Source organism: Ornithorhynchus anatinus, chromosome 18 (genome assembly GCF_004115215.2).
Source record: "Ornithorhynchus anatinus isolate Pmale09 chromosome 18, mOrnAna1.pri.v4, whole genome shotgun sequence".
Taxonomy (NCBI): domain Eukaryota; kingdom Metazoa; phylum Chordata; class Mammalia; order Monotremata; family Ornithorhynchidae; genus Ornithorhynchus; species Ornithorhynchus anatinus.
The window spans coordinates 9124286-9268464 of NC_041745.1; the positions used below are offsets into that span (position 1 = coordinate 9124286).

General features: G+C 42.7%; 2 protein-coding genes and 1 long non-coding RNA gene across 4 annotated transcripts in view; 2 read left to right on the forward strand and 1 right to left on the reverse strand.

Moving 5' to 3' along the window:
• Nucleotides 1–4129: 4129 nt before the first annotated feature.
• Nucleotides 4130–64961, forward strand: EFHC2 (EF-hand domain containing 2). The gene is made up of 15 exons (XM_029083124.2): nucleotides 4130–4225; nucleotides 8422–8610; nucleotides 14465–14615; nucleotides 21305–21528; nucleotides 25441–25692; nucleotides 27883–27993; nucleotides 29456–29594; nucleotides 36726–36891; nucleotides 41014–41156; nucleotides 43450–43646; nucleotides 45440–45573; nucleotides 51005–51202; nucleotides 52011–52103; nucleotides 55646–55751; nucleotides 62144–64961. Exons 1-15 carry the CDS (start codon nucleotides 4184–4186, stop codon nucleotides 62246–62248), a joined length of 2250 nt encoding a protein of 749 aa, XP_028938957.1. The 5' UTR covers nucleotides 4130–4183; the 3' UTR covers nucleotides 62249–64961.
• On the reverse strand, nucleotides 57336–60383 carry LOC114818234. The gene is made up of 2 exons (XR_003766077.2): nucleotides 60288–60383; nucleotides 57336–57746 (listed from the first exon to the last, which is right to left on the reverse strand). It is a non-coding gene; the product is annotated as an uncharacterized LOC114818234 (long non-coding RNA).
• A 76503-nt stretch (nucleotides 64962–141464) lies between the features above and the next one.
• The window catches only part of LOC100077967 (norrin cystine knot growth factor NDP), a 20837-nt gene continuing 18122 nt past the window's right edge, over nucleotides 141465–144179 (forward strand). The window contains exons 1-2 of one of the 2 annotated variants that reach the window (XM_007667233.3): nucleotides 141465–141600; nucleotides 141690–141799. The gene's annotated coding sequence lies outside the window, so the exon portion shown is untranslated. The other variant, XM_029083126.2, reaches the window with a different exon arrangement.

A 144179-nucleotide genomic window follows, 5' to 3' on the forward strand; every position in this document is an offset into this window, starting at 1 on the left:
CTTACAACTGTCCTGATGAATCGATTTTACTCATGCCTCATTTGCGCACATCTGAGTCCAGTACAATCTTGGAGATGAGGCATTATCAATTCACAAAAATGCCATTTAAATGCAAAAATTAACTCCTTATGACTGGACTTGCCTCCCCGGAATCAATGATCCGCATGATCTCGCTCTTCTCCTCCGACTAAAACACTTTCAGTTGCAGAAAGCCCTTGGGCAGAACGTGACATTCACGGCGTATATTGTGTATTTCGTGTTTATTTGTCATGTATTTCCTTTGGTGATAACCAATACACAACCTGCAACCCCCAGATAAATGTTTTGAATGGTTTGACATATTTTTGCACGACACATGTTCAAGAAATCAATTTTTGCCATGGAAATGTCGTACCACTTCAGTTTTGCGCCAAATATTTGTGCAGTAATTTAATTTGAATCTGTGCGTGACAACAGATTGCCCAACATGTTTTATTCCAACGGGTGATTTGAAGGGGGCATGGACGATGCGATCCATTTCCCATACAGCCCCCCACCGTTGACTCCCCTAATGCCACACCTGGCATTTAGAGGGGTTCAGGCCAACTCAGGCTAACAATTGAGAACCTCAGGGGTTCCCCTGCCCTCTCCTCCCCCACGACCTGGAGAAAAAGTCTAACTTTGGGTGGTCTTGTCATCTCCCACTCCCTTCTGCACCACCGACTTGCTCCCTTTGCTCCTCCTCTCCCTCCCAGCCCCACAGCACTTATGTATATATCTGTAATTTTATTTATACTGATGTCTGTTCATTTGTATTGATGTCTATCTCCCCCACCCCACCCCCAGACTGTGAGCTTGTTGTCGGCAGGGATTGTCTCTCTTTATTGCCGTATGTTATTTTCCCAAGCATTTAGTACAGTGCTCTGCACACAGTAAGCACTTAATAAATACAACTGAATGAATGAAAAGAGCAGCGTGGCCTCGTGGACAATAAATATGATTGAATGAATGAATGATCTGGGCGTCAGTTACCTCAGCTGAATTCTCTGCAAAGTCTCGTGGCTGGCACTGAGAGTTGTTGCCTGGAAGAGGTCGACTCCCATTAGAGAAGGGAGAAAGTGGCCAGAAATAACAGGCCAACAAGCAGGAATACAATACAAGGATGAGAAAAGGAAATAGAGTGTGGAGGGGATGGAGAGAATAAATGGTGAAAAGAAAGGAGAGGACAGCATGAAAACAGACTTTAAAAATCACAGAAAGAGAATAGAAAGAATGTTCAATAATAATAATGTTGGTATTTGTTAAGCGCTTACTATGTGCCGAGCACTGTTCTAGGGTGGGGAAGAAAAAATTGCAGCAGGATTTTAAGCAGAGTGAAACAAGGAATGAGAAAACGTCAGATTTTTTTTTTTCCAGAGCTTTGAGGAATGCCCAGTATAAGAAACTTTTGAGGCTCTCCAGGACTTACTTCAAAAACAACCGTTATCATGGCATTCTAATATTTTTAAATTAACATTTTCTGGAGACAACATCGCTTGTTCCCGGCAGAACAGAAGAATCTTCAAAGCCGCTTTGATCAATATCACCTACTCAAGGCAACCCATAGGAGAAGCCGGGAAATGCTGTAATTCAAAAATCAGTGAGGCCGTTGGACTGTTTCCAAGTTGATTAGCTTGTCTCCACCTATTACGGCTTAGTACATAGTGCTTGAGTGCTTAAAAAATACCATAAAAAAAATCTGGCCCAGGGCAGTTAAGCACTTAACACATTCCATTATCAGTAGTTATAATGCTTGGCACATAGTAAATGCTTTATACTACTGTTAGGGGTTTAGCTGATTCCCTCCCCACCCGGCCCAGATGATCAGATTACTACTGCAGAGGCATATTCAATAGGCAGCCCTATTACGGGGAAAGTGAGGCAGCGGTGGCCCAAATCCAAAAGAATATTTAACCGTCAGGGTAAAACCAGCAGCATGGCCTAGTGGAAAGACCACAAGCCTGGGACTCAGAGGATCTGGTTTCTAATCCCGGCTCTACTATTTACCTGCTGTGTGACCTCGTGTAAATCACTTAACTTCTCTGTGTCTCAGTTCCCTTATCTGGAAAATGGGGATTTTCATTCACGCATTCAACTGTATTTATCGAGTGCTTACTGTGTGCAGAGCACTGTGCTAAATGCTCGGGAAAATCCAGTATAACAATAGGTGGACATATTCCCTGCCCTCATCAAGTTTATAGTCTAGAGGGATGAATTTAGACTATAAGCCTCATATGGGACCTGATTATCTTGTGTACCCCAGTGCTCAGTTTAGTGCTTGGCACATAGTAAGTACTTAACAAATAGTATTATTAGAAAAATAATCCTTTAAGGTCAGAGCCTCTGAAACCCACATCCCTCAGTGCAAACTCTGACTGTTCCACTTTTGATAAATTTTAATAGAGTTGGGAAGATTTTTGACTAGGGTATTGACAAGACGCCACACACGTAAAATGTACGTGCAAATACCTTACTTTCAAAACTCAAGATGTTTTTTGCATCTAAGATGGTTGTTTCACAAACACCTCCCTTCCAAATCTAGATTTGTTTTGTTTAGCAAATATTACTTTGCTTTAGGTCTGATGAAGTTACCATAATGCTAGAACTCAGAAGAAAGGAAGGCTGATGAAAAGGGTTTCATACTTGGATGCTCTTATGAACTAGCCTAAAAATGATCCCTACCTAATTTGAAACACATTGCCGAACCCTCTCCCCAGGTAATTCCTCCAGCTTTGATGTTCTGGGGCACAACAAGGTAAACAGTGCCTGTGATATTAGGAGAGCCTGGTCGTTGCAGTTTATGTACTATGCATTTTCAAGAAGAAAGGTGAGAGCTGAGTGTGGGGTAGATGACTACCTTGGAGAAGCAATGTGGCCTAGGGGAAGGAGCCCAGGCCTGGGATTCAAGAGACGTGGATTCTAATCCCAGCTCCGCCCTTGTAGCCTTGGGCAAGGCACTTCTCTATGCCTCAGTTTTCTTATCTGTAAAATAGTCTGCAATTACCATTGTGATCTGATAGTATCTGCCCCAGGGTTTATCAGTCAATGGCATGTACTGAGCGCTTGCTGTGTGCAGAGCACTGAACAAAGTGCTTGGGGGAGAACAACATAACAGACACATTCCCTGCCCACAGCGAGTTTGTCATGTAAACACTATTATTATTATTATTGTTGTTATTATCATTTTCCACTGCTGGCAAGATTTGAGTCAGAATCCTCTCAACAGGTTACCAGTAGTAGATGCTTGGAAATTCAGAATGATGAAATGCCATATCCCCTATCCACAGGGGGCCTACAATCTTAGGACACAGTAAACTCTTAATAACTGCCATTATTTTCATCAAAATATTTATAACTAGAAAAGTTAAAATTAGAGTATATATAAACACATGAGTGTTAAGGAAGATGTATATAAATGAATAAGGCCACTGCAGAATACAATCATCTATCGATGCTATTGATGCCTGTTTACTTGTTCTGTTGTCTGTCTCCCCCCTTCTGGACTGTGAGCCCATTGTTGGGTAGGGATTGTCTCTTCTGTTGCCGAATTGTATTTTCCAAGCGCTTAGTACTGTGCTGTGCACACAGTGAGCGCACAATGAATCCACACGCCGGCTCCAGATCAAAACCCAGGACAGCAGGCATAGTCTTTACTGCAGGTACAGTAGCGGAAGAATGCAGAAAATGACACCAAAATTTTCATCACTTACCAAAGTATTTCACATAGAGAAGCGGCATGGTGTAGCGGAATAGAGCACGGACTGCCACAGGCCTGGCGGTCGGAAGGTCATGGGTTCTAATCCGACTCCACCACTTGTCTGCGGTGTGACCTTGGGCAAGTCAGTTCACCTCTCTGTGCCTCAGTCACTTCACCTGCAAAACGGGGATGGAGATTGTGAGCCCCACGTGTGACAAGGCACTGTGTCCAACCCCACTTGCTTAGTACAGTGCCTGGCACGTAGGAAGGGTTTAGCAAATACTAGAATTATCATTGTTGTTCCAGAGCCCGGAGGGGAGGGGTGGGCGGGATGGAAGGGCCCCCCGCCCCGCCCAGGTGACGTCATCGCGGTCTCCAGGCAACAGGAGTCCAAGCAACGCTGCGTCCCGAACGCTAGCGCTTCGCCCCGTCTTCGCCTTCGGCTCCGGCCCGGCCCGGTCCAGCATCATGGCTCTGCCCTTGCTGCCCGGTAACTCCTTCGATAGGAACGTGAGTTACTGCCCGGACCCACGGGGAGAGGACAGACTGCTCTCCTTCCCTCCTCCTCCTCCTTTCTCTATCCTTTTTCTTCCTTTCCCTCCTCCTTCCTTTCTCTCCTCTTTTTCTTCCTTTCCCTCCTCCTCCTCCTCCCTCTCTCCTTTTTCTTCCTTTCCCTCCTCCTCCTTTTCTTCCTTTCTCTCTTCCACTTTTTCCTCCTCCTCCTCCTCTTCCTTTCCCTCCTCCTCTTTTTCCTCTTTTCCCTCCTCTTTTTCTTTCTTTCCCTCCTCCTCTTTTTCGTTCTTTCCCTCCTCTCTTTTCCTTCCTTTCTCTCCTCTTCCTTTCCCTCCTCCTCCTCCTCTTCCTTTTTTTCTTCCATTCCCTCCTCTTCCTTTCCCTCCTTCTCCTCCTTTCCTTCCCCCTCCTCTTTTCCCTCCTTTCCTTCTTTTCCCTCCTTTCCCTCCTCCTATTCCTCTTTTAATAATGTTGGTATTTGTTAAGCACTTACTATGTGCAGAGCACTGTTCTAAGCGCTGGGGTAAATTTACAGGGTCATCACTTTATCCTATGTGAGGCTCACAGTCTTAATCCCCATTTTACAGATGAGGTCACTGAGGCACAGAGAAGTTAAGTGACTTGCCCACGGTCACACAGCTGACAAGTCTCCTTTCCCTCCTCTCTTCTTCTTTTTCTTCTTCTGGTATTTAAGTGCTTACTATGTGCCAAGTACCTAGTACTATGTACTATATGTGCTAGGGTGAATACAAGCAAATTGGGTTGGACACAGTCCCTGTCCCACATGGAGCTCACAGTCTCAATCCCCATTTTACAGATGAGGTCACTGAAGCCCAGGGAAGTGAAGTGACTTGCTCCAGGACACACAGCAGACAAGTGATGGAGCTGGGATTAGAACCCATGACATTCTGACTCCCAAGCCCGTGCTCTAGCCACTACACCATGCTGCTTCTCTTTTTCTCCTTTCCCTTCTCCTCCACATCCCCTTCCCCCCTCCATCCCTCCTTTTTTCCCTCCTCCTCCATTCTCCACCTTCTTCTCTCTTCCGTCCCCCTTTCTTCATTCAATCATATTTAATAATAATAATGTTGGTATTTGTTAAGCGCTTACTATGTGCAGAGCACTGTTCTAAGCGCTGGCGTAGACACAAGGGAATCAGGTTGTCCCACGTGGGGCTCACAGTCTTAATCCCCATTTTACAGATGAGGTAACTGAGGCACAGAGAAGTGAAGTGACTTGCCCACAGTCACACAGCTGACAAGTGGCAGAGCCGGGCTTTGAACCCATGACCTCTGACTCCAAAGCCCGTGCTCTTTCCACTGAGCCACGCTATTTATTAAGCACTTACTGCATGCAGAGCACTGTACTAAGCGCCTGGGAAAGCACAATACAACAATAAACAATGACATTCCCTGTCCTCAAGGAGCTTACATTCTGGGGGAGGGGGACCACCCACACTATTCTACCAACTATTATATTATACTCAACCAAGTGCTTAGTACAGCACTCTGCACACAGTAAGCACTCATTAAATACCTTTGATTCAGTGATTCTTGGTCTGAAATTGTTTCTCAGCTTGCAAACAGGTCTGTGCTTCATATGTGGTCGCACTTGGAACCATGCTCCCAACATTCAAAATACATTCTCCGTAGAATCTCAGCTAATTTGATTTCCTGGTCAGTAGCTTGTTGCTGGGGATTATGCTGCCTTTGACTCTTCCAATTTTCCATTTTTGTCCTGCTTCCCCGTCATCATCATCTCCCTCTTCTTTCTGCATCACCCTGACTTGCTCCTTTTGCTCTTCTTCCCTCTCCACCCTCACCACACTTACATATTTGTATATACAAGTTATATACAAATATACAAGCTATATGTAGCATAGCTTCTCTAATTGTACTGTATGGTATTCACCCAAGTTCTTAGTGCTGTGCTCTACACAGTAAGCACTCAATAAATACCACTGATTGATGAGTACAAAATGTGAAAATCTCTGGGACTAGTATTGTGGATGACCTTGTCTCTGAGGCATGTCTGGCTTTAGTTTGATGTCTGATTTAGCTTTTCCTAGCATAATCAGCCTTAGGGATAGTCAAATTTACTGTGCCTTATTTCTACACTTAATAATAATAATAATGTTGGTATTTGTTAAGCTCTTACTATGTGCCGAGCACTGTTCTAAGCACTGGGGGAGATACAGGGTAATCAGGTTGTCCCATGTGAGGCTCACAGTTAATCCCCCTTTTTTTTTTTTACAGATGAGGGAACTGAGGCACAGAGAAGTTAAGTGACTTCCCCACAGTCACACAGCTGACAAGTGGCAGAGCCGGGAGTCGAACCCATGACCTCTGACTCCGAAGCCCGGGCTCTTTCCACTGAGCCACGCTGCTTCTCCTTAAAGGGTGAAAGCAATTAATAGTAGAATAATGAGTTCCCATGCAACCTTACTGAAAAAAACTATTCCAAATTAGTCCTTTTCTGGCAGAATAAGGACAGTGAATACCTGTTGACTTTCTCCTTTAATAGTTAGACCTCCAACAGTGGTTTAGACCAGATCCAGGGGCTTAATTAACATCCAGTCTCCAAATTATTTATAGATGGGAAGGCAAAGATTAATAAATTAAATTTAATTTAAATTTTATGTCCCCCAAAGCACCAAGTTGCTGATTTAGCTAAGGTAACCAGAGAGGACCCAAATGATCAGTTGAGAACCTAGATTCCATTCCAATTTCTGTTAACCTCTTACAATAAATCCTCCAAACACTGCTTTGCCTTTCCTCTCTGAGAGTAGCATTTGACAGGTAATCACAATTCAACAATCAGTCGACCCATCAATAGTATTTATTGGTTACTTACTGAGTGCAGAGCAATTCAGTAAGAGCTTGGGAGAGTACAGTACAACAGACTTGATAGGCACTTTCCCTGCCCAAAGGAGCCTACAGTCTAGAGGGGGAGCTACACATTAAAATGAATTACAGATGTGTACAGAAGTGCTGTGGGGCTGTGGAGGGGTGAATAAGCAGTGCTTAAAGGGTACGAATTGAAGTGTCTAGGTGATGCAGAAGAGAGTGAAGTCTGGTCTGGAGTGTGGAGAGATGGGAAACAGGGAGGTAAGTGAGGAGGCTGATGTAGCAATCAAGGCGAGATTTGATAAGTGTTTGCATCAGTGTGGTAGCAGTCTGGATGGAGGGGAAAAGGTGGATTTTAGCGATGACAGGGTCTGGTGACGACAGATTGAATATGTGGGTTGATTGAGAGAGTCGAGGATAATGCCAAGGTTATGGGCTCGTGAGATGGAGGTTGGTGGTGGTGGTGTCCACAGTGATGAGAAAATCATGGGGAGGATGGGTTTTGGGTAGAAAGATGAGGAGTCCTGTTTTGGACAAGTTAAGTTTGAGGTTTTGGCGGGATATCCAAGTGGAGGTGCCCTGAAGGCAGGAGGATGGGAGAGGGTGCAGAGAAGGAGAGAGGCTGGGTCGGAGTGGTAGATTTGGGAATCATCCCCGTAGAGATGGTAGTTGAAGCCATGGGAGTCAGTGAGTTCTCCAAAGGAATGGGTGTAGATGGAGAATAGAAGGGGACCCAGAAATGAAGCTTGAAGGACCCCCACAGTTAGAGGGTGGGAGGCAGAAGAGAACCCTGTGAAAGAGACTGAGTACGAGCGGCCAGAGAGATACAAGGAGCACGAGGAGAGGACAGTATCAATGAAGTGAAGGTTAGAAAGTGTTCCAAGAGAAGGGAGTGATCCACAGTGTTGAAAGCAGTCGAGAGGTCAAAGAGATTTATGATGGAGTAGAGATTGTTAGATTTGGCCAGAAAGAGGTCATTGGTGACCTTAGGGCAGTTTATGTGCAGTGAAGGGAAACTGAGTCCCATGTGGGACAGGGACTGTATCTGATTGCACTGTATTAACTCTAGTGTTTAGCCCAGGCTTGGGCCCATAGTAAGCACTTAAAAAAAAATACCACTACTGTTATTTAATATTAGCTCCTTGTGGGCACGGAACGTGTCTGTTTATTGTTATATAATGTACTCTCCCAAGCGCTTAATACAGTGCTGGGTACACAGTAAGTGCTCAATAAATAGAGTTAAATTGAAGGGGAAAGCCCATGGTTTGAAAAACCTCTTCACCTTTCCAAAGGATAAAGAAAATTCATACAGATTAACCCTGGGGCCGCTGCTCTTTGTTTTCACAGCTCGGGAAAGAAAAGTTTCACAAATCTCAACATTGGGGATTTTGCAACAGGGTTGGTATGCTGCTGAGTGGAGACAAACCCGGTATTGGAGGGGAGCCGCTGCCAGGGCAAAAACCCACGCCCAAGTACAGCGTGTTTCCTCGAGGAGTGGGAAGTGATGCCCCATCATGGATTGCATTTGATAAGCAGGTATGTCACTATGCTATGTTAGAAAAATGATTTTCAAATTTCACACTTAATTTTAAGACCTGCAGAGTCAGGACAGGGAAGGTGAATGCAACTGGTACAAAAAGACTCTTCTGGAAAAACCTGAGCCCCCAGTTAAAAAAAATATATATATATCTGCACATATGGGGCAGCTAGCTAGTCCCCAAACCAAGTAAATATGAGTGAAGACTGCTGAAAATTCCTGACTCTAGGGTAGCATCGACAGCGTATATGTGATGAAGTCTGCAGGTCAATGCGGAGTGCCAATCTTTTATTTTTATAGAATGCTTTTACGGGTGAAGTCTATTTGTTAGTCGCTGCATGCCCGTTGTGATACCATTAGCCAAGTCATTTCATTCCAAGTAACTAGATTGTGAAATGATTCGAGAGAACATTTATGTCATAACCCTCCAATTTAGTAATAACCATTTCCAAGGGTGAAATCTGAAGAATAGGAGAAAAGGAAAAAGAGGGCTATGGAGTGAAGTTTGTATTAAAGAAACCTCCTTCAATATAGTGATGGAGTGTTCTCAGGGTAACATTTATAGGGGGAGAGAAGGGAACCAGTGAAGTTATGACTCGTTTTAGAGAGTCACAGCTAGGTTGCTCCTCATGAAATAGTCTCAAGGCTGGAAAGAGAGATGAAGTTTATGGAACTTAGAAAGTGATTGTTCCATGACTTCTACAACCAGTCCTTGTTTCTGAGGAGAGCACGTGTTGAGTTATAAATTTAAAAATTCCATTTCAGAAGCCTTAGTTGGTCAGCTTTTGAACTTTCCAAAATTTCACATCCATTCACACACCCCAGAATTGGAAATACCCATGTGGTGATATGTGAATATTGGTGGAGGAATCAATCAATCAGTGGTACTTACGGAGTCGTTTACTGAATGCACACTGTACTAAGTCCTTGGGAGAGTAAAACATAGTAGAGTTTGTAGACATGATCCCTGCCCATAAGAGACATACAGATGAAAAGAATCAATTGGTTAATCAAGGGTATTTACTAAGTGCTTGCTATGTGCAGAGTACTAGACTCTAAGGCCTTGGGAGAGTACAATATAATAGAGTATGTAGATGTGATCGCTACCCACAAAGAGCTTACCATCTAGAGGAATCAATCAATTAATCAGTGGTATTGATTGAGTGCTTAATGAGGGCAGAGCACTGTAGTACACTTGGGAAAGTCCAGTATAACAGAGTTGATAGACACAAGCCCTGCCAACAAGGAGCTTAAAGTCAAGAGAGGGAACTAGGGAATAAGGAGTAACTGCCAACCTCATGTCACCACTGAAGTTTTGTTTGGATGCAAGGAGAGAGCAGAATGAAAAAATGCAAATTCCTTCATTTTCCTAATTATCTCAGTTTCAGAACAATGATACGATCTTCAAAAACTCCTATTGGCTGGGTCCATCTCCTCCCAGCATCTTTCAGTCTCTTGAAGAAGAGTAGTCCTCCTAGGATCTTGGGACTTGAAATGCCCAAGAAAGAAAAGGTGATAGGAATCAGTCTCTTTGCGCTCCTTCAATAGCTGTCGGCTAAGTCCTACCAATCAAACATATTTAATGAGTTCTTACTTTGTGCCAGAGTACTGCAGTAAGGGCTTGGCAGATTCCAATATTAACAGAGTTGGTAGATACGTTCCGTGCCCACAAGAAGCTTGCATCCATAAAGATCTGGTTCTATAATTTGGTTTCACCGCCAAGTTCTGCCCAGTTTGTAATGGAACTTTGATCTCCTCAGGCCCGAAGAGGAAGAGGGACTTAGCGGCCTACACATGGGTTAGTTCATCCAGGCAGTCCTAGAAAGCAGACTACAATCATTACAGAGAGGGCTTCCAAAGGAAGATAAATTGGGGAACATGTAGCCTGCTTTGTATAATGGCACACACAGAACCCTTGAGAAATCCCAGTGGTCCTGCCCCACTAGTGGAAATGCTGGGCACCATTAACCACGGCCACCATTTTTCTTCTGGCACAGTTCGGACTGGGGTGGGCAATGGCACTATATTCAATGACTCTCAGCCCTGAAAACAGCGTGGGTCAGTGGAGAGACCTCGAGCCTAATCCCAGCTTCACCACTTGTCTGCTGGGTGACCTTGGGCAAGTCACTTAACTTCTCTGGGCCTCAATTACCTCATCTGTAAAATGAGGATTAAGACTATGAGTTTCATGAGGGATACTGACCGTGTCCAATCTGATTAGCTCGTGTTGACCCCAGCACTTAGTATAGCAGTGGGCACATAGTGAGCACTTAACAATTACCATTTAAAAAAAAAAAAAGCTACTCCCTGTATAAAATCCTGGGCTCTTTGGCACCCCCGGAAATACCAGATCTGGGTTTTTATGATTTCTTCCAAAGAACAAGCTAAGCTATTAAGCTCCTGAATAAAATGCATAAAACATAACCAGGTTACAAGTTGAATCGGATTCCATCTTTTCAGTGTTTCATTTTGCAATCTCTTTTATAATTTGCCAAATCATGTATGGCCTTTTGTGAGTGTGGGATCATTTTAACTCTGAACTATTTGGGGAAATGTGTGGCTTAGGTACATCAGCTTTCACAAAAAGAAACGTAATTCCCCGGTTGTCCTGCTGGTCATCTTTAATTACATATTCATTGGACTCGAGATAAGAATCTAAGCCTATAAAATATTTACTTGCTGATGAGGTGGTGATCTAGCATGCTAGTTAAAAAAAGATTTTCTAAATTGATTATTCAGCAAAACAAAAAACAGACCTTTTCCTTTTTTAAAGTGAGCTCTATCTACCACTCATTTTACTTTATTTTTTGTAGACAAATTACGCAGTTAGTAATGCTTTAAGCAGCAAATATCTTTAAAGTATGTTCACCATATTTGGTCACCATGGCCTAAGGGAAAGAGCTTCAGTTAAGAGACCTGTGATCTAGTCCCAACTTTGCCGTAGTCCTACTGGGTGACTTTGGGCAATTAATTAACCTTCCTATGCCTCGGTTTCCTTATCCATAGAATGAGGTCAATTATATCTTCCTCAACCGTACCAGGGTAATGTGAGGATAAAATGTGATATTTGACGTTAAAGCATTTTGGAAAGAAAAATGCTCTATGTAAAACTCAGGGCATTATCAGTCACGATCTGATTTTTTTTTTAGCTCGGAGGATGCATAAAAAGGGTTTCAAAACTTGGGGGGAAGGTCTCTTGGAAGTAATAAGGTGACCATCAGATTAAGGACTTTAGGAACTAGTTGTTGTTTTGACAGTCTTATCCTAGGATCTCTTCTATAGCTTTTGTGGCTTTTTCCTGTTATCGTTAATCAGTTAATCAGTGGTATTTATTGAGCACCTATTGTGTGCAGAGACTGTACTAAGCACTTTAAAGAAGGCAATGAAGAAACAACCAAAAAACAAAACAATCCCTGCCCTTTAAAGGAAGCAGCATGTGGGAATCAAAGGATCTAGGTTCTACTCCAAGCTCTGCCACTTGTCTGCTCTGTGACTTTGGACAAGTCATTTAACTTCTCTGAGCCTCAGTTTTCTCATAGGTAAAATGTAAAATCCCGTTCCCTCCTATTGAGTCTGTCAGTTCCATATGAAACTGGAACTGTGACCAACCTGATTATCTTGTATCTATTCCAGTGCCTACTGCAGTGCTTGGCGAAAATATCATAAAAACACTTCAGTCTAAACAGGAAAGGTGAATTGTTTCAGTTAAGAGGAAAAACAAAGATGTAACTGGTAAAAGCAAGATTAGGGAAAGATGTATAAATTAACAAATAAGTGAATAATGAATTAGCACTTGGTTACTATACTAGTGTTTAGCACTAATTGTACTCTTCTGAGTGCTTAGTAGCATGCTGTACATACAGTAAGTGCTCATTAAGTACCATTGATTAATTGATTCAATTTAATTTCATTTGAAAAGTGTACAGTTACCTGCTTCTGCAAATCCAAATGCCCATATCCCACTAAGTGGCAGGATAATTTATAAGAAGAGAGTATTCATTTTAAGAATGTTATCACTTAATTTAAAGCCAACATTTACTACAACTACTGACAACTTGCACTTTTATATATTTGCAGCATAAATATATCTTTCCAGATTTGCCCCCAAAAGACAGCTGAATTTAAGGTTACAAGTTGCACTCCAGCAGTGTCGACTCAGTGGAAAAAGCACCGGCCTGGGAATCAGAGAACCTGGGTTCTAGTCCCGGCTCTGCCACTTGCCTGCTCTGTGACTTTGGGCAAGTCCTTTAACTTCTCTGTGCCTCAGTTTCCTAATCTGTAAAATGAGGATTCAATACTCATCCTCCCTGCTACTTAGACTATAAGTTGGACTGTGTCTGACTTGATTATCTTCTATCTACCCCAGCACCTAGTACAGCACATAAGTGCTTAACAAATACCACAATTATTATGATTGCTAGAGGTCATAGTGGCCCAATCCCCATTGGCAATGGGAGCAATAACTCCCACAAGCTTTTTGTGCTGGACTTCTAGGCTGAATCACCCTCAGCCCCTGGCAAGATCTAAGCATTTCCAAGCAGGGCTAAAACAACCTATAATGGTGGCTGTCATGAAGTCTGCTCCATTCCTGTCCTCATTGCACCTAAAATCCCTTCCCTTTTCATCTCTGTGCTCAACGTGAAAAGTTGGCCCCTATGCTAACAATGACTTCCAAGCTGATTTTGAAAAGCAAACGTTCTTCAGTTTTTGTGACACTTTTGTTCACAAAAAGCTCCCTAGATTCCCCTATACTGCCGAAGCATCGACCAAGCTGAAGATAACAGGGTTTGTGGTGTACTTTCCAGGGATGTTGATCACATTCTTTGGTGTTAAAGCCAAGCCTGAATCCAAATGGGCCATCCCTGGCGAAGAGAGTTCAGGTGCTTGAGGTCACTGATTACACACTTTTGTCCCATGGAATCCTTATACGCCTCTCCCACATCATTTCCTGTATTTGGCAGAAGAATATGCTTTGTCACCTCCTCCCAAATCACTCTAAAAAGCCATCATTTAAAAGATCAATAAATGACTCTTCCAAATGTCGTTTAAACTCTGATATTAAAGTAGTTAAAAACACATCTTTACCTTTATTACAGTAGATCCTACAATGTCTTGAAACTCTTTCAAGAGGCTCCAAAGTGAAAAGATGCTATATAACTGTAGCATTTTGTCCCATTGTTATAGTGTTTTCTTTATTCAGATGGGGGAACCTGGAATACAGGATGACAATTAGGCTTATGCAGTTCCATTTTCTCAAAATATATAGTCAAATAGACTTTTCTGCATGATAATCTCTATCCCCATAATCCCCACAGTTTCTTTAAGATATAATAAAACTCTCCTCGCCTGACTAATTTTTTCCAGTTGCCCTGTACATGTTTTATGCTCCACCTCCAAGATACTATTTTTTATGTTTTTTTCTTGGTGTATTCCATTTTAGATATTAAGTACAGGCATTAAGAAATATTTCATTTTTACTCCAAGATAAATGACGATGACTGTTACCTTTACTAGTCGGACTTTGGGTAGTGCCTACTGTAAGTCTTAAATCTAGGGAAAAACAATCTATTTCCTTGTCAGTGATGACCATATCCCTGATTTATATCAGTTGACATTAAGTAAATCTGTCTTGCTTCCTCCCCCCCCCCCCATAGCAATCGATAAGTCAGGTTTGGCAAATGCTGAGATTGAATCCAGACTATAAATTGTACAATATTTTTGGTTCATTGGTTCATGTCGGTTCATTGGTCAGCTTTTTGTTTGTTTTGTTTTAATCATATACATACAAGTTTTCCATTGTATGGTTACACCGAATTATTCTTTATTCTTGTCTTCATGTTATGGTTTGAACAGGTATTGTCTTTTGATGCCTATTTTGAAGATGAAGTCCCTGATAAAAATCAAGAGCTGTATAGAATAAGGCACTGTAAAATCTTCTTCTACCTTGAAGATGATACAATTCAAGTGGTTGAACCACAGGTGAAAAATAGTGGAATTCCACAAGGTATCTATTTCACATAGAGATTTTTGTTTTCTTCACTTGTATTTGTTTTTTCCTATTTATTCCCCTTTATTTCTTTGAATAATAATAATGTTGGTATTTGTTAAGCGCTTACTATGTGCAAAGCACTGTTCTAAGTGCTGGGGAGGATACCAGGTGATCAGGTTGTCCCACGTGGGGCTCACAGTCTTAGTCCCCATTTTACAGATGAAGTAACTGAGGCCCAGAGAAGTTAAGTGACTTGCCCAAAGTCACACAGCTGACAAACGGTGGAGCCAGATTTGAACCCATGATCTCTGACTCCCCAGCCCGTGCTCTTCCCACTGAGCCACAGTGAAAAAGTCTCCATAAATGGCACTTTAGCATGGAGATTCCTTAGGTGTCAAATCCCGCTAAAACTTGGTATATAAATGTCGAAAAAATTTTCCCTTTGTTTTAGTATTGATTCCTTATTAATTTTGTTAAATTCATCTTGTCACATGACCTAAGCAACCCAGCTGAGTCCAAGCACTGGGCCACACTAACTGTTGATCCCCAGATTTGCAGAAAATCAGCTAGGGGAATGAATTAGTTTTAGCAGCTACACACATTTATTTGGTGCATCTAGGCTCTTTAATGAGCTGAGAGAACACGTATCATTACACTTTCTGGGTAATTATTGTTTGGTTAGCTGACTCTTATAAAATAGTGTCCACTTTGCCAACTTTCTTCTTCTGACCCATTTCTCTGCCCAAAATAGCTCTTTCCATTATGGCTTAGAAGCAGTGTGGCTGAGTGGAAAGAGTACAGGGCTGGCAGTCGGGAAACCGGGGTTCTAATTCCAGGGCTACCCTGCCTGCTGGGAGACCTTGGGCAAATCACTCAACCTGTCTGTGCCTCAGTTTTCTTATTGGTAAAAAATGGGGATAAGACACCTGTGCTCCCTCTATCTTAGATTGTGAACCCCAGGTAGGATGGGGACTGTGTCTGATCTGATTACGTTGTTTCTACCCCAGCACTTAGCATAGTGCTTGGCACATAGTAAAAGCTTGAGAAATACCACAATTATCATTTTCCTTAGTGATTCTAATCACCTTATATCTCCGGCTCACACTTTTTGTTCATCTCAAGATCGTTTCACATAGTAAGCACTTACCAATGCCACTATTATTACTATTTATAATTATTTTCATTATTGTTAAAACATAAAGCTGTGCTTAACTGAGCCCACTAGGCTGCAAGCTGTTGGTAGACAGGGAACATGTCTACCAACTCTGTTGTATTGAACTCTCCCAAGTGCTTAGTACGGTGCTCTGCACACAGTAAACACTCAATAAATACCATTGACTTATTGATTGCTAGTAGTAACAGTATTCGTTGAGTGTCCACTTGGTATTATCCCCTTCACTAAGCACTGGGGAAGTTCAAAATAAAGAAGGAGCACATTCCCTGCCCGCAAGAAGCTTGCACTCTAATGGGGGAGACAAACATAACGACAACAGATAGAGCAGTTTAAATAATTGAAAGTTCAATGGAATAAAATGCTTATGAAAATACTGAAATGATAAATGTTCAAATGCACTAGAGTTTGCTGATTGGTTATATGACTGAAGGTGCTGGGACTTAATCAGAGAAGGCATATTGAAGGAGTTGGAATTTTAGGAAGGTTTGAATGTATAGAGAGCTATGGCCTGTTTAACTGGGGGAGGGAAGGATTTTCAACCTGGAGGAAACAGGGTGCAGGAGGGGAAGGAGCAGGGGCGTTGAGAGCAAGGTATGGTGAGGGGATTAGTTTGGGAGAAACCAGGAGAGTCAACTGGGGAATAGCAGGGGAAGAGAGCTGATGATGGGGTGGACAGCCTTAAAACCGATCGTAAGGTGTTTTGCTTTGCTACGGAGAAGGCGGCAGAGGGTTAGGAGGACAGGAAAGATGAGGACCAGGTGACACTTTGGGAAGATGAGTGGTGCAGCAGCATGAAGACAGATTGGAGTGGGGAGTGGCTGGAGGCAGGGCAATCAGTGAAGTGATAATCCAGGCAGGCTACAACCTGAGTTTATACCAGAGTGATTAGCAGGTTGGGTGTCGAGGAAGAGGTGGATCCAGGAGATATTGTATATTAAGAACAGGTAGGATTTAGCAGTAGATTGAAAGTGAGAGTTGAAAGACAGTGAAGAGTCAAGGGCGACACTGAGGTTATAGGCTTCTAATGGGGGAGGCGGACGTTTAAAATCAATTCCTATTCCAGCAGAAAATTCCCTCAGAGGGTGTTTCAGCATTTTCCTTGAGGGCCCTAGAATCCTCTGCATCTCTGGAAGAGATGGCGATGGAGCCATAAAGACCAGTCACTGAACTGTGTTGTCCCCAGTATTTGGGAAGCCCTGTCTCCAGCGGCACCACCCCCATGGCAACCTGCCCATTGGCATTATGGAGGTTTCCCTGTCCTGACTGAATGATCCGAAAATCCCTCTTGTCTTCTCTCCGTCTTCCTGGCTTCCCTCTCCAAATAGCTGTCTCCATTTTAGGGTACCACAGCCAAAAGTGGCAATTCTGTGCTGAGAAGGCAGTCACTGATTGCACAGTGCAAATGTAGGCCTGCTGCTACATGAAATTGCTTTTAGAAGAAGAGAGATTTGTGGTTTTATAAACCTCACCTAGAAATGGGATTTTTGTGAGCTCCAGTATCAAAGCAGCGTTACATAATGTCATATCCTAGAGCTTGCCTTCTGCTCTCCCTGAGACGAATCTCCTTCTCTGTCTAGATAGACCTGCTCACTTTTGGTATTTAGTTTGTTTCATTTAATTGTATTGGTTTTTCTGCAAAATGTGAATGTGCCTTCTTCATTAACTCAAGCCAGCCTGTTAGTGTCCCAATCCCCAGAGGAGGATAGTTTTATCCTTTGAATGGCATAATGTAGATTTTACTCAGCTGAAGGAAGATAATATTGACACACATTAACGAAGGACCAATGTTTTGAACTTAACATCATTTTATGAGAGGTGTACTGCTTTTTTAAAAACCTTAGTGGATTCCCCTGCCATTGAAAACAGTTCAGTAGATTCAAGTATATTTAATAGCAGAACTGAAGTGTATGTTACTGCCTTTTTAAAACAAAAATAATGGTGTTCGTTAAGTGCTTACTACGTGCCATCCGCTGTTCTTAGTGCTGCAGTAGTTACGAGATAATCGGGTTAGACAAAGTCCATGTCCCACATGAAGCGCAAAGTCTTAATCCCCATTTTACAGACGAGGTCTCTGAGGCACAGAGAAGTGAAGTGATTTGACCAAAGTCTCACAACAGACAAGGGGAGGAGCTGGGACTAGAACCTAGGTCTTTCTGACTCCGGGCCCAGGCTCTATCCACTAGACCACAATGCTTCCACCATTAGACTGTAAACTCCTTGGGGGGCAGGGAGAGCATGTTTGACTTGTTTTGAGTGTTCCTCAAGTGCCTAGTTCAGTGCTCTGCACAAAGCAAACACTTATCAAATACCGTGGATACTGATACTGTTGTTGATGTTGATAAGCTATTGAATGGTATGACATATCTAAGAATTGTTCCCAACTCCTAAGTGAAAATTCTGAAGATGGGACAGCATCAGAAAGCTTGAAGGTATCAAAATCATCCTTAATTCCCAAGGAGTCATGGGTTTTAGTATCTTTATGGAACAAAACTGACATCTCAGAACACATAGGGCAGTAAAATAATTTATCTACACAAAGCTGAAGGCATTCTGAGGGAAAGTTGAGCTGGATGTCTGGGAGAGAGGGCGTGGGGGGTGGAACTTGGAGGGGGCAGGTTTCATAGATTTAACAGGTCCCCAAAACCAGATTTGAGAGTCCCATTTGGAAATTCTTAGCCTTTTTCAGCTCTGCCCCATAACTCCCAGGTCTGCTGGTAGAGTTTCGGCAAATGATTCATCAGCGAAATTACTGAAAAGGTCCCTGGCGTAAAGACAGAGGGGTTTCTAGTCAGCCTAGGAGACCATGAATAAGGTACTCTTTTAGACAGAGTGGGGGCAAATGCTTTGTTATTTTCTTCACTCTGACTCACGGGGGCGTTAAATGGAAGCTGTAATACAGGCTTAGGTAAATTCTTCAGGCCACATAAATCTGTCGAGCTCATCAGCCATTTCTCGATGGTAGGTTCGCTGAGGGTTGTTAATTGAAAGAAGGGGCTCAAACCATTTAATTTTGGCAGAGCATCAAACCAGGTCGGGTGCTTTGCTCTCCTGTGTTGTGCTGCAGGGCTGCTAAATACCTTTAGATGGAGGGACAAGGGTGTTCAGGTTTAATATTGCACAGATGGTAGGATTTTTAATATGCTGGGCCAGTTTTCAAATACTAAGTGTTAACCTTCTGGCACGTGTTTTACTATAACTACATGCTGACTGCCCAATACTCTAAGGGATGGTTTTGCATTAGTAGCATCATGCTTCAGCCTGTCATCAACATTAAGAAAACCATTGTTCAGAATACCAATAATATCCTGCTCCCTCAGCACTGGGTAATTTCAAGATGTTTTCCTTGATAAGGAGGGTTGCTAAAATCATCAGCGAGGCCTTCTGGTGATTTAAATGTCGGCCACAGTTGAGAAAGACCTGAATCAATCAATGGTACTTATTGAGCTCTTACTGTGTGCAGAGCACTGCACTAAATGCTTATCCTCAAACTTGAAGTTAATATGTGCAGCTCAGTGGTGCTCAGTCCTGCTGTCTGGCTTTTAAGACTTGCACACTGGGTCATCAGCACAATAAAGACTTAATCACTGTAGTGCTTGTTAAGCTCTTACTGTGTGTCAAGAACTTAAGTAAGCCCTGGGGTAGATACAAAATAATCAGGTTGGGCACAGTCAAGAGTCACAGTCACAGATAGAGCAGGGAGAACTGGTATTTTATCCCTATTTTACAGATGAAGAAGTTGAGGCACAGAGGAGTTAATTACTTTGCCCAAGGTCATTCATTCATTCAATCGTATTTGTTGAGTGCTTCCTGTGTGCAGAGCACTGTACTCAGCATTTGGGAGAGTACAATAAAAACCAGACACATTTCCTGCCCACAATGAGCTTCCAGTCTAGAGGGGGAGACAGGCGTTACTATAAATAAATAACAGGTATGGACATAAGGGCTGTGGGCCTGGGAGGGAGGAAGAACGAAGGGAGCAAGTCAGGGTGATGCAGAAGGGAATGGGAGAAGAGGAAAGGGGGGCTAAGTTAGGGAAGGCTTTTTGGAGGAGATGTGCCTTCAATAAGGCTTTGAAGCGGGGGCGAGTAATTGTCGGATTTGAGGTCACACAGTAGGCAAGTGGTAGAGCTGGGATTAGAACCCTCATCTCCTGACTTGCAGCCCCTGCTCTTTCCATTAGGCCACACTGCTTTTCGTGCCAAGATTAAGCGGCCATAGAAGGTCTTGAACCCCAAAGTGCTTGATTCTCACAGTACTTACTTCCATGAACCCTTCAATCTCCAGTTTCAGTTTTTGCTGGATTAGGCATTTAGTTCCCATGCTAGATGGCCAGAATTAGTGTTTGATGGATAATGAACAGCAGGTAAACATTCAAGAAGATGACCATTCAAGAAGTAGAAAGATCCTTTGCAGTCTGCTTTTCAAATGTGTCTAGCCGATCAAGTAGTTAGGAAGCAATCACTACAAACTGCATGCTGGCCAAGATAGTGAAGAATTGATGATAATAATAATGATAGTGGTATTTAATGCTTCAGCGCTTAGAACAATGCTTTGCACATAGTAAGCGCTTAGCAAATACCATCATCATTATTAAGTGCTTACTATGCACCAATCACTGGAGTAGATACAAGATAGGTCCCATTCCCACATGGGGCTCACAGTCTAAGTAGGATGTAGATGAGGTACTGAATCCCCATTTTGCAGTTGAGGGAACTGAGGCATAGAGAAGTGAAGTGAATTGCCCAAAGTCACTCAGCAGACAAGTGGTAGAGTTGGGATTAGAACCCTGGTCCTCTGACTCCCAATCCCATTCCTCTTTCTACTAGGTCACGTTGCTGCTTCTTATAACACTGACGTTGGTGACACGTTATAAAAGAACCAGAAACAATATACTTGCACAGCTAAAGTAGCAATGCAGGAAAACGAAGCCTTTGCCTAGGAAAAAAAAAATTCTGTAAGGAACATCTGCTTGGCACAAAGCATTTTATGCATTTTATTCATAGCCACAAAACTTTAATGCTCATCCATCAGTAAAAGAGAATCCATCACTGCTAAGTGATATTATGTAAAGCAAGTCTCAGAAGAAGCTTTTGGCCAATCTGAAGATCGTGGACTGGAAAAAATTATCAATGTAAACATTTTTAGTAGCTGTAATGGCGCCTGAAAATGCCTCAATTGCCTACACTTTTATAGATTGTTAAATCTGCAATTTATTTTAAACGTCTAACTTAAATGATTAAATAATCTGCACTCTGTTTTTTTAATGTAATATGTTTTTGAATATCCCAGGCCAGTTCTAATTTTATGAGTTTAGAGGGAGACCAATATTAAACAAATTATGGATATGTTCATAAGTGCTGTGGGGCTAAGTTAGGGGTGAATAAAGGGTACAAATCCAACTGCAAAGGTGACCCAGAAGGGACTGGGAGAAGAAGAAATGAGGCCTTAGTCAGGGAAGGCCTCTGATATAAGACCACGCAGGGAAAAACAGAATCTCTCAGCACAGAATTTGCCTTATTTCCCATCATAGGAACTATTGTTCGGCGACATCGGATTCCACTTCCACCTCCCGATGAGGATCGGTTTTATACGGTAGACTTCTTCAACGTCGACACTGAAGTCATATTTTATGCCCAGAAATACAAAATTGTAGACTGTGACCAGTTCACCAAACATTTTTTGAGGAAACTGGGAGTCCGGGTAAACCCCCCGGTCTTTTGTCCAGAAGATCCTTACATGAAAGAGCGGAAGAAGGTAAGGGAGGATGGTACCAATGGGGGAGTCATCTTTAACTACTGAAATGTTTTGGATGGTCAGGGAGCCCAACATGAGACAGGGACTGAGTCTGATCTGATTGAATTGTACCTACACCAGCGCTCAGCCCAGTGTTTGGCACATGTCAAAAATGCTGCAATTCTTATTACTAATGAATATCTTTAGCCTGCTTTTCCCTTTCTTTCTGCCAACCTTTCCCTTTCTCCTTTGAGTAGAAAAGGATGGCCTCGGGGGGATATGCCCCATAACCCCCCCAAACGTTCTTGCATGTGGTCCCTAAGGGGATGCCCAAAATATGAAGTGCCAGACTGTTTTTCAGGCTCCTAAGCACTTAGTAATAATGTTGGTATTTGTTAAGCGCTTACTATGTGCCGAGCACTGTTCTAAGCGCTGAGGTAGACACGGGAATCAGGTTGTCCCACGTGGGGCTCACAGTCTTCATCCTCATTTTACAGATTAGGGAACTGAGGCTCAGAGAAGTGAAGTGACTTGCCCACAGTCACACAGCTGACAAGTGGCAGAGCCGGGATTCGAACCCATGACCTCTGACTCCAAAGCCCGTGCTCTTTCCACTGAGCCATGCTGCTCTGTATACAGTAAGGGTTCAATAAATACCATTGACTGATTGGGAACACAACAGCAAATAATAGCCGACCTGTCTAGGTCACATACAGGGTGGGAAGTGCAGAGAAGCTCTATTCTTTGTACTCAGGAGGCGTGCGGCTACTACCCTCTAAATTTAGAAGGAGGAGCTGAAGCGAGGTTTTCCCTGAGGAGAAATTAGAATGGAGGTGGTACCAAAGTATCTCCTGCTCCGCTCTCTTTTCTGTCTGCGGACCGTACTAGACTGGATTCCCATACTGGTTCTTCTTTAGAGTCAGGGTTTGGCTCAAAAGGATAATTTCCCATGGCACTTGGAGGGCAGAGCTGCTGGGAGATGAGAAAGCTGTGGTTGGTTTGGCCGAGGGCGTCCTGTCTCCTCTTCAGGAACGGATTAGAATGGTCTACTAGATGGGAGAATTGTAACCTCAGGGTCTCTGGCCACTTCCACTTTACGACAGCATGATCCCCTTTCTCACAGGACTGTGCCAGAGCTTGCCGCTCGATATATTGTTTGAGGAAACAGGGTATCTGTCAATGCCCTAATATAGCTAGTTTCTCCCATTCTCTCTGTGTAGGGAGGGGAGAATTCAGCTCTTTGTTTAATTTGGCAATTTATTGAAAACCCATAAAGATAACTAACTAGTTACATTCTAGTTCTGCTAAAGTTCGATCTGCTGTCATTCAAACACTTAGTCATTTCCCTTTAGGATAACTCATCTGTTGATCTAATCCTCCCTAAATGTATTCATCCTAGGATGTGCATCTGAAAACCTCCCCAAGACAGAGATGAGGTTTTTTGTTTTTTTTAAATGGTGTTTGTTAAGCACTTACTATGTGCCAGGCACTGTACTAAGTGCTGGGGTAATTGCAAGCTAATCAAGTTGGAAACAGTTCATATCCCTCATGGAGTCCACAGTCTTAATCCCCATTTTACAGATGAGATAACTGAGGCATAGAGAAGTGAAGCGACTTACCCAAGGTCACACAGCAGACAAGTGATGGAGGCAAAATTAGAAACCAGGTCCTTCTGACCCAGGCCCATGCTCTATCCACTAGACCATGCTGCTTCTTTGAGGCAGATGGGTTGACAAACATAATTTACGAGTTTGCTGTGCACCTTGATTGAGCAAGTGTAGATAAATACAAAATTTTCTTCTTGCCAGGTCTCAGGACCTCTGGGAAGAAATATGGAGAAATTGAAATCCATCTGCATTTCTGTTCTCTGTACATGACTATACATGTCAACCTACAATACTGATTGGTGATGTGCTGGGCCAATTGTGAATCGTTAGGTATTCTATGAAGCTAAAAGGGCAAAGCATAAACTTCATAAACTATTAAACAATAGGAAAATAATTTACATGCAGTCTAAGAAATAAGCCTAAGTGGTGAGATCATTTAAGAAATACTTGCGCATTAGAAGAATGGCTTCAATACTAAACCTCTTCCAAATATTATTAATGACCTTAGGAGAGTAGGTAAAATTAGGAATTCAATAACAGGATTTTTGTTGGGTTTGTGCACATACTTCCCAAGTGTCTGCTATTTCAAAATTTGGAGCCAAAAGTAAGCAATTTAAACTGAAAAGAGCCTGTGTGGATAAAGTGTATCTTTGTACCCTATGGATAAAATTAGTAACACATTCCTTAGACCACTTCTGATAAGTCCAAAGAAATTATTTATATCAGTGAAGCAGCGCGGCTTAGTGGCCAGAACACAGACCTGGGAGACAGGGGACCCAGGTTCTAATCCTGACTCTGCCAGATGTCTGCTGTATGACCTCGGGCAAGTCATTTAACTTTTCTGGGCCTTAGTTTCCCCATCTGTAAAATGGGGATCCGATACCTGCTCTCCCTCCTATTTAAACTTGGGAGCCCGATGTGGTACAGAGACTGTGTCCAACCTGATTAACTTGTGTCTACCCCAGCGCTTAGAACAGTGTTTGACAAGTAGTAAGTGCTTAATGTATGCCATAATAATTATGGTAAAAACTATAAAAAAAGTTTTAATATCAATCATGGCGCTATCAGGCAGGGAAGAGATCTTGAACGGTTATCTAACCCAGCCCTCTCCACTGAGCAGGATTTATAATGAAAGCTTCCCAGGCAGTTGTGTCTGACAAAAACTTAAAGAGAAGGAGAGCCCACCCATTCCCTCTCCATCAAAATTGACTTGGCATTTAACCCCAAGACCCCATACTAAACCTTCAGTGATTCCTACCCTTGGACTCACAAGATCATGGCTGTCCATAGCCATACTGGAGGAGGATCATGGCAGCTATTCCCATCCTGTAATCCTTGGGCACTGACTGGGGACTACGGGACGAGAAGGGAAGCTCCTTTGTCTACACTTGGGAATGCCCTTAGCTGGCGGCCTCCTCTTCTCATTCATTCGGTCATATTTATTGAGTGCTTACTGTGTGCAGAGCACTGGACTAAGCACTTGGAAAGTACAATTCAGCAACAGATGGAGACAATTCCTACCCCAAAATGGGCTCTCAGTCTAGAACGGGGGAGACAGACAACAAAACAAAGCAAGGAGACAGGCATCAATAGCATCAAAATAAATAAACAGATTTATAGATCCGTATACATCATTCATAAAATAAGTAGAATAATAAATATGTACATATATACACAAGTGCTGTGGGGCAGGGAGGGGGTAGAGCAGAGGGAGGGAATAGGGGCGATGGGAGGGGAGGAGGGGCACAGGAAAAGAGGGCTCAGTCTGGGAAGGCCTGCTGGAGGAGGTGAGCTTTAAGTAGGGCTGTGAAGGGGGGAAGTGAGCTAGTTTGGCGGTTGTGAGGAGGGAGGGCATTCAAGGACAGAGGTAGGATGTGGGCCAGGGGTCTACAGCGAGTGAAGAGTCAAATCGAGGGTTTAGGGAGAAGATATTTTATCAGATTATTGACCTATCCATTTAATCGCAAATGGATTTCCCAAATCCTCAATTTCAAGTAGAGCGTACTGAATATTTAAACTTCTTGTCAAGCACCCATCACCCTTACTCTGTTTTCTTTAAATCAAGCAGCTTCATTTAAAGATATAAATGTCTTTGGGTGGTCTGAAAGAGGAATTTTAGTTTTTCAAAGTATGCTGAAAGGACTTTCAGCAACAAAAGTCTGTTTCAAATCAACGACTTGATTAAAGTTCTTGTTTTTGATTTGACTGAGTGAAGTGTTTGAAAACACCTTAGAACATTCCAGGAAGAACATGTCTTTGTGCTCATTTGCCTGCAGGTTAGCACTTAAGTGGAAAAAACACTTTCTCCCAACTCCTTGATTTGCAGGTGACAGATAAGATGAATCCCTTTCGCCCTTATGAACACATTGATACCTTGGGCCAATTCTTGGAGCATGATGGCCATGTTCTGCGTTTCTTCTGCTTGTGGGATGACACTGAATCTGTATTTGGAGATCCAAGAAAACTCATCCTCCACTACTTTTTGGCTGACGATACCATTGAGATAAAAGAAGTGATCCAAGCCAACTCAGGCAGAGATGCTGTTCCTTTATTCCTTAACAGAAGAAAGCTGCCTAAGGTAAAAAAAAAAAAGGGGGGGGCAGGGGAGAGAAACTACATCAAATGTTGCTTTTCCTTTCATATTGAAAAGTCTTGAATTGTGATTCTGAATGTTGTAGAGTAGGAGCAGGACCGAAGTTGCAATGTATATATCCAGAGCACTGAGATTATTTTAACCAAGTAACCAACTACTTTTTGCATACAACACATTTTCAAAGTAGTTGAAAAATTGGCCCAATTGGGTTTAAAGACAGCATGAAGTCCAGGAAGAATTCAACTGTGAATTCAGGTTACTTAGGTTAACACTGTTCAGATTTTTCCCTAGTCTTGGGTAGACAGCTGAGCCTGAAGGAGGAAAATGGTTTTGAGACAAATGATAAAGCCTTCCCTGATGTAGACAGAATGGGTATAATGAAAATCTTTCAAGGATGGAGGCTGTGTTTTTTGACTCTTTCAGGAGTTTTGATAATTGCTAAACAGTTAGGATAATCGGGCAAAATGGGCTGTGTCGTCTTGAGAGAGCCAAATCTGATATTTATCATCTTTTGACTATGTGAACTAACCTGGGTTCCAGTTCATTTGGGTAATTGGCCATCCACTATAATGCATATTGCTGCTTCCCATGACATAGCCTTTGGAGAAAAAGCATGACCTAGTGGAAGGAGTATGAGCCTAGGAATCAGAGAATCTGGGTTCTAATCCTGGCTTTCCCACTTTCTTGCTGTGGGACCTTGGGGTTGTCCCTTAATTTTTCTGGGTCTCAGTGTCCTCATCTGTAAAATGGGCATTGAATGCCTGTTCTCCCTCCTATTCAGACTGTGAAGTCCATGTGAGACAGGGGCAGCGTCATTCATTCATTCAATAGTATTTATTGAGCGCTTACTATGTGCAGAGCACTGTACTAAGCGCTTGGAATGTACAATTTGGCAACAGATAGAGACAGTCCCTGCCCATTGATGGGCTTACAGTCTAATCGGGGGAGACAGACAAAAACAATAGCAATAAATAGAATCAAGGGGATGTACATCTCATTAACAAAATAAATAGGGTAATAAAAATATATACAGATGAGCAGATGAGCACAGTGCTGAGGGGAGGGGAAGGGAGAGGAGGAGGAGCAGAGGGAAAGGGGGGGAAGGGGACTTAGCTGAGGGGAGGTGAAGGGGGGGCAGAGAGGGAACAGGGGGAAAAGGGGAAGCTCAGTCTGGGAAGGCCTCTTGGAGGAGGAGAGCTCTCAGTAGGGTTTTGAAGAGGGGAAGATAATTAGTTTGGCGGAGGTGAGGAGGGAGGGCGTTCCAGGACCGTGGGAGGATGTGGGCCAAGGGTCGACAGCAGGATAGGCGAGAACGGGGGACGGTGAGGAGGTGGACGGCAGAGGAGCGGAGCGTGCGAGGTGGGCAGTGGAAAGAGAGAAGGGAGGAGAGGTAGGAGGGGGCAAGGTGATGGGGAGCCTTGAAGCCTAGAGTGAGAAGTTTTTGTTTCATGCGGAGGTTGATAGGCAACCACTGGAGGTTTTTAAGAAGGGGAGTGACATGCCCAGAGCGTTTCTGCAGCAAGATGGAGCCGGGCAGCGGAATGAAGAATAGACTGGAGCGGGGAGAGACAGGAGGAAGGGAGATCAGAGAGAAGGCTGACACAATAATCCAGCTGGGATATTATGAGAGCCCGTACCAGTAAAATAGCTGTTTGGGTGGAGAGGAAAGGGCGGATCTTGGCGATATGATAAAGGTGAGACTGGCAGGTCTTGGTGACGGATTGGATGTGTGGGGTGAATGAGACAGCCGAGTCAAGGATGACACCGAGGTTGCGGGCTTGAGAGACGGGAAGGATGGTCGTACCATCCACAGTGATAGGGAAGTCAGGAAGAAGACAGGGCTTGGGAGGGAAGATAAGGAGCTCCAACCTGATTATCCTGTATCTACCCCAGCGCTTGCTTGGTACAGTGCTTGACACATAGTAAGCAGTAAACATATACCACATTTCTTGTTGTTATTACTACTAATGATCATTTATAAAGTACCTTGAGTCCAGTAGGTATCTATCTCATAGATATAATAGGAGGACAAATTGAAAGAACCGATATGAAAGAACTTTGGAAAAATAAAAGCACCTGACACATTCAAGATATTATGTAATTGATTTTAGAAGTTTTTCTTATCAAAATGTGGTAAGTCAATAACTGTCTCTCCTTGCTTTATCTATCTGGCAGTTTGCCCCAACTGGAATGTATCAACCCGGCCAAATTACAGATCGCACCCTTCTCAATGTATTTGGAGGATTAGTGGGGAATAAAGGACGTTACATTCTGGATAATCGTAAGGTGAGAGATCTGTAAAGATCAAGTGGGTATATTTGATACTTTCTAGTATTCAGGTATCTGAAGTCGGCTATTGATATGCACACAGTGAAATACTTTTTCCCTATAGGTTGTGGTAAAAAGGATGCAATCCGAGGGAAATTATTTAAGACCAGGAGAAATAAGCCTGTTGTGAGAAGGGAATGTCTGTTTATTGTTATATTGTACTCTCCCAAGTGATTAGTACAGTGCTCTGCACCCACTAAGTGCTCCATAAATGCGATTGACTGGGTGTAGTTGACATTAAATTTTCATAAGTTTTGAAGTCATACAATGCTAAGAGAATGCTTGAAAATTAGGACAGTCAGTCCATCGTCTTTGAGTGCTTACACTGTGTAGAGCACTGTACTAAGAACTTGAGAGAGTACAGTACAATAGAATTAGTAGACCCAACCCCTGCCCTCAAGCTGCTTACAGTCTAGCTGGGGAGACAGACACTAATATAAATGACAATAATTGGAAGCAACTGACTTTAAAAGTATGTACATAAGTGCTGTCGGGGGAGGTGGGGTAAATGCTTAGGGGGTAAGGACTCAAGTGCATAGGTGATGCAATTGTGAGTGGGGGGATACGGGACTAGGGTGTGATGAAGCAGTGTGGCCTAGTGGAAAGAGCAAGAGCCTGGGAGGCAGGGGACCCAGATTCCAATCCCAGCTCCACCACTTGGCTGCAGTGTGACCTTGGGCAAATCACTTAACATCTCTGTGCCTCAGTTTCCTCATCTGCAAAATGGGGATTCAGTACCCCTCTCTTTCCTACTTAGAGTGTGAGCTCCATATGGAATCTAACTATCTCGTATCTCAGCACTTAGTACAATACTTGGCCCATAATAAGCACTTACCGAATGCCATTACTATTATTATTATTATTATTACATGAATGATTAGTTCAGGGAAGGCTTCCTAAGCTTGCCTCTAGGCTGTAAGCTCATTGTGGGCAGGGTATGTGTCTGTTTATTGTTGCTCTGTAGTCTCCCAAGCACTTAGTATAGTGCTCTGCCCTCAGTAAGAGCTCAATAAATATGACTGGATGAACGGAGATGTGGTTTTAGAAAGGCTATGGAGTTGGGGAGAGCATGGGACTGCCAGATGTGAGGAGGGAGCGGGGTCCAGACCGGGGGAGGGCGTGAGCGAGGGGTCAATGGCGAGAGAGAATAGAGTGGCATTAGAGGAGTGTAGTTTGCTGGCCCGGTTGTAGTGGGAGAAGAACATGAAGAGATCCAGTCAGGTGTATTAAAGCCAGTGGTGAGGAGTTTCTGCTTGATGCAGAGAAGGTTAGGCAACCACTGGAGGTTTGTCTAGGTCAAGTGAATCTATTATATTTGAATATTATATTAAATCACAGAAATTCAACTTTTTAACAAAATTCTCTCATGTTATTTTGCAATTCTCATAGCATGGTATCAAATCTGTGGTTTTTGTGCTAGACAGGACACGTGCTCCAGGAATTTTACAAAGACAATGACCTGACCCTGGGGGCTACCATCAATGTCTGGGGAAGAAAGGTCCTCCTCTGTGACTGCGATGACTTTACTAAAGAATATTATAGGACGAAATATGGAATTGGTAGGTGGCAAATACAACAGATTCTTTCTGTTGCCCAGTTTCAAATACTGCATATATTCCTTTCTCTACAGTATATTTTACTAAAAACTCCTAAAAGCATGTTATCATATAGACAAGAGGAAATAAATACCTTTCATTTGTTTTGCTTGTGGGCCTGATCATAGGCATTAAAACGACAGTCTATTTTAACCCCTTTACTCTTCCTTGCACATAATACCAATAAACCCTTCCACTTCAATTTTCCTTATCTTAAACTCAGTTCAAAGTTGAGTTATTCTGGAAAAATCTGAGCTATTTTTTTTTTTGAGAGGTTTGTGATTTACTAATCGGAGAAAATAATGTATTCTTCAGCTGTACTCATTCAAGATTCAGAAACAAGTCCTAGACTCACTGGTCTGAAATGGCTTTTCCAGATTTGTGACAGTTTAGATCTTGTAGCTTTTGGCACTCAGTGGCGTGCTTTCAGGTTTTAGTGTAAAAATTGCTGTACCATTTTAAAATTTTTAAAGCCCAGGTTTAGAGAAGCAGGAGTCAGGAGACTTGGGCTCTAATCTTGGGTCTGCCACTTGTCTGCTATATGGCCTTGGGTCAGTCATTTAATTTCTCTGGTCTCAGTTTCCTCATCTCTAAAATTGGGGACAGATACTGGTTTTCTCTCTCACTAAGGCCATGAGCTCTATGGAAGAGGTCTAATGTAGGGATAGGACAGGGACCATGTCCAACCTGATTATCTTGTATTCACTCCAGTGTTTGGCACATAGTAAGCACTTCACAAATACCACAATTATTATGGCTATTATTAAATATTACTTTCCCATTTCGGTTAAGATGGAGGCTGCCCCTCCATTTATTCCTTAACTTTCCCCAGTTCTTACTGGGTTGTTGAATTTGTTTCCTCTCCCTCATTGTCTCATCCAAGCATGGAAGCACTGCAGTTCTTTCCGCCTCCAGGGCCTCGTGTAAGGAATCAGGTCCTCAACTTTCCTCTGGGAACCTAAAATCGGCCTCTAGGTCCTTCCTCCTACATTTTTTAAAAATGGTGTTTGTTGAGCACCTACTATATGTCAAACAGTGTTCTCTATGCTGGAGTAGGTACACTGCCTTTGACACTGTCCCAATATTGAGTAAAACCGGCTCTTCCTCAACCTCCTTTTCCTCCCCCTGCTCTTTGTTATTTACCAAGCCCCCAACCCCCGCCACCCAGTGCCCTGCCAACCATTCACCCGTCAAGAGGGTAAGGGTGGAAATCCACTTTTGGGTGGGCCTTAAATGAAAATTGTAAACATGCAGCTCCAAAAGCAAAACAAAAAATAGTTACCAGGGGGCAGAGAGAGAGAACCAAAGGACTTAATTTAATTTTATATATGAAATTGTGTTCATTTTTCAGGACTTTTGAGAATTCTGAGGTTGCATTAAAGAAAAGAGAGAGGTGTGAGACAGAGAGGAAGTGGAGGGGAGGAGAGGAAGAGCAGGAGAGGGGATAGTGCGGGGGAAGGGAGATGGGAGTTGGGGGAGAAGGAGATTTGGTGCTCTTCTAACTTTTTCAGCAGCCCTTCCAAAAGCCCAGGACCAGGGAAGAGGTGAATTATCCATCCTTCCACTCCATTAGCTGGGATAAGATTTCTTTCGGGGCACTTGTGGTCCATTTCATTTGAAGATTCTTCAAAATTAGCATTTTCTCTTATTCTACCAAAAAAAAAACCTCTTAAAAAAATAACCCAAAACTAAGATCTTGCTTTTAAAGAAAATTCAGCACTGGGTTTTCTAAAACTAAAAAAAATGCAAATATAAAATTCAACTTCAGTCACTCTGACTCATTTACCGGTCACATGGCGTATATTTAAACGCACATTTTTACATTTTGCAGTTGCTTGTATTATTTCATGTTACTGAGCACCAGTCATGCACTTTGTGCATCAGCTTACTTGCAATTGGAAATACGATATTTGACAGAAAAAGACGAGTCAGAATTACTTTGAAAATTCCTACCTTTGTTTTATGCTGTGGCTAAATTACTACCTGCCAATACTTAGATTTTTAGAGCCTTTGTATTGACCTTGTGATTTTCATGTGAGTTGCTAGCTGTCCTGTTACGCTTAGAACCAGCCCAATTTATCCCACAGGCTCCAGATTTCTGTTAGGCCAAATGTTCAATAAGGCTCAAGAATCATCATAATTGTGGTATGTAAGTGCTTACTATGTGCCAGGCACTGTACTATGTGCTGGGGTAGTTATAAACAAATTGGGTTGGAGCAGCAAGGGCCTGGGAGTCAGAAGGACCTGTTTCTAATCCTGGCTCCACCACCTGTCTACTGTGTGACCCTGGGCAGATCACTTCACTTTTCTGTGCCTCAGTTCCCTCATCTGTAAAATAAAGATGAAGATTGTGAGCTTCATGTGGGACACAGACTGTCCAATCTGACAACCTTATATCTGTCCCAGCGATTAGTACAGTGCCTGGCACATTGTAAATGCTTAACAAATGCCATTTGAAGCAAAAAAAAAAGACCTGCAGTTGTCAACTTCCCTGCAACCTCCAGCCTCCCAATTCCACCAGGTCCCCTATTCACGTCTACCACCCTGATCTGGCCCCACAGGAAGAACTTTAAGCACTTATTTTGTGTCAAGCACTGTACTAAGTGCTGGAGTAAATACAAGGTTGTCTGGTTGGACACAGCCCGTGTCCCACCACTTTCTGTGATCCAGTGAACAGCCAAGCACCTCCACCCCACAGATACTTCCTTAATGTTGGCCAGGAGTAGATTTCTGAGCTTTTTTGCTGAGGGTTAGTATCTACTTCAGTGCTCAGCTCCCAGAAGGCAGGCGCTAAAGATGATACGAATCCTGGATCTGCCACTTGTCAGCTGTATGACTGTGGGCAAGTCACTTCACTTCTCTGTGCCTCAGTTGCCTTATCTGTAAAATGGTGATTAACTGTGAGCCTCACGTGGGACAACCTGATTACCCTGTATCTCCACCAGCGCTTAGAACAGTGCTCTGCACATAGTAAGCGCTTAACAAATACCAACATCATTAAAGATGATACAGTGATAGTTAGCATTGTATCACCCTCCCCTTTTTAAAATGCCAGAGAAAACAAGAATGGAAGGCCAGATGGAGGGGGTTTAATGACACAGAGAATGGTGAACTGCCCAGGCCCGAGGCCAAGATTCCTAGTATCTCTGTCTTGGGTCCAAGTCTGCTAGGGAGTTCAGGGATGATTGTAATAGCTTCTCAAGATCCCTTCCAGTTCAATTTAGGCATCGGAGAGTCGCCCTTTTTTTAAAAGACTCCCAGAGATCCATCAGAGACTCTTCCCAGGGTCTAGCATAGCAACCTTCTCTTCTTGCCTCTTATTTGACACTCTAGGTATTAGATTGCTGACCTGCAAATCACCAAACACATTAGACTTCTTAAATATAGTTAGCCTCTCATGAGTGACTTTGAATTTAATTCCTTTTTGGACCATCAATCCACACAAAGGGGGAGTAGGAATAATAATAATAATTATGGTATTAAGCGCTTACTATGTGCCAAGCACTGTTCTAAGTGCTGGGGTAGACACAAGGTAACCGGGATGTCCCCCCTGGAGCTCGCAGTCTCAATTCCCATTTTACAGATGAGGTAACCGAGGCACAGAGAAGTTAAGTGACTTGCCCAGGCCACACAGCAGACAAGCGACGGAGCCGGGACGGAGCAGACGAGTGATGGACCTCTTACTCTCAAGCCTGTGCTCTTGCCACAAGACCATGTTGCTTCTCTATCTAATCTAACTGAAATCTAGATTTCTAAGATCTGATTCGTAAAACCCTCTTGGCCCTATTTCCTCTTTAATCCATCAATCAATCAATGGTATTTACTGAATGCTTACGGTGTGTAGAGCACCGTACTAAGCACTTAGGGAGACTGCAGTGCAATTGAGTTGGTGGACAAACGCCCGCCTTCAAGGCGCTTGTAGACCGTAAGCTCTTCGTGGGCAGGAAACAGGTCTACCAACTCTGTTATATTGGACTCTCCCAGGCGCTTAGTAAAATGCTCTGCCCACAGCAGGCGCTCAATAAATACCACAGAGAGATTGTAGTCTGTGCATCCCCAACTTCAGTCTGCATGGCTTTAAGGCTTTGGGTGGGGAGGCTTTAGGGAATGGCGGAGCCTAATTTTAAAGAGGGTCAAGTTATGCAGCCGTGCAGAATCCTTGTCCTGGAATTGCTTAACCTGGACAATTGAAAAGACAGGAAACTTGTATTTTACCAACTGCCAGAGCTATTTAGTGTATTCGGATGGGCACATAGAGCACTGTGAATTTCTGAGCACTGCTACGAGAAAGTACCATTAACAGTCCCAGTTTTGTACTGCCATGTTAAAGGCTGCAAATGCTAGGCATAGTGCAGCCCCCACTGTGGCAAACGGAACTCTGTGCCGTGGTCATGCACAAGGTGGCGCTATTGGAGTGTAAGAAAATATTAAGCCATTTTCAGTAGTTAATCCACCAAAAAAATTGCGGTATTGGGAAAAGAACCTGTTAGAAAACCTGCTATTCTTGTGAGCTACAGAATGCACATTTGATCACTCGGCAATCCAACATATAGTCTCCCTCCCTCAGCCCCACAGCATTTACGGACGTATCCATAATTTATTTATATTACTGCCTGCCCACCCCTGCAAACTGTAAGCGTGTTGTGGGCAGGGAAGGCATCTACCAACTCTGTTATAGCGTACTCTTCCAAGCGCTTAGTACAGTGCTCTGCACACAGTAAGCACTCAGTGAATCTGATTGATTAGTCTGACGATGCTTGGTTTTCCAGTTCAGCGTGTGCTATATGTGGGATGTGTTATGACTTTATCAGGCATTTTTTATATAACTAACTTCCTGGACACATCCTGCACTTTCTCACAGATGATTCAAAAGCATTGCATTCTGGTATATTAATTTTGGTAATATGCTACCATGAATGTATGTTTGCCCAAAACGTGTTTCTGGAAGCTTCCAAGTAGAACAAGCCTTCCATGAATGAGTTTTTGCACTGCTTTGGATTTGTACCCTTTCCTCAGGTTTCCACTCTTCACAGATGCCTCTCTGGCCCCGAGGGAGACCACACGTTGCTTTTTTAACTGTAGATAATTTAGATATCCCGTGTCTACTTGACTCCAGGGAATGTGCCTACCAACTCTGTTATATTGTACTCTCCCAAGCGCCTAATACAGTGCTCTGCATGGAGTAAGCGCTCAGTAAATATGATTGACAGTCTTCCAGAGAGGCCAAGAGGGCTTTCATAAATATGTACTCTCTCTCTAAGAGGTCTTGAGTAATATCTGTTCCAAGAGGATTAGAAACAATTGTATTTAAGGATATAGTCAGGGAGTGGAATGCATACTGTGAAATTTCCTTTATGAAATAGTAGGTACTTCCTACTGGCAGGTTCTAAACAGTATCTATGATTTATTTCAGTGAGCCTATCTCTGCTAGATTGTCAGATCTTTGTGTTCTCTGTGTTCTTCCGAGTGCTTACAGGTGTTCTGTGTACATTGAGTGTGCAATAGATACTACTGATTGTTGGTGAAAAACGTTTCAGAGAGAAGCTACAAATGGTCAAAAGGAATGAAAACTTTTTAGTCTGTCAAGATCTCCACCCTATACAGTGTTGGATGGGTCAGATACTCTAATTTACCATTCATTCTCCCTTTCCTGGAAAGTGATGTGTTACGTTTTTACTATTCATCCCATCATACCTTTAGTGAAAGCAAAATTTCACTGAAGAAGAAATCTTAGTTTTATAAAATTCTAATGATTACCAGTGTATGGGGAAGGAATTAGAATAGGTAGTTCTTTCTGGGGTCCCCTGAAATCTCCCTTGCCATTCCAGGATCAATGTAATGGAATGGGCTAGACCTTTATTCTAGATGATGAACTTTATTCTAGATGATGCCCAGAAAAAAACTGTGCTGCTTTTAGCTTTGAGCATTACGCCTTAGCCATGCCAAACCAATACTATGTGAAATGGAGAATTTGATTTGATAAATATTGAAAACCAAACAGGATAATTCAAAGCCCCAGATGCATTTTGGGGGAACCTAACATCCAATTTAGCTATACAGGGTGGTAAAATCATAGACAAAATTTTTACTTACATTTCTTAAGTGGGCAAATAATGATTTTTGGAGCAGTTTCAGTATACTGCAGGATGGATTTACATTGCAGTTTTTAGATTGCAACAGAGGCAGCGTGGAGCAGCAGTTGAGAGATGACTTTTAATTATGATGGCATGATTGGACATAATAATAATAATACTTAAGTGCTTACTATGTGCCAAACACTATTCTAAGTACTGGGGTAGATATACGTTATCCAGGTTGGACACAGTCCCTGCCCCACATGGAGCTCACAATCTACGTAAGAGGGAATAGCATCTAATGCCCATTTTACAGATGTGGTAACTTGGGCAAAAAGAAGTTAAGTGACTTGCCTAAGGTCACACGGCAGACATGTGGCAGAGGCACAATTAGAACCCAGGTCCTCTGACTCTCAGGCTCATGTTCTTTCCGCTAGGAGAGAGGAAGTCAACGGGGTGTATGTACACAGGCTTTTGGGAGGAAAAGGACTTACAGGTAAGATAAGGGAAGGAAGGGAGAAATTTAGCCACAGGTCTGTCTGAGGAAGACGTTTGCATTTCATTTTCTTAGCCAGTGAATGAACTTAGAAACTAGGTTTTTTTGTTTGCTTTTTTGTGGGTAGGTCAAAAGCAGAGATAAAACTTAAAAACCAAAGCATTCTGTACATTTGAGGAATTTACCCAACCTTTCTGTCCTCTCCTCTTGAAACCTGAGGGGAAACCCAGGAAAATGATCACACTCCAAGTATTTAGCTAGAGATGTGAAGGCAAAGGATAAATGTTTATTCTTGCCATTTAGACTTGATTTTTTTTTTCTGCATTGAATCCATGGTGACCATTTAGTCAATTTTCCAGTTACTGTAAACATGAACAAAGCAGACTCTGACGGGAGTTCTTTCTCTTGCGTTTGAGACTGTCTGAAATACAGCTCTTCTTCATCCAGAAACACATTGAGTCTTTCAAAACTAGTCATTATCAGAGCAAAACAAAAACCAGGATTTTTTTTTTTCTTGTGTTACAGAGACGTTTACCCCGGTCCCATGTAAAGCCGCTCCTTGTCCAAAGCCAGAAAAGACCCTTCCACCGTACAACGGCTTTGGTTCTGAAGAGGACTCCCTTTGTTCCTGTGTAGGAATCCTGCCCAAACCTCCCCAAAAAGACTTCAAGAAGTTCATGGAAAAAGACAGGTATCAGATGACTGATTATTTGTCAGATAATTGCTCCATTTCCGCTTGGAATTTCTGCTGGGTGACATGTAATGATGGTGGATAGTCTACGTTCTGCTGTGGCATAGGCTTTTACTACACAACTGGGATAAATGTAATGGAATTATTTGTGAATGTTCTCACAACACAAATCTATTAGGGCATAATGCCACTGATTAAACATGTACACAAGTGCCGAGGGTGGTTATAAACGAACACGTAAGTGTAAGAGGCAGACTTTGGGTTGATATTGTTTGGGATGGTGAGAGTTAGGTGGGGAAGCCTTATTGGAGGCAGGAGAGCAAGAGCCAAGAGAAGCAGCATGGCCTAGTGGGTAGATCTTGGGCCTGAGAGTCAGAGGGACCTGGGTTCTAATCCCGGCTTCACCACTTGTCTGCTGTATGATCTCGGACAAGTCACTTCACTTCTCTGTGTTTCAGTTACCTCTTCTGTAAAATGGGGATTAAGACTGTGAGCCCCTTGTGGGACAGGGACTGTGTCTTACTTGATTACTTTGTATCTGCTCCAGCGCTTAGAACAGTGCCTGACATAATAAGTGCTTAACAAATACCACAGAAAAGAGGATTTAGGATTTCCCCATAAGAGGAGTTTCCTCAAGAACCTAACCACCACCTCACTGTGGTAGAACTCCCCATATTATTTGGCTTTCTCACGTACATAATGCAATGTAAATTTGTTCTATTATTCCCTTGCTTAATACCTTCCCAAATTCAAGGTTTCTCAAGTCTTGGCTCTAAATATTTCACATTTCACCCATGTGGCAACTTGCATGCTTCTTGCTCTTTGACAAACTATGCTATTGAAAAATTTCACTGTTTCTAGGCCTAGAACATCAAACTGCATTTTATTAAGTGAGTCATCTGGTCGGGTTTGCTGACCTGCAAATTTGTTTGTGCTTTGAAAATGTAGGCTATCAATTAAGACTATTTCTGAAGTACTTCAGAAGTACTTCCCTGGGCCATCATTTTTGAGTGCTTTCAGCTTTGGTTTCGCTAGGGAGAAGAGGCACTGTAGAAAGAAATCATCCTAGACTGGTCAAGTTGCAATGCATGGATGGATGTTGCACTGTCTCCTCAAGCTGAAAATGGAAGTCTTACATCAGGGAAATGATGAGGAGGAGGAAGCTTAAAAGGGGAAAGGGAGGATAGTCTAGGGAGAGAAGGGAAAGATTACAGCCACCCTTTATTTGAATGCAGTCTGGTTGGGAGAGATTGCTGCTGTTCTCTCTCTCCACATCCTTTGTGTTTGTTTGTATGTATGTACTGTGAGTGGCCTAGGGGTTAGAGCACGAGCCTGGGAGTCAGAAGGACCTGGGTCCCAGCTCTGCCACTTGCTATGGACAAGTCACTTCACTTCTCAATGTCAGTTACCTCATTTGTAAAATGGGGATTGACTGGGAGCCCAGTGTGGTACCTGGACCATGTCCAACCTGATTAGCTTGTATCTACCCCAGAGCTTAGTTCAGTGTTTGGCATATAATAACTCCTTAATAAATACCATAAATATGCTGAAAAATGCAAAAAATCTTATATTACTAGTAAGTTGAATTTGGCTTTCACATCTATTCTCACAACTTTGCTTTGAGGGACAGAGAGGAGGGGATGATGATGATTTCCATTTTATGCATGAGAATGCTGATGCCCAGAGTGCTTGCATGACTTGGCTGAAGTTGTACAGCAAACCAGTGGCAGAACTGGAGCTCAGAACCTGATCTTCTAGACAACATAGTCCAGGGCCCTAAAAGCAGAGCATGAGAAATAGGTAATTCTTGGAGCCCAGCGATGTGTGGTTATTGCTTATACTCTTGGGGCTAGTAACTGAACAGTCTTCAGTGTTAGCCATTTGAGAAGTGGGGACACATTTCTCAGTTTGAAATGAATGGAAAAAATTCTCCCAATTGAATAAAATTCAATAAAATCAGGGTCCTCTGGATTCTGGAATTTGAGGAATCATATTTTTGCAGTTTTCCTTCAAAGGAGGCTGCATACATACGTGCTAGCCTTTTCAATATTGTTGGTGTTGGAAAGGTGTGTAATTCTGCTGCGTAAGACAAGTGGTCACGGAAGCCATATTAAAATTTTCGAACTGCTTCATTAACTGAATTGTTGCTGTAACGGTGGTCTTCTCCAATTTGGTTTCCTTCTCCCCACTCCTCGCACTGAGCCAGGAGTATGCTTCCAAAAATCTCCACCCAGTAGGATGACATACTGTCGTTTCCATGGCAACTGATGCACTGCAGTGGTGAGGCTTGTGTGTAAGCTTAAACAATCTGAGGTCTTGAAACTGCAAGAGCCAGTAAAAGCAGAATGGCTCTAAATAAGATGATTGAATGGTCAGAAATCTTAAGTCAAGCATCTCTATTTTGAGACAGATGAAATATTCTGCATGAGGCTCCAAATAATTTAGAGGGGCAGTTATAAAATTTTTAATTACCATGTGTTTAGGGTGGTTCACAGAAGTCATAGATGGCTTCATGTATCAGCAGTAAGGTGACTGTTCCCAGACTGGTGGTGTTAATAACTGAATAATAATATTTTCAAACTTCAAATGTTCATTTTTATTCTGACTTGTTTCTGATGCCGGGCAACAGCTTCTGTAAATCATTTCTTTCTCTGGTCATTTTCCTTTCCAACATTTTAAAAAAGTCATCTATATCCATTTTGTTTACAGTGCTTTCTGAGGTGATTTCCCTGTTGATTTTGTTGTGAAGAGAGCCTTAAGTTAAACTAATTTTGGTTTTCAGAATTAAGACATATTTAATGTCAGACCTGAAAATTCCACTAGAAATTTGTTCCTTCATAACTTATTATACTATCCAAAGCTTACTTCTTTCTAGTAGAAGTGGTACCTCTTTCATATCAAAAGACCAATTCCTCTGAAGGAGGGCTAGTGCAAAACTTGAAATTTCATACACTAGCAGAGCAGATTGCATAGGATGTTAGATCATAACACTGGGGTTTCAATTCTTGGATTCAGTGAATCAGCTTGAATATTGCATCTACTCCCAGATCTAAATAGAACACCCTTATAAATAGTCACTTGTCTACTCACCTGGGAAGAATCAGATTTTTCCTTATATGTCTTTTGGAGAGGGGTGTGGACTGGAGGTAGAAGTTATTTTATACTCATTTCAAGACTAATATAGGGCATTTAATCTAATGTCCAGAGGCCAGGTATGGGTACTGTTTGATGTTTCCCCTATTCTTCAGCAATTAAGGTCAGTTGGCTGGTATGTATTAACAGCCCAGAGATTTAGTGTTGGGAGTCAGGAGACCTTTTTGAATCTATAATGGACAGAAGGAAACCAAATTGGCGCAGACAACAATTCAGATAATGAAGGAGTTTGAAAATTTTATTGTGCCTTCTATGACAGGAGAGACAGAGAGAGAGTGTGTGTATGTGTGTGTGTGGTGGGGAGAGGGCTGCACACTGATGAAGGGGAAAAGGCTGAGGGGGGAGTGAAGGGGGCAACGGAGCCCTTAGGCAACATGTCTATTTGCCCTGAACCTCTATCTCAAGGGTTCATCCAAACAGCTGGAGCAACATTTTGAGCAGTCTCAAAATATAGGTAATAAACTGATTGCCATTCCCAGTCTGATTGAAAGTGAACCTGGAAGCTTTGTGCCAATAAGAAATCTATTAAGGAATTTTCCAAAATAATTTTTTCTTTCCTACACAGCTATAATCATGGAGTTAGTGAGTCCAGAGACTTGGCAAGGGCCATATATTTTTATGTATCAAAGAAAAATGTCAATCAGTGGTATTTATTGACCACTTCCTGTGTACAGAACTCTGTATTAAGTGCTTGGGAAAGTACAGTACAACAGGGTTGGTAGATACATTCCCTGCCCACATGTTTAGAGTCTAGAGATGCTAAATATCACTGTCCTATTGCTTACTATTTTTGGTCTTACCTAAAGCATTACCACAATTTTAATGGTATTTGGTAGGTTTATTCATGTATGAGAGTTCTGGGTTCTTCATATTGTTTACAGGCCAAGGATACAAGGCACTTCTATCTGAAAAAAATTTGTGTCCTGTATCAAATAAAACTTTCATTTTCCTTTTCTCTTTTCCACTTAGCTTTGGCGGTGAGAGTAATATCCTTCGATTTATTGCAAAATTCATCACTGATGACCCTGTTGACAGGGAAAGAAAGTTTGTTGTTTCATTTTTCCTCAGCGATGACTCTATTTCGGTCTTTGAGCCGCCACAGAGAAACTCAGGTAAGAAGACTTAAAATCTGAATGCTAATCTTCTAAGCCTCTCTCAAGGAAAATGTGCCTGACAATCTTTCAACAGGGGCTTATACTCCTAATTCATAATCACCTCTCCCCTCCCCATTCCTCCCCTTCCTCCCTAAGTGAAAGATTCTCTGTAGATTAAGAAATTAAATGCCTTTTGTATAATAAACCTGAGTTCAGCAGAAGGATTGGGCTGTGAGGGTAACAGGGTAGGCTGCTTTGCATTTTCTCTTGTGATTTTCTTTCAGTGGAAACCAGGCATTTCCTTTGGTACCTAAGATAAATCCCAGGGTTGGGGTGAAGGCATTCCAGTAGTTCAGTGTGGCACATTCATGGGAGTGCTGCCTTCTAGGTTCACAAGGATGTGTTGAGATTAAACTATAAAACTGAGAAAAAAACATGAAGATTCAATCTTAAACTAGACTTCACCCCATTGCCATAATACATTGTTTGATTTTCCAGTTTAATTTCACTACTTAATTCCTCCAGTAGACTTCTGACTCAAGTAGTTCAAGTCTTGCATTCACAGAGACAGCCTTCTGAACTTTTCTAAGTGCAACCTATATACAGTGGCATAGAGATAGGCCCATTTGCTGCTGAGTGTGTAATTCAACAAGAAGCAAGAAACTGACTCTAGCTTTCAGGAGCAAGTCTAGTTCATATTGAATATGGTAATCTTTAACAAATGTATTACAGAATGTAATTCTATATATTCTAATCCTAATAACAGCATGGCCTAGTGGAAAGAGCATGGGCCTGGGAGTCAGAGGACCTGGGTTCTAATACTGGTTCTGCCGGTTGCTTGCTTTGTGATATTGGGCAAGTCACTTGACTTATCTATGCCTCCATTTCCCCAAATGTAAACTATAGGATTCAATACCTGTTCTCCCTCCTACTTAGGTTTTGAGCCCCATGTGGGACAGGGACTATGTCTGACCTAAATTAACCGGTACCTACACCGAAGTGTAAAACAATGTGTTTTACACATAGTAAGTGCTTAATACCATAAGAAATAGCATATTTTACAAATGTTTCTTTTACATCTTCACGTTAAGAAACTGTATATTAAGGACAATATACTGTTGTTGGCCCAACCACCAGAGGCAAGAATGAATTCAGTTTCATCCTCAGGGCTTCTCTGCTGCTCAGATTGTTGCTAAGTCTGCTAAAACACATGCCAATAGGAATGCGGGCATTGCAGGGTGCTGATACAATAGCCTTTAACTTCTGGCGGTAGTGAATGCCATAGGAATTTGTCACTCCCAGCCTACGGCAGAGTCAGGCGACCCGAGAGGCATGTAGCCATAGCCTCTACTCACGAAAGACCGAGGCCTGAACTTGAGAGGAGACATAAATCAGGATTGAGTTACCTTGTCTTTATGGGGAAACTTTCATCATTGTTTCCCCCATTGTCTCACTACTCGGAGCTCTGAAAGCCAATCCTTGGTGACACCACCGAAGGAGATGGACATTCAGAAAATTCGGACCCTCTTCCTGTGGCTGTTCTATTGACTCCAGTGGATCCTACATGTAGAAGAATTGTAGGCATGCCTATGGAAAATAGGAAGTCATTCTGCTGACCTCTACTCCTACACTTTTCTGTTTTTATGGTATTCGTTAAATGCTTACTATGTGCCAGGCACTGGGGTAGATACCAGCTAATCAGGTTGACGCAGTCCATGGCCCGCCTGGGACTCACTGTCGTAATCCCCATTTTACAGGTGAGGTAAGTGCAGCACAAAGAAGTTACTTGCCCAAGGAAACAGCAGACAAATGGTGGAGCCCAGGATTAGAACCCAGGTCCTTCTGACTCCCAGGTCTGTGCTCATCCACTGGCACTGGAATTCAGGGGTTGTTTCATGGGACAGACCATTTTTGAGGTAGGAGGTAGGTTCTTTGTATGTGTCCCTAATATTGGATTTGAGGTCAGGAAATGTCTGTTGTTTTGTACTCTCCCAAGTGCTTAGAACAGTGTTCTGCACACAGTAAGCACTCAGTAAATACCACTGATTGATTTGAATTGGAAAAGCTAATAAAAGAGAGGGGAGTAGATTTCATATTTTCCTAAAACACCCCGATAGTGGCGGGGATGGTCAGGAGGCATGTGCTGCAGACTGTACAGGTGAGTGTGAAGGTCTCATAGCATTCACTTTAGGCTGAGAAGCTGTTTGGCTTGAGATTAAAAAAAAATCATAAGGTGACAGTATAAAAAGGCAAAGCATCCCTATTCTTCCATGAACCATAAAACTCATTATTTAAAATCATCTTTTTCCAGGGGTGATTGGAGGGAAGTTCTTGGAAAGAGGTCGTATTAAGAAGCCTGGACAGGAAGTCTATAAGAGTGAACCCTCAGAGTTCTACAAGGCTCAGGATCTCTTTGTCGGAGCCAGGGTTTGTTTCCATGGTCACAACTTTCTCTTGGTGAAGACGGATGAATATACTTTCAACTATATGGAGAAGCATGCAGATGAGGTGACTTTTTGCAACTTTTGTTGGTGTAGAAATATGCGCTGTGTCTCTCCTTCCAGGCACCAGGCTCAAATTAACTCAGTCAGGAGCCTAGCAAGTATAATGAATAAGTATCTTGTAACCACAGGATCTTCTCAGAGACCCGTTGATTGCCTTGAGTCTGTTTATGCATTGGTTCATTTGCTTCCTAGTATCAGGAATTCAAGACACAGCTGGGATGCAAACTCACAGCTGAATCGAGTTTCCTGATTTTTCTGCTGACCCACACTGTTTTTAGAAGGAAATGCAACCATTGTAAGAAAGAATAAAAAAATAAAGAATAACTTGCAATCCATTTTGTCCTATCCCAGTTAATTTGCACACTCTGCTACTAAAAGAGTAGACACCAACCCAAAAGAAGCCTCAAGGAAGCCCAGTAATTGTTATGGTTGCCACTTTCCAAAACAGTAATCACCTGAGGCTCTGGCAAAAACGGTAGCATTTTAGTGAGGAAGAAGTCAAAACAAGCATTTCTTAAAAATAACTGCCAAATGCTGTCAGCAAGGAAAGGGGAATGGAGGAATGTTAATGATGTTTTAATCAAGGGCTTCAGAAGAAATAAAATTATTGTAAATTTGTATGTAACTTTTTCATTGTAATGTATTCTAAATTGGTTTTATATGCTTCAGCACCTGTCTTCAAAAGCATTTTTAGAATATGAACATATGTAAATAATTTTCCCAAAATTTTAATGAGGCCTCAAATGTAGTTAACTTACATTTTGAGAATATTGTATATCATCTCCAAATGGAGTGCAAGTATAATTGCATTTATCCTCATGACACTCCAGTGAGGTAAGTTGCTAAAATAAATCTTTACATATTAAATCATTTCTCTATCTGAGATGTTTAGGCTTCGAGTCATAGCAAAACCATAAACTATGTATGTTCCAAAACATACAGTTTAGACTAAATGTGATTTTAGGCGCTGCCATTCGGATTTGATAATCTTTATTGTTTTGCAAGTAAATGTCATCTTTGCCTTCCAAGTCCGAGTGCCTATGTTATAAGAAAAGCAGCAAGGTACAAACATTTGAAAAAAGAGGTAAAATAACTTTTAAAGTCAGTTGTGCAAACTTTCCTTCTTGCAGGACTGTAAAAGCGGGATGTTATATGGATGTCCCTGGAGACAGATGTGCACATCATTTTAAGACTGTCTCTTAGAAGTCAGTGGCTTTTGGACTGAAGCAGGGTTTAGGCAGGTGGCTGAAGGTATTACTCTTAATGCCCTGTAAGGCTCTCTGCAGATGCTTATCTAACAGATCTCATCAACTGAAAGAGATGAGAACAACTCCATAATATCTAGGTGATAAAAATGGATGGGGGAAAAAGCAACGCTGGGCCATTTGGCAGCAAGGATAGATGATTTTTATACAAATTTACTTTCTTTGCTTGTTTCGAAAATTGAACACTTGAAGGTTACTTTATTCTCATGTTTGCCTTGTTAAATACGCTAAGCTAGGCCCAATTTCTCTAGCTTAAAGGAAAGGCTCTGGATGTATTTCCAGAGGGGATACAAAGGCAGGTCTAAGTTTCCCTAAAGCCTTAGAGATCAGATGATCAATGGTATTTATTGAGTGCCTACTGGGTGCAGAGCACCGTACTAAACACTTGAGAGAGTACCAGACAACAGACGTGGTAGGCACGTTCCCTGCCCACACTAAGAAATCATATTTACCTCAACTTTGAGGAGTGTTAGACCTGAAAAAACTCCCGGTGTATTCATTCATTTACTTAAACTTTTTTTCCCACTCCCAGTTCCCTATGGCCAATGTCAAAGTCATCCTAAACAAACTGAAAGCTGTAGGAGGACCCAGCGCCAGAGAGATCAAACAGATCTTCGCCGCTATGGATCCTTGCCATACGACGTGGATGGAATACAGCAAATTCAGGTATGGTCTAACAGCAATAGCAGCATTTGTTAAGTAAGTACCGTGCACACAACATTGCACTCAGAGCTTGGAAACATATAGAAGTATGGGATGCGGCCCCCTTCTCTCATTGTATTTATAATCTAGCGGGCGGGCCCTTCCCTCCTAGGTTTTTCACTTCTTTGGGGTTGCAAATTGCCTGTTGATACGTAGCATTTTTGTATGGAATGATGGAGTCTCCTGTTGGGAAGGAGGGTGAAGCCTTAGTCCTGAGATTTCAGGAATCAATTATAGGACAGAAGAATCAATCCTAGTACCAAAGAATTGATTTTACTACAGGAGAATTGATCGCAGTAAAAGTAGGTGGCACACCCCCACTTGTACTCTCTTGGCTCTTCTGGGGGATGGCGTGCAGCATGTAGTGTAGGCACTCAGCCAGTTGTATTTTTTGGAGCACTTACTAAGTGCAGAGCAGAGTACTAAGTGCTTGGGAGAGTACAATATAAGAATAAACAGCTACAACGAGCTTACAGCCTAGAGTATAGAGAAGCAACGTGGCCTAGAGGAAAGAGCATTGACTCAGGAATCAGAGGATCTGGGTTCTAGTCCCAGCTCTGCCACTTGACTGGTCATCTGTAAAATGGGGTTTAAAACTCTGAGCCCCATGTGGGACATGGATTGTGTCCACCCTGATCAGCTTGTATCTACCGCAGTGCTTAGTACAGGGCCTGGCACATGGTAAGTGCTTAATAAATACCTACAAAAGAGCAAGAAGCAAATAGCAAAAGGTTCTGCACTTGCAGAGCCCACGTATGGCTGAAGTGACGACAGCAGTCAATCAATGGTATTTATTCGGCGCTTACTGTGTGCAGAGCACTGTTTGAAGCATTTGGAGAGAGGATACTACAACAGAGCTGGTAGACACGATCCATGCCCACACCAGCTTAGCTGTAGCACCACTGCCTCGCTAACCACTGGAACTTTGCCCATTATAAGCTGGCAGTTTTTAGGATTCCTGCTGGTTCTGTCCATCTTCGGTTAGAAATCTTCACCACCAATGCCGTAACGCCCATCAGGTAGAACTGGGACTAGATCCCAGGTTTTCTGCTTCCCAGGGAGGGGTTCTTTCCATTGAATCAACAGTTGACATACCTTATGGTCTGGGTTAAATGGTTTGTTTATGTGAAACGCTACTGTCATCCTTATTTTAAATAATTATTATTTAGTTCATAGATTCAGATTTTAGATTATAAAACAAATTGTTCCATGGTTCATAATACTAATAACTGCGGAACTCATTAAGCACTTACTACATGCCAAATATGTACTAACTGCTGGGGAAATAAGACCACTAAAGATAATAATGGTATTTGTTAAGCACTTACAATGTGCAAAGCACTGTTCTAAGCACTGGGGGGATACAAGGTGATCAGGTTGTCCCACGAGGGGCTTGCAGTTTTAATCCCCATTTTACAGATGAGGGAACTGAAGCACAGAGAAGTTAAGTGACTTGCCCAAAGTCACACAGCTGGCGAGCGGCAGAGCTGGGATTAGAACCCATGTCCTCTGACTCCAAAGCCCGGGCTCTTTCCATTGAGCCACGCTGCTTCTCCTAGTGCTTACTATGTGCCAAGCACTGTTCTAAGTACTGGGGTAGATACAAGGTAATCAGGTTGTCCCACGTGGGGCTCACAGTCTTAAACCCCATTTTACAAATGAGGTAATTCAGGCACAGAGAAGTTACATGGCTTGCCCAAGGTCACACAACAGACGAGCGGCGGAGCCGGGATTAAAACCTACATCCTCTGACTCCCAAGCCAGGGCTCTTTCCACTGAGCCACATTACTTCTCTGGGTAGAAACAGGATAATCAGGTTGGACACAATCCCTGTCCCACGGACTACATGGGAGGGAGAACGGGCACTGAATCCCCATTTTACAGAGGAGGAAACCAAGGCCCAGAGCAGTGAAGTGACTTACCCAAGGTTACACTGAAGACAAGTGGCAGAGTCAGAATTAGAACTCAGGTCTTCTGACTGGAGGCTGGGAGGAAGGTGGCTGAAGAGGGCATTAAACATCTGAAACAGACGATGCTGGCAGGGGGTAAGGGAGTCAATAAGGATGGAGAAGTATTGTCAGGCAGAGGAGAGGGCAGAATTTAAAGCAGGTTAGGATTTATGTGAGATGGAGGAGGTCAGACTGGTGTCTGGATTTCCTCAAGCAGAGCTCCGCAGTTCAAGCACAGGAGTGGAAGAAGTGTGGTGGTGATTCAGGGTTGCAGGTAGTGGTGTGAGATCAGCAGAGGGTCAGGGGAGTAAGGGAGTTGAGTTCAGTGGAGAGGATGGTATTGAGGCATCAGTTTGTGTGTTAAGAGAAGGCAGTTTTGGAGTGGAGACCCAATGGGGTGTGATCACTTTTGAAAATTGGAAATGGTCAAAAGACCAGAGGTCTAGGAGGGCAAATAGGACAGATTTGCTGGAAGCGTCTGTATGGAAGAAAAGGCAGGTGAAGAAGTTGTGCTCAGAGGATTTTCAGAGTTGGTGAGGTAGACTGTAACCTCACTGTGGGCAGGGATCGTATGTGTCTACTAACTCTTGTACTCTCCTAAACACTTAGCACAGTAAGCACTCAAATACCGATGGTGATGATATGATGACTAGAAATGATGAGACTGAATGTGTATCCAAGTTGGTGAGTGGATAAGGTGGAGTGAGTGGAAACAGGCAATGGAAGGGTTGTTGAAACATCCCCATGGATTTTGAAGTCCCCAAGGATCAATGTAGGAATGGAGAAAGGGCTCAAAATGGGGAAGTGTATCTTGTTCTAAATGGAGGAGGGAGTTCACTTACCTTAGCCAAGTGGTAAAGGAAACAGCAACATCCCAGCATGGATTTTTCTGGGTCCTTGAATGTTACCCCAAATGTTTTTTTTCCAAAACAGCACCTATATTGGATAAATAGTATTGCTACCTTACCTTGTTTAAATATTCAGTGTACCATATCTCAAAATTGTAAGGCATCACTTTAAACAGTTTCCTGGCAGTCTGTTTCCAAAATTATACACCTCAGAAATACACGTTTAATAATGCACCCTATAGCCTTGCAACTTCATAAGAGTATCCAATTGCACTTGGATATACTGAATAACGTAATACTAGAACTCCCTTCCAAAGGTTCAGTGCATTATTGAAACACAATGGAATTTAAAAAAATCCATTAAAATCACCACAGGCTTACTGTTAGATTTTGGAATCATAAAGACTGAAATCTGCTGCCACATAGAAGTATATAAGCTTCTTACAGACTTTTGGAATCAGAAATGGAGTTGGCAAATCTGAATTCTTGGTTACTGTTATAATTTCAATTATTGAAAAATCTTTCCCCTCAAAACCTACTCAGTTTTTTTCCAATAGTGAAAAAAAAGTTCAGAAGTAAGGAATTGTAAAAAGAAAAAAGATCTGACGTATAGATGGATACTCAGATTCCGCCTCCCGCTTCTAAAAACCCCTCGTGTCTGAATTCTAAATTTTATGTTCATTATACAGTGTCACTCTTAGCTAAAATGAAGGTGCTGATTAGCAAAGTGGTAAGCCTCCTTTCCAGCACTGATTTTGGATTTGTGGCTGTCTTAGATATTTATTTGATCTCTAAAACATGGTTCCTCTTGTAAAATAATGCTGCCAGCAAAGTATTTTTAAAATCATTAGACCTATAGAAACTGATCTCTGCCCACAGTATGCAACTTGGTTCCCACCACACTTACCAATTCACCTCCTAAAGCTACCTCTGTCATATTCTACTTCTATACACAAGGTCAGAAGTCTAGGATCACATCAGCATTCATATCCCTTGGATTCATCGAGTGCCCCAACTCAACTTCTATAAAATCCAAACAAAAACAACTGCAAATGTTGGCTGCCTAACCGTTATTCACCCACTAGTGGCTTTGTCTTTAGCCCTGGGCTCATTGGCCCATGCTGAAGATTTGCATGGATAGTAAATGAAAGTCACTCAGCTAGAATCGATGCTGGTGGGGCAGATGAAAATAGGCAGGAAACAAATTCAGAGAAGGAATTTGAGATTCAGAATTTTAGAAGCATTTTCATTGTGATTTAATTTTATGAAAGTAATAGAAACGAGTCTTATAAATCTTTTGAAAGTCTGATTGGGGAACTTAGGCAACCCCCAACAATTCCAAAGTTTCATGATTTTTACCTCAAGATTGGTGACAAGTTTTGGAAGTCTCCTGTGTCAGCTGCTAACCAGAAATGTAATCAGAAAGAAATGTCCGGCAAAATGACTTCAGTGAAGCTGAGAGCGAGGGACTTTTTGTCAATCTCTAATTTGTACTGGCTTTAAGAGAACCTTACCTTAAAAAGTATCTTAGCCACTCATTTTTTCTGAGTTAAGAAAATATGTTCAAGCTTAGTGGTGCATATTTCATTTCAAAGCTCCAAACAGGTTGAGATATTGAATGTGTTGGTTTTGGGGAGGGAGACAGTTTGGATAAAGTTTCAACCTTAAGTTCAGTAGAAACAGTAAAGCTGGAATTCAGTGTGTGACTGAAAATTTCCTTCAAAATGTATCTAGAGAATTATATACCAATGACAGGCAGAGTATTCAGGGGGCTCTGCTGGACCTAGTGGGTGAGAAGTTTTATTACTGGTGCAATATTTCTAAACCGTACGAAAAGCCAGTAATTCCATCGCATGTTTACTTGAACAACACTAGACTTACAGAACCCTAAAAGACATTTTAGTCTAATTTTTTAGAAGGCATTCCATAGTTTAAGATATTCAGCCAGGAAGGAAACTCTAATATTGATGGTGCAATATTGCCTTATGTATTATTGTTGCCTTGACATTGAGTAGGCAATATAAATTCAGTATGGCTGGGTTCAAAGAACATCCTGCTATTTGAGGACCCAGCCTGATCAGAGAGAAGTATCGATTTACATTATCCACAAACCATAGGCTCGTGGGCTTTGGATCTTTTTTTTAATGGTATTTGTTAAGTGCTTACTATGTGTCAAAGGCAGTTCTAAGTGCTTGGGATAGATATAAATCAGTTAAATCAGACAGAGTCCCTGTCCCCCATGGGGCTCAGAGTCTGAGAAGGAGGGAGAACAGGTATTGAACTCCCATTTTACAGTTGAGGAAACTGAGGTCTAGAGAAGTTAAATGTCTTGCCCAAGGTCATGCAGCAGGCAAGTGGCAGAGCGGGTTTATAACTCAGACTTGTGCTCTTTCCACTAGGCCCCACTGCCTCTTAGAAATGTGAGGTGCTCTGCAGAATAACATAGTTGGCGAGGGGAGAAAATCGTTTCTATTCAATTTGTAAGAAAGGGCTTTGTGATGAAAAGCAAGACTACAAGAGCAACTTCAAGGAAGGAAGGAGCCAGGGCAAGTATTGCTGGACTGTTCTTATGGCTATTGTTTGCTTTCCTTAATACAGAGATGTGGTGGCAAATGTGATGGATGGAAATCTCTCAGAGCACGAGATCATGACCCTGGGGCGTAGCTATGGCATCCGGGAGGATGAGGGTGTAGATGTCAATTTTCTGCTTGCCCTCGCCCAACAGCAGCTGAAGAAAAACACCTTTGAGAATTTTGACCAGATAATTGCTGCCAGTGCCTACGACGATAGGGAAAGGTAAGGTGTAAAATAAGGCTTCTGTGAACTTGGAACTGAAAGGGAATCCTGAAATGTTAATAGTTTCATATTTTTCTGTAAGCTCGGCCTAAAGGGAACCTGTGACAGTTGTTGGAAGATGGGAGAAGCAATGATGTCACAGCATATTTGTTTATCCCTCAGGTTGTGAATTTTGAGCAAAGAGACAAGTAGATGTATTCCCTTTTTTTGTATCTGTGGCTGGAACCTCTCAAAAACCTGACCAACTATGGCCCAACAAGATTGAGCTGTGTGGTTATTTTTTAATCCTCACTAAGGACCTGTAACTTGTTAAACATCTCCATTTTAGAGAGGACACAAAATTATGTGCACTGTTTTTTCAAAGAGGTATCTCCTGATTCCTGGTGGCTTCACTTTATAGCAATAATGCAATCCTACTTTGGTCCAGTTATTAAGAAATTCAGCATCACGGCATTCTGTGAGTCATCACCAGTTGTCCTAGTCTTCAGTAATATTAAATTAAATGAGGCTGCCCTTTACCTATAATCTTGTTCTGTAGGCAAAGCCTCATTATATTGTTTCACCAGACTCATTAGTGAAAATTGTTTCTCCTTCCTAGTTACTTTACTCCTCCCTGGGGAAAAAGTTATCAGGAAAAAAAAAGTAGTGAAAAGTAAGAATGACTCTGCAAAAATTTCTACGTTTCACAGGAATGAGTCCCAGCAAATCTTGGACTTTCATGGGACCTTTCACATCAATTTTTTTTCATTTTTAGTAAGAGTTAGAAAAGGACTCAAAGGTAGATTTCTTCCCTTTTGTTTTAATGCAGAAAAGGCTCACTGCCCACAGAAGAAATCCGAACTATTTGCAAGGCCTTCAGATTGCCCTTGGCAGACAGTCTTCTACAGGCACTGCTCGCTGTGTAAGTAATTGACTAAACTGTGTTCACAGATACATTCTTGATAGATTTATGGGACTAGGTAGAGTCCCAATATGAAAAAAACCTAATCAATAGGTCTTTAAATATCTATGGCTTATCATTTGACAGGTTTGCGTTTATGCTAGCTTTTGCCAGGTAGCAGCCTCAAAATGGAGACAGGTATAGCAGCCCTGCCTGATGCTAAAGAGGGCAAGAGAGAAATTGTTTCCCAGCCACTTTTCACCTTCAGTCCAGATCTGTCGAACAACACCTACGGTTGTTTATGGGGAACTGAGCGAAAAAGTCAAGAAGCAGCGTGTCCTAGTGGATAGATCCACGGGGTCTGGGAGTCAGAAGGATCTGGGTTCTAATCCCGGATCTGTCACTTGTCTGCTGTTTGACCTTGGTCAAGTCATTTTACTTCTCTGTGTCTCAGTTATCTCACCTATAATTTGGGGATTAAGACTGTGAGGCCCACGTGGGATACGGACTGTGTCCAACCTAATTACTTTTATCTACCCCAGCACTTAGAACAGTGCCTGGCACATAGTAAGTACTTAACAAATACCATAAAAAAGCATAGAGTTCTGTACTATCCATCAGTTTAATCAGCTGATGACTAAGCACCTCAATTACACTGGGTAAAAAGGCTTATGCAAGTAGCTGTCTCAGAAGGAGCCCTATTTAGCAATGCGCTGGTGACCCTGGGTGACAAAAAGAGTAAAAAATGAGGTCCCTAAAATTTTACCACCCAAACCAAACAGGGCTCACTAATCAGCCTCAATTAATCAATCAAACAATGATATTTATTGAGTGCTTACTATGTGCAGAGCACTGTTCTAAGCTCTTGATTAAGAAAATAGTCATCTTGTTATGAAAAATCAGGACTCTTCATGCCTGAGTATTCATTTTTCAGAAAGACCTGCACCGCATTGCTATCGAAACACTTAGCATCTCTAGACTACTCTGAATGGCAGCTCCCAGAAACGCCCTATTTTAGGGATGGGCCTTCCGGTTTCCGAGCTACTGCCATCACTGGCTGAATTAAGGAATCGGGTACACAGTGTGGGAAGAAAAGAAACAGAATTGTTAGTAGCTGAAGATTTGAGACTTTCTTTCTAGGCCAGCCTTTCAGGACGTAGCATCGCAGAGACCATGGACCATCGTCTTTGAGGTTATACCATATTCCATGGCCCTGTTCCATTTGCCCCTGTTAGGAAACCAGTCGTTCCTCCAGGAAGCAGTGCTGTGAACCAATCCCCCTTGGAGTCTGAGTTAGAATCCAAGATGAGTTCCCTTTGCGATTTGCTAAATTCACATCTCACTCCTCTGACAGCTGCCTTATAACAAGCAGCTGTCCTGGGGCTCTGGGGAAGATTTAGTCTCCAGTTCATCTTTTGGCAAAACCCTGTCTACCTTGCCATTGGCCTCCTGGGCTGAGCTTTGGGCTCCTTTTATATTCCTTACTCATACTTTCTGACCGCCTGCAGCTGCGTCTTCAACCCTTCTCTGGCCTCTTTGATCCCAGCTGTTTCCAAGTAGACTTCATAAGGTCCTAAAGGGTTAATAGACTGTTCTAATAGCTTACTTTTGATTATCTCCTTCTTCAGGGACTCACTCTTCACCTCCATTCGCTACCCCTTTCCATGTCCCTGATTACCTTCTACTGCAGAGAATGCAACTGGCTGATATATTTTCTTGCAGTTTCTGGTGATCGGGTTTGTTCTCAGCACTGAAATCTCTACTCAAGGCTCTGCTGTAACTGGATTGTATATGTGAGGGCCTCTCTATAGGGCCCCAAGGACTGGAGTCTTTCCCTTTTGAAACAGGAAACTGGCTTTTACCCTTTGGGGTTCACAACTTTGATTTACATCCATGTCCACTGTAAGATACTGTGGCCAAGAGAAGGGTCACGTAGTCATGGATGTTCTGAAAACAGAATTTACAGATAATTAGTAAACATGGAATTAAAGGCATTAGATATAAGGGCCAGAGAAGGTTAAATCAAGCATTGCTTTCTCCTGCAAGATATTCTGCTTATATTGTCTGTTTTGCATTGAGAGGGAAAAAGAAATTGCAATTCCTTTTAGACTACAGATGCTTCCATAAACAGAACACTGCTATGAAATGACTTGGGATAGGATGTGCCAAAAGCCAAAGAGAAAACAATAGCAATGGAATTGATTAGCCTGCTGGGGAAGGATCCTGCAATCTTCATCAGTTTGGTTGTTCCCACCCAACGCTCGATGTGACTTGATTTAAAGTCATTCATTCAACATGACTGTTTTATTCCCTTTCTATGTACTGCTCACCAGTTGAATGAACTTCTCTTGGTGCTATTTACAAAACATCAAAAGAAAAGAACCCTGAAGTTTGTTGTGCTTTTCTCATAAGTGGATATCTCATTTTTTCCCCCCAGTTTGCTTTTAATACATTATTTAGTTAACGTTCTTGAGAGTGGTTTTTTGTGGTAGGAGAGGTAGTAATCCTCAAGTACTAAAACCTTCATGGCTAAATATCCGTACAATCCTCTGGAGGAAGACAAAGGAACCTTCCTAAAAATGGAGCTCCTGGAAAAGCAGTTGGGTTCAGCCTCTAGTTAAAACAACAGATTCCTGTGGAGAGTGTTCCAGGCCTAAAATTCTCAAAAAGGAGGAGGAATTAACATTGGCTGTATCTGGTCTCCTGAGGTGGGCTTATGATGTAAAACTCTAAGTCTCTTCTGAATTTTCAGTCACATTTTATCAACATGAAGCTCCTTCTGGGAAATCCCAGGCCATTTGTGACACTTGAGGTCATGGTGCTATCTCACTGAGTACTATATTTATGACCAAAAATAAGCCTGAGTCTCAGCACAGTCAGAATAAACAGCTACAATTTTCAGGCCCACCGTGATTAACGTAGCTTAGTGATCAGGGATCAGTGGAGTCTCTAGATTGTAAATTCATTGTGGGCAGGGAAAGTGTCTGTGTATTTTTGTACTGTACTCTCCCAAGCGCTTAGTACCAGTACTCTGCATATCGTAAGTGCTCAATAAATACAATTCAATGAACGGAGAAAACCAGATAGAAATGGACTAGTGGGTTTTAGTTTGTGCTGTTTCATTGCATTATTAGAGCGTTGCTGCGAAAGTGCTGTTCCTTTTGTTCTAAGCCCCTTCCCCCAATGGTAAAACTATCAGTGATTTCCACACTGATAGAAAAGGGAAGAAATTAAAAGGAAAAGCTTTTGGAAGAATCTTAACAACAGAATGATCTGATTACATAAACAGCCCAAAGCTTGAAGGATAAAACATTTACAGGGAGGGGGAAAAGAGGACAAAAATGTAGAAGACTAAATATTTTAAACTAAGTAAGGAAAAAAGTCATTGTAAGAATTTTTCTATTAGGTTCCTATAATCTAAAACATCTTGGAAGAAGGTCAACTGTGTTTAGTACTATATGGGATCACATAAAGCAGAATGTGCAATATATATTTTAATGGTAAGATTACTATTGCATTTGGAGCCGTTCAAATCAATCCATGTATTTAAATTTCATTTTCAGGTTTCAAGACAGCAATGAACAAATAGATTACAAGAAGTTTTTTTCTGGTCTAAACTGGAGGGGAAATGCAATTCCTGCTTCCCAAACAACGATGATGACTACAGAGGTAAAATTAATAGCTTTAAAAAACATATTTCCAAGCCTTCAAATCCTTTAATATTGAATTCAGTGTCATTCATCTTCAAAGTACCATGCAGAGGGAAAGGATACCTCTGATGTTTTGCAAAGAGTATTTACTGAATGAAATTCTGGTATTTATAGTCCGGATGTTTGTGTTAAGTTAATCCTCTTTTCATAAGAAACAATCATCCCTGGAGTAAGGAGAGAAATGCCTGTTTGGAGCCTGATATGCCTTACCTGACTGGCAGGTAATTATATGAAGAGTACAATACTAGGAAACTGTTATGAAATGTTATAAACGCTATTACTGAAAAATTCTGACCAGCTCATAATAAAATACAGCCTATGCAAATTGCATATGGTGGCAAATGGATCCTCAACTATACATACAGCTATAGCCATAGCTTTTCTTTGTTTTATACTTACGTGGAATGTGGATTCACCGTCCAAATATGATATTTCTTAATGCATCTAAAAATGCTTCATAAAGAAAAACCAAGAGCAGTGAAGGTTCATAGGATTAAACACTGCTCTTTGCATGAGAAAAACTATTTCTGCCACTAAGTTTTGGGGCCCTTTACTTCACTGAGGGCGTCCTTCACTAAGGGCCTCTCACTGGATCCACTATGGTTGGAAAAGATGGTTTCTATCTGATGACTGCAGGTGATGGATAAATTCCTCTGTGCAGTAAAGGTCATCTAAACTCCATTATCCTGGAAACCTGCCTCTTATCCCTCACCCTCAGAGGCAGGGTCCCCTTGGAGGGTGGGTCTGAATAGGGAAGAGCAAAATTGGGCTGATGGGTCTAAAGCTAGAGGGCCACGCCAGGTCCAGAGGTCAGTGTCTTTGGGGAGCACCTCCATTTTAGGGAGCGCTGGGGCCTCCCAGGTCTTCTATTCGATTGGGGTTAGAGCCCTTCTAAGTGTAAAATTAGGAGTAAGGGAAAGAGTGGAAACTGAAGCAGAGTGACTTAGTGGATAGAGCATGGGCCTGGGAGTCAGAAGGACTGTAGTTCTAATCCCAGTTTAGCCACATGTTTTCTTTGTGATCTTGGGTAAATCACCGCACTTACCTCATCTGTAAAATGGGGATTAAGAATGTGAGCCCAGTGTGGGACAGGGACTGTGTCCAACCCAATTACTTTGTGTCTGCCCTAGTGCTTAGTGCAGTGCCAGACACATAGTAAGCACTTAACAAATACCACAACTACTGTTTGTGGATCTGGATTAGATGGGGCTTCTTTGGAAGCAAGAACCATGACTCAGGGTCTGACCTCACAGGCTAAAACTCAAGCATATCAAACCGAAACTTAATCTTAGAGATACCAGGTTCAGGGAAGAAATGTGAGCTAGTAGAGGGCTCTGGCTAGGGAAGAATTAGTTTCAGTGTCAGCCTGGGCTTGCCTTCTGTTCTCTACCTCTGAAAAGTTTGGGTCATTTCAGACTGTGCCCTACTCAATTGATTTGTATCTACCCCAACACTCAGGACAGTATGTGACACAGCAATAAGCACTTAATAAGTACCATAAAACAGCCTCCAGCTCTGGATTAAAATGGGTAAAAGGATTTGCTCGGGGCAGTGGGTGAGTTTATTCGAGATTATTCAGCAGTAAAGTGTCTTGTTATAACTGGCATTAGGGCTTATGTAGTATATTTAGCAGTCTATTTGGATTCAGAGATGCTTTTTGTACTTACTGATGATGAGAGCGAGGGGCTTTCTGTCTCGTAGCATTTCCCTCTTCCAGAGCAGGGGTGAATGGCCGTGTTCTGGATTGGTCTGTCGGTTGCTGCTGGGTCCGAGCTGTTCACAGGCATTCCGCATCTTCTGTTCAAGTGTTTTACTGGAGCTGTTCACAGGCATTCCGCATCTTCTTTTCAAGTGTTTTACTGGGTCTTTATAGAGGTTCTTTGGTACTCCATGTTCAGCACATAACAGCTAATTGGATAGCCTGCCGTCGCCCAGTCTCCGCGTGTGACCATACCTAGAGTTTCAAATCATAACACCTTTTATGATTGATTTTTCATTGGCGCTCCTTGAGGCACTTTATAGAGTGTTCCCTCACTCTGGTTTAATAAGATTTACTTGGTTCCTGTATATAGTTCCCTTCTCCAAAGCCTACTAGGACTTCATAACTGGGAAGCTCATTAGACGTAATTCATCATGCTTATTCTGAGAGACCAGGGTCCCAGTGGGCCAATGGTCAGTTTCAATGGATTATTCTCCAAGGTGTAGGCTGGGAATGTAAAACATCACAAATACTATCTTGGTCTGTGTAGAATTTGTGAAAGCAAAATGTTCTGCATTTAGCATTTGCAGAGACTTTAGCAGGCCTCCAAGGCTTGGCTTTGAGGCATTTTAATCTAAGGGAAGACACCTGGAGGAATTAATTATTTTACAACTGGCAAAGAATATGACTTTCAAAATTGTAAATGTAAGACTCATAAAGACCATTTTTAAATGGTATTTGTTGTTAATAATAACAATGATTAATAATAATAATGGTATTCGTTAAGCACCTATGATGAGCCAGGCACTGTTCTATGCCCAGGAGTAGTTACAAGTTAATTGGGTTGCACACAGTCACACATGAGGCACGCAATCTTAACCCCCATTTTCCAGATGAGGTAACTGAGGCCCAGAGAAGTTAAGTAACTTGCCCAAGATCATACAGCAAGCAACTGACAGAGCCAAGGTGAGAACCCAGCTAGAGCGGAATGATGCAGGACAGAACTTGATACCCCCATCGATGATGGATCATGGGATTAGGAAGAAGTTTTAAATTGGGATGGGATTGTGAATATGGTATAATTAATAGGGTTGGGGGGAATATTCTTTAGTCAACACTGAACACTCATAAGGTTACTGAGCTCATAAATTTAGAAGAGTCACCCAAGTGCCCCATGAATGTTGTTAACGGTAATAACTCAGATGCTTCTAGGGTATGTACTCTGTCACCACTGGAACTGAGTCTCCTATATTTCTCCCTGCCATACCCCTAACAATTTCTAGCAAAAAAAACCTCCCTGTCTGTTTTTCATCCATCATTTTGGGAAGAAAGAGTCATTTTTGGCTGCTATCACTCACTCTCTCTCCATCCTACTGTACTTTTAAAAAAGGGTTTCAATCCATAACTGTGTGATAGAGGTTGCTGGGAGTTGAGAGGTTTCAGAAAGTTTCTTCTCTGTGGTCCAAAATAGACTCTTAGGTGTCTTGCACATGTGAGGGCAGCAGCGAGAGGACTTGTGTGTCCTGATGACTTCTGGGTGAAAGTAGCGAGCTAACGGTGGTGGGTTACATCTATCTCTGGCATCCTGCCTCCTGGACATCCTCTATTTGACTTGTTCCTAGATTTGACACTGCAAGCCTCAATTCTAAACTGCAGCAGATGATGTCCCTGGATGATTTGGGTGCTTCTTCACTCCCAGTACGAAACAGACCAGCTGAGACCCTCTACAACAGGGACCGGGAAAGGGGCTAGAGCTTCAGGTGTAGGGAATGGCCTCACGCATGTATATGGGACATTTGTACTTACACTGCTGCCTCAGTAGAAGGGCGGTCTGGCAACTATCTGCCACAGTTACCCGGCGACCATGCCATGGCTCCTCTCTGCCCAAGGTGATCTTAAAAGTGGGGGAGGCAATGAAGGGTACACAGGCAGCCAATCTGAACCCAACCTGAATGAAGTCAGCTAAGGCCCCAGGAGTGGGCTGCAGGGCCTAGAGCTGAGCCCTGAGCTACTCGTGAAGAGAGGAGGCCCCAGAAACCCTGGCTGAAGCTAGATCTGAACTGTGGAAGCTCACACTGTGGCAGAGGTCAGGGTCAGTGTCTGGGGCTAGAGCTGAGAACCAAGCTATGCAGGTGTCCTGAGGTTCCCCTTTCATCAGAGGGGCAGGATGGAGTGGGGGGCAGAGGGGGACAGAACTCTGTAAGAATCAGAAAGACACTGGATGGAGGAGAACCACCACCATGCCCTGGCAATCATCCACCAAACGTCTACGTGGGGGGGGCTCAAAATGAACCACTTGCTTTGTAAAAGGTAGGTAACCGAGCAATGTGTCTCCATCAGACCAGTACGTGGGGGTGAGTTTAAAAAAAAAAAAGAAAGAGACTTGTTTCTTTGCTTGCTTGAATCCCTGCTGCATCTGGCTGCTGGTGTTACAGTGGAAATTTTAAAAATAGAATTAGCTGTAATCCAATTAAATTGCCTTTTAAAAATGTCAGAGCAAATAAATCCACCCCAGCCTATTCACGCACACACAGCTTTGCTGTTCCAACCTGGTTCACGGCTGCTTAAATATGTTTCCGTTCCACTTCCTCCTTCATTTCCTCGAGTTTAAGAGGGTGGTGTTCCTGCCCTTTCAGAGGAGCAACTGCACTTTCCCCCAGTTGGGTTGTCACCCGGTCGTCCATTTGGGGGCTTCCCCTGCCCACTACAGATACCTCAACGATTCTTCATGGGAGGGGAAAGTTAGATTTTTCTGAGTCTTGAGGCCCTCTCTGGGACCTTGGCTTTTGGACTCACCTGCTTTGTGGTCTCTGTGCCCAGCAAGCATCTCCCTGGGGATTCTCGGAAAGCTCTGGGTCGGCCCAGTTGCTCTTCAGCTTCGAATGATTCATGTCTGAAATAATTGAGAGGTCAGTTTTCAGGATGGGGTTCCCCTTTCATCAGTCTGAATCAGAATTATCCACCTAATTTCTCACGCCCCCTGCTGTAAACTGACCACTATACTTTCCACTGAAAATCTGAGCACCGTTTGGAAACCACCATATGCTAAAGTTTCTTTTCCATTTCAGAGAGAAGGGTATTAAATGCCAAGTATCTTAACCAGAAACCTTATTTTTCTTTTCCTGTGGCTTTCTCCTCTGTACAGGACAGTCTTTTCAACAGAGTCTTTTTACATTCATGTTCTTTTTGGTGGCAGAACAGCCTAGAGACATTAAAATAGGCAGTTTGAAACCAAGCCTATTGGCCATCTACTATTAAATTGAGGTTTCTCTTTTCTAACACTTGGTAAGAGGTCTTCTGATCAAAAATGGAGCATTCTTATTTTTTCAAATCACTGGCGATTATCTGTAAATCAAGGTATTTGAGTACTTTACCCAATATGGTTGTGGTAAATAATTTTTTGATTTTCCTCCCTGTGGCAATATTCCAATAATGCACTAAACTGGACTATTCTTTTAATGGTAGGATTTCAGATCTGTGTCTTTCCATCAAAGTGACTTTGGTTATCTCGCAAATTAGGGAAAGAATCTTTGACGATAAAGTTAGTAGGTTAACCCTTTACTGGAAACCTGTTCCGGGGAGGCCAGTACCCCCTACTTGTACCTCCTACGCCCCATCCCCTACCCTCTCCAAGCTCAGGGAGGGGTCCAGCACAGAGTCGGCAGGGGGAGAAAACAAGTCCCTGTCCAAGATTCTCTGCTTCTACCAGGGGGGATTTCTCCCCGGAAGCCAGTGAACTTGGTGCCTATGAGCAATGTAAATTTCTACCTGGCCACAACAGCAGCTGCCCTATGGTGACAATTTCCATTTGTGGGCACCATTGGCTGGGCCACTTAGATGAGACTGCAAACCAGGAGCTTTTGATGAGGGGCACAGTCAGAGAGCAGTGCTGATCCTCCCCACCCCTCACCTTTCCCTGCCACTGTGGGCAAAAGGCAAGGAAAACATTGTATTTTAGCTTAATATTGATTTAAAAGATTCAGAGTTGCATTGCACACTGTGAAGCTCATATAAAGGAAAGAGAGAAACAAACAGAAGGGTGAGTAGACCGGTAAATGTTACTCTGAATCCCAACTATACATTTGTAACATTTTGCCAATATTAAGACTATAAACATTCAGATTACAGTGAGGCAGTTGTAGCCTCAGTGATAAAACAGAGTCTAATAACCTTTTGCCATCATTGTTGATCAAAGTTTTTTTTTTTTTGCTTATATCACAATTGTAAAGTGAAGCATATATTTTGGAAGTGAGGAGGGAGGATATTGGAGAAAAGCTTATAAAGCGTGACAGTGATAATCAAGTCTTTTTTGTCACTGTCTCTTAATGGCATTATGATTCAGAAGGCCCCAGAGGTGAGCCCCCTTCCCAAGCCTGGGTCTGCATTTCAACATTTCATTTAGCTCATACTTCTTGGAAACAGCTACCTGGACTGAGGGTATCTATCTGGGAAGAGATGTTTTTGCCTGCTCACTTGTGTCTCCCCCTCAGAGCGACGGGGGGAACGTCACAAGTAGATTATTATAGCAGGTATCTCCTTTTGAAAAACACCTCATTTCCCAAGTGTGGGAGTTTGCGTAATCATGGAGCACCTTTAGTGCTCCTTTTCATTCCACTGAATTCTAAACTTGTCATCATCCTTTCTACTTTTAGGCTGAAGATGTCCAGGGAGGTCAACTTTCCCCTCCTCCAGTGAAATGTGTCAAATACCTGCCTCTGCTAAAGGATGTGTTTGGCATTGAAGAACAACCTGAATGAATGTTTTCACTGTACCAAATGTATTTTGAAAGAAACAGTCCCCTTAAAAAGAATCAAAGATGCATGGTTTTGAATTTTAAATGTCTTACTCCATAAAGAAGCATAGTTAATCTATTTTGGTCATTTTCATTTTATCAGAATGCTAAATTGCAATGTTGGTACAAAGGGACCATTCAAATATCTTTTAAAGAAATTACTTATTTTTATCATGGGTTCCAATTCTTAATGACAGGGTCTTTGATTCATTCTTTTTGACTGTCCTAAGCCATTCTGACCTGAAAGGAAAATGTATTTTATATGGGACAGCACAAAGCATGTGATATCAAATCAGTAGGTAAGTGTTTACTACTTTCTTGGCATACTTTTCAGCTGCATTTTAGCATTAGAGAGAACTAACCGTTCTTTCAACTACCATGTTGGGTCCAGTATTATCAGAATCTGTCACTTAATAATATTTATTTGGTACAGGGCAGAGCACTGTACTAAATGTTTGAGTATAGTAGAATTAATAGACACAATATCTACCTTCAAACCAAGACAATATCAAGTAATTGGAGAAGCAGCATAACCTAGTGGCTACAGCATGGACCTGGGAGTCACCCAGCTCTTCATCTGGTCTGCTGATCTGCTTGTATCCAGCGCTTAGTACAGTGCCTGGCACTTAGTAAGCACTTAACAAATACCATAATTATAATGAATTACTTTTAATTTATTGTTTCTGTCTCCCTTCTTTATAAACCCCTTTTTAAACAAACTGGAGAGCAAGGGTCAGGTCTACTAATTCTACTATACTGTTCCAAGCCTTTAAATACATGCTTTGCACAGAGTAAGCATGCAGTAAATGCAATTGAAGTACTAGGTGCGAAACAAACTTTTTCACACAGCCGGTAGTAAGTATATGGAATCTGTTACCACGTCAGTATCAGCAAGTTCAAGAAGTGTGGGTAAATTAATGGATGTTTGGGGATCATTAATTAATCCCCAAATAGTTTACTTAGAGATATTAGATGATAGAACTTTAACCACCAGGTGGGCAACCAAAAAGCCATTGTTAATACTGGCAGTCCATTGGCCTAACTCAGTTTGGGATGTTTGACTATTTAAAGACAGGAGGAGTATCTTCCTACTTCCCTTAATCATCTAGTGCAGTTCTTTGCCCACACCAAGCTCTCAATAGATATTTTTGCTACTGGTACTCTTCCTGTTTATATTATCATCCCAGCAATCTTGCAGTAAAACCTGATTTGACCAACCTAATCCTAATACTGGATTTGTACAAAAATTCAGTACTGCTTGTTTTTTGGGGCTTTTTTTCCCCCCAGTTTTTCTGGGGGGCCTGTGATGTGGTCCAACTACTGACACTTGGAGATTGGTCATTCCTCAGACTGCAAGATGTCAGAATTGACACTTCTAGCATTTCACGAGTGACTGATGTGTACCCAGTCCTGCAACCTTCCAGACAGAACATTTTAAACATGTAAAGAATTTAGGATAGTACAGCAGTAGAAAGATGGTTCAGGAGGAACTGGGAGAAGGAAAGTTTTAGGACTCTTTGGCTGGCGTGGATGTCCATGTTGTGATACACTCACCTACTATTAGATATAAACTAGGATTTTTTTTTTTTACTCTGAACCACTAATTAGCAATTAAATTCCCATTATAGGAATCATGCTGACAAACATGATACATAACGGCTAAACAATTCCTATATATAATTATTTCTTTTATAATTAAACCCGTATACTGGAGGAGATTTATAATTTAGAGCTAATATCCCCATTAGTAGAGTTTATGACTCAATAAACAGCTCCCACTAGTTAATAAATGCCAAAGTCGTAAACACTAGGACTATTAAGGCAGTAGAATTTCTGGACCTCCTTCTTCTGCTGGTGGTCCCCAGGCACTGAGGGGAAATGCTATCTCAGGAAAAACATTTATTCTGGTTATGTAAATATCAATGAATTGTCTTAAAAACCCATCTGGAAATCTCCCAACCTTCCTGTGTCCCAGGTGGTCTAGAAATGCTTATGCATTCTGCTTAGTTTTCCAACTAGTAGATAATTCTTTGGTTTTCAGTAAAAATAAACAATGCAACTCAAACACTGGGGTGGAATTTCTATTTCTTCTCCCCCCTCTGGGAAAGAGGTGAGAAAAATCCCATCCATTGCTATTAGTCAGGGGTATTTCACTTAAGAAAACAAGTTCCAGGATCTTACATATGCTTAACCTTTCTGCTGCTAATATTTTCTCATTTTGAGGGAAAAGTGAGTATTGTCTGTGGGTGTTCATGGCAGCTGAAGGTTAATATAGGCAAACCTTTTGTACTGGATGTGCTTGAAACTGAGGGACCGATTGATGAAGCTGTTCGAAAACAAAAATCAAATCCATTCTTTTCACACGAAACTGATTAAAAGCCCTTGAAGTTTACATGAAAGGGTTGTTGACTCACTGCCGAAAAGCCTAAGGTTAACTAATTTGGGTGCCTCTGCCTTTTTTTTTTTCACTCAAGTGCATTCCTGTTTGAAAGGCAATGAGTTTTAAATGTGTTCATTGGCTTCGGTGCTTATGAAAATAGTTGCATATTATGGTGGATGTGGTGGAAAGCAAAATAATCATGAATGGAAAGACTACTTTTAAGGATAAATTTCCTACCTTTGTATGTCTTTGTTTAGTATCAGGCATATTGCTGAAGTTCAATAAAGAATAAAGGTCACAGGGTGCCTTTGCTTCCCACTGTAGAGCCCTGACTGTGCTGTTACTTCTGGTGGTTATCGATAATTTAGTTCATGCCTCTGACCCTCGGGCATTAATCTGTGGCTTGAAGATGACCAATACAAAGATATTTTGACCTTTTGCACGTCAACAGTAGCAAATTATTGAGCCTTCCAATAAAGGAATTCAGAACATTGAAATGAAAAAAACTGGAAGGAAAAAGATACTGGAAAGAGACAGTCTTTTGTCTTTGACCTTGTACCTGAATTGCTGTGGACTAATATTCTCCCCAACCACTAACGCTCCACTCTGTTTCTTGAAACAAGACCCCCAAACTGTAGGGTGGCCCTTTAAACGAAGGAAGTCTGCAGACCTTACAGCCCTGCACAAATATTACGTATCATAAAGGACCAATCAATTATATTTGAACGCTTACTGTATGCAGAGCACTGTACTAAGCGCCTGGGGACAGTACAGTATAATAGAGTTGGTAGACACTTTCTTTTCTGCCCACAAATGTCTTCAAAGACTGGCCCCCTAACATTCATGCAGTAAATCCCAGTTTTGATTACCCTAATGCACACTTCCATAAACTGGATCTGTGCATGCCGGAAATGAGGTTTATTCACGCTGCCTCTTGGCCACACTACTCCCTAATTTTAGGGCACGTACTAATTTGGGGTCCAATGCCCCGAAGTTTGGACAGGAAGGATGAAGCCAGGCTGGGTTCCCTTTGAATACTTGTCTTTTGAAGGGACTGAGCTGTGGGAGGCAAGGGCATCTTTCAACTAACCTTGAGAATGTGTTCTGTAAAGGAGACCCTCGGAGGCAAGATCAATGAGTCTATTTAGAAAATACAATACCCGGAGCCATAATGGAGCAAACATCTTTAACGTAAAGGAGAGCACTGATGGTGCCAGTTTAGTGCTGGAGAAATCATTCCCTTCTCCCCCCACAACAACCTTCCCACACGCTCCACTACCAGATATTTTTATCAGATGAGAATTGTCACTTTAGGACAAATACATTTCTCAAAACCAAGGGGTGCTGAAACACCATTGTCAATACTGCAGCCGGCCTGAAGAAGGGATAATGGCCACCCATTCACATTTACTCTTGGAGATCTGTAGAATCCCCAAAGGAGTCTGTCAGGCCCATTATACCATCCAGTCTATAATACAGGAACCCCGGAGTTCACACTAACTGCTCTGAAGCACCGGTACGGACTCAAATACGTGACAGATGAAAGCTTCCATTGCATTTCGGTCAACAGAGAATTAATGACAGGCTAGGCTCAGTTGGAGGCTTTTACTTTCTAGATTCTCATTAGCTTAAGCAGCCAGGCATGATGTTATGTGAGGTGCAGCGGGGGAAGGACCCTCTCGCCCCACTTTCCACATTTTACATAATGTGCACACGGGGAAGACAAAGTGGCAAATGGTTCAAATACATTAAACCTGTTGTGGGGCAACTTCCACACTTGCTCAGGAGGGAAGCTTGGCAGCTGTATAAAACAAACAATAGATAAAAGGTATATTCTAGGGATATGGCAGAACCTCAAGTGAACCACTCGGGCATGCATCCTGTTCAGAAAGTTTCACCCAAGTCAGACGCTTCCACTATTCACCCTTTCCTTTTTGTAAGGACATTTGACTGAAAACAGAATTTTTTTCTTGAAAAGGATTCATCTGTTCCTGCTGTTCCTTCTCCACCTGCCATCACAATCCCTCCTTATTTCCACAAGACCACCCATTGAAGAAGCAACGGGAGTCGATAAACTCTGAGAAAACAAATGAGCTCATTACGGTGCAAATTTTCCAAGTGGTCAGGAGTTAGATGAACAGTAAGGAAGAGTAGAAAGCAGAGGGCAAAACAGAGGTTTTGGTCCTATTCTATAGGGATTATTATCCAAAACTGGTGTCCATGATCGATATCCAGGATTGCTGCTAGTTCTCTCCTTTGTAGGTCTAGAGTATCTCACTTGATCTGTAAAATAGGCATGAAAAACCTTTTTCCCTCCCACTTAGTTCATGTCCCACATGGGGCATGGGGCATTGGACAGTCTGTGTCCAACCTGATTAGCTTGTCTCTACCCCAGTGCTCAGTACAGTGCCTGGCACGTAGTAAGTACTTAACAAGTATCACAATTATTATTATTGAAACTGTAAGTCCCATGTGGGACAGGCCCTGTGTCCAGTGCATTTTGCTTGTATCTACCTCAGTCCTTAGTACAGTGCCTGGAACATAGTAAATACTTAAATACAATAATAACAATACTATATTATTATTACTATTATTATGGACCATGTCGAACGTGATTAGCTTGTAACTACCCCAGTGCTTAGTACAGTGCGTGGCACATAGTAAGAACTTAACAAATATCATAAAAAAAAATTGCTCGGGAAATTACAAGTACATTTCTCTGAAAGACAAATTATTTTTAGCAAACTTACAACGAGTAACAATTTCAGATACCTTTGCCTCTTGAAAGCTTGATAATGCTGAAACGAAGCAAATCATTTGTGGAATGGTAAAATGTTCAGGTGATATTGAACCCAGAATTTCTTAGGTCTTATTGCTGCACATTTTTGAGACTGTCCTCAGGGATGTAAAATATCCTGATCTTGGAGCTAGTTCATCAGTAGCAGTTGATCTTGTTAATACTTATTTGCAAATATGCCTCACCTTATAATCACAAGGGACCTTCACTGTAAACCTATAAAGGTTCCTCCCTTAGTTCTGGGTCTTTTTCTCTTCTTGCTTTATTTTCATCAGGACTCAGCCACTCACTCAGTCTCAACTTTCACCTCCATGTGGTTGATTTCCATACTAGCTGAGAAGCAGCGTGGCCTAGTGAATAGACCATGGGCCTTGGAGTCAGAGGACCCAGCTTCCAATGCCGGCTCTGCCACTTGTCTATTGTGGGACCTTGGGTAAGCCTCTTAACTTCTCAGTTCCTCAGTTTCCTCATATGTAAAATGGGGAAAACTTATAACCTCTTAGTACAGTTCTCTGCACACAGTAAGCACTCAATAAATACAACTGAACGAATGAAGGCTCGAGAAACCTATAACTCTTTAAGGGCTCTCCCCTCACTGGCCATCCTTGACTGCGTCCCTTTTTCCTCCCCACTGCCAAATTCTGCCGCTTTCCACTTCAAAACACGTCCAACATTCTTCCCGTTCCGTCTGCAGAACCTTTGTCCGTGATTTCCGGAATCGCCTGCCTTGACTAAATGATATCTTCAAACCTCTCTACCCTTTCGACAGCTGAAATGCTATAGCTAAAATTAACATCCTTGCCCACCACATTGCCTCCACCTCCTGTCTCTTCCCCATTCGCTGCCTTCTGGATCAAATTTAAACTTCCTTCACTTTCCTTCAAGGGCAGCCAATAGTCACTCCAGGTCTAGTCTATATAAATAGCAATCAAGGGTAATTTGTGTCTGGGAGTCTTTGGTCTCTAAATAATGTGGTTGACAGTGTTTAGAATATTTTGTTTTTCCCGAGGAAGAAAAAAAAAAAACAAACACACAAGGTAAATTACATTTTCACGTCCCCTGGCAAGTTCCTACATCATTTCAGTGGAGCCTAACCAGAAATGTGCATTTTTGTGGGGCCGCTGTGCCACTGCTGCCAGGAAAAGTACATTTGGCCCAGTCAAGGTCAAAAACTTTCCTTTTTTGTGTGCACTTAGGGGATGCATCCAAGTTGCCTTTTTTTTTCCCCCGGTTCCGGGGAAAATGACACTACTTTGCAACCCCAAAGTGCCTTTTGTTTCTCACTCATGGCTCCCTCCCATCCACCCATTCGTAGTCCGACTTCATGCACACTGGCCGATCATAGTCAGCTTAAGGATCAAATCTGCCTTCTCGTATTTTTGATAGCGGAATAACAAACCTGAAAATCCAGGAAGGCAACGAACAACATATTGTATCAATTAAGTCATCCATTTGCCTAGTACATTGTGGACCCTCAATGAACTGAGCCAACAAGTCATCTGGACAGATCCTTGGGCTGACAAAGACTGTTTCATGAGGATAACATTAAGCGCTCCGGAAAGGGCAAAACATGCTGTACTCTGCACACAATAAGCACTCAATAAATTCTACTGATTGTCCACCAGACCTCCCTTTAACAAGTGCCCTCTTTGGGATTCTGACAGTCTAGCAGAATCACAGAACTCTAGAGGGAAAATGGGTATGGGGAAGTCATTTGGTCCAGCTCTGGGGAAACAGGTGAAGCAGCATGGCCTAGTGGAAACAGCACGGACCTGGGAGTCAGAAAGACCTGGGTTCTAATTCTGGCTATGCCACTTTTCCACTGTGTGACCTAGGGCAAGTCGCCTCACTTTTCTGTACTTCAGTTACCTCATCTATAAAACGGAGATTAAGACTGAGTCCCATGAGGGACATGGACTGTGAACAACCTGATAAACTAGTATTTACACCAGTGCCTGTATAGTGCCTGGTACATATTAAGCACTTAACAAATGTTACTTCTTTTTTTTTTTTTTAAAGTGAGAGGCCAGGCCAGCTAGGGTGGGATGGTAAAGTTCAAGCTCCTCCATTAGACTGCAAGCTCCCTCTGGGCAGGGTACATATCATATTTCTGGTTTTGTACATCTCAGGCATTTAGTACAGTGCACTGTCTGAAATGGGTCCTCAACAGGTCCTACTTTTCTGAAGCAGTTTGGCCTAGTTGAAAGAGTGTGGGCCTGGAAGTCTGGGGACCTGGGTTCTAATCCCAGCTCTGTCACTCTGCCAGCAGTGTGACCTTGAGCAAGTTTTCATTTAACTGCTCTGTGCTTCAGTTTCCTCAACTGTAAAATGTGTATTCACTACTTGTCCTCCCTCCTACTTAGAGCTGAGCACCCTGTATCACAAGACCTGTGTCTGACCTGATTAGCGTTTGGGGCTATCGCGGACTGGACACTGGACGAAGGATTTGTCAGCATGTGATCTTTTGGTGTTTGTTTTTCAGCAACCCATTGAGGCCCTTTAGGGACAAGGAGGCTGAACAATTAATTACCGTTGATCAATTGATTGAAAACACCAGATATTCTTCTTGGGATAGAAAAAGAGAGGCTGAGCCACGGCTCTTTACAACCCAGACCACAGCAGATATAGAGTTACCCAGGCAGGATGCCTCTTGACACTGGGAAAACACTCAAAACTGAGCAATCCCATAAAAAGAGAGAGTACACTCACCCCAGCCCAGAGGTGGTGCTGACCTAGGTTGCGGCATCCCAAAAAAAATCTAGATAAAAGTGCAGACTGAGCGTATTTACAGACTAAGGAGAAGCCCCCCTTAAGGCCCCTTCCAATGTTAAGGCGACAAACTAAAAACCCCAGCAGATTCCTAGACACAGGCATTCTGCAATGATCACAATAGGAAGTTTACAGGTTGGACGTTTTCAAGATTTTAGGCTCCTAGGATAGAGGAAGTGTGAGGAATAAAGCACTTTCCCAAGTGCTTAGTACAAGTGCTCTGCATCCCACAAAGGGCTAAAAGTCTAAGAAGGAGGGAGAACAGGTATTGAAACCCCATTTTGCAGGTTAGGTAACTGAGGCGCAAAGAAGTTTAGTGACTTGCCCAAGTTCATACAGCAGGGAAGTGGCATAATTTTAATTAGAACCCAGGTCCTCTGACTCCCAGTCCTAGGCTCTTTCCACTCTGCCCCACTGCTTCCCAGTGATAAACTCCTCGAGGGCAGGGATCATGGCTACTAACTCCATGTAGTTACTCTCCCAAGCACTTAAAACAGTGTTCTGCAGGTAGTAAATACTCACTAATTACTGTGGATTGGTGCCGCTCTTTAAATTCTTATTTGTTTCACAGTCACAGTCGGCCCCTTTGCCACAGCCTCGGGGACCAGATTGGATGAGGTCAGGATGCAAAAGGGTAGAGAGACATTCCCACCCTGTCTCCATCCCATCGCTGCCTAGTCCTCAGGACTGCAGTGATCCCAGAAACAGGGGCTGCTTCTTAGAGAGGAGGCAGCTGATAGCAAAATGTAAAACAGAATTGTAAAATTGCCCTTGTGTGGGCACAGATTTGGAGACTTGAGAGTTGAGGGGTGGACGGGAAAAGCTTTAAAGGGTGGCAGAACTTAAAAGCTATCTAAGGCACTCTATCATGAATCCACAATAATCCCAGAAAAAGACCCCAAAAAACTCAGTTCCCACAGGCATTACCTCTGCCCCCTGGATGTGACTTTTTAAAAAAAAAATGGTATTTATTAAGCACTGACTTTGTGCCAGGGCCTGTACTAAGCACTGGGGTAAAGCTAATCGGGTTGACTCCCATGTGAGGCTCACAGTCTTAATCCCCATTTTACAGATGAGGTAACAGGCACAGAGAAGTTAAATGATTTGCCCAAAGTCACATAGCAGACAAGTGGCGGAGCCAGGATTAGACTTCAAGTCCTCTGACTCTCAGGCTCGTGCTCCTTCAATTAGGCCCCGCTGCTAACTGCTCCTGCCCCTCCATGGAGAAACCTGTTGTTTTCCCCTTATCCAACCTTCACCTTCTCTGAAAGATTTCCCAGCTTGGATTTAAGGTACCTAAGAAGCACAGTAAATCTTCAAATAAAACTCCCATAAATCCTGCAATAAAAGCTTTTAACCGGAATGGGTTTCCTGAGAAAAGCAACACTGTGAGTAGAAAGGGAGGGGGAGATGGGAGTCTTTTGATTTTCCCAGATTCCAAAATAGCTTGCACGTGCTTGAAACCAAACCTAGATTATCTTTTCTTGAATAACAGCTAAGGTCGAAAAGGACATTCTAAACAAGTATTTTCATTTTTTAGTTGCTTTGCTCCTAACTTGACCTTTTTTTTTTAATGGTATTTGTTAAGCGTTATGTGCCAGGCACTGTACAAAGCACTGGGGCAGAGACAGGCTAATCAGGTTGGACACAGTCCCTGTCCCATAAAGGGTTCGCACCCAAAGCTCCGAGTAACACATTTTCATCTCATACAACCTTGCACCCACTGGGAGAGACTAGTACAGTACACCAAGTGGATGCTTGATAAACACAACTACTATTACCATTATACCATCACTACGTTTAATAATTAATAATGATAATGGTACTTGGTAAGCACTTACTACTTGCCAAGCACTCTTCTAAGTGCTGGGGTAGATACAAATTAATCCGGGTGGGCACAGTCCCTGTCACCCATGGGGCTCAAACTCTTAACCCCCATTTTAGAGATGAGGTAATTGAGGCCCAGAGAAGTTAAGTGATAGGCCCAAGGTCACACAGCAGACACGTAACGGAGCCAGGATTGGAACCCAGGTCCTTCTGACTCCCAGACCCGTAGTCTATCCACTAAGCCATGCTGTTTCTACATTTGGGACACTCCGCATGTCACTCCTGGGGCATTCATTGCGTGATCTGAGGGATTTTTAGCACTGAGAGGCCCGGGGCTCATTTTAAGACAGTCACCGGAGGAGCAAGCGTCATGAAAACATTACAGCAAGCCAGTCGATGACTCCCCAGTTAGCTGGGTAGCGATCTACAGGAAGTTACAGTAAGCTATAGGAAGTTTCTGAGCCAAAGGGAAATGTGGGAATGGCATTTTTGCAACCACGGAGCCAAAAAGTCAAAAGTAAGCTGCAGCCTAGCTGTAAGAACTCTGGCCAAAGCAAAAAAGAACTTAGTAGCTGATAGACACATAAACCAACAGTGAATCCAACAGAGACTCTGCCATCAAGAAGACTTTCTGCCTTGGAGGACTGGTGCTTGATTCTTATTCCAGTGATCTTTAAAGGGAGCAGTAAAGAGGCTGATTTTGCTCCTAAGCCTGGTAGAAGGGAACCTTTCAGACATGACTGACATGTTATTTGTCCCTGACCATAAAAATCCATCCATTAAAGGCAAATTTAAGTGGGTATGTCTTTTATGGTTGCAAAGCCTCTCGTGGCACTGTATTTGACCCTTACACGAAGAAAGATGGAATCATTCATTAAATGGCTGTGGCACAGAATAAATAAGAGAAAGATGTAATGGCAGACACAAGTCACGGTAATATGGATGCTACTCAGAAAGCAAAAGGAACAATTAGTTTGACTATCAAACCTTGGTGACCCCCACACAAGTCAACCATCACTACATTTTAAAAACATTCAACAAAATGATTCTGTAAAACCTCTTGGGGTGTCACCCTAAAAGGAGACATGTGGGAATGTGGGTGAGTCAGTCACTGGTTTATAGCTGGCAAATCAACATTATGAACATCAGCTAAATATTAACGTAGCTTTGATGAACCACTATGTGCTTTACATTTCCTGTTTTATGTCATAAAAATGCAATGAATTAACTTCTTCCTGGAAAACTAGCCCACCCCCCCTTTTTTTTTTTTTTTAACTTTCACGGAAGTTAATTCTGCCTGGACATATCTTAATTAAATAACCAGTGCAAGAAAAATAGCGGCAATAACTACAACAATGGAGCAAGATAAATTTTGGTAGCCTTTGTGTTTTCATTCATCATGGCCTTAAAAGGGTTTTGAAAGCTTGTTTTGCTCCAGTGAAACATGGTGCATTTTGCAATTTCTCTCAGTTATAAATTAATATGGGCCAACAGGGATAGTACAGATGGCAGAACAGTGTCATCAGGTGAGTGATATACTATACCTAGGAGAACTGGCAAGCCATGATGAACAAGTCTTGAATCAGTATTATAAATGAGGCAGCTTGTCAGAAGCCCAATCCCCCGAAATACATGCACTAATTTATAATAGATGAACCCAGCTGCTTCTCTCCCCCTATTTGTGCGGTTATCTGTATTTACTTCCTTTTTTCTTTCTAAGCACACATCTCGGGACAGTATTCCCAGAAGACCTGTCAATCCAGTAAGACAACCTGACCCAGCCCCACAGCACTCATGCATGTATCTGTAATACATTTATTTATATTGTCTGCCTTCTTTTCTAGGAAGTAAGCTCTTTGTGGGCAGGGGACTTGTCTACCAACTCTGCTCTGCTTTATTGTAATCTCCCAAGTGCTTAGTACACTGCTGTGCACACAGTAAGTGTTGAATAAATTCCAGTGATTGAATTAGCTCATTGAATACAACTTCTGCCATCCCCCCTCCCCTGCCAAAATTTAGCCTTACAAACTTGCCCGTATGCTACTGAGAAGAAACACTAACATCATTCTTGGCTATTTACCAGTTCTGAACATTCCGAAAGAAAATGCTTTTAGAAGTGCTGGAATTTTCAATAGCTTTTGTGTCCTGGTTGATTGGAATACTGGGGTTGTTGAATCTACAATACAGAAGATGATAGAGAAAACAGGAACTCTGGCACACAATGACTGCAGTGAGTTGTCGGGTAATCTTAGGTGGGTCTACTGAGGGTGCAGTGTAATGAGCGTTTGGAAGAACTCAATACCCAATCACTGCCCTCCAAAAGCTTAAAAATAATAGGGTGGATAGGCAGACAAAAACTCTTTACCAAGAGTGAGCACAGGAAGAAAAACCCAGATAAATGAGGGCGGCCAGCTCTTGTGTACATATCCTTACACAGACTTGCATTTCCTACCTGTCACTTATTTGAGTGCTGGTCTCCTCCATTAGGAAGATAAGCTCCTTGAGAGCAAGGACTGTGGCTAGTTACTCCATTTTCCTACCTTCTCTAGCTCCTCGCGGGCAGGGATTGTCTCTCTTTCTTATTTTATTCCCAAGCACTTAATGCACTGCTCTGCACATGGTAAGCGCTCAATAAATATGACTGAATGAATATTTGACCCGCTCTACTGTACTCTCCCAAGCACTCAATAAATACCATTGATTGATTAATTGAGAGTAGTTCAAATGCATCTTATAATTTTAGTCTGGAATTTAAGTTATCTTTTCCAGAAAATCAAAATCAAATGTTAGAGTGACCAGAGTCTCTGAAGCCCAGATGATCAAAAAGCAAGTTTGAGCTCTTAATTGGTTTGAGCTCTTAAACCTTAGAGAAGGCACACCTTCTCCAAGAGGCCTTCCCAGATTAAGTACCCCCCACACACTTCCTCTTCTCCCACTCCCTTCTGCATCACTCTGGCTTGCTCTAATAGTAATAATAATAATGATGGTATTTGTTACCCGGTTTACTATGTGCCAGGCACTGTTCTAAGCACTGGGGTGGATACGAGCAGTTCCTGTCCCCCCCAGCCCCACAGCACTTATGTACATATATGTAATTTATTTATTTATACCAATGTCTGTCTCTTGCTCTAGACTTTAAGCTCATTGTGGGCAGGGAATATGCCTGTTTATTCTTATATTGTACTCTCCTAAGCTCTTAGTACAGAGCTCTGCACACAGTAAGCGCTAACTAAATACGGATGGATTGAATGAATGAAAGTTTGGTGTTTTCCTAACAGTTTCATCATTTTGTATGGTTGAAGTAGAGAGTAACCCATTGACTTATCATTCCCATGCCTGTAAGCATTTCCTTTCAAGTCTGTCTCTCTCTTTCTCTCTCTCTCCTAATATTATTCTACTTTTGTTCAGAAGATTTAAGTCACCAGGCCTGCTGTTCCTCACTCAGAGAAAAACACATACGCTCCTATAGGCATGAGGTGTGTTTTTTGGTTTTTTTTAAGAAAAAAACAATAAATTCACCCAGGACTCTAGGATTTGAGAACATCTGGCGTTCACTATTCTGATTTATTTCAGCAGCAACACACATCCACGTAGAGAGTGATAAATGATTCGAATGGATGGGCCCTCAGAGAGTTGCTCTATGATGAATAGGCGGCAGTTGGCATTTCACATAATAGTGCACCCCTGTAGCCTTCCCAGAGGGGTTGCTGAGAGGAAAAGAAGAACTAAAGACTTTGAAGGAAACAGCTGTTGGGAATGCCTTCCTTTGAGCAAAAGATTAGTTTGATTTTTAACGCCTTATTTCAGTAATGGGAAATTGGATGAGTAATCAGCTTATGATAAATCGTCACAACCACTCAACATACCCAAGATCAGTTTAACCCAGAGGCAGACCGGCTGCAGGACAGCAACAAAGCATAAAATTGATTTACCCTAAATTAATTTTTCACTCAAAAAGGTCAATGGCTCCCTGAAGGGATATCTTGGTTATCAGAGCAACTGTAACACGGCTTCCAGTAAATGGATTCCTACCACATACATTCGCTCATTAGAAACCACATCAAATGTAATTTACTTTCCAGGAGGAAGGCACATCTAGCATCTTTGTGTAATAATTCAGCAATATGTGTGATTATTTTGAAATCAAAGAAAAGAAGTAGGGGGCTTCTCTCCAGCACTAGATGAAGGTTTAGCTAGACCGTGCTGTAGATTGCGCAAATCTCAAAATGTGGACAATATTGATATTAATAACCGTGATATTTGTAGAATGCCTACTAATGTGCCAAGCCCTGGGGTAAATACAGTAGAACTAAATCACACACAGTCCCTTCACAAAATGTTTGTTGTTGTATTGTACTCTCTCAAGTGCTTAGTACAGTGCTGTGCACACATTAAACGCTCAATAAATACCACTGAATGAAGTGGGGGCTCTCAGTCTAATGGGAGGGAGGACCACTATTTAACTCCAATTTGACAGATGCGGAAAATGAGGTTCAGAGAAGCTACCTGATTTACAAACAGCTACACAGTAGACAAGTGACTGAGCCCAGATGGAGACTTCTTGTCCTCTGCTCTTTCTCGAGGCCACATTCTGTGGCTATTCAGGAATTAACTCCATGCTTTCCCTTAAAATGACGTCTCCCTTTGTACTCCCCAGGCTACAGAGGAAAGAAACATTCTTCTCCAGGCCTGAGCCATCAGATTTGCAGTGGCTACAACATTCACCACACTCCTCTCAGCCTGTCTCTGAGATCCGTACGGGAGCAGAAGTAAGGAATATAAGTAGTAGATGTAACTAGTAAGGAAGCAGCACGGCTAGTGGTTAGAGCACCGGTCTGGGACTCAGAAGGAACTGCGTTCTAATTCCAGCTCTTCCACTTGTCTGCCTTGTGGCCTTGGGCAAATCACTTCCTTTCTCCGTAATTCAGTTAACTCATCTGTAAAATGGGGATTAAGACTGTGAGCCCCATGTGGGACATGGACTGTGTCCAACCTGATTAACTTGTACCTACCCTAGCGCTTAATACATAGAAAGTGCTTAGCAAGTTCCATGAAAAAAAAAAGGACAAAGCAGCAGACTTTGTGTTCCCAGTAGAATCACCAGGAGCACAAAGCCTCTTTCCTACACTCAATCCCAGAATTAGCATGCAACTGAGCCTACACTCAGACCCCACAGGGACCCTCATACAATCCCAACAAAGCCCACTTTTGAGTTAGAAGGCCTGAGTTCTAATCCAGATCTGCCGCATGCCTGCTGTGTGACCATGGGCAAGTCACTTCTCTGGGCCTCAGTGATCTCATCTGTAAAAGGGGGATTCGATACCTCTCTCCTCCCTCCTCCTTAGTGTCCCCTGTGAGACAGACTGTGTCTGACTTGATTACCTTGTATCTACCTCAGAGTTCAGTACAATAAGAAGCACACTGTTAGCGCTTACTAATACCAAGCCATTAATCGTATTTATTGAGTACTTACTATATGCACAGCACTGTATTAAGTGCTTGGGAGAGTACAGTACAAGAGAAGTAGCAGATACACAGTCATTACTACCCTACCTTGCATTCAATCCCTATTTATCCCCCTCCTATTCTCTAGACAGGGTACATACAGTTCTACACTGTAAACTTACCGCGAGCAGGGAATGTATCTACCCACTCCATCATATTGAACTTTCCCAAGTGCTCAGCATGGTGCATTCTGCACAGTAAGCACTCAATAAATACGAGTGATTAAAGGCTTAAAGGCTCTGCATAGTCTTTTCATGCACGTGGCTTTATAAACTTCACTTATGGCCTCTTTGGGTCCTCCACAAATTCACACTCCTGTGTCCCATTAAGATAGCTAAATAATAAAGAGCCATGCCCAGTGCAGAATCAGTAATACCCAAATTGCAAACTGAGGCCAGAAGGAAAAAGGATGTCCTCAAGAGCGCAGTATGAGAGTGGCAGAACTGTCGTACCCTATATACTGTGTCTATAGCTATGATTCTATTTATCTATTTTGATGGTATTGATTCCTGTCCACTTGTTTTGTTTTGCTGTCTGCCTCCCCCTTTTAGGTTGTGAGCCCATTGTTGGGCAGGGATTGTCTCTATCTGTTGCTGAATTGTACATTCCAAGCACTTGGTACAGTGCTCTGCACGCAGTAAGTGCTCAATTAATACGACTGAATGAATGAACTGAGATTAGATTTTTCTTCTGCCACGGCTGGACTTACACTACTAAGCCTCAGTGATTTATAAATCTCCGGAGGTCAAAGGCCAGTGCAATTACTCACTCCATCACTCAGACTAATATGATAAAGGCTCACGCTATTCACAGTTTGGATCGACTTTTATTCTGCCTGCCTACGTACATTTATGGCAATGGTGGGAGGGTTCTCATCCCTTATTAGTCTCTGAGAATTTCCACAATATGGGAATCATCAGCCAAATTCTCATTCTTTATAGATCTGTGAATTCCCACAGAGTTACGTAAATTGAGACTCAGGCCCTTATATGTAGAAATGTATACAACTTGAATTATTTTATGAGGTTAACCTTATTATTCAAATGGCCATAAAAGTCCCTTACTTTCCAATGTGTTTTTGAGGTCATGACCTTAGGCTGTGATTAATACTATAAAGACTTTGAGAAGTGGGAGAGTTGCTTCTTTAAGGACATTTGGCTCTGTAAACAGGACAGCTATTGCTATTGGGATTCGCTAGGCATAACCTTTATTCCAGGAGAAACCCCCCCTCCATTTTGATCTTCTGGATTGAAATACAATAACCCATTTTGGGATGCTTCTAATCAAATCTGAACAGTTGAGATCTTTAAATTGGCTGAGAAAATTCTTCAGCATTCCACACAAGAAGCTCAAAGCCCCAGTTCAATTTAGAGTTGGCAGTTAGTCGCATGCAAACCAGGTGGGCTCAGCCTTATTGGGAATTAACTGTTTTGATCACTTGAGTTTAAGTTTGTAGAAAAATCATATTTCCCTTTAACATTTGTGGTATTTGTTAAGTGCTGTGTACCAGGCCCTGTACTAAGTGCATTGACGGATAGAAGTATATCGGATTGGACCCAGTCTCTGTCCCACATGGGGCTCGTAGCCAAAAACCCCATTTTACAGATGTGGTCACTGAGGCACAGAGAAGTTAAGCGACTTGCCAAGGTCACACAGAAGACAAATGGTGGAATCGAGATTAGAGCCCAGGTCCTTTTGACTCCCAGGTCTGTGCTCTAGCCACTAGGCCATACTGCTTTAGTCAGGGTCTACCCAACACTCCATGCCTGGCCACAGTCTCAGAATCCATCTCACCTCCAGAGTCGTTTTCTCCATACTTCCCCACAGTCCTTAAAAGCCTCCAATGGTTGCCTATTCCTCTCCGTACCAAGAAGCAACCCTTAATCAGTGGCTTTAAGGGCACTCAATCTCTCCTGCCTACTTACTTATCCACTCTCTTTTTCCCCCGTACCCCAACTTGCACTCTTCATTCCTCTCAAACCTACCAACTCACTGTGCCTCATTCTCGACTACTGTGCCACCAACTTCCCTCTCCAGGTCCTTCCCACCTTGCCTGGAGCTTCTTCCCCTTCATAATTACTGACCATAGTTCTTCCAATCTTCAATCTTTGCACACAGTAGGAACTCAATAAATGCGATTGAATGAATGAATTCAAAACCCTTCTAAATCACATCTCCTCCAAAGGCCCTTCCCTAATCAGTCTCTCACCATCCCCCTTTATATTCCCCCAGTCTGGCACTTCTGCACCACCTAAGCACTTAAGCATTCACAGTGACCTCTACATACTATATATACTCTATTGCAACCTCTTATTGGTCAACATTTTAGGGTTTGTCTTCTCCCCACTAGATTATAAACTCCCTTAGGACATACTAACTTTACTGTATTCCCTCAAGCTCTTAGAACAGTGCTCTGCACCCAGAAGACGCTTAATCGTTGCTATTGATTGAACTAGAAACCGAAGACAAGTACATATGAGAAGCAACGTGCTTTAGTGGAAAGAGCACTGGTTTCGGAGTCAGTGGCCGTGGGTTCTAATCCCGAGTCTGCCACTTGTTTGTTGTGTGATCCTGGGCAAGCCACTTAACCTCTCTGTGCCTCAGTTACCTCATCTGTAAAATGGGGATTAAGACTGTGAGCCCCATATGGGACAACCTGATAATCTTGTATCTACCCCAGTGTTTAGAACAGTGCTTGGCACATAGTAAGCACTTAACAAATACCATCATCATTATTATTATGTGCCAATCACTGTTCTAAGCCCTAGGGTAGACACAATTAATCAGATTGAACATAGTCCCTGTCCCACATGGGGCTCACAGTCTAAGTAGGAGGAAGACTAGGTATTGAATTTATTGAATTTCCATTTTACAGATGAGGCAACTGAGACCCAGAGAAGTGAAGTGACTTGCCCAAAGTCACCCAGCAGGCGAGTGGCAGAGCCGGGATTAGTAGCTGGGTGCTCTGAGTCCTAGGCGTGTACTCTTTCCAGTAGGCCATGCTCCACCTCAGTTTCTACAAGTAGGCTTATTTAAAAAGTTTATATCCCATCCCTTTTCGCCTTTCATGAGTAATTGAGTTTGACTATTTTCACCACTCTGTCATTTGGCAGTCTGCTTGTGGTTGCAAATCAGACCTTGTGTTCGTTTCATCTCTTACTTTGAGATCCTGGCTTAAAGTAAGAAAAACAATCTGTAATGCATCGGCTTCCCAAATAGCCACTGGCAAGGGTTTTCAAACTATTATCTGTCTATAATGATTTTTTTCTTCCAATGTTGTCAAGTTTTATTGAATTTGAAAGTCCAATCTGACCTCAGCCCTCTCCCTAAGTATGAATCCCCTGGGCCTACATACCCCCCCATCTGATTTGATTTATAAGATCAGATCCTCAGCTCATCATACCCTATTTAGCTTGCAGGTGTATTCTACCAGTGAACACACACACACACACACCCCTCCCTCCACCCCGCCCCTCTTCCCCCCCCCCCCCCCACAAATCAGGGACCAGATATAACAAGGTAAGCACACTGAAATCAAGCTTCCAAGAAACAAAGCCAGCATAGTATCTGTTTGAATTTTTTTTTTTTAGTGGTTTGTTAAGCACTTACTATGTGTGTCAGGGACTGTACTAAGCTCTGGTGTGTAGATATTAGCAATATCAAGTTGGACACAGTCCACGTTCCATGGGTTCATAGTCTTGATCCCCATTTTACAGATGAGGAAACTGAGACAGAAGTCTAGTGACTTACCCAAGGTCACATGGCAGACAAATGGTGGAGCTGGGACTAGTATACAGGTTCTCTGAGAGCCAGACCTGGGCTCTTTCCATTGGACCACACTGCTTCTCTGAATTTCCCTGAATTATCAGATCAACTGTATTACTTGATCAAGAATGTTTATTCTCAAACGAATCATCTAATTTGAAGTTGTCCCCCTGAACTGCCTTGGATCTGAAAAAAACGTTCTGCTCAAGGACGGCAGTTGCTCTGCCATCTCGCTCTTTACTTTGCCCTGCCAAGCAGGCAGCAGTGTTTTTGACCTCTTTCTGTTGATTTCCATGAGAGCTTCTTATTGTTTCAGCCACAGCTACCTGAATACATAAATAATTAGGAGCTGGGGCTACAACTGATGCTTTGTGAACCTGGCCAGCTTGGCTTGGCGACGGGTTGACATTCTGAGTGGGGCAGAAGTCCTCATAAATGTCACCCGGCTGCGAAGTCAAGATGTGGCCGGTGAAACAGTTAGTGAATTAGCGGACAAGTTTTGTAAAAGGGTGGTGGTGAAGTTTCATGGTTTTGAAAAAAGGCAAAGGCAGAGGAGGGGGGTTTTCTGGGAACCTCTTTTTTGATGACACTTGTTAAGTGCTTACTACGTGCCAGGCACTGTACTAAACGCTGGGGTAGATCAAGCTAATTAGGTTGGGCACAGTCCATGTCCCACTTGAGGCTCACCATCTTGATCCCCATCTGAGGTGCAGAAAGGTTCAGTGTCTTGCCCAAGGTCACACAGAAGACAAAGGGAGGAGCCGCTATTAGAAGCCATGTCTCCTGACTCCTAGATCTGTGCTCTTTCCTTTAGACCACACTTGATTCTGTGCAGAACACTGTAGGTCACTCTCAGGAGAGTATAAGAGAGCCAGGAGATCCACCCCTCTCCTCAAGGAGCTTGTAAAACAGTGGATTAAATTAGGGAAACCTACCTGAACTTTGAATGAACCAAGCATAAGGGAGCAAAAAGACATTATTCCTCTCCTCAAGGAGTTTGTAATCCAGTGGATTAGATTAAATAAACACTACCAGGATGCCTATTCTGAACTGCTGCTTGTTTGCTCAACCATCAGTAACTGAGCGAACTCATGCCAGGAAGGCAAAGAGCAATCATTCAATCATATTTACTGAGTGCTTACTGTGTGCTGAGTACTGTACTAAGTGCTTGGGAGACCACACTATAACAGAGTTGGTAGACATGTTTCCTGCCCACAATGAGCTTACAGTCTAGAGGGGGAGACAGACATTAATATAAATATATGAATTATAGATATGGACATAAGGGCTGTGGGGCTGAGGGAGGGGTGAATAAAGAGTGCAAATTCAAGTGCAAGGGCAACGCGGGAGGGAGAGGGAGAAGAGGAAATGAGAGCTTGGTCAGGGAAGGCCTGACTAAGCAACCCAACAAACCCCCCGTGACTCTGTTCACTGTAACCCAAATGCCTTGGAAAATGAGTCTACAGGTATAGTGAGATGGTTGCCACGACATCCACCTTAACGGTTCAGGATGTTCCATCTAACAATTCTAACTTTCCCTCTAGTAACCCAATATGGACTTTTGTCTATGAATTTCTCCCAACTATTCTAGAACCTACTGGAATTTTCTGCCTCCCCAACTTTCTGTGGTAATGGATTCCACATGCTTACCACCCACTGTGTGAAGACGTCTCAAACCCATTCCTCTCCTTTCCTCCGGCACTCTATGCTCTGAGCCTACTCCCAGATCCCTGGTCCTTTCAACCTTGATCCTCTCCATTTCCCAACAGTCCCTGAAGGACCTGATCTGTCTGAACTCAACTCGGCTTCCCCTAGGGCTAACAAACCCAAGACCTGACACCATTATCCCAGGCCCAATTCTGCTCTCTTCACTGCTCCGGGCCTGGTCCCTGACTCTCTTCAGACCCCCTGATCTGCTGTTTTGTATTCTTAGCATTCATTTAAAAGCATGCAGAGAGCAGCATGGCTCAGGGGGAAGAACCTGGACCTGGGGTCTAATCCTTGCTCTGCCACATGCCTGCTGAGTGACCTTGGACAAGTCACTTGAACTCTCTGGGGCTCGGTTTCTTCATCTGTAAAATAGTGAGAAAATATATGTTCTTCCTGTTTCTTAGAATGTGAGCCCCATGTGGGACGGGAACTGTCCCCCATTCGATTTCTTCCATCTACCCAAGTGGAAGTGCTTAATAAATACATTATGGTGAGTCCCTGCCCTTTTCATCTTCCTTCCTTTCTACCCTCGACCAATCCCAGAACCTTGGGTGTAAAATATGGCAGGCATTTCTCCTGTAGCATAAGTAAAGTCATTTCCCACTCAGTTGGCAGTTGAAGAACTCGACACAATTTTTTCTGCAAGTGTCCTGGAATTGGTCAGTGCAGCTCGGGACAGTGAATGGGAACTTATCCAAAACAAAAAGACATTTCAACATGGACTTTCTGATAGGTGGTGGGACTGGAGATTAAAACTCCATTCTCCCACCCATTGCAGGATGCAGAGTCTAATGCTAGCTGACTCACCAGTCAATTAACATGAGAATAATTTGCTGTTAGTACATTTTGTCACAATTCATTAGCGCAGGAGTGGAACTGAAATTCTGCAGACACCATAGTGTTTCCATGTGAGCATCCTTGTATGTATCTAATTGGCTCAGATCTAATAGTACTCCAATAGTACGATTATTGTGGTAAGAGGCATGTGTCTGTTTATTGTTATATTGTACTCTCCCAAGTGCTTAGTACAGTGCTGTACACACAGAAAGCGCTCAATAAATACAACTGTCTTAGTGAGAAGAGACGGGCTTGGGAGTCAGAGGACGGGGGTTCTAATCCCGGCTTCGCCACTTGTGTGCTGTGTGACCTCAGGCAAGCCACTTAACTTCTCTGTGCCTCATTATCTGTAAAATGGGAATTAAGACTGTGAGAACCAGGTGGGGCAACCTGTTTACCTTATATCTATCCCAGCACTTAGAACAGTGCTTGGCCCATAGTAAATGCTTAAAAAATACCATAATTATTATTATTATTAATAAATAATAGTAATTTTTGAGCTCCCTCTAGGGACCAGGCACTGTACTTGTGAGCCTGGAAGTACAAAAGAAGGAAATGATCCATTTCCTGCGCACAAGGAGTTTTCTCTCTAAAAGGGGAGACAGATTCTGCTTAATTAACAGCTTCTCTCTGGGGATGCTGGTGCCTTTGTCTTTCATTCCACATCAGCCTGCCTACACTGAGCAGCCTAGTGGAAAGGGGATGGGCCTGGGAGTCAGGAGAGCTGGGTTCTAATCCTTCCTTCCTTCATTCTTTTAATCGTATTTATTGAGCACTTACTGTGTGCAAAGCACTGTACAAGGCACTTGGGAAAGTACAGTACAACAATAAACAGTGACAATCCCTGCCCACAACAAGCTTACAGTCTAGATGAGGCGAGACGGACATCGTTACAAATAAATAAAATAATCTGACAGTTTGACCTTGGGCAAGTCATTTAACTTTCCTGTGCCTCTGTTTCCTCATCTGTAAAATGGGGATTCAGCATAGTAAATGTTTTACAAATGCCACAATTATTATTATTGATATTATTAACAACAATAATAATAGAAGGAACATAAGAAGTTGGAGCAGGCAAGAGGGGCTGGTTGCATTTGGTTCTGCTGGATGGGGATTAACAAATTTTTTTTTTAATGATATTTGTTAAATACTTACTATGTGTATTAAGTGTCGGGATAGATACAACTAACCTGGTTGGACACAGTCCATGTCCCACATTGAGCTCACAGTCTTAATCCTCCTTTTAACGATGAGGAAACCGAGGCATATAGAAGTGAAGTGACTTGCCCAAGGTCACGCAGCAGATAAGAGGCGGAGTCAGGACTAGAACCCAGGCCCTCTGACTCCCAAGGTCACGCTCTATCCACTGGACCATGCTGCTTTTCATTTGCTGCAAGAGCTGGATGGCCCTTAGTAATTGGATGTCAGGATCTGTGCCTAGGCCAGTGGTGTGGCTGGGGTGACAATCCTGTCCAACACGATTGAACGTAGATAGAAGAGCTACCAAAATCGGTCACATGGCTGGCCGAGTGGGCAGGGAATGTATCTCTTAAACTGAACTCTCCCAAGCGCTTAGTTCGGTGGTCTACCGCCAGTAAGGACTCGATAAATATGAATGACTGAGTGGGGGTCACTTAGATCTATTACTACCCCCTCCCACAACTTTTTTTTTTAACAGATCTTTAAACTATTGCTTCCCCCTCCCTGAAATTCATTTTAGTGTCTGCCTCTCCCTGCTAGATTGCAAGGTCCATGAGGGCAGTGGAGTTAGTCTCCACTAACTCTGTTGGACTCTCCTAAGTATTTATTACCTCTGCACACCTAGGTGCTCAGTAAGTACAGTCGGTTCAATGAGTCTCTCTCCCTCCCACCTCAACAGCTCCTCTCTCCCTGCTCCTATAAAACTAGCATGAGGCACGAACATGCTCATTTATTCTAGCCTCAGCGGAAGAAAACAGGGAATTTGTTTAGACTGCCAGAAATTTGGAATTTGCTGATGAATGAATATTCGACAGAGCAGAGAAAATTCCCAACTAATTGAAAGCAGATAACAAGAGTAACGTGCCCACCTTTAAAAACATTGCATGGCTAATAAGATGAAATGGCAATCTTTCGACATTAACTCAGGCAAGAAATTCAAAAGTCATTTAAGATTCCTTCCTGTCTTATATGTTCCACCATAATTAGCAGCTGTGTCATATGGACCTTCTTGAAGCTCAATCCCTGATGGGGCTTTAGATCTGGAAGACCAAGAAGTGGGAGGATGGGGAATGAGTTTGCAGCATTGGAAGGTTCACTGGCTCTGCTATAACCTGTGTCTTTATTACACATTTTGGAAATAACATGGTGGAACAGTAGAGGAACATCCTTCCCACAACATGAGCCTGCACTAATACAGCACTGTCCACAGGTTGGCTGATGCAACAATATTCAAAAACAGTTGGATTGAACATGTGTGGCATTATGAGAAACAGCATGGTGTGGTGGATAAAGCCCGGGCCTGGGAGTCAGAAGGTCATGGGTTCTAATCCCAGATCCGCCACTTGTCTGCTGTGTGACCTTGGGCAAGTCACTTAACTTTTCTGAGCCTCAGTTCCTTCATGTGTAAAATGGGGATTGAGACTGGACACTCCACATGGGACACGGACTGTAATCAACCCGATTTGCTTGTATCCACCTCAATGCTTAGTATAGTACCTGGCACATAGTAAACACTTATATATCACAATTATTATTATTATTTATTAGTCAAAACGCTTCATGGCCTATCTTCCTTACTGTTCGGTACTTTCCTTTCCTCTGGTTTTTTATGACTTAGCAGTATTTAATTCAGTAAAATAGCAACAAGGGGCAAGGGGGTAAAGCATTTAATTCCCACTGAATCAAAGGTTATTATAATGCAATTTCCCTAGAACAGGAGGTTCTTCAAGAAAATGGCACCCATGGGAAAGAAGAGCTCCTGGTCTATGGTTTCTGTGATCGTTATGTAACTTTAATTTTGTTTACTTCTGTTTAATATTATATGAAACAAATTGGTGGTTAAAAATAATCCATTTATTCCTGTGGTTTAGCTCAATCCTGGCACAAGGTGGCATTTCTTAGTACATTTTTGTAATGCCAAATAGTTTAGCCAGAACCTCATTCAAGGAGGTGGAGGTCCAACATAAAGTAAGGAGGCTCACACTGGGTCCATTTCATTTCTATCACAATAATAATAATTGCAGTATCTGTTAAATGCTTACTATGTGTCAAGCACTCTACTGAAGTAGATACAAGATAATTAGGTAATTAGGTCCCACGTGAGGCTCACAGTCTAAGTAGGGGGAGAACAGGTATCGAATCCCCATTTTGCCGAGGAGGAAACTGAGGTAATAATAATAATGTTGGTATTTGTTAAGCGCTTACTATGTGCAGAGCACTGTTCTAAGCGCTGGGGTAGATACAGGGTCATCGGGTTGTCCCCCGTGGGGCTCACAGTTAATCCCCATTTGACAGATGAGGGAACTGAGGCACAGAGAAGTGAAGTGACTTGCCCACAGTCACACAGCTGACAAGGGGAAGAGCCTGCACACTTTTCTCCTACTCACGGTACCTCGATCTGGCCTATCTTGACGCCGACCTCTCCCCACATTCTGCCGCTGGCCTAGAATGCCCGTCCTCTTCATATCCAACAGAAGATAACTGTTCGCACCTCCAAAGCCTTATGGAAGGTACATCTCCTCCAAGAAGCCTTTCCTAAGCCCTCTTTTTCTCATCTTGCATTCCCTTTTGTGTCACCCTTGATTTTGGATTTGCTCCCTTTATTTACCCCTCCCTCAGCCCTATAACGCTTATGTACATATGCATAATTTATGTATTTACACTAATATCTGTCTCCCCTTCTAGACCATGAGAAGCATGGTGGCTCAGTGGAAAGAGCATGGGCTTTGGAGTCAGAGGTCATGGGTTTGAATCCCAGCTCTGCCACTTGTCAGCTGTGTGACTGTGGGCAAGTCACTTAACTTCTTGGTGCCTCAGTTACCTCATCTGTAAAATGGGGATTAAGACTGTGAGCCCCACATGGGACAACCTGATTCCCGTGTCTACCCCAGCGCTTAGAACAGTGCTCTGCACATAGTAAGCACTTAACAAATACCAACATTATTACCATAAGCTCGATCTGGGTAGGGAATGTGTCTACCGACACTGTCATATGGTCCTCTCCCAAGTGCTGAGTTCAGTGCTCTACACACAGTAAGCACTCAGTGAATATGATTACTTGATGGACTGATTGATGAACCATGTACAGAGAGGTTAAGTGACTTGCTTAAGGTTCCCCTTGGGGAACAGCCAGAGCTGGAATTAGAACCCAGGTTCTCTGACTCCTTGACCTGTGGTCTTCCCACTAAGCCAGTCTGCTTGCCTTCCTCTTCTCTTCATCTTCAGGCTCCAGCCCAGGCCCAGAGATGATGATGATAATAATAATTGCGGTATTTGTTAATGCTCACTGATTGCCAGGCACTGTACTAAACACTGGGTGGGGGGAATCAAAGCAAGTTGGATTGGACACAGTCCCTGTCCCACATGGGGCTCACAATCTCAATGTGGGTCCAGACAGGCGTGGCACTGGTGATCTATTGCAGGCTTCACTGGGGCTGTTCCAATACCCGATGAGCCACATTTCAGAAGCCCCATGGACTTGGTTCTGCCCTAAAGTGGTTTGATCTGAGACCACCTACCTCTGAGAGATTGCTGTAGGTCCTGGGAGAATATAGATGGGGGCGAAAAACAACAACAACCCATAGATGATGCTGGGATTAACCCAAGTTGTTTGGAAGGGAGTTAAAACCACAATAATCTGTATTAGTTTAACACTGTTTGATGGTGCCGTTTCACTGGTCTTCACAGACGGGAACGAAGAATTCAGTGTAGATAAAAACCCAGCTAGTAGTGTTGAATTAATTCTTGGCAATCAATAATTCCTCAACAACAAATTTTAGGCACCCTAGAGTGAATTATAGGACTGATGAAAGACCAGTTCCCAAATAATATTACCTCTAACCCCCAACAATCCAAATAGTTTGGAAACTTCACTTCAGGCATAATTGTTTCAATATCTTTCACACTTATTCAGCATCCTTCACACAGTCTCTAGACTCTGAGCTCACTATGGGCAGGGAATGTGTCCGCTAATTATGTTGTAATGGCATTTCCAAGCACTTAGTACAGTCCTCCGCACAAAGTAAGTGCTTATTAAATTCTATTCATTGATTGCTAATTACTCATTTTGGTTTCCCAGACCCAGGGACGAAGAAGACAGTTGCAATGAAAGATGGGTTTACCTCAAAGGCTCCTTGCCTTGCTTTTTAGAGTGAATTTATTACCCTGCAAATTCTAGTTACCATCTATCTCCCTTCCCCAACATGTTTGCTAATTGTGCATGCTGCTTAGTCTTCTTGGTAATGAGTCAGAGGGGTTTGGCTCTCTGCTTTGTTGGCTTGCACCACTCATAAACATTCAGAGTGACAAACGTTTCCTTGGGCCTGGGGTAAATGTCTCATTTTTTTTTCCAACTTAACACTCGTAAAATATTTTCCACCAAGCTCCTGCAAGACCCAATCCTCCATGTCATGAGCAAGGTACTGGGGGGATAAAAATGTGGCTGCCCCAGGCTCAGTGAGTCTGGCCTACCAGTTTGACTTGCTCATTGCTTCTGTTCCAATACTTTTGTGGTTATCTGAGAAAAATGGAAAGGATATAGGCCAGAGAGTCAGAAGACCTGGGTTCTAATCCTGGTTCCTCCACTTGCCTGCTGCGTGTCTTGGGAGAGTCACATAACTTCTCTATGCCTCTGTTTCCTCATTTGTAAAATGGGGACTCATGATCTGCTCTTCCTTCTACTTAGACTGTGAACCCCACGCAGGACAGGGACCTGATTAACTTGCGTCTTCCCCAGCGCTTAGTACAGTGGTTGGCGCATGGTAAGCGTTTAATAAATACTGCAATTATTATCTCTTGACCACCCCTCCCTCCCCGGTCTACTAAAACAGCCAGTCTAGCTGAAATATTAGTTCAAGCTCTCCGCAAAATCTCACAAGGGCAAAAGCTTTGCTATTCAGCATACTCGGGTGGAAGAGGGAGGTATCAGGGAGTCAAATATTCCAATTGACTAAGAGTGCAAGCTGTCCCAGGGAACCACTCACCAGAAGGGGCTTCAGTCGGAGGAGCCTGGACTATTTAGGATAAAGGCCCTGTAAATCAGAGGAAGGAGTGGAAGGGTATGGGGACTGGCGTCAGTAGAGACAGCCCACTCATTGTGTTGATTGTTGAGTTCCGGTCAGACTTCATTCACTCAACTCAATCATATTTATTGAGTGCTTACTGTATACAGAGCACTGTTCTAAGCACTTGACTATAGATATATGGTAGCAGGGGCCCTGGACCACCTACCCTATCTTCAGTGCTGAAGCAGCTTGCTAATTAGTCACTCACATTTATTGAGCCATTACTGTGTGCTGTACTAAGCACTTGGGAGAGTACAATATAACGCACTCCCTGCCCACAACAAATCTACAGTCTAATCGAATTAGGATCCCTCCCTGTTGGCTTAACCTGGCTGCCCAAGAAGCAGTAATGATATCTACTGAGTACTGAAAGCAGTGCACAGCAAAGCAGGAGAGCCTAGTGGAGAGAGCATGGGCCTGGTTGCCAGAAAGACCTGGGTTCCAATCTTAGCTCTGCCAACTGCTTGCTGTGTGACCTTAGGCAAGTAACTTAACTTCTCTGTGCCTCAGTTTCCTCAACTGTAAAATGGGGAGACCTAGTCTCCCTCCTACTAAGACTGTGAGCCCATGTGGGACAGGGACTGTCTCTGATTCAATTGACTTGTACCTTCCCCAGCACTTAGAGCAGTGTTTGACACTCAGCCAGGCCTTAAATACCATTTAAAAAAGAATAGCACAGGATTAGGCTTCAAGAGACATGAGTTCTAATCCCAGCTCTGCCACCTGTCTTCTGGGTGATCTTGGGGAAATCACTCCTTTATTATCATCATCATCATCTTCTAGACTGTGAGCCTGTTGTTGGATAGGGATTGTCTCTATCTGTTGCCGAATTGTACTTTCCAAGCGTTTAGTACAGTGCTCTGCACAACAGTAAGCACTCAATAAATGCCACTGAATGAATCATCATCATCATTGGCACTTATCAAGTGCTTACTGTGTGCTCTAAACATAGTGTTAAGTGCTTGGGAGAGTAAAATTGAACAGAATTGGTAGATGCATTCCTTGCTCACAATGGGCTTACCAATTTAGAGGGGGAGAAAAACATTAAATATATAAATGCTACAGGGCTGAGGGTGGGGTGAATATCAGATGCCCAAAGATCTCAGATCCAGGTTCACAGATGATGCAGAGGACCTCGTTCTTTTTTTGTTTGTTTTATGGTATTTGTTAAGTGCTTACTATGTGCCAGGCACCGTACTAAGAGCTGGAGTAGATAGAAGTTTATCACACTGGATACAGTTCCTGTCCCAAATAGGGCTCACAGTCTTAATCCCCTTTTTACAGACGAGATAACTGCGGCACAGAGAAGGTAAGTGACTTGTCCAAGGGCACAGAGCAGACAAGCGGCGGAGCCGGGGTTAGAACCCAGGTCCTTTCAACTCCTAGGCCTGTGCTCCATCGCCTAGGCCATGCTGTTTTCTCATCTATAAAATAGATATTAAATGCCTCACCTTAGACTGTGAAATTCAAGTGGGACAGGGGCCGGATCCTATTATCTTGTATCTACTTCAGGACTTAGCACGTAATTGTGCTATTTATTAAGTGCTTACTATGTTTCAAGCACTGAACTAAGTGCTGGGGTAGATAAAAGATAAACAAGTCCCTCAAGGTGCTCACAGTCTATGTAGGAGGGAGAACAGGTACTGAATCACCATTTTGCCACTGAGGGAACTGAGGCACAGAGAAGTTAAGTGACTTGCCCAAGGAAACACAGCATTCAAGTGGAGGAGACAGGTTTAGAACCCAGATCCTCTGACTCCCAGGCCCTTGCTCTTTCCATCAGACCATGCTGTTTCTCTTGGGAAATACTAACTTTTTGGGGAATATGTTTTCCAGGAAGCATTAGTGAAGTTCTAATACATCTAAGTGAAAATTGATTACAATAGGATCCATCTTTCAACATTTTCCCATGTAAATGGAGCTGTTTTTAAGAGTCCTAAAAAAGGTCTGGAGAAATAGTAATACTCTTCCTTTTAAGAAACCTTCTTGCATATTAAAGAACACTACATTGTGAGGCGTTCTGGGAGAGATGTGTCCATGGCGTTGCTATGGGTTGGACACCATTCGACAGCATAAGACAAGACTTCCCCTAAAAAACAGCATGGAGGAATTCTACAAAAATTCTGAGTGGGGATATTTTTGGCAAATATTATCCCTTTACAGGTAGGAAGGGGCTTGGCTCATTCCCCCCCCCTCTTATAAAGAAAAAAACACCACATGAACTTATTGGCATTTATTTGGGACTCAATTTTTAAAATTATTATTTCCTGGAAATGATGGGGTTATAAATCAGTTTATCATTTATCTCCCTGGAAAGTCTAAGGGGAAAGACAGCCAATGTTTTCACTCACTAATAGAGAAGCAGCATGGCCTACTGGATAAGGCACTGGCTGGGGAGTCACAAGGTCCTCGGATCTAATTCCAGCTCTGCCACTTGTCTGCTCTGAGACCTTGGGCAAGTTACTTCACTTCTCTGTGCCTCAGTTACCTCATCTGTAAAATGGAGATTAAGACTGTGAGCCCCATGTGGGACAGCGATTGTGTCCAGCTGGATTTGCTTGTATCCACCCCAACACTCAGTTCAATACCTGGCTCAAAGCAAACATTTAACAACACAATTATTATAATCTAATATCCTCACTCCTCAGTTCAAAATGGAAAAATACAGCGTTTTCCCTTCAATTACCTCTGTAGAGATTTGGACTGCTTGACTTATTTGCCAGAGTCTTGGGTTTATGATAAATCCAGGAGTCACATAATGAACTCTTCACTCCATACCCTTATAAGGATGTAAGTTCCTGCATCTGTACAACCCAAACTTCCTAGAGCAGCATTGACTGCTCAAGCTGCACAGATGTTCACCAATGCACAACGCAGGCTTGCTGGCTAAACTCAGTTCATCAAAGTCCAACCTGCAGTCACGACCTGACATGCAGACTTCATAAGAAGAAGGATGAAAATGTCCTAAATTTTTCTATTCTTCATTTCGAAAACTCACTAAATGGATCATTGAAACTTTACTTTGGGAAGTTGCAGATTCCTACTAGGAAATGGGTCCATATTAACCGCATGGCTATTTGCAAGCCAATAAAACAGCCACAATCAGATACAGATGGATTGTAATTGTAGGATTAACAATTGAGGAACTGGAGCTGCGATAAACAATGGCATTAGCCCAGAAAAGAAGAATAGAGTTAGTAAAAATTACCCAGGAAAGGAGGATAAATGCTTGTGGTTCAGACCATTAGAGAGAGGACTCCTTGTGGACAATCACTAGTTCCTATGCTATTTTATTCGTCCCCAAACATTTGGTGGAGGTTTGGGGGGCTCAATAAATGATAGTTCTAGAGTAAAACAATTTTTCATTTCTCTGAATCTGAATGAAGGAAGACCTGCAAAAACTCAAACTCCTTCAAAATTTCCCAGTTTCAAAATTTAAAACCAATCGTCCAATCTCTTTCATTTCTCTTTTGCAATACACAGGCAGTAAATAGATAAAATCACTGCTAAGTTGCCATCCAAGAGTTCTCAAAGGGATTGTGAATAATTTGCCATCTGAATTAGTCCCATCTGAACTAGCTTTTATCAGAATTCTCCAAGGAGTTTAATGTGGAAGAAGTCTTCAGAATGGGGTTTAGAGGGGCATTAGCAGCCTCTTGCTTTATTTGATGTAATCAATTTGGCATTTTGGAAGATGTTCAGAATTATACTGTAAGGAACCTTTCACTTTAATGGACATTTTGGCCTGAGATGAGGTCTGCTGAATCCAGTTAATTTCAAGAGAAAGAAGTTCAAATTTAAACGAGCAATAATGCGTCCCCCATTTCCTCCATAACCCCAGTATTATCTATCTATGAAAAAGTTGAACTTGTCCTATCTGTAATCTAAAGGTTACTCTGCCTTTTCGAGCTGTGAGTTCTACAATTGGAAGGTCAAAAGAGCTCAAACTCAGTCCATAAGGGTACTTCAACCAGACTGTTGAGAAGGGTACTTGGGACTCTGGGGCCACAATGCTTCATAAATCAAATGCTTTTTCCCCATAACCAAATGGCTATGCCAGGCTCGTTTCCAACTAGATTTATGAGTATTTCATCTGCATGAGATACATGCCATGATGGGCTCGTTGGCATGGAATACGGTGAGGCTCAGAGCACTTAGGAACAAAAATATAAGGGGACTTTTGACCCTACTTGGGCTGAGCTGCATGACATGTTAGTTATTTTTATTCCCATCTGGAGATAACTCAGGTCACTAATAGCGTCTCAGTATCCTAATGAAAAACATGAGGGAGTAAGAAAAAGGGGGGAGACATAGACAGTGGCAGAGACAGAGATATCTTCCCCTTGCCCTTAAAATTATCTCCCATCTAATATTTGAGAGTACCAGCTTTTTGGAGGCCAAACACTGGTGAGCATGGTTGAAATCTGGGCAGCTTGTCTCAAGATGTCAAAAAAATTGAGTGCTTAAAAGGAGACTGTATCACATTTGTAACTGACTTCATAGTTTCAAGTATTTATTGAATATTTTCAACACTACACTCCAGTCCCGAGGCAACTACTGAAGAGCTCAGTGTTATAGATCAAAATAGTAAACAACAATGAATGAAAAAAATCAATAACCTATGTGGAAATTTTGTTTGCCATGCAGAGGAACCTGACACTCTGAAAACCTAAATTTGCACTGAAAGGCTGAAAGTGTGAAGATGGGGACAAAGAGAATATGGGTGAGCCAATTCAATCCACTTTCTTCACTGTTTTCGGTCTTGGCACATAGTAAGCACTTAGATACCATAATTATTATTATTATTTTATGAGCACATCTACAGCAAAGGACTGGTAGCAATTCACCAATTCCCTTGGACTAACAAATTGTACTCAATTGCTCTTAAGAGAATCACTTACACTATCATACGCAGGTTTGGAACTAGTCATCTGACTCCTTACTCAGGGCAAATAATTTGTGCTGGCTGAGTGGAAAAGAATGCCGATTTCAGTGATTTCACTGCCACTGTGACCTTCACCATGAGGAAAGAGGAGTTAAACATTAGTGTTAAAGAGCAAACATTTTCTGCTGATTTACAAGGCTGCATGACGGTAGCCCACAGCTGAGGAACTAGTTGGGAGATGTAGTTAGTTAAAAACCTACATTCCTTAGTTTGGGTTCTGTGGCTATTTTGCAGGGTCTCCTCCGGCCCAGGACCGGACTTCGTCCAACCTAACAGGATGTTCTAAAATGAATCCAGTCTGCCCACTTAACTCAGGCTTCAATAAGTGGGCAGCCCCCTCACCCTCCAAAGTGGGTGTCTCATTCTTATTCCTCCTGCCTGCCCACCCTTACGGGGAAGGGCTTTTTCCACTCTGTGAAACCACCATAGCTAATACATTCCTTATCGTCAACTAAATGTTTGTGGAGGAAATGCAAAATTTCAGGATGTGAGGTTTATGAGACCAGGGTTATTACCTGATCCATCAGATCAATCCAGTGAAAGCCTTCTGAGTGGGAAATAGGCACTCGGTTGAGAGTATTAAGTGTCTCAAGCCTGTAGTTTTGCCAGGCAACGGGGTGCGATCATAATACTCTGGTTTCGTAAAACTGTAAGCCTGTCTCCTGCCATGCTTAATATACTTGCAAGGAGTAAGTTAACTCATACTGAGGATCTGATGGATTATTGGGAAATTTTGTGACGCTCGCTCACCCGAGACATTTGCAACGAAAGAATGAGGAATGCCGTGGCAGGCAGAAAACGTTCTCACACCAGCCTAGAACAATTGTGGGAAATTAATCCACCTTTTTGTTTAAGCTCCGTTGGAGGGGAGGGAACATCCCGCCGGCTGGTCTCTGTCACGACTTGGAATGATTTGATGGTGCTGGGCTGTGCTGAGAGGGAGGGGGTGGTTGCTGGAGAAGAAAGAAGAAGGCTTATGGCACTGGTAGAGGGAGGAGGCCAAGTACTGGACGAAGATAGGAAAATGGTCATAGTGAACAGAAGTGATGGAATGGGCAGGAATGAGTCCCAAGAGCCGCCAATGCCTGACCTGCATATTGTGCTACTGCTCGTTCCATTTTGTCTGTGAACTCTCTATCTCTGTCCTGGGTCGCTTCCCCTACCTGTAAATTATTTTTATATCTGTCTCCCCTAATAGAGACTGTAAGATCCCTGAGAGCACAGATCGCATCCACTTATTCATTCATTCTATTTATTGAGCACTTCCTGTATGCAGCACACTGTACTAAGCACTTTGGAGAATACAATGTAGCAATAAACAGACACATTTCTTACCCACAATGAGCTTACACTATAGTACTTATTTTATAAATAGTATTTAAGCCCTTACTATGTGCCAAGCACTGCTCTAAGCACTGGGGTAGATACAATATAATGAGGTTGGACACCATCCCTTTCCCACTTGGGGCTCCTAGTCTAAGTAGAAGGGAAACAGGCATTGAATCCCCATTTTACAGATGAGGGAACTGAGGCACAGAGAAGTTAAGTGACTCGCCCAAGATAATGCAGCAGTAAAATGGCAGAGCTGGAATTAGAACCCAGGTCCTCTGACTCCCAAGGCCACGTTCTTTCCACTAGGCCATGCTGCTAACTCTTCCAACTGCTCGGTACAGTGCTCTACAAGCACTCACTAAATGCCATGATTGACTGATCTCGCCACTGCCTTGTAAAAGCTCAACCAGTCTAAAACCTTTGCAAAGGCCCACACGAAGGCCTTTGGATGAAACTTTCCCCAAGGACACACGATGGAGAGAGAACAGTATGTTAATTTAGTGTACTAACAGCAGTTTATGGGCTGTTTCTGTGAGAAAGATGTGCGTTTTCTCCGCACCACATTCTGTAAATAAAACACAATAACTATAATGTCACAGAACACAAATTTCCATTAAAAATAACAATAATAAAAACCCCCCAACAACCCCGACAGTTGTTACATAATCCAGAAAGCGAACTTCACCGTTGGAATATAGGGACAGAGCCAGGAATGCAAAAGGAATTCTGCAGTATCCCTCGGGGAGTTTTATATAGCACCCCCATCAACCCGAAGATGAGTCTTTTATTAGAACCAGCATCTGTGCTAATTGGGCCCCCTGGGAGGTTTGACTCTCCTCTGGGATCTGAATCGTCCATGTTTACTTTGGCGTGGGCTGGAATGTAGCCACTGGGTTCATCCATAGAACTCTTCATTTGTTGGCGTTGGTCTCCGATACTGAGACGTGTGTGCTGGTCAGGGGATCGGGATTCCGAGAGCTTGAACGAGCATCCTCCAGTTGAACTGACGATTTCTTTCAGATTGCCTAGAGAGGATTCCTCCCCTCTGGCCTTCCCTACTTGCAAATAATCTCCACGACTCTCTTCCCCCATCTTGTTAACCTGAATCCTGCAGACGATCATCTCAAAACCCTGGCGCTCGGCTACGTGCGGGGCAGACAAATGGGGAAAGATCACACTGATTGCTTCCGCATCCCTTTGCTCGATCTGGTTTACTTCAAGCCAGGGTGTTCCCAAGAATCAGTGTGACGGACTGAGAGTCTAGGCTTTCATTCCAGATTCAGGCCCGGGTTCCCTTGTGTGACCCTAGGCAAGCCAATTTAAAAGCTCTGTCCTTCCGTTTCCTCTATGGTCGTAAAACGACAGCAGGCAACACTTAATTACTTGCTGGGGAAGCGCTTTGTGATCCTTCTGTGGAAAGGGCCTTTGTGAAAGATGCCAAAAGGGCCTGTATAGCATTACTAGTATTTGTACGAGTAGCATAGCTCAATACGCTCTCAAGGAAAGAAAACACGGGATGGTTTATTCCATTATATGGCCCTTACTCCTTTTCCCAGTTCAAGGAAACCTAATCACAAGTGATTAGCCAAATTCCTTCTGCCTGTTATATCTTACTCTTAATGAGGAAAAGATGCAAGGATATTGCAATTAACCGTGACCATGACCACTGCCTTTACAGATCGACAGATGAGACAACGTAGTTTCCTCCCCAGCTAGAATATACTACAATATGTAGTATGTGTTCTGTCAGTTCCCTGGTATCTGGCTCTATGGCTAGGGATTTCTAGCCTGCCCTTATTAAGTCATGGGAATGTTTATGGCGGTGCAAATCGCCTCCACCTTTAAATTTTTTCATGATATTTGTTAAGCGCTTACTATGTATCTATCAGGCACTGCGCTAAGCACTGGGGTAGACAGCACAGGTAGTAGAGTGCCTGGCACAGAGTAAGTCCTTAACAAATACCAGGAAAACCGGGATGGAAATCGATTGTGTGACTGATGAACACATCTTTAATGGGACTCTGAATTTCCATACAAGTCTTCCTCCATCTACACTTGGACTGCTGCTTTCCGTTGAGGATCTGATTGACAGAGGACATTCTAGAATGTGGTAAAGACACTATTCATCTGGCTTGCTTACCCCAGCCTTCCGATCCCACTAATCCACTTTCACTCACATCCATCTTCTCCTCAATATTATCATCTAAATTTCTCAGCATCTGCTGTTTTAAAAGGCAAACATATGTTGAAATAAAAAACGACGCCATCTCCCTCAGGCATTACTGCTCATTAACACTCATCTGGAGTCAAACAAATTCATTTTTATGTCCATAATTAGATTTCCATGAGTTCCCTTTGCTTATGCATTTTGGGCGTTACCCATATGCAACTAATATTTTTCTCTCTGAACACGAAAATGCAACCAGGGAAAGTTATTCAGTGATGCAAATGAAAACCCAATAAACTTTACAGTGTAATGTTCGTGTAATTCCCATGGTAAAAGACACAGCCAATATGTCCAGAAAAAAGAAAGGACAAATGTATTATCAGTAATTCCAGAACACTACCACTTTAGGTAATTTGTAATTTCTCCTTGTGGGTAGGCCATATGTCACTTCTTTATTCTGTACTTCCCAAACACCCAGGACAGCAGTCAGTCAATCATATTTATTGCACACTTCATGTACTAAACGCTTGGGAGAGTACAATATAAAAATAGAACAGACACATTCCCTACCCACAGTGAGCTTATAGTCTAGAGGGAGAGACAGACATTAATATAAATGATGGATATGTATATAAATACTGTGGGGCTGGGCCCGGGGGGAATGAATTAAAGGGAGTATTTCAGGGTGAGGCAGAAGAGAGTGGGAGAAGAGGAAGGAGGGCTTAGTCAGGTATGCCTTCAATAAGTCTTTGAAGTGGGGAGAGACAGCATATTAACAAATACTCACACTATTAATTCTATCACTTGTCCTGGCTCCACCACTTGTCTGCTATGTGAACCTGGGCAGGTCACTTCCCTTTTCTGGCCTCAGTTTTCTTATCTGTAAAATGGGGATTAAATACCTGCTCTTCTTACTTAGCCTGTGAGCCCCTTGTGGGCAAGGACTATGTCCAACATGATTATCTTGTTTCTACCTTAGCGCACAGTAAGCACATAGTGCCTGGCAAATAAGTAAGCACTTAAATGCCACAATTCTTCCTTTTCCTTTCCTTCAGATTTTCACAAGAAATAGAGGAGATCTATGAAATCTGATAATACTCCATTAGAGATGGGATCATTTCAGTGCAGAAGGTAAAAGTGACCAGTTTAAGATCCTGAATTTTCTGATTAAGATGACTAGGAGTAGGAGCATTTACTGAGCACACATTTGGTGCGGTGCATTATATTCTAGTACCTTGGAAACTAAAGAATTCACATCTCAATTATTATTTAGTTATTAAATTATTAAGAATGAAAGAAGAATTAACAAGTAAAGAAAATTTAACAGTACCATCTTCCTTGCCCACGAGGAACTTACCCTCTAGTCACTCCAATAGTATTTGGAACTATTTAGCGAGGGGAAATATGGGATATTTGAAATGTACCCGGTAATTTCAGGATAATCTATCAGTATCCCAGAAAGGGGGCTTCCCTGCATTAAACTGAAGAGGATACTTCACATTGATGTTCTGTTCTTCTGAGCTCACCAGATGTGCACTTGATTTAGGGGTTCATTGCACTCTGGGACTGATACAGTGGGCATGTCATGAACCAAGTGTACTTAAATTTCCCACTTCTCCCTCTCCTCTTTTCCCTCTCCTTCACTTTCTTGCTCTGTCTTCAGTCACCAAGAGATTAGAGGAAAGGGAATAAGTTTGGAATAGTGTTCTGATGCCTCAGTTTTCCAGAAGAATAATATTATCTTATTTTTTAACCATGTAGAACATGTTCTTACTTATAGAAATGGCTAGCCTCCAAAGTGTAAGCTCACTGTGGGTAGGGAATGTGTCCACCAACTAAGTTGTACTTTACTCTCCCAAGTGCTTAGTACAGTGCTCTGCACACAGTAACCGCTCAGTAAATACCACTGGAAAAAGTAGTTTATGAAACAAGTCCCGCTAAATGGAACACTCCTTCTCTTGTGCTCGGAGGAAATTTCAGCCTGTGCTTAGTACTGTTCCAAAAGGTTTGGAGCAAAGGAATAGGGCTGACTTTATAGAAAGTCTTTGTTTTTGTTTTAAAATCAATAACCTCGCACAACCCCAGTCCAGAAATAAATCCCCATGTCCAGTTTGGAAAAAGAAGTGTCATTCAGTGGTCTTCTCAAAAAACAGCAACCTCCCTGTCTACTTGACAGAGTCTTTAAAAATACTTTTTTCTACTTTTGTGCGAGTGGAAAGTTTTTTATTCACTCGCTTCATTTTTATAAGGTTTTTTTTATTGGTTGTTAACAGCAAAAAAAAAATATGAACCTTGTGGCCAAGGAGAATATTAATTAACGAAGAGAGCAAGGAGCTGAAACCTCTGTCAGTGGTAAGAGGTCTGATTTCCTAGTAGAAAGCAGTTTCCAGTTCCTTGGTGATGGCCTTTCCAGGAAGAGTCTTAAGCCCTTGTCAGTGTTGAGAGATAACCAAGTTGGCCTCCTGCCTGTGGATGGTGGAAAGCAGAGTTGTCCCTTTGTTAAATGCATTAGAAGAAACACCGCAAGTGTTCCGGGCCTGACAATGCAGCAGCTGGATAATATCATAGCTGTACTTTGCGCTTGGGGGAGTAAACTACAGCAGAGTTGGTAGACATATTCCCTGCCCACTGAAGCTTGCAGTCTAGCTAATCTGTACCCTGCCAGCCCAGGAATGTTAGGAACAGACTGATGGGAAGCAACTGGTTCTCAAATGGCAGACTCTGTAACTGGAGCTCTGAAAACAAGGTAGCTTTCCCAACCATCCTCATTTTGTCAATGTTTCGGTGCTCAACAGGAAGTTACTCTCCCACATGCAATTTCCCAGGAAGATTCAACTTTAGTTGGTCAAGAGCCCCCAGTACATACACCAAACCAAGAATGTCTGCAAAGCACTTAGGTGTGATGGCAGATGAGACATTAAAAAAAAAAATCCGTCATGAAAATCCATCCCGGAGCTTCCAACTTTACAGGAAAACTTAAAATTCCAATTAGTTCATTCATTCATTCAATCATATTTATTGAGCACTTACTCTGGGCAAATCACTGCACTTAGCACTTGCACAATACACAGGCACATTCCCTCCCCACAGTGAGCTTCATTCTGCTGTAATTCCAGGGTTCCCAAAGGGTTCCCCTGGTTAGGAACTCTCCTCTTCCCTACATCAGTCAGACTGCCACTCTTCCCGCATTTAAATCCTTCCTAAAATTTTTCTCTGATAAATTTCCCAGCATGCTGAGCCACATCCTCCCTTCACCCATATCTAGCACTTAGAAATTTAGGTCCACCATACTTTGCACTCATAAATATACGTCTGCGTACTCAACCTGACTTTAAAGCACTCAATCATCTAGCCTAACCTCACTCATCTCTCACTACAACGCAGCCCCACATACTTTGCTTCTCTAACACCAGTCTTCTTACATTATGTCAATCTCATCTCTCTAGCCAATGATACCTTACTCACCTCCCCCTTACTCACATCCTCCCTCTGGTCTGGTATTCCGTTCTCCTGCACATATGAAAGACTGCCACTCTCCCCATCTTCAAAGCCCTACTATAATTATATCTCCTCCAAGAAGCCTTCCCAGACCAGCCTCTGATTTCCCCATCCTATTTGCCCTCCCTTCTCTATCACTTTATGCACTTGGGTCTACACCCCTTAAGCACTTTGATCCCACCTGCCCCAAAGCTCTTATTTATGTATTCTTAGACTCTACCTTTCCCCACTATCTGTAATTCTTAATACAGTGATCTGCCCAAAGGTGCTCAATAAATACCATTGATTGATTACCCTGATTCTATTTAGTTGCCATTGTTTTTATGAGGTGTTCTTCCACTTGACTCTATTTATTGCCATTGTTCTTGTCTGCCTGTCTCCCCCGATTAGACTGTAAGCCCGTCAAACGGCAGGGACTGTCTCTATCTGTTGCCGACTTGTACATTCCAAGCGCTTAGTACAGTGCTCTGCACATAGTAAGCGCTCAATAAATTCTATTGAATGAATGATTATTTTGACAGTGTTGCCAGTGTTTGCCTCCCCATTTAGAGTATAAATTATCTATGGGCTGGGAACATGACACTTTGTCATTCTGTACTTCCTAAGTGCCTACTACAGTGCACTGTACCGAGTGGATGTTCAAGAAATGCTATTTCCACTCTATGTACACATAGGCAAATGATCAGGGTCATTGGGCTAAAGCCATGCATGGAAAGGGTGGCAAACCCATTTTTCTAATTGTTTCTGGACTGAGCTAGAGACCCAATTAAACTACCATCCTGAAAGGGAGCTAATCCCCCATGTCTCCCATTTCTAAAAATGTAGATTTGCGTTTCTATTCTTAGGCAGGTGTGCTGTTCCCTCAATGGCTGTTCCAATGTGATATTTCCAAAGATTTGGACAGTACTGCATTCCTTATGTGGAAGTATCATTGATAATATCTAAGGAATCTATTTTCATTGGCATCTAAGCCTGATCAAGGAATGCATTTGGGCCTTTCACTTTTTCCTTAACAGTACATGAATATACACACACACACACACACACACATACACTTGATGGATTCCAAATATCCCAAAACTCAGCTAAGCAGACTATTTTGGGAATCCCCATTCCTGATGGTCGCTAGGTCACAGAAACCTGGAGGGGCAGTCTGGTCTAGTCTGCTGCCTTTGGGAAGGTGAATGATTAAAATGGGTGGCTTAGTCTTGTTTTGATGCTCTTCAAAGGTAGAGACTCCCACAACCTCCCCTGGTAGCCTCTTCCAATATTTAACTTCCTCCAGAGTCAAGAAATTCTTCAAAACATCCAACGAAGCACAAACTAATTCCTTAAAAATCTTAGGAGGCATAGGATTAGATCCCATTTTTTTTGAGCAACTTAAAAGTCTCCACCTTTCCGCATTCATCTGTTGCACACATTTCCTCATTTCCTTTTTCCCCTGTTGGGATTAGAGAGTGCTTTCTTGTAACCTCCTTTCTTTGACTTGCTGCCTCCTCACTGTGCTTCAGTAGTAGCAATTGTCTTTGAACATCTACGAAGTGCTAAGCACTTGGGAAATGCAACAGAAACACCGCACGTTTCCTACCCTCAAGCTGCTTACAGTCTCGCTTTTATTATTACATTTGTTATGATATTTGTTAAGCGCTTACTATGTGCCAAGCACTGTTCTAAGCACTGGGATAGATACAAGGTAATCAAGGTAAACAAGGTAATCCCTATCCCATATGGGGCTCACAGTCTTAATCCCCATTTTACAGCCGAGGTAACTGAGAAATGAAGTGACTCGCCCAAGGCCATACAACAGACAAGTGGCAGGGCTGGAATGGAACCCATGACCTTCTGACTCCCGGTCCCGTGCTACACCCATTACACCACGCAGCTTCTCAATAATTATGTAATTTGTTAAGCGCTTACCACATGCCAGGCATTGTACGAAGCACTGGAGGGGATTAGAAGCAAATTGGCTTGGACACAGTCCCCATCCCACATCAGGCTCACACTCTTAATCCCTATTTTACAGATGAGGTAACTGAGGGACAGAGAAGTGAAGTAAGTTACCCAAGGTCACAGAGCAGACACGTGGAGTCAGCATTAGAACCCATGACCCACTGACTCCCAGGCCCGTGCTCTAATAATAATAATAATAATAATGTTGGTATTTGTTAAGCGCTTACTATGTGCCGAGCACTGTTCTAAGCGCTGGGGTAGACATAGGGGAATCAGGTTGTCCCACGTGGGGCTCACAGTCTTAATCCCCATTTTACAGATGAGGGAACTGAGGCGCAGAGAAGTGAAGTGACTTGCCCACAGTCACACAGCCGACAAGTGGCAGAGCTGGGATTCGAACTCATGAGCCCTGACTCCAAAGCCCGTGCTCTTTCCACTGAGCCACGCTGCTTCTCTAATCCCTAAGCCATGCTGCTTCTCTGGTCTCTGCACACCCATGCTATTTTTTAGAGGGTCCTCTTTGGACAGACAAGATTTCACATGGAGTAACTTTTTTTTTTTTAAATATTTGTTAAGCACTTACTATGTATCAGGCACTGAACTAAGGGCTGGGATGGGTATGGGGCTCACAGTCTTAATCTTCATTTTATAGATGAACTAACTGAGGAACAGAGAATTTAAGTGACTTGCCCCAGGTCGCACAGCAGACAAGTGGCAGAATCGGGATTAGAACCCAGTTCTGTGTGACTCCCAGACCCATGCTCTATCCACGAGGCCACAGTGCCTCTCTACCCTTTCCATTTGTTATTTAAATTCCAGACTTAGCCAGCTTTGCCTATTGGCAGTCTTCTCCTCTATCTCTTGCAGCCTCCAGTGTGAAGGACAGAGAGTCCATGGGTCAGGTTTGTTGAAATGCAGCATGCCATGTGATGCCCTCACCAGCATGCCCAGCCGGGAAAGGGGCCAAGATAAAATAGAGAAGCAGCATGGCCTAATGGATAGAGCACGAGCCTGCGAGTCAGAGGATGTGGGTTCTAATCCCGGCTCTATCACCTGTCTGCTGGGTGACCTTGGGCAAGTTACTTCACTTCTCTGTGCCTCAGTTCCTTCATCTGTGATATGGGGATTAAGACTGTGAGCCCAATGTGGGACAAAAACTGTGCCCAACCTAATTAGCTTGTCTCTAACCTAGCGCTTATACAGTACTTGGAACATAATAAGCGCTTAACAAATATCATTTGAAAAAAATGACTTTCAAATCACCACTCAGTCTTCTCTTCTCCAGGTCATACAATCCCAATCCCTTTCCCCCTTCCTTCTACGGCTGATTTCCCATCCCTTCTATGATTTTTCTCGTTCTCCTCCCAACACCCCAACTGTTCCCTACATCATTTCGAAAACGCAGCATCCCAAAACTCCTGAGGGGTTGGACCGGTGCAGAGAATAGTGGGAGGATTACTTTCCGGCTCAGAGAGATGAATTCACTTGGCCAAGGTCACAGTGTGAGTTAGAGGTAGAGCTGAGGCCACGCCGAAGAGGCCAATAAAAATGGCTCCCAGCGGGGCTCCTCCCCAAGAAAGCCAATCAGATCGTAGAGCCTTCTGCGACGCTGGCTACAGGGCAAAGCCAACCCGATATCGAGACCCAGTAGCTCTGTTCAGAGAGAGACTTCCCCTTGTGTCATGGAGAGTGGAGAGCACGTCTCTCTTATGTCCTCGACCAGCTACCCCTCTCCTAATAGCCGTGAGCTAGCAGGTTGTCAGCTGCAGTTGCTTTGCAGCTGTCTACAGCAATGTCACATTGCTCTAGGTCCAGTTTCAGTGCGGTAACCCTGAATCCCTTTGTCGGATCACCGAGTGGGCATCTTTCCCCTTTTGTTTCAGCAGAGATAAACCGTTTGGGTATTTCCCAGGGAGCCCAGTTCCTTCCCAGGCCACGATCACGGCCTTTTCACGTTCGGGGTTCTGCTCCTAAGTATCCTTTGTGGCTAAAGTCTGGTGTGGAGCTGACATTAGTGGAATTTGCGCAGTGACTCAACGTGAGCTCGTTGCCCCTTTATTCAAATGCCACACAGGGGTCACCGTTGGCTTTGTTTTGGAGAAGCCCAGACTGATTTTAAAACCTCCGCCGGTCGATCAGGACTCCTCATGAAACACTGGATTCAATTTTCCAGCCCTACCGAGAAAAAAGGCTGCATCTCTTGACCGAGGCTGTTATAAGTGTAATAAAATAAAACAAGTAAACCCCCACATGCAAAAGGTTTACCCTCTAAATCAAGTCGGGAGTCCTCTCATGAGGATCAAAGAAAGAAGATCAGGAAGACAGTGAACTGGGAATGGTAACAGGGATATCGGTTACGCACACCTATATGACCTGGGATTTTCATAGATTTGTGTCAATCCAACACCTGCCAGGGATTGCCATGTATGGGAGGTATTGGGCTCTCCACCCCAAATGTCAGGCTGGAGGGATGGGCCGGGGGGGGGGTGGGGGCTCTCCTGCAGCTGCCGGTCACCCCGTTCTTGGGGACCACCCACTACCACTAGTGCCCTCCAAGGTGCCAGAGCAAACAAAGGAGCCCCTGGAAGACGTAGTCTCTCTCCAGCAACACAACTATGTCGCTATCCAGAAATGAACAGGCATTTGAACATCTATACTTGAGAAATCAATAGCCAGTGAGAAGCAGTTTGGCCAAGAGGAAAGGGCAATGGCCTGATAGTCAGACGACCTGGACTTTAATTCTAGCTCTTCCACTTGGCTGCTGTGTGATCTTGGGCAAGTTAAGAGGCAAAAGACCTTTCCCGACTAAGCCCTCTTTTCCCTGGCTCCCTCTCCCTTCTGCATCATCTGTGCATTTGGAATCTCTGCCCTTTGGGCATTTGGTATTTGCCCCACCATCAACCCCACAGCATATATGTACATATCTACATATCCCCCTCTAGACTGTAAACTCATTTTAGGCAGCAAACATGCCTACCAACTCTGCTGTATTGTACTCTCCCAAGCTCTTAGTATGCTGCTCTGCACACACTAAGTGCTCAGTAAATATAATTAACTGATTCTTTGTACCTCAGTTTCCTCATCTGTAAAATGGAGATGAAAGAGCTCTTCTCCCTCCTCCTTAGACTGTGAACCCCATGTGGGACAGAGACTGTCTCCGACCAGATTATCTTGCAACTACCCCAGCATTTAGTACAGTGCTTGGTACACAGTGAACTCAAATACCACAACTACTGTTATTATTATTATCATTAAAAAGCACTAAGAATTAAAGGGTACGGGTAATGATTGACATGGGCAGGTTAACAAATCAGGGGACAATAACGGCCAACCATAAATGACTGAGTAATCAATTGCCAAACATTCAGCTTCTAGCCACTCAACTTGTTCAGCTCCACCACTTGGCTGCTGAATGACCTTGGGCAAATCACTTTATTTCTCTGTGCCTCAGTTACCTCATTTGGAAAATGGGGATTGAGACTGTGAGCCCCACAAGAGACATGGACTGTGTCCAACCTGATTTGCTTGTATCTCCTCCAGTACTTAGTACTGTGTGTGGCAGTGTGGCACATAGTAAGCGCTTAATAAATACTGCAATTATTATTTTTAAAAGCATTCACTGACAGGAGAAATTGGCATGGCTCCTCCTGCTAGGAGGAGAGCTAAACTGACCAGAGTAGCCTATTTTATTGTAATAGAGTGGAGGCTGCTTCTAAGCAATCTCTCACGTGATGCGGCCCCACACTGCCTCCAAAGAATCTAATATCATCTGAGCCTTGGATCCCACATTTTTAATGACCGAGGCTTCAGATGGTTGATTTACATTTTTGGAAACATCAATTGCAGTATGGCAGCGGATCACTATTAAGACATATAATCCATATCGCTAAAAGTCAGGGGGTCATAGTTAGACATCTAATCGATCTCACTAAAAGTCAGAGCGGTTTTGTCCTTCCTGCAATGGGCAGCAGAGTGGAGAAGAGGGGGAAAGGGGGAATCATTCATATGGGGACAAAACTCAGAGCCCAAAAGGAAAAGAGAGAGAGGTTGGATGGAGGGAAGAAAGGTCAAGAAAAGGGGGTGAATGTGGGTTCTTCCAGTACGGCAAAAGCCAATAACATCTCCCTAGTTACAAACTTCTCATCCTATAATGCTTGCCCTTGTCTACTCTTTATTCACAAGGAGTAAAGAAATATCTCTAAGTATAAAGTAGCCTTGTAACATGGTGTAGCGAATAGAGCACCGGCCTGGGAGTCAGAAGGTCACAGGTTCTAATCCAGGCTTCACCACTCTAAACTGTGTGCTCATATGGGGCAGGGGCTGAGTACAACTTGATGATCTTGTATCTACCACAGAGCCTAGTACAGTGTTTGACAAATGGTAAGCGCTTAACATATACCACAGGCATTTTATAATAAAAGACTTGATCTTCTTCACCTATCAATTTGTGTCCACTCATGCCCTTCATTTGATCAGAGGCTCCTCGGAAGTGGGGACAATGTCTTAATACTATTGTCTGTCCTCAAGTGTCTAGTATAGTGCTCTACCCACAATAAGCGCTCAAACAATGATGTTACTGGATGTCAGATAATAACTTGGAGGTGGATTGCTGCCTCTGAAATAAAAACTCAAAGAAACTAAAACTAAATTCATGACTGAAGTGATGCTTACCTTCCTATAATAACTGTGGTATTTGTTAAGTGCTTACTATGTGCCAAGACCTGTCCTAAGTGCTGGGTTAGATACAAGGTAATCAGGTTGGACACACTCCCTGTCCCACATTGGGCTCACGGTCTTAATCTCCATTTTGCAGATGAGGTAACTGACACTCTGAGAAGTTAAGTGATTGGACCAACGTCACACGACAGACATGTGGCAGAGCCGGGATTAGAACCCACGTCCTCTGACTGCCAGGCCCGCGCTCTATGACGATAAAAAGCCAGGACTGAACTTCTCTCACAAATAACTGCCAAGGCTCTCAGTACAGCAGCCCATTTGGGCCAGCATTAAAATAATGAAAAACAATTATTGTGCATTAAAAACTAATAGTGGGATGTGGGAAGAGGTATGTGCTATGCACTGGAGTAGGTACAATAAAATCACATCGGATATAGTTCCTGTCCCACATGGAGCTCCTAGTTCCAAGGGGAGCGTGGTTAGGTATTCAATCCCCATTGTACTGATGAGGAAGCTGAGGCACAGAGAAGTTAAGTGATTTGCCCAAGATCACAAAAGCAGGCTAGTGTCAGAGCCAGGATTAGAACAGCAGGGATTAGATCTTGAGTTTCCTGGATTCCCAACCTGTGCTCTTTTCCACTTGGCCACGTTCTTTCTCTGGATGAACTTGGCTGCTGCTTCTCAGCTGAATAATCACTAGAACCAGAAAATTCTGCTAACCTGAGGCTTAAACAAGTGAACAAATAGCAAATAGGGCAATGCAAGAACTTGTATTTAGGGATATGTTTCATCCAACACTGTGAAGGGCACTGCATTTTTAAGGATGGGGCCTATTCTTCTCCAGGGTTAAAACTTTGACCTCTGGAAATATATTCTCTGAGAAACATGGCATGGCCTTTGGGAAAGGCGAACTTTTGTAATACACTCCAGACTAATGTGATAGACCTGAGAGTTAAAACAACAAGTTGTAACCTTTGGCTAGTATAGTCTTGGCATATGGAAAAGGTTAGAGGCAGGTATGTGTGTGCAAATATGAAAACAGATAGAAATTCAGATGACAATCTTTGCTTCATTGAGATGATTAGTACATTCCCTAAAATAATGGGAGCACCACATTAAATAAATATAAGTATATATATACACACATATACACATTATACATTATATATAATATATATGTAGATAAATCTAGGAGAAACTACCATGACAAATAAGACCGTGTGGGACAAAAATATTCTCAAAGAGGTGTGTGCCAAACAGTCCCTAAGGTTGAATATTTTAACCACTCGTACACCTGAATCTGTCAGTGCTTCTTTTAGACTCTCGTGAGAAGCTTTGGTTGAACAAGGCAGGCCAGACAGTACTAATGCTATTAATGCTCTGAGTTTCAGGATTAGAACATGGAAATTATTTTTAGAACTGTGGCCTAGTGGAAAGAGCACAGGTCTCTGGGAGTCAGGAGATCTGGGCTCTAAACCCCAGCTCTGTCACCTGCCTGCTGTGTAAATTTGGGCAAGTCATGGGACTTCTTTGTGCCTCAGTTACCACGTCTATCAAATGGAGTTTAAATACCTTAAACACCTGTTTTCCCTCCCTCCTCTACACTGTAAGCTTGTCCACTAGATTGTAAGCTTGTTGTGGGCAGGGAATGTGACTACCAAACTCTGTTGTCTTGTATAGTCCCAAGTGTTTAGTACAGTACTCCACACAAAGAAAACACTTAATAAATACCACTGATGATTGGTGATGGGAGATCCAGACTAACACAGTGTTTGGCACATAGCAAGTGCTTATCAAATACTATTATTATCAATATTGCCATCACTCAGTCATAATTACGGAGCACTTACCAGATGCAGAGCATTGTACTAAGTGGTTGGGAGAGTACAATATTAACAGAGTAGGTAGACATGTTCACTGCCCACAAGGATTACTATTATAGAACCAAAGCTTGTCTTAAAAAGGTTATTTTTGACCTTGATTCTACTAAGATAAATGAATCAACCCATTCCTCACCAACAACCTCTTTCTAGAATCTAGGAATGGGGAGATTACTTGGACATTTCAAAGAACCACCATAGAGTATGAGCAAGAGATGTAAATGCTCTCTTATTGGCTGTTTTAATATTGCATCTTTGTGGCAAATTGAATTTCTCCCTCTATGCCCTAGAAAGTTTCAACAGTAGCTCACCCCCATTTTATTCCTGCGATTGCTAAAGAGGGGTGTCAGGGACATGGGACCGATTTTCTCCTTAAAAATCACTTTGGATTCTATGGGATTTTACCATCTGTTTCCTTATTCTTCTGCTCAAAGGTTAGAAACCTATTTTTACATACTACCTAATTAGAAGCAAGGAGGTCTAGTGGAAAAAAAACAAAACACAGAGGCTGGGATTCAGGAAGCTCAGGGATCTAATCACTGTTCTACCCAGGCCTGCTGTGTGACCTTTGGAAAATCACTTAACTTCTCTGTGCCACAGAATCCTCATCTATAAAATAGAGGTTAAGTATCTATTCTCTCTCCCCCTCCCTTAGCCTGTTAGCTTTATGTGGAGAAAGGACAGTGTCCAATCTTGTACCTACCCCACACTTAGCATGGTGCTTGGGGAGATAATAAGTGCTTAACAATGCTACTATCACTCACTCACACACACACACGCACTTTACATGTAACTGGTTCAACTAGTTCAGTCTTTTCCTTGTGACTATAACATCACAAATTCCAATGTTAGGTTATCAGAGACAGCTTGTCAAATTTCATTATAACTCACCGACATGCAAATACCTCAATATCTTCAGATCAAGTGCGTGTAGATTGTCCTGACTTCAACTCCTACATATTGTTACACAGCTACATGATCACGAGGAATTCAGAACAAAGCATTCCCTGTTCATTGCTGCCTCATCTGAATATTTCAAGCAAAAGTAGATTCTGGATTCCTTTTACTTTTGATGCTTTAATCTGACCTGTGATTTTTTTTTCTTTGGCAGCACAATGTCACTTGTGTATCTTTTTGCCTGATTGAAATGTAAGTCCAATATTCAAATGTAATTCATGCAAGAACTTGTGTGATCAGGTCTGATATAACTCTCAAATCTTTGCTTGCTACTTTGAATTAAAGTACATATTCTCCCCCCCCACCTTCATAGTTAGCAAAAAGATTTTCTGAGGAACGAATGATTAAAATCCTTTTTATGAGAATTCAACAGTCTATTTTGTAGCCTTCAGCCTAGCCACTCGGTAAATGAAATTTTTCCCACTCAAGATCTTGGAGAGTCATTCAAAATACCTCAAACACTACCACAAGCCAGGGCCTTCAAAGGGAAATTATTTATGTGGTACAGCATTATCCATCAATATCCATCCTCACTTAGCAATTTTTCCAATATGGTTCTTAAAATAAATTCTATCTCTGGGGAAGAGAGTTTGGAAACTTATAGGAATAAACTATTTGTGGCCTTTATGTCTACACTTATTCAACCCAAATATCCTGGGATACACCCCTCTTCCCTAAGTAAAAAATAAGGAAAAGCCTCCAATATTTGTGTAGCATGGTGTATTGTACATAAAAACAAAATCGTGGTCAAACAAGAAGTTAGAGCCCGTGGAATTATAGGGATTTTTACCTCACTGAGGTTGGACGTCAGTGGGAATTGCAGATTAATTTTCTCCCAGATTCAGAGTCTATTTCAAGTTTCTGAGATTTCAATACATCTTAGGCCTTTTGGTATTGAACTTTGTTCATTCACACGGACTAAAACATTCTCGTAAAAAGCGAGTTTAGAAGGTTGATAAAACGGCTTATAAGTGTCTCCTGGGAATCAACTATTTCTAACCAATACAACATCTTAAAATGTCAATGCATTTCCCACAAAATTCACATAAGCTATAAAAATGAAGAGAAAAATGTAGATTGGTCTTGGTAGCTTCGAAACTTATCTAAGGGATAAAAATTCTGATGATGGTGTGTTGTCCCTAGGGTTATAGAGGAATCCTGGATTGAAGCATATCTACTCTTCTGCAGAAATAAATGATGTGAAAGCACTCTGGAAAAATAAAAGCATCATGCAAATATAAAGTTGCATTATTCAACAGCAGAGCTAAGGAAAGATAATGTTTAGACCTTCCAAAAATAGAAAGTGTCTTGGCGCCTTGACTGATTTGCATAACAGTCCTTGGGATTGTAAAAAAACCCCTCAAAATTAAAAGGTCCATCCTTCTCGCCTTAAAAAAAAAAGAAGTGAATTTCCTAGTCCTCCAAGCAGCATGGAAGTAGCATGCCCAGTGAAAAAAGATCAGGTCTGGGGGTTAGAGTACCTAATCCCTGCTTCCTGCCATGTGACCTTAGACAAGTCACTTAACCTTCTTTTGCTATAGCTTTCTCATCTATAAAATGGGGAAAAAATTCTTCTTCTCCCTCTAATTTGGACTGTGAGTCCCTTGCGGGATGGGAACTGTGTCTAGTATGATTGATAAATATCTCTATTATTATTCATGATATAATAATAACAACAATAGATATTCTGTACTTCTGTGCCTGGATTCCAGGAGAAGCACTAGTTTGGGGCTATTGATTTAAATTCCAATCCTGCCTCTCACAAAGAGAACCAGGCATTTGCTCAAAGTGTCTAATGAAAATAACAGGCCGCCTCACTGTCCCACAAGGATTCTGTAGTGATAAAGATGACTTATGAGGTAGAGAATACAGGTTTCACAGGCATTCAGACAGTGCTCAATAAAAGTGTGATGCCAACTCATCGGTCACAGGATGATGAACTGCTACAGGTCAGGACTTGGCAGGGCAAAGAGTGTGAAAGTGACATAATGGTATTTACTGGAGCATCTACTAAGTGCAACAGACTATTCGAAACACTTGGGAAAAGTGTACCTGAGGCAAAGCACACATTCCCTGCCCTTGGTATTTGGCAAGTGCTTAGTATAGCCCAAGCATTGTGTTAAGTGATGTGGTAGATATAGTGCATTCAGATTGGGCATAGACCCTGTTCCACACTGGGCTTCCAGCCTAGTAATGGGCAAGGGAGCAGGTGAAATGCCATTTTTTCCCAAGCTTCCCTTCTCTATTAGCTTTTCTAACTGCCTCTCTCCCCAACCAAGACAAACTATGGGCAGTTCAACTTTCCCTCCTGCCTGTTGTTGTCACCTGAATGGTCACTGCTCCACGGATAAAGATTTCTTATAAGCTCCTCGAGAAGCAGCGTGGCCTAGTGGAAAGAGCATGGGCCTGGAAGTCAGAGGACCTGGGTTTTAATTCTAGCTCTGAGAACTGCTTGCTGTGTGGCCTTGGGCAAGTCCCTTCACCTCTCTGTGCCTCAATTTCCTCAGCTGAAAATGGAAATTAAGCCCTACTCCCTCCTAATTAGACCGGGAGCCCCATGTGGGACAGGGACTTTGTTCAACCTGATAAACTTAATAATAATAATAATAATTATGGTATTTGTTAAGTACTTACTACATGCCAAGCACTCTAAGTGCTGGGGTAATACAAAGTAATCAGGGGAAATTCTTGTTCTTCCCTCCACCTTAGACTGTGAGTCCTATGTGTAATGGGGGCTGTGTCTGATCTGATTGTATTGCATTCACCTCAGCTTTTAGTGCAGTGCTTGGCTCATAGTAACCATTTAATAAATAACATACTTACTATAGAACTGTGTCCATGATAAGCTAGCCTGGGTGTTTGTACTCTCAGGGAAGGGGGCATGACCCAGCACAAAGCCATCATAAAAAGAACTTGAGCTATATTTGTTTTATGGTACTTGTTAAGCACTTACAATGTGCCAAACAATGTTCTAAGCACTGGGCTAGGTACAAGTTAGTTAGGTTGGACACAGTCCCTGTCCTCCATGGGGGCTCACAGTCTTAAGGGGACTAACAGCCGGCTTTGTCCCTAGGGAAGGGGAGTCGGGCTCAACCTAATCATGTACCATATTTTCTTTACAAATTTCCAATAATATTTTTGTACCTGTGCGACTGTTGACTTGATCTCTTTAGTCAGCCAAATGTCATTGGGCATTGCCTCAGATTTCCCACTAATAGCAGAGGAGAACTTTATCAGATGAGGCAAGCCCTGATCACAGGAAGCAGCACAGCCTAGTGGAAAAAGCATGGGCCTGGGAGTCAGAAGACCTGGGTTTTAATCTGTTGTGTCTGCTGTGTGACCTTGGGCAAGTCATTTAACTTCTCTGAACCTCGGTTTCCTTATCTAAAAAAGGGGGATTAACTCCTACTCCCTCCCAACTTAGACTGTGAGCCCCAGGTGGGCCAGGGACTGTGCCCAACCTGATTATCTATTTCAGTACTTGGTAGAGTGCTTGGTACAAAGTAAGCGCTTAACAAGTACCATAAAAAATGATGTACATCACACACTTCCTCATGAGGACTTGAGCCCTGGCTAACCCAAGCCTGCTTCTCTATTTTTATTCATCATTTTGGGTGCAGAAGTCGTGGCTTCTCAAGACTGCACAGGGCCCATTAAATAGCCACGTCAAGGAGCCCGTGATGTGTGGCATAATGAACTGAAGAGTCTCCTTGCCAGGAGTCTGAGTGAAAACCAAATCAAAACAAGGATATGGGGCCAAGTAATAAGTAAACAGAAATGAAGGGAAGATAGAACCATGCCAGAAGAGAACCAGAAACCCCATCAGAACCACCCTCGAGAAAAATCAACAAAATACTGAGCCAAAGGAATATATGGAAAGTTGGGTCCTGCTAGCCAACCTCAAAGACTAACAGTGGGGCCCTGGTCTCTATCCTGTGGAGAGCCATTACTTTAGAGATAGAACTCCCTTATGACATAGGGATGGATAAGTTTTTAGATGTCTGTTCAATTTCAGTGGAAATCAATCTAATTTCCAGATGTCTGTTCAATATGGGTTTGGCACCGGATGGTTTCATCAGGTATCTACTCAGCATTTACTCTGTGCAGAGCACTGTACTTTGCCCTCAAGAGCAGCTTTTCCACCAGGGATCCCACCTCATCATGGAAGGAGATGTTTCTCCTCAGAGAAGCAGCGTGGCTCAGTGGAAGGAGCCTGGGCTTGGGAGTCAGAGATCATGGGTTCGAATCTCAGCTCGGCCACTTGTCAGCTGTGTGACGGTGGGCAAGTCACTTCACTTCTCTGTGCCTCAGTTCCCCCATCTGTAAAATGGGGATTAAGACTGTGAGCCTCACGTGGGACAACCTGATTACCCTGTATCTACCCCAGCGCTTAGAAAAGTGCTCTGCACATAGTAAGTGCTTCATAAATACCCACATTCTCTGGGATGACTTGCCTGGGCATGGAATCAATCATTGGTATTTACAGAGCACTGTACCAAGCACTTGGGAGAGCAAAATACCACAGAGTTGGTAAAACGCTATCTCTGCCCAAACCTAAGAGGTGCCACAAAGCAGTGCGGCCCAGTAGAAAAGGCACAGATCTGGGAGTCAGAGGAATCTAATCCCGGCTCTACAACTTGCTTGCATTGGGCAGGGATTGTCTCTATCTGTTGCCGAGATGTACATTTCAAGCGCTTAGTACCGTGCTCTACACATAGTAAGCGCTCAATAAATACTACTGAATAGAATGAATGATCTTGGGCAAATCACTTAACTTCTCTGTGCTTCAGTTTCCTCATCTATACAATGGGGATTCAGTGCGTGATCTCCCTCCCCACTAGGTAGTGAGCCCTGGGAGGGATAGGGGCTATGTCTGTTTTGATCAACTTGCTTCTACCACAGCATGGGTCTGGTTCTTGGCAAATGGAAAGCACTTAAATACCAAATGCTTATTATTGTAAATGCCATGACAGTGCCAAATTACATTGGAGAGGTTTGGGTAGCAAGAGGAGGTGGCTATGGAGTTCTAGCAATATGAGTAGTAGAAAATTCTCAATATGGAGGTGGTGGAGGAGGATAGGGAGTGTTGACTATTTGAGCAGTAGACCTTCAGAAAAGCTATGTCCTGGTGAAGGCCCCGAATTCAACTGCCACAAAGGATCTCAAATAGCTGATCATCATCATCATCAATGGTATTTATTGAGCATTTACTGTGTGCAGAGGACTGTGCTAAGCCCTTAAAAGTGCATATTACAACAGAATTGGCAGATGTACTTCCTGCCCACAATGATCTTACAATCTCGTGGGATTCCACCAACTTGCTCAAACACTAGCTCATTCATCAACAGATTGACAAACTCACCATTCAATCAATCAACCCCTCCAACGGTGGTATTTATTGAGCACCTACTGGGCAAGAAGCACTGTACTAAACACTTAGGAGAGCCCATCAGAAGCAAGACACAGGTCCCCCGCCCTTAAGGAGCTCACCACCTGAAGTGCCAAGGAATAGAAATAACTGATTTAAGATGAGTGGGTGAAGGAGGATATTTTGGAAGTCAGTACATAAGGGGAAAATAATGAATATGTAATAAAATGGACAAAACAAAAATCCACATGAAAACACACCCATATATGTAAGTGCTGAGGACAAGAATAAACCGAAATATTTAAGCGCTAAGGGTAGCTTAATGGGCACAGCATGGGGTGTTGTGAATTGTTCAGGGAAGGCTTTCTGAAGGAGGTGGGATTTTAGGAAGGCTTTGAAGATGTGGAAAGCTCTGTTCTGGGAGAAATCGGTTGACTGGACACAAGAGGTTACAGTTTGGAGCAGCAAAGAGCGTTAACTGGGTAGAAGTAGGTGACGATAATATGGAAAGAGTTGGAGAGCCCTTAAGCCAATTGGGCAAGTCTTGTAGTGTCTCTGGACCTCAATTTTCTCATCTGTAAAATGGGGAAAAGCTGGATTATGAGGCTTTAGTGGGACAGGGACAAGGGACTGTAGCGAATCTCAGATCTTTGACTCGATCCCAGTGCTTAGCACACAGTAAGGAGCTTAATAAAAGCAATAACTGGGGAATTTTTGCAGGATGAGGGGGGAATGAGAATTTATTTCTGAGGGCCACCAGTATATGGAATTAGTATTAAATACCTATGTCTAGTAGGGTGACTTAAGGAATTAAAAACTCACCACTAATGGTTCTTTTGCATAACTTTTTTTGAATTACACACACACTCAAAGGCCTTACTGGTGATCTAACTGGACCCAGAGTAATGGGATTTTTACTGCTCCTAAATTTGTTGACATGAACCTCTTTGGGATTCACTGATTCTTATCAAAAGCTTTTTCCATTAAGAGTCTTTCCATGTTTGGCCTTAATTTTAGCCTGCAACTTATCCTGCCCAGAAGTCACTGTTAGCAATGGCATGGAATGAACTCATTAGTATAGTGGTGATATCCCCTCCTGTCATGCGGGAGACTGGGGGTTTGATTCCCCAAAAGGGAGTAAAATAAATTTAGAAGCAGTGTGGGTTAGTGGATAAAGCATGGGTCCGGGAGTCAGAAGGACCTGGGTTCCAATCTCGCCTCTGCCACTTGTCTGCTGTGAGACCTTGGGCAAGTCACTTCACTCCTCTGGACCTCAGTTACCTCATCTATATAATTGGGAGTGTGAGCCCCATGTGGGACAGGGACTGTGTCCAACCTGATTAACTTGTTTCTACCCCAAAGCTTAGAACAAGGCACATAGTGAGCACTTAACAAGTGCTGCTTAACAAGTACCATAATTAACCTACTCTTTTCCAGTTGTCCAATTCCATGGCACCACCAATCTCAACTAATCTCAACTAATATATTGAATTTCACTTGGGATCATGTTTTTTAATAACTCTCACATTCCCCTGCAGCTTGCAATTTGACAATAGCACTTTCACAAATTGCATTGTGTTTTCAGCAAGCTGCTAAATAGTTTGTATCAGATGGCTGTGGTCTCTCTGACAGGAACACACTGTACGACACCTCCTGGATTTATGCTTATTCAAGTGGATATTTGATTATTTGTTCTGAAAACTCCAGTGGTCAATTTTATTTTGTACATTTCCCCTATTTAAATGAAAGCTCCTTTTGGGCAGGGAACAAACATGCAATAACACGCATACAATAAACATCATTACTATGTCCCCAGGAAAACAGACTGAAAATCAGATTTCTCTCACCGTCTTGGTATTAAATCTCAGCTCTAATATTTCCGATTCTGTGTGTATTTATTTACCTTCACTTACCATGAGGGACTGAAATTTTCAATAAAGAGCTCCCAGACATTTTGAAAGGAGATACCTCACATCCTTTGGCTAGACTGAAACTCCTGATCTAGGCAGCTGCTTAGAAGCAAATAACATTAACAACTTGTATCTATGGCAGGATTAGAAACTCCACAGGAGAGAGATTTCTCTGTCCTTGCCTCTCTCTCCCTGTGTGTGACATAATGAAACGGTCATTATGGTCAGATCTCTCCCACAGGTAACATGGAGATTGTATTCATTTCAGAACCTTAGCAAATCAATGACACCCTTGCCAGTTCAATGTGAAAATCAATAGTGAATAGGTCAAGTCCTGGTTAGCTAACACTTCCTAAATAACTCATTGTGCCGATCTCTCCCTGTCTACAAGGCTGTTTCTTCATTTCAAATGAAATTCGACATTTGGAATGTGTTTGCTACAGAACAGCAACATTTGATGACTTCTAAAATGTTGCTTTCAGGATGATTGCTTAATAGCACAGTTATCTGATTTAGAGCAGGGCTATTTAGGGGTAAATTCTCAGCACATGGCTTTCGAATTTAGTTATGTAACCACAATGGAGGTTCACAGCTAAAATCCCCAGAAGACAGTTGGTGAAGAAAAAATAAGAGTCCTGACTAACCTCTTGTTTAAGAACAGTGAAACATGGTTCATAGCTGGGATACCACGGTACCCATTTTAGTCCAGTTTGCAAAGGGACACTCCTAGAAATGCCAATAAAAGAAGCAAGACTTACCTGTTTTTCCAAACGCCCACCTAGGTATTGCTGGGATGTAGCCTACTTTGGATTGCACTTTAGATTTGTATGTTTTTTGGTGTATAATTATTTCTATGTATTACCTCAGTGATCCTATCACTTGTCACACCATGATTTCTGTTCTTTTCTCTCTTCACCGTGACTCGTGAAATGAAAATAAGATGAATTGCAGCTAATGGGTAGTACCTTCAGATCTCCTTACACAAAGGAATTAAAATGCCACATTCAGAGTAATGGAGGGAAAGAATGAGACTAAGCAGGAATGAGATGACAAACCAGGAAGTGACTTTTATGGGAAAAGGAAAACTCACTGCTGGCAAGGATTTTCATTCTCACGTGGAACCAAATGGACTTCAGATCCAGGGCCTTTCCTTACTTATGATGATGATGATTATAATTAATATTCACAATAACAATGCTTGCAAGATTTATTCAGCACTTACTATGTGTCAAGCACCTCGCTAAATAATGGCAATGGGGTACATACGGTACAATCAGATCAGACCCAGTTCCTGTTCTACATGGAATTCACAGTCTAAGGGAGCGAGAGAACAGGCATTGAATCCCATTTTACAGATGAGAAAACTGAAGGATAGTCAAGTTAAATGACTTTCCCAAGGTCACGTAGCAGACAATACACAGAATTGGGATTAGAATTTGTCTCCTGACTCCTATGCACTTTCTATTAAGTCAAGCTGCTTCCCTCCTTCCTCTTATTCCCCATGACTATTGCCCTTTATGGTGGGTACAGGAAGAATGGGCAATGGAATGGGCCTTTGACTGACAGTATGGGATACTAGATCCAATATTTTTTTGAACTACTAAAGTTTTGCTCACAGGAGGACGTGAAACGCAATGTGTGTGAATCAAATATTTCTAAAATGTAAACATTTCCAAGACCCTTCCAAGAGACTGAAAACAGAAGTTTGAAAGAGTCTGGACCAGTCAGGCAATTCAAGTTACAGCATAAATTCCCTCCCTCGCCTTTGGCTGGAGTATCCGAGGAGAGAGTGCAGAAACCGAAAGAGACCACGTAACACATTCCTCTTAATATCTTATTCACACGTACTAGTGCCTGGTTTTTCCATGTTTCTATTTTAGTTGTCCAGAGCTCAGAGCTGCTCATTAATCCAGCTAGTGAATCAGAGGTGACACACTTGATCAGGAGCCTGCAAGAGTGTGATTAAGTCAAGGTGGCTTGGACTTTCTTTTAGGCAATTTTCTACAAATGGAGGCTCAGAGGCTATGAGTGATCCAAAGATTTCTTGTGACCTTCACTGGGCATCTTCAACTCTCTTTCCCTCTCTCCCCTCTCAACCACTCCTCTCTGATGGGGGGCATCTGGGCTGTTGTAAATTGGAGGTTGAGAAAGAAATTAAAAATTGAGAAAAAGGAAAATGAAGGAATGCCCACTGAGAGAGGAATGCCCACTGAGAGCTTTTTTACCCCCAAAGTGCTAGCTTGTGTAGAAATGTCAATTATATGCAAATAGATTTAATAGATAGAGAGCCCCGTGTGGAATAGGGATTTTGTCCACCTTGATAACCTTATATCTACCTCAGTGCTTAGCCCACAGTAAACCTTAATAAATGGATTATTATCATCATCATCATAGATTAATGAGTACTTATGGGAGAGAGAGAAATTGGTACTTGAAATGGGAAATATTATCCGCTGCATTTCTTTGAAGGATCAATTTGCGTGTGGATAGAGGTAAGTCAACTGGACAAAATGTATTTAGATTTTCAAAACTCTGAGAATAGAAAGGAATGTTTATCATGGAGAAAAAACTGGCTAAAAGATGGGAAACAAAAGAGAAGGAATAAACAACCACTTTTCTGGATGAAGAGCTGCAAACAGTGGTGTCCCCCAGGGGCTGGTGAGAGGACCTGTTTTATTTAACATCATCATAAGTGATCTGGAAGAAGACCCTAACCTTAAAATGTATAGACGACACTAAGCTTTTCCAGGTGGTGAAATACTGAGCTGGCGGAGAGGGATGAGCATCATAGACACTTCAGAAAGCTGGGCGAAATGGGCATAAAGGTGAGAACAAAAACCGAGTGCCATCCTAACTCAACTCTTGGATGAGCTCTGGGCTGCCCACTCTGACTAGAGAAAGTGATCTTGGCATCATCCTTGACTCGCATCATTGGTTTGTTGTTTGATGGCACTGAGAAAGCCCATTCAGAGACCGAACATCCCAAGAAAGGGACTGAAATGAAAGCAGAAAGCCCTGTCTCGTCATCGTTTCCACAACTGCCGACTGACTGATGGGCCTTCTGCACTTAGAAGTCTGATGATCCACCTGGGCACCGTATTTAAGCGAAGACACAATAGAGATTGAATAGTGCCTGAGAAGGGCAATAAGCAGCAGCATGGCCTCATGGGAAAGAGCACAGGCCTGGGAGTCAGAGGACCTGTGTTCTAAGTCTGACTCTGCCACTTGTCTGCTGTGACACCTTAGGCAAGTCCTTACCTTCTTTGTGCCTTGGTTCCCACATCTGTAAAATGAGGATTAAATCCTACTCCCTCCTACCCAGACTGTGAGCCCCAAGCGGAACAAAGACTGTGTCCAAACTGATAACCTTGTATCTACGCCAGTGCTCAGAACAGTGTTTGGCACATAATAACAGATATGTGGCAACCGTTGCATCCTTCTGAACATTATCACCATTATTATATTTAAGCTCTTATGTGCTTGCACTTGGATTTGTACCCTTTATCCAATCTTCAGACCCACAGCACTTACGTACATATCCATAATTCATATAGTTATTTGAATGTCTCCTCATCACGACTGTAAACCCTTTATGGGCTGGGAACATGTCTACCAACTCCGTGAAATTGCATTCTCCCAAACACTTAATACAGTGCTCTGTAAAATCTCCATAAGTATGACTGATTGCAATCCCTGCCCACAAGAAGCATAAAGCCTACCAGTTGGCCACATTCAGTTCTCCCCCCACCTGTGGGGCAACTGCCCTTACTTCTCAGTGGCTCAAATACCTCTGGCCCACCACCTAAATGACAGGATTCAGCCAGGTGCCTCCTCACTGCCTAATGGGTGGAGCATGTAAATGAAAGCAAAACTCAAATGAAAAAGCATCACATCAAAATTATGGAACTTGGCTCTCCTCACGTTGACTTAAAACTGTCGAGGGAATATCTCCTAGGATTAAAGGGTGAGAGAGAGAGAGACAGAAAGAGATAGAGAGATAGCGCGTGTACACTCAGCTGAATGATGTCACCTGGCATCCTCTCACTAGGGAAGCAGTGTGGTCTAGTGGAAAGAGCCCAGTTTGGGAGTCAGAGGACCTGCATACTAATCCTGTACCTGCCAACTGCCTTCTGTGTGACCTTGGGCAAATCACTTCACTTCTCTGTGTCTCAGTTATCTCATCTGTAAAATGGGGTTTATGTGGGGCCTATGTGGAGCAGGGACAGTATCCAACCCAATCATCTTGCATCTACGCCAGTGCTCAGTACAGTGCCTGGCACATAGTAAGAGCTTAACAAATATCACAATTATTACCTATTTCTTCAAGAACGCCCAGTGCCACTTGAGAGTTTCAGAGGGGTGAAGCGGCTGGCCTGTCCACACTACTATTATGCATTCCATCGGTTACTACTGCTCCATTCTCTCCCAACGTTTTCTTAACGTAGTTCAGAGGGTGACACTAGGAAGCAGGGAGGGAGGTAACAGAGGCACAGAATCACAGTGCCTGAGCTGTGATTTGTCATCTGAAGCCGGCCTACACTTGCTTCCAATGGAGAATGAAGGAAAGGCTGAGGAAACTTCCTCTGCTCTCCGTCACTCCCAGAGGACTGTTATCTCCCAGGGAGCTTTATAAATCAAAGCAGGACTCAATATTAGTGACTCTGTTGACTCACGTGGACTAAATTCAGGCTTAAACTAAGCCACCATTTTAAATCTCTGCTATTACTTTGGGGTATAGCCAGAATATTTGTACTTCATATTTATTAGGGTTTAAAATATGTTCTGAAAACCATATATGAATAAGAAGAAAGCATGTTAGGGTCAGCAGAGAATCAAGTTGCAATATTAATTTTAAACTGACAGACTTCATTGTTGTATGTCAGACTATAATGTTCATGGAGAAAGTTTTTCTTGTATTTTAATTTCCTTTCTGTCAAGTAAGTTCAAAAGAAAAAATATTTTACACCGCATTGTAAAAACTCAATTCGAGTTGACCAGAATTAATTGCTGGAAGTAACGTGTGCGTTGTTGGAGAATAGACATTTATCTAAATAATTTCCAAAGCCAATCATATTTGTAAAGGGTTCGATCAATTTTAATTTTCAAATTGTTTAGCATCAGTTTTCTTTTTATAAATAAAATCCTTCTGATCTGATAGGGTCTGAACTATGGGGGTGTTAAGGACTGCTCCAGGAGCAGAGGGATGAGATATAGGAAAAACTGTTCTATTGTACTAACCGCTTGGGAGAGTACAATATAATAGAGATGGTCATGTTTAACGTTTTCAGTGCATGATGATGACGATGAAAATGATGGCAATATTTGTTCAGCGCTATGTGCCAAGAACCACATCAAGCACTGGGGTAGAAAAAAGATAATCAGATAGGACAGAGTCCCTGTCCCACAAGGGGCTGGCACTGATCTCTCCTCTTTTGCCTTTTGCTTTAAGTCATTATGTTGTAGTATTCATTCATTCATTCAATCATATTTATTGAGCCATTTATTGGGTGCAGAGCACTGGCTCGGGGCTGAGTGCGGAGATAAAGACAAGAAAATTAAGTTGAATTTCTGACTCACAGATGAATCATAGTTCAGATTGGAGTGGCCAATGTGTATAATCAGTCAGTGTTTACTGACTGCCGTCTGTATACAAGCACTGTATTAAGTGCTTGGGAAAATACAATAGAATTAGTAGGCATCATCTTTATTCTCCAGGAGCTTACACAGGGAAGAAAGACACTAAAATAAATATGAAATTATATACGTACGCGCTGCAGTGCCATAATTGAATAATGTAATGGAAATAACAAAAATAAGATAAAATGAAATAGAATCATCAATAGTGGAAAAAATTGGGCATTTAACCTTAACGCCCAACACTTAAGAATGCAAAAAGAAAGCAAGATTTGGTAAGGATTTATTTCAACTCACTGCAGCAGAACCAAAATTTGATCCACATGGGGAACTTCAATGACAGACATGGAGTAATGCTGACATTGGGAAGAAAGTAATCGGATGATATAGCTTGGAAAACTAAATAGCAACAGTCTACTCATGGTCACGGTGTGCACCAACCATGGCTTATAATTCTCTATGTCAACTTCCAATTAGAAGATACAAAATCTGGCTTCTCTGCTGTTCCACAACTTCTAAAACTGGTGTATCATCAACTCTGCACTTGAATGACTGATTCCTGTTTGAACACCTAAAACTAACAAGAAGCAGCAGGGCCTAATGGAAAGATCATGGGCCTGGGAGTCAGTGGACCTGGGTTCTGAACCCAGCTCCGCCATTTGTCTGCTCTGTGCCTCAGTTTCCTCAAATGTAAAATGGGATTAAGACTGAAAGCCCCAAGTAGGACATGAACTGTGTCCAACCTGATTAGTTTGAATCTATCCCAGCACTTAGTGCACTGCCTGGCACACAGTAAACATTTAACAAATACCAATGAAAAAAAAAGAAGATTCCCACATCATCATTAATGGGTGGCTACTGGAAAAACAGCACTCATTGTATTAAGCACTTAGGAGAATACAACAAACAAAAAACATGGTCCCTTGCAATCTATGATCTGAAGGAGGCAGCAGATGGACATTCAATTAGTTCTAAATAAGGGGAGCAGGAGAAAGAACCAAGATATAACTAGTAGCAGAGAGCCTATTGTAAGGATGAAATAGATGAATACTAGGGGAAAGAAATTGGGGAAGGCTTCCTGGAAGAGGTGGGATTTTAGCAGGGCTTTGTAAAAGAGGGGAACTATGGCTAGAGTAGCCATCAGACAATCAATAGTAATAACAATAATAATAATTGTGGCATTTGTTAAGCACTTACTATGTGCCAGGCACTGTACTAAGTGCTGGGGTGAAAACAAGCCAATTGGGGTGGACACAGTCCCTGTCCCGCATGGGGCTCATAGTCTTAGTATTCATACATCTCAGACTGTGGGCAATGCATTCTATTAAGCCCATGGAAATAAAGCAGAGGTAAATGACCCAATCCCTGCCCACAAGGGGTTATCACCTTACACTCATTTAAAATGATTTCTTAGTGAATTTTAAGACCTAGATTGGGAATATTGCCTTTATTTCCATCACTGTGAAACTCCCAAGCACTTAGAACAGTAGTGGATCCCCCCCCAATGGGTACCCAAAAGATGCCAGTCCAACTGGTGGGGTTGGAGCTATTTCCCATGACAGCATTCAATTATATTTATTGAGCACTTACAGTACGCAGAGTACTGTCTGTAGTAGAGTGCAATATAACAAAGTTGGTAGACACAGTCTCTGACAACACTGGAACAGAATCAATGGTGCCTGTGCTCTGAGAAGAAGACTCCCTGTCTCTGGGGTCAGCTGGACCAAGGTGAGGCCCTTCCAGACTGTAAACTCATTGTGAGCTGGGAATATGTCTGTTTATTGTTGTATTGTACACTCCCAAGTGCTTAGTATGTTGCTCTGCATACAATAAGCACTCAATAAATACGACTGACTGACTAGATGTGGGACCTCCTTTCCGCTTCCTTCCTTGGGTTGGTAGGCAAAGAGGGAATGCAGCCTGCATCCTGAGGCCTTCAAACTGAAATCTGGGGGTCCAATCTCCCCCTGCCATCGAAAAATTTTACTGTGCTTATGTCTACTGTTTATATGAAGGCTAGGATACAGCCATGCTTCTTGGGAATTCTTAAGGAATTAAGAATAATTATTCTAATTATCGAATTACAAAACCCCAGAAAGCCAGGTGACTTGAGGGCAGGGATCATATTAACTAATTCTACTGTACTCTTCCAAGTGCTTAGCAGAGCGCTCTGCACCCAGGATTTGTTGTTGGATTGGCTGGTGTAGGTGTCTGCTGCAACTGTAGGACCTAACAAATCATACCTGTTCTCAGAGGACTAAAGACCAACCATCCCCTCTAGTTCCTTTTTGGAACAAGCCCTTTTTTCATTAGCCTTGGTTCTCTAGGCTGACTCTGGATTCCTGTATTTCTAATTTTATACTAGAAACAATATTTTCTCATCTTTATGGAGTAACCCATAGAAACAGGAATTTATTAAACAAAAACCGGCCGAGATAAAAATCTTTCATTTTTCTCCTTCAGTAACAGCGGGCTGGAGAATTTCTCTTAAAGGATTTCTTTTTTTTTTTTTGGTGGGGGGGGGGGGAGTTCAAAGGTGCTCAAAATTTATTGCTCTGAGTCTTTTTTCTGCTTTTTTCAAAGACTGGCCCTGATTTATGTCTTTGGTGAGTTGTACAGCATGTTATAAGAAAAGATGTTCCATTGCTGCTTTGAAGAAGCTCATAAAATGTTGCAGAAGAAGCCAAAAACCTACTCACTGAAATAAAGCACGTACCTATTTAGTTCATTAATTTGATCTTACGTTATAAAATAGCCCGTTCATCCTGACTAAATAAATTTTGATAATCTAAAAGCCATATTAGCTTCGTTCTAACTTTTCATCAGTTCCATCCCTTTGGGTGGGGAAATTTTGAAATCAGCATTATTTGTTCCTCTGATTTTTCCCCTCAGAAGATGAATATCTTCCCCTCTGGGAGGAGCCCAGGATCTCTCCAGCACTGGCTAAGGCAGCTATGGTGATGGCAAGAATAAGGGCAAGCAAGAGCCAAGGACAGTGCAGGCAGCCATCCGAGGAACGTGTTTACCCCCACTCTATTGTATTATACTCTCCCACATGCTTAGTACAGTGATGTGCAGACAGTAAGCGCTCAATAAATACCATTGATAATGACATTACAGTAGCTGGGGATTGTGTCTCCCATGACCACCAGCTTCCTGGATGCCGCTCGACTGATTTCCAGAAAAGAGTTCTCTATCGGCTCCACGTCTGATCTCGGGGCTAAGAGTTAATATAAGTAAGTAAGATCCAGTCCCTGTCCCTGCCTCATTTGTCTTCTAGTGGAGCAGTAATCATATTTATTAAGCATCTGCAGTGGGCAAAACATTGCACTAAGCCCTGAGGAAAAATACACGGGAAGGAAATAGACACAGTCCCTGGCTCTCTGGGGGCTCTTAATGTGAGGATTGAGAAGGGGGGAGATGGGATTGGAGACAGACCCGTAAGGGAAGATGAATCCATAAAAACACAAACAACATAAAGTTGCCTTCTGCTATTTCTGTCTCCTACTTATTACTTTAGAGTTAACACCACACTGAGAAGGTCCATGCGTGTGTGTATATATATGCAAAGGTGTGTGTACATGTGTGTGTGTGTGTTTACAGCCATGTGTTGCTGAGACTTTACCTGTTTGTGCATATAAATCTGAATGTTTCTCCCTCTAAACGCTTCTTCCTTATGTGCATCTTTCTCTGCCTCCTTTACTGTCCTTTTCTTCTCTATCATGAAGGCTTGGGCCAAAGTCCCACCTCTCAGAAGCCAGTGGTCTGCCCATTTTGGACCTGAGAAGATCCCGTCCTTCACAGATTGGTTTTATTATATTAGCGTGACCTTCTAGTGGTCAAATTTTTCATAGCTATTAGTTTATTTTAACTTGTTTAATTTCATTTAGTTTGTTCACCTGTCAGGCATTTATTCCATAATAGTCACTCACTCACCTACCTGTCCATTTTCCCTTCTCCCTAGCTGTAAATGATTTCCAAGTCTCTCTTCCCCATTAAATTGTAAACTCCTTAAGGGTAGGGATCAGTCTCTACATTGTACTCTCCTAATCGCTGTGCTCTGCATATAACAGGTGTTCAATAAATTCTACCGATTGACTGATTAGTATTTACTGAGTGCCTTCTCTGTTCAGAGCACTTGGGAGCAGATGCGAAATGTAGAAGAAAAGTCCCTAATTTCCAGGATCTTGCAATCTAGGGGAGAAGACAGGCACATATTCATACAATGGGAATCAGAGGGATCTAGGTATTGAAATGTGTTTATCATTCAAAGATTTCTGACTCTGCGATACTTTTTTTTTTTTGGACATGCACATAAAATGTCCCATGAATTACTCTTTGGATGGGTACAGTAGGCTCCCAATGCTGCAAGTCAGAAAACTGACTTATGACAAAAAGCAAGTTGGGAAAGGAATTCCTAAGATGGGGGCCCAAATGCAAAAAAATGTACAGCTTCTGCTTCCAAGAAATTCCTAAAATGACAGACAAATACAGAGACAATTTACCAGCACATCGGATCGGGGATTCTAGCTGGTGGCCCAATGTGGTAGGGCAGGCAGCCCCAGGAGAGGAAGATTAAGAGCGTTGCCCTGGTTCTCTGTCTTTCTCACTATGGGAGCCCAAGCCAGGCAGGGCTTAAAATTATAAGATCCCCTTCCGGCCACCCGGCTTTCAGCCACCCGTGTTGCTATGGTTTCGGCACAGGAAGCCAGAACCATGCGCCAAATGGAAGTTGGCTGCTGTTTGGGTCCCTGATGCTCTAGGGAAAGTCTTGTTACTGTTAAAGCCATTTGTTCTGAAGGAGGGACCAATGTGTCCTGGAGCTCCCATGAACCATCTGATCTGGACCTTTTCTGGAGTGGTCTTGGTTCACTCATTCAAATCGTATTTACTGAGTACTTATTGGGTGCAGAGCACTCTACTAAGTGTTTGGGACAGTACAACAAACAGACTCATTCCCTGCCCACAAAAAGCTTACTGTCTAGAATGGGGGAGACAGACGTTAATGTAAGTAAATTACAGATAGGTACATAAGTGTTATGGGGCTGTGGAGGGGTGACCAAAGGGAGCTAAGTCAGGGTGAAGCAGAAGGGAGTGGGAGAAGAGGAAGGGGGGCTTAGTCAGGGAAGGCCTCTTGGAAGAGACGTGCTTTCAATAAGGCTTTGAAGGAGGTGGAGAGTGATCGGTTGTGATGCGGTGTTCATGGAGCCCTACTGCTCTTTTTCTAATCATCTTTGTATTTGTCTTTTTTGTGTGTGATTTTGTTGTTTAATTTATCCCTGTGTGCCTGTTGCCAAAGCCCTCTTGCAAGCCAGTCAGCCAATCATATTTATTGAGTGCTTACCGTGGGGAGAGACTGTCCTGCACTTAGAACAGTGCTTTGCACATAGTAAGCGCTCAACAAATGCCATTATTATTATTATTAAGTGCTTAACCATTTTGGGGCTAAGCACTGGGTCTCACTCTCATCCTTGTACTTTGTTCCATCACTTGATACCATGCTTTGCAAATGGTTGGTGTTTAATAAATACTACTGTCATTGTCTGTCTCCCCCTCTAGACTGTGAGCTTGCTGTGGGCAGGGAACAGAGCTACCAACTCTGTGGTACTGTACTCTCCCGAGTGCTTAGTACAGTACTCTGCACACAATAAGTACTCAATAAATACCATTGATTGATGGACTGAAGTAGGAAGGAGTAGCAACAAAGAGCAGAAAGAGTTGATTGACCAAAAGAAGCAGAAACAGCCCCCAAAACTCAAAGCAAGTCACCTGGGAAGTATAGTGTGCTGGGGTGAGGACCATCATCCTTGGCTGCCTTCAGGTTTGCAGAGTTGCGACTTCTCAGCAATGTGGAGCATTGCTCTGTCCACAAATTTATTTATTTTAATCTCTACACTATGAGCTCCTTGCGGGCCGGGTGCGTGTCTAGGTGCTCTACTGTACCGTACTCTCCAAAGTGCTTACTGCAGTGCTCGGCATATAGTAAGCGCTCAACAAATAGCACTGATCGACTGCAGGGGAATGGAGCTCCTAAATGAGAGTCCAAGAGTCCTATTTGGTACCAAATTTCAATTATTGAAGTGCTCGCAGTGTCCAGGAAAGAGTGATGTGAAGACAACCCGAGAAGAGAAAGGAAACACAGAAAACAAGAATGGTGGGGGAGCAAGGGGTGTATGAGCGTAAGAATCTTATTTTTGACTCTAGTCAATGTTCAAGTCATTGAAACTTGCCTGTCAGAACACTAGCCTCTGGGCCTGAGCCAAACAGCTGTAAAATGAAGGTAATATTTCTTAACACACTGGAGAGATTGACTAAAGAAGGTAAAACATTCTGTGTGGAACAAACATTACAATCCATCCATCCCCACATCAAGCAGAAATTCCTGACTAGTGACTTTAAGTCACTTAAACTCTTTCTCCCCTTTAGTTAAACTTATTCCTTTCCCACTACTGTCCAGCCTACACCCTTCGCTTATTTATTACCCACCTAATCACTGTTCCTCTCTCTCCTCTCTCACCACTGACTCTTTGCTCACATCCTCCCTCCTGCTTTTTATCTGAAAGACCTCCACCTTCCCAATCTTCAATCAATTGTATTTAAACCATCATATTTATTAAACATCTACTGCGTGCAGAACACTGACCTCTGCCCTCCCAATCTTCAATCGATGGTATTTAAACCATCATATTTATTAAACATTTACTGGGTGCAGAACATTGTACTAAGCACTTGGGAGAGTACAATACAACAGAGTTGGTAGACATATTCCCTGCCCACAATATTTAGAGCCCATAGTAACGTGGCCTAGTGGATAAAACATGGGCCTGGGAAGCAGGAGGACCTGGGTTCTAATCCTGGCTCTGCCACTTGTCTGCTGTGTGACCCTGGGTAAGTGCTTAGGGCAATGCTTTGCATAAAGTAGGCATTCAATAAATACGATTGAATGGAAAACACTTAACTTCTCTGTGGTTCAGTTACCTCATCTGTAAAATGGGGATTAAAATTGTGAGCCCCATGTGGCACAGGGACTGTGTCCAATCATTCAATTGTATATATTGAGCACTAACTGTGTGCAAAGTATTGTACTAAGCACTTGTTACAATATAACAGACACATTCTCTGCCCACAATGAGCTTAGTACAGTCCCTGGCACATAGTAAGCGCTTAACAAATGCCACACTTATCATTATTACTAAAATTACATTTCCTTCAGGAAGCCTTCCTTAACTTATCTCATCTCCCCAATTTACCTCCCTATTGCATCACCCGTGCATCCATAAGTCTGTCCCCTACCTCAACTCGGCTTCCAAAACATTTACATACATTCCTTTCAAGTGAATCGCTGCCTCTACTTGTGACATCGGACAATGAATTGCATGGGAAGTGCAATTCAGGAGTAACATTCAGTTAGGGATATGGAGAGCATTTGTCTGTGAGTTAGATTAGGCAGAGTCAGGCTGGGGCATAACTTTGGTCTTTTTTGGAATAACTGATGACCTGGGGAGCTTTTCTGATTATGAAAAATGGTTCATAATCACCTATATTTTTTGTGCGTTTCTAATTCCAAGCACCTAAGTCATATTAATCCATCAGTCCTCTCTAGCACTTAAGAACATTTATACTCAGCACTTTGTTATATACATTTATTCACCAGAACACTCAGTTATTTATCTTGACTTCACTATTCATAAACATTTTCATGACTGTCTTCCCTGTTAAAATGTAAGCAAGGTGTGGACACGTCACTCATCCCTTGTTTCTTTTGTACTTCCCAAGCATTTAGTACTGTGCTTTTAGCTTATGTACTAATTATGCTACTTGTTAAGTTCTTATTATGTGTCAAGGACTGTTCTAAACCCTTTGGTAGACACTAGTTAATCAGGTCAGACATACTCCCAGGCCCACATGGGGCTCACAGTCTAAGTAGGAGGGAGAGGAGGTACTGAATCCCCATTTTACAGATGAGAACAGTGAGGCATGGGGAAGTTCATTCATTCATTCATTCAATAGTATTTATTGAGCGCTTACTATGTGCAGAGCACTGTACTAAGCGCTTGGGATGAACAAGTCGGCAACAGATAGAGACAGTCCCTGCCGTTTGACGGGCTTACAGTCTAATCGGGGGAGACGGACAGACAAGAACAATGGCACTAAACAGCGTCAAGGGGAAGAACATCTCGTAAAAACAATGGCAACTAAATAGAATCGAGGTGATGTACAATTCATTAACAAAATAAATAGGGTAACGAAAATATATACAGTTGAGCGGACGAGTACAGTGCTGTGGGGATGGGAAGGGAGAGGTGGAGGAGCAGAGGGAAAAGGGGAAAATGAGGCTTTAGCTGCGGAGAGGTAAAGGGGGGATGGCAGAGGGAGTAGAGGGGGAAGAGGAGCTCAGTCTGGGAACGCCTCTCGGAGGAGGTGATTTTTAAGTAAGGTTTTGAAGAGGGAAAGAGAATCAGTTTGGCGGAGGTGAGGAGGGAGGGCGTTCCGGGACCGCGGGAGGACGTGACCCAGGGGTCGACGGCGGGATAGGCGAGACCGAGGGACGGCGAGGAGGTGGGCGGCAGAGGAGCGGAGCGTGCGGGGTGGGCGGTAGAAAGAGAGAAGGGAGGAGAGGTAGGAAGGGGCAAGGTGATGGAGAGCCTTGAAGCCTAGAGTGAGGAGTTTTTGTTTGGAGCGGAGGTCGATAGGCAACCACTGGAGTTGTTTAAGAAGGGGAGTGACATGCCCAGATCGTTTCTGGAGGAAGATGAGCCGGGCAGCGGAGTGAAGAATAGACCGGAGCGGGGCGAGAGAGGAGGAAGGGAGGTCAGAGAGAAGGCTGACACAGTAGTCTAGCCGGGATATAACGAGAGCCCGTAATAGTAAGGTAGCCGTTTGGGTGGAGAGGAAAGGGCGGATCTTGGCGATATTGTAGAGGTGAAACCGGCAGGTCTCGGTAACGGATAGGATGTGTGGGGTGAACGAGAGGGACGAGTCAAGGATGACACCGAGATTGCGGGCCTGCGGGACGGGAAGGATGGTCGTGCCATCCACGGTGATGGAGAAGTCTGGGAGCGGACCGGGCTTGGGAGGGAAGATGAGGAGCTCAGTCTTGCTCATGTTGAGTTTTAGGTGGCGGGCCGACATCCAGGTGGAGACGTCCCGGAGGCAGGAGGAGATGCGAGCCTGAAGGGAGGGGGAGAGGACAGGGGCGGAGATGTAGATCTGCGTGTCATCTGCGTAGAGATGGTAGTCGAAGCCGTGAGAGCGGATGAGTTCACCGAGGGAGTGAGTGTAAATGGAGAACAGAAGAGGGCCAAGAACTGACCCTTGAGGAACTCCAACAGTTAAAGGATGGGAGGGGGAGGAGGCTCCAGCGTAGGAGACCGAGAATGATCGGCCAGAGAGGTAAGAGGAGAACCAGGAGAGGACAGAGTCCGTGAAGCCAAGGTGAGATAAGGTATGGAGGAGGAGGGGATGGTCGACAGTGTCAAAGGCAGCAGAGAGGTCAAGGAGGATCAGAATGGAGTAGGAAGTTAAGTGATGATGATGATGGTATTTGTTAAGCACTTACTATGTGCCAATCTTCTAAGTGTTGGGGTAGATATAAGTAATCAGCTTGTCCCACGTAGGGCTCACAGTCTTAATCTCCATTTTACAGATGAAGTAACTAAGGCACAGAGAAGTTAAGTGACTTGCCCAAAGTCACACAGCTGATAAGTGGCAGAGCTGGGATTAGAACCCATGACTTCTGACTTCCAAGCCCATGCACTATCCACTGAGCCATGCTGCTTGTAACACAGCTGGCAAGTGGCAGAACCAGGATCAATAACTCCAATCTTCTGATTCCCAGATGGATGCTCTTTCATTAGTGCATACTAGTGTTCTGTGACTTAGGTTTCTGACATGCAACAGGCAAATTTTTATAAGCCTCAAGGCAAAGATGCAAGGTATTAGTTATTCATTGCTCCATTTCCTGTAACTAACTAGGATTTGAGACATTCTAATCAAGTTATGGACTTGGCTGCAAAAAGTGAACACAGTCTTGATGACATTCTGCAGTGGAAAGAGCACGGGCTTTGGAGTCAGGGCTCATGAGTTCGAATCCCAGCTCTGCCACTTGTCAGCTCTGTGACCGTGGGCAAGTCACTTAACTTCTCTGTGCCTCAGTTCCCTCATCTGTAAAATGGGGATTAAGACTGTGAGCCCCACGTGGGACGACCTGATTCCCCTGTGTTTACCCCAGCGCTTAGAACAGTGCTCTGCACATAGTAAGCGCTTAACAAGTACCAACATTATTATTAACATTATTACATTCTGCTAAAGAGTAATATCCAGTTGAATTCTCCCAAGTACTTAATACTGTGCTCTTCACACAGTGAGCACTCAATAAATATTATCACTGATTGACATCATTAGACAGTATTTCTAGACATCCATTCTTTGGCTGCACTGTGCAAGGCAACTGGGATTACTTGTCTGACATACTATAAGCTCTCTGTGGGCAGGGAAGATTTCTATCAACTCTGTTGTACTGTACTCTCCCAAGTGCTTAGCACGGTGCTTTTCACACAGCAAGCGCTCAATAAATACCAGTGATTGATAATGATGATGCTGGTATTTGTTAAGCGCTTACTATGTGCCGAGCACTGTTCTAAGCGCTGGGGTAGACACAGGGGAATCAGGTTGTCCCACGTGGGGCTCACAGTCTTCATCCCCATTTTACAGATGAGGGAACTGAGGCACAGAGAAGTTAAGTGACTTGCCCACAGTCACACAGCTGACAAGTGGCAGAGCTGGGATGCTAAGCAGTATTTCTAGACATTCATTCTTTGGTTGCACTCTGCAAGGCAAATGGGATTACTTGCTCTGATAGACTGTTAGCTTGTTGTGGGCAAGGAAGGTGTCTACCAAATCTGTTCATTGTACTCTCGCAAGCTCTAAGCTGCTCTGATCACAATAAGCACTCATTAAATACTATGGACTGAAGATTGACAGGGCTGCTATGATGGTGCAAAGTCTCTGACTTTGTTACCTAAATGGCTTGGGTGACACCTTGTGATTATGCTGGGCAGGCAGGCTGTGACTGGCCTCTCACTTTGGGAGGAAGAAGTGTTTAGACTTGTAGGTAGGTAGACTGGTAGGTGGAAGCCTTTCCATAAGAAGTTTCTAGACTTATAGGCAGAAGTCTTTTTTTTTCCCGGTATTTGTTAACCACTTACTATGTGCAAGGCACTGTACTAAGTCTTCCTAGAACAATGGTATGGCTTGCTTCTCAAAACTCACCCAGTTGTGAAAGCTGTTTCTCTAACAAGGCAATCACGCATCTGATAAGATTAAAGGAGGAAAATCCCAGAGACCAGAAACAGCATGGTCCAGTGGAAAGAGCACGGGGCTTGTACCTTAGAGTCATTATTTTGATTATGTTTATGCATCCCCCCATTAGAATGTCAGCTCTTTGTGGGCAGAAAACATGTCACTTTTTTGTTTTATTCTTCTTAAATGCTAGGTACAGTGTGGGCAGCAGATATAGATGTTCTTACAAATACTATTAATCAGTCCCATCGATGCTATTGATTGAGCACTTTCTGTGTTTCTGAGCACTTTGCTAGGCATTTGGGAGAGTACAAAAGCATTGGTAGACACGATCCCTGCCCTCAAGGAGCTCTATTATGACTAGGAGATAATCTCCGATGCCTCCGGGCAAGTATGGAAGGCTTGAGCCAATGCCCTTCACTCAGAGGAGGGACGACCTCTCCAGAAGAAGAAGGTGGATATGCCACCTTTTTCCATTCTCTGTCCTTGCTCAGGAAGTGCTGTTGAGCTCAGGGCTCCAATGTCGATTTGTCATATCTGGTTAGCCCATGTACAACAGGTGCTGCTTTCCTTATTGGAGGGTTGTAGCTCTCACTGTTGCACGCTCATGTAGGGACAAGACCAGAATAGCAAAGCTGGAAAGGAGTTTCAACTACTTTGAGATTATAAAGGGTATCGATGAAAATATTCTTTGACTCTATAAACAAACGAGGAATTGGGGAAAATGTCACCTTCTTGTCAGGCAGGGACGGTTCTTAACAGATGAATGAAAAGGCAGAGCCTTTTTCAGTGGGTTTTTTCCACCTCTGTCTGTTCAAAAAAAAAAAGTTCCAAAGTGAACAGCTTATTATGGCCAGTTCCTCTTGGGAAGGAGAGTTGGAAAGCTAGACTTGAGTGCCCAAAAATCAGTTAAAAGAATTTTTAAAATAATTGGACAAATTTAAATCCTCGGGGACTAGTGACGTATGTCAGTGCACTTGAGGAGTTAGCAGATGTTCCTGCCAACTTTTATTTTTTGAGAGCCCATGGAAGACAGAAGTCCTGGAAGATTGAAAAGGGGCAAATATTGTGCCCATCCTTAAAAAAAAGGGTTAGCCGAGGAATTAGACTGGTCCACTTTGTTACCTGGGAACATACAGATCATATTTTTTAAAAAATCAATCTGTCACCATTTAAAGGAACATAAAAAACCAGGAAGCAATCAATAAAAATTTGTGAGGAGGAAATTACAGTTGGCAGATTTAATCTCTTTCTCTGGTAGAGCAATGGATCACGCAGGCAAGAGGCAAGCACTAGGCGTAATCTATAAGGATTCTAGAGAGGATTTGGATTCTGCTGGTGTAAAACTGGAAGATTTTGGAAGATAGGAATAGAATTCAAAACGATTTGACCAAAATGATTCTGCCAAAGCCTGATATTCAATTGATATAAATTCCAGGATGAAAAGGAATAAATCTTGGACAGCTAGCTGCAAAGGACAGCCGGAAAAGTGCTGGTGAACAGAGTCAACCAGCCCTAAACAAACCAAGTGACTTCACCCTCTAGACTACGAGCTCCTTGCGGGTAAGGGAACGTGTCTACCAACTCTGGTATAGTGTACTCTCCTAAGCACTTAGTTCAGTGCTCTGCACATAGTAAGTGCACAATAAGTACCATTGATTGGTTTTTCCAATTTGCTCTTTCCCCCGTTTAGATTGTGAGCCCATTATTGGGCAGGGATTGTCTCTGTTGCCGAATTGTACATTCCAAATGCTTAGTACAGTGCTCTGCACATAGTAAGCGCTCAATAAATACTACTGAATGAATGAATATGCAAAAAAGTGGAAGCATTCCCCCCTCTATAGTTTTATATTCTATTTCTTCCTGATACAAATAATTTACTCTAATGCAGCAGTAGCATTTAAGTGCTCACTCAGTGTGGTGCCCTGAAATAGACTTAGGATGTATAACTAAGTGACAAATTCCCTGCCCACAGGCACTTACACTCTTAGGGGTAAACAACTGTAAAAATGTTTAGAGCACTGTCAAAATAAATAAATAGAGCAGACACGTGAATAAATTAACAAGTGCTAGAGCTGGTCTGGAGGAATGATATGGCTCAGAGGGCTGAGAAATTAATTGTCGAAAGCTTACTGGAAGAGGTGGGATGTGATTTGTTTTATGGTATTTAAGCACTTACTAGGTGTCAAGAACTGTTCTGAGCACTGAGGTAGATACAAGGTCATAAGGTTGCCCCACACGGGGTTCAGTCTTAATCCCCATTTTAGGATGAGGGAACTGGGGTGCAGAGAAGTGAAATGACTTACTCAAGGTCACACAGTACACAAGTGGCAGGACTGAGATTAGAACCCAGGTCCTTCTGACTCCCAAGCCTGGGCTCTGCCAGTAGGCCATGCTACTTCTTGAATGTGGGAGATCTGTGGTCTGTCTGATATGAGGAGACGGGATCCAAGGTGAGTGAAGGGCCTGAGGTGAAGGAGGGTTGGTGTAGGAGGAACGAAGACAGCAAGTTGAAGAACAGTGGGTGAAGACAGCATATCCAGAAGGTGGAGCAAGGTGGCGGAAAGCCTTGAGGCTGATTGGGAGGAATTTCGTTTGACAGGAAGAGGGCCAGGAAGCCAGTGGAGGGTTTTGAGGAGAGGAGAGATGTGGGCATAGTGATGTTTTGAGAAGGTGATCCGTATAGCAGCATGTACTAGAAATTAGAGTGGGGAGAGCCTGGGGGGGGGGGGGGCGATCAACAAGGAGGGTGATGCAATAGTTTTAGCTGTGGCAAGACCAAGTGGTATCAGTTTGGGTGGTGAGGAAAGGGCAGATCCAGAAGTTGCTGTGCGGGAAAAACCAGGGGGTTTTGGCAGGAGTCTGAATGGGAGAATTGAACAACAGCCAAAAATTAAGGTTGACACCAAGGTTACAGGTTTCTGGGACAGAGGAGATGGAGGTATTGGCTCCTGAAAGGGGAAAGGTAAGGGGAAAGATGAGAAGTCCTGTGTCTGTCTTCCCCACTAGATAGTGATTACCCAAAGTAATGGTGTATATTGAGTGTTTACTATATGCAAAGCATTGTACTAAGCAACTGGGAGAGTACAATATAATAGAGTCGATAGACACCAATGCAAACTCCTTGAGGGTAGAGATCATGCCTGCTAAAATTTTACTCTCCCAAGCTACTAGTACAGTGCTCTGCATACAATAGAAACTCAAACAATACTATTCTTTCTTGACTTTTTAAACACTTGATATTCACCCCACTCTTAGCCTCACAGCACTTATGTACCTATCCATACTTTATTTACATTAATATCTGTCTCCCTCTATAGACTGTGAGCTCCTTATTGGCAGGAATCATATCTACCAAATCTGTTGTACTGTTCTCTCCCAACCACTTAGCACATGCTCTACACGAAGTAAGCATTCAATAAATGCCCTTGACTGACTCCTTCTACTATTTTGTAGGTTCACTAGGCTTTTGAGCTACAACCTCCAAAAGTGCACAAGCCTGTCGGTTAGCATGCGTTTGCACAGCTTTGGAACAGATAAATACACAGGTTATAGAAGAAATGGGTGTACTTATATTTGAATTTTGTGTCCCATTTTAGTCGCAACATGAGAGAGAGAGAGAGAGAGAGAGAGAGAGAATGAACAAACACAGAACAGAGTGGCCAAAATGGCCCTAGTGGGGGAGGGTTGCTTTGGAAGATTGAAAGGAATTTAGGTGGTAAAAGTGAAATTCTCTGATTTTCTATCTCTGTCTCTCTCTGAGAAGGCCCAGCCTGCTGGAATTAAGGATGTTGTGTTATAAGCCTCTGCTCTCCCCATCAGCTCCCAGAGGAGAGGGAAAGAGGGGTTACTGCACGGTGCAAACTCTTCTGATTCAGCAGATGGGCTCCCTCCACAACCCAAACTACAGCCCTCTCTCTGGGTGGCCCACGGGGATCACTTTAACCTTGTCGTTGTTGCCGAGTCTCTTCCCCATCCATCTGGGTCCCTGTGAGAAGCCCCTCCAAAAGGGTTGGGTGGAAGGGGGGCAGCCTGCTCCAACAGCCCTGCCTCTTCCACTCTGGTGGTCCTTCTTGGGGGTGGGGGGAGAGTGATAGAGGGGATAGGTACATCAAGTAGTACATGCATCTTTGTCAACCTGGATTTTTTTGACCACTTTTGGGGAACTTAAGCAAATGGAATTTGATTGAGGAATCACTGTAGATGCCTCATTTAAGCTTTCCTGATCTGGGATTGGGTTTGTCGTGGAGCCATTTGCTCTTGCTTGGAGGACTTGGTTCGAGTATATATGAATTTCATCTCCCTCGCCCTTTCCCCCTCAAATTGAACCACGGTAGCATGTGACTCTGCCTCCTCCCCACCCACCCCTTTTCCTGCAAAGAGGCACAAAAATAAAAGCTACAGGCCGGTTGCCTGTTTAAAGAGTGACGACAGGTTTGGAAAAATACAGCCAGTCCTCCCCTTGACAAGCTGAGAGACAGAGAGCCTGGGGCCTAGTTGGGAAGAACACAAGCCTCTGTCTAGAAAGAGGTGGCAGATGGCAGGATTCTCCATCGACAACTGACCAATTGGAGGAATGGGGGTGGGGTGGGGGGAGGGGGTGGCATCTGGGATGGAGTCCCTGATTTTTTCCTCTCAATCAATTTGCATTAACAGGAAATCGCTTGAGGACTGACACTCCGCCAACCCCTCAGATCTGGAAAATCCCCAAACTGAATCGCTTCTCTCCTTTCCCACCCATCCATCCTTCTGCAGGGGAGGTGGACTGACAGAGAAGATGGTCTGAGCGGGAGAGAGGAACTCCGTTTTTTAATATAACAAGTGAAAATGTGGACCTAAACCAAATTCTGAGCTGGCCCAATTGGTTTATTTTCCAGCCAAATGTAATTCTCCAATTGATCCAAAGAATATATTCCTTATTGTTTCCGTGATGCTTACTCAGCTACAAGCCGCCCCCTCTTTTAGATTATTCTATTTTTAAGGTGCAATTTCCATCTGCTTTTTGATCTTACAGCTCATAAGACGTTTAGCCAATAATATCATCCATCAAGGGCCAGTTCCGTTAATCTCTTTGAACCTAGGACTGTCTGTCTAGTCAGGGCTTCTGATTAGCGGCGGTTTGGAGCCATTTCTCTCCGTTTCTGAGAGAAAAGATATGAACAAAGGAACGATTCAGAGCTTTTTTTGAAAACATTAATGATCGCTAATAAGCGATAAAGAGGTGCTGGGCAACAGCTGTATCAAATAACTTTATTTTGAATCCTATCCCTCCCTTTGCTCAAATGAAACCTCAGATAACATGGAAAGTCAACGATATGGGGCATATGGCTGAATGAATGAACTATCTTGCTTGACAGCTCTAAAAAAACTCAGCCCTTGAGAGATATTACAATATGCCCCTGATTTCTATTAGTTTTCAGATGTTTCTTCAAAGTCCAACAATAATGTATTCAGACAGTGAAAGGTTAAATGACCTTTAACTTTTTTCCATGCTCAAGTGACAATCTTATTTTACTCCTCTGAGAATGAACATCTTTCTTGCAATCACACGTTTGCAAGGGAATTCAATTCAGACCACTCCCTCCACTGCTTCTTATACTCCAACAGTCTCCCTTTTACAGCATGTTGTTTTAAGAGATGCATTTATTCTTATTTTCTGGAGTTGCGCTTAGGGGTCTCTGGGGACGGCACTGGGGTGGTGGGTAGTGTTTAGTGATTTCTCAGATAACAGCTTCACATTTCGGTGGAATTTCTATTTGCCAGTGAGCTGCTGCCGCCACTAGCCTGATTGATATATGACTGCAATGGCACTTTTCCATTTGACATTCTCTCTCCCTCAGTGCCTGTGAGTATGTGTGTGTGTGTGTGTGTGTGTGTGTGTGTGTGTGGCTTAAACAACAGCTCTAACTTTTTTGTGTGTTGCAAATATAAAAGGCAAGCCATGTGACAGAGGGACAGAAGAACAAAAGCATTTGGAAGTAACGGGACCTCTTTCAAGCTCTCAGAAGAGTCCAAGAAGAAAGAAGCACCGTATTTTCCCCAAGGTAAGCAATAAAATAAGAGCTTACTGCGTTTTGAAGGCTATTTCTCTTTTCAAATGGAGCATTTGATCGTTCTTTCAGTTAGAGGCATGCTAAGTACCATGGTCTAATTTAATTTGTATCACTTTAGAAAAACCTTGGATTAAAATTCTTTGCATCTTATCGTTATTTTAATATTTTAAAATTACATGTCTTTGGAAGCTTATACCAGATCAGTGCCAAGCTATGTCCCAGAGCCTGGGATCTCAGGGACCTTATCTTTCATTTTTGGCTCCCTCCCTTTGTGTTTTTACCTGCAATTTTATAATCGATCATGTGAAAGGGAATAAACAACACTGCTCCTCCAGCAAGAATTCAGAAAAAGAACCTCAGTCATTTTCTGCACTGTCTTTGTCCTGCTAGAATGGGAGTTCTATTGATGTAGGCAAGTCTCCTAGTTTTGTAAAGAATTGTTTACTTTTATTACTACTAACACAAGCTGCTGTCTTCTTGCCAGTTATTTGCCGAGTGCCTAGCATAATCTGAAACACAACAGGCCATGTTTATTTCTAGAAGTACTTTTAATTTGTCCAGTGGATTAATCTTAACTTCTGGGAACACTGGCCATGATCTGAACACCACTGGTTATAGATTAAGAGGGATTTAAGATGAGACTTTGGCTAACGACTCAGAGGAAATCCACAGTGGTTGTCTTGGCTGTATCACAAAGGGTTAAATTTAGTAGGCAGTTTACCCCTTTGGCACAACCAGTCACACAGTGTGGAAGTCCAAAGAGTAAATGTGAAAGGAGGATGAATCAGTTCCTGAACCCCGTGCTGTATCTATGTGAAAGAACCTTCAAATTCTTTCTAAGGAATTTGTTTCCTTCAATATCCTGGCATCGTTGTTTTCCGGAATAAAGCTCTAAGTGGAATATCTCTCTAAGAGGCATGAGCAAAACTGTTTTCTTGTTTGGGGAAAAAGAAGAGCTTGACTGTGAGCAGAATGCTAATATGTCAGGGAGCAGTATAACTGGAGTTCATTGTAATGGATAAAATCCAAATAGAACTTGATTAAAGATGACAGACTCCTATATCTGCTAACCTTCAGGTGAATAAAAGAATTCTGGAAGACTGAAGCCAAGAAATTCCAATAGTTCATGATTAAAAATAGATGCGAATGCTTGAAAATGCCTACTTTTCTTTTTAATTTCAAAGAATTTTATATTCGAATTGTAACCAAGGGGAGATAAGTTTTGTTGATGAGGTTCAGTGGAAACTGAATGCTATCCCTGAAGCGTTCACTTGGAAATTGGGAGAAGATTTTTCCAGGGAATCAACCTGATTTCCTTCAGTTCAGCACTGCACCCTGACATGAGTTACTCTCGAGCATGCTGCCTGAGGTGGCTAAATGACTGTTTGAGAGTCAGGTCTACTACCTTACAGTATATGAAAGTACCTGCTTTATAGGTTTTTTTTTTAATCCCAATTCTCTTTAATAACTTTCCTTACAACTAGGTTGAAATGCAAATTTTGCTTTTGATGTAGATACTTTAGGAGACTAGCTTTGGGCTAGATCAGGTTTAAGATGGACCATGGAGGAAATCAAATGGATTTGGTTATGAGATTTTATAATGAATTTGGGGGGTAACAATGCTTCACTAGAGCCTTCAGCCAACAGGAATTAAATTTATGAACTCATTATTCAGGTCATTATTTTATGGTGCTAGAACACTTAGTTCTATATTTTGCCCCACTTTGTTTTAATCACATATGGCACACACGTAAGGGGAGAGTTGGCAATGGCTTATCTCCATATTAGTGTACTGGGTAACAGCAAATATGCTTCTATATCCAGTATTTCATTGGAATAAAATTCAGATTTCAAAAGTCAGTGCCAAGGATCAAGCAGGGCAGAGGAAACATTTTTACCCTTCTGCTGCTTTCCCAATAGGCTGCAAACTCATTATGGGCAGGGAATGTATCTGTTAACTCTGTTGTACTCTCCCAAGTCCTTAGTACAGTGTTCTGCACTTAGTAAGTGCTCAATAAATGGTCTTGATGATGATCAGTCATTCCTTGCTTGATTCCCAGAAAAGAATACAAATTTCACTGGGCAAACTAACTGCTAGCAGTTAAGCTTTGCACAGCAGCAGTAGAAATAGAAGTAGTAATGGTATAATAGCATTTATTGAGCACCCACTGGGTGCTCATTAAGTGCTTGGTAAAGTAATACAAAGAAGTCGTTCTCTTTCCACAAGCAGCTTAAACCTTAACAGAGGAAATGTGGAGTTATTTTCAAATCACCTCAATGGGTGATATTCATCCCACCCTGGCCCCAAAGCACTGATGTACATATCTGTAATTTATTTTAATGTCTGTCTCCCTCTAAGCTCCTTATGGGC

Excerpts from the sequence above, each read along its gene's own strand:
- EFHC2 (XM_029083124.2), top strand. The coding sequence starts at position 4,184 with ATGGCTCTGCCCTTGCTGCCCGGTAACTCCTTCGATAGGAAC. Across the intron at positions 29,595-36,725 it reads TAGGACGAAATATGGAATTG|AGACGTTTACCCCGGTCCCA; the intron begins GTAGGTGGCAAA and ends CTTGTGTTACAG. Across the intron at positions 51,203-52,010 it reads GCCTACGACGATAGGGAAAG|AAAAGGCTCACTGCCCACAG; the intron begins GTAAGGTGTAAA and ends GTTTTAATGCAG.